General features: G+C 38.3%; 1 protein-coding gene across 1 annotated transcript; it reads left to right on the top strand.

Moving 5' to 3' along the window:
• Nucleotides 1-57,763: 57,763 nt before the first annotated feature.
• Nucleotides 57,764-127,976, top strand: KCNK2 (potassium two pore domain channel subfamily K member 2). The gene is made up of 7 exons (XM_081940809.1): nt 57,764-57,801; nt 61,071-61,381; nt 77,693-77,810; nt 99,127-99,287; nt 103,262-103,448; nt 111,518-111,657; nt 125,587-127,976. Coding segments are annotated over exons 1-7 (1,236 nt in total). The 5' UTR covers nt 57,764-57,800; the 3' UTR covers nt 125,905-127,976.
• Nucleotides 127,977-144,179: the final 16,203 nt, after the last annotated feature.

Below are 144,179 nucleotides of genomic sequence, written 5' to 3'. Positions count from 1 at the left end.
TGTATACACCTGAATTTGACTGTGTTGTTTTTCTGTGTCATGTAATATATGTGGGTATAAGCATATTTTTTGGCATGTTTGTGTAGTGTATATTGGAGGTCGTGAACCCTTTCAGAGTTGTATGCAATGACATTTCATTTTAAGGTAAGCTGATTAGTGTACATTTAAAGTGACAATAAAGTTATTCTAAATCTAAGTCTAAGTTCTAAACCTTATAAAAATAAAGCCCACCCATGTGTTTTCATCATAGTCATGTGGAGAATACTGAATGCCATACCAAATGCTGTTACCCATGTCTTGTGCATGACACAATGCACAAGAAAGAATTGAAGTAGCTTGTCCTGAAGAAACAGAGAAAAGCTAAATCCCCCCTTTTATGCCTCAAATAGAATTGCATTCAGTTTTCTGTTATGTGACCGTATGCTTACGATATCTATCTCTCTATCTTATCTTTAAATAAGTAATTATATAAATCATTGGCAAACAAATAATGGGTACGTATGGATTCCTTTCTCCTCCCTCCTTCCTTCCCTCCCTCAAACCACCAGTCTGATTTAAACTTATTATTTTAAGTTATTAATATACCAAGGATATTGAAGTTGATAGTCCCAGAGAGCAAATGCCAAATGGTTAAATAAGATGATATAATTTGATTCAATTATTATATCCTGAGATTCCAGAAAAAATAATTATCGGAAATAATTTCCTTCTCAGAAAACCCAGCCAGGCAAATAAAGAGACAAATGATCAAAGAATTAGAGGCACACAGACAAGCAGTATTGTGGTTTATAAGCTCAGCTGGGTATATATATCAAGCTTATCAACTCTAAGGTGGTGATTCATGCTATCCTTTCCTGTGAGGGTATTCAACATATGTGTTAAACCAGAGGTGGGTTCCTACCGTTTTGGACTGGTTCAGCCGAGTAGGTAGTAACTTGGCCTGCCACGCCCCCGAACTGGTTCTCTCAGCGGCACCATAGGCGCCACCATCTTGTTTTTTTAGTACTGCGCATAGTGCGTACCTGAGCATGGGCGCAGCGCATCTCTGAGCAAACCAACAGTAGCAGCAGCTGGAACCCACTCCTCCTGTGTTAAACTGCAAATTCCATAGCAATCAGGTAACATGATCAAATTTGAAGGATTGCAATCAAACATATGTGGAAATCATTAGGTTAGCAAAGATAATTTAGACATTTCCTATTTGCTAATTAGGTGCCATAAAAGGCCTATCCCTGAAATCTTAGGCACAAATGTCTCCATCTCCATCTGTAAAGGATATTCCAGGGTCCTCCCTCATTCTGTCAATCGTTTCTCAATCTTGAATCACTTTCCTCATCTCCCCCTCACCCCCAATCTCACGTAAAAGGGCTAATCTACACGGACAAAGGGCAATAGCCTGCAGATATGAATATTTTTAATTAAAATACCAGGCTGGGTAGCTGGACCACATTCTCCACTATCCTTTTACAGAAAAGATAGTATCCTTTCAACATTTAACTAGAATTCAAAGACAGAATAATTACAACAACTAGCAATATGGGTAACCCTTACTTTACAACCATATTTGGGACTCGAATTACTGATTACAGCATTCATTAAGTGAATCCATTGTAAAATGGAAAAAAAACCAGTGTTAAATGAAAGCTTATAAATTAAGGACTACCTGTATCTCCTTCGTAATCTGAATTTTTACATGACAGTTGTACTCTAGCTAAAATCGATGCATTCTAAAATGATATAGATGTGAATTGTGTTTGTATCAAATAGATCCACTTGTGGTTTTTAGACATTTTTCACTTCACTCATAATGGAAAGAAGGCGAAGGAGAAAAAAAAACACACTGCAAAATTTCAAGAGTGGAATGATAATTGTATTTAGTCCATGCCTGAAACCAAGTTCAGTTCTAAGCTTCAGAAAAGTTTATCTCTTAATGGAACTTTAAATAAAATCATTAAAAATTCCTCCTATAGTCTAAATGAAAATGGTCCAATCTAGGCACCAGGATATTTCTCCTGAAGAAGATATCTCTCCTGAAGAAGCCTTCACATTCAACAATGTCCTCAAATGGAAGGGAAGACATGCAGCAAAATAGTTCTGATAATCTACTATACCAATGGCAATTTGCAATAGTAAATGGGCTAATTACCCTTTCTTATTTAATGCCATAGCTCCTTAATCAAGTGCATAGCTGTGGATTAAATGCCAGGGATATTGAAAAGGTAGAATGTCAGCCATCTGACTTTTTAATACCAACCAATAAAGCAAATAACGATATTTTTCAAATTAATATCTGGAGTAATGTGAACAGGCCACACCGTTAAGGTCATGCCTTCACTTGTACGTGGAAATATTCATTGTTCATACACAGTTGCTGTCAGTGCAGTATACGATTCTTGAAAATGAACAAGAAACTTGGCCATCCAATTATTTTGTAGGCCAAGGAAGACTTTATGAAGTGGAACATGTAGATGTAGATGCTTTGCTGCTATTAGAATATCTGAATGCAAGGACAGTTAGAACAATTAGTGGAATGACTTGCTTCCAGAAAATCTCCAACACTGGAGATTTTAAAGAACAGGTTGGACATTCCTGCTTGAGCAGGGGGTTGACTAGAAGACCTCCAAGATCCCTTCCAACTCTGCCACTCTGTTATTCTGACTGTTATATTTCTTGGTTGCAAGCAGTTGCTTTTGGACACGAACAAACTTAGGGGAAATTTGCTCTAGCCAATGCTCCACTGTGGTGCTGAGTATCAATATGGTAGGTTTTCTGCTCCACTTTAACACACAGACATGCATGCACGTGCGTGCACACACACACACACACACACACACACACACACACATACACACAGAAGCCGGGGGGGGGGGGGGAGACTAAGCAAGTTCCTCTGTGTCTGGCAGCCATTTTCCAATACTCTCTATATTTCTATAACATGAACTTAAATTCAAATATCCACTGAACTAAATAGACAGGAGATCATAACTACCTAACACATAAAGTATATTTGAATGTTGTAAATAGTAGCTAAAGGGGATTCTGAACAGCCTCAGAATGCTGCGCAGTAAAGAAGAGCTCTCACCCCCACACTTTGTATAATTTTACTTCCAGGCACTACTTGTATCTAGCCATGAAATGCAACAAGACTTTTTGTCAGGATTAAAGCAAGAAGATAAAATAATGTATCCTCCTCAGCTTGGTGGATCTGTAGTCATGTATTCAAAATCCAGTTTGAAACCCATTCAGAGACAAGTATCCAATTAAGTGCAGTTACTTGAACTGAATTACTGAATCAGATTGAGTTCAGATTTCTGAATCGAATTGGGGGAAAATATATATATTCATGCACATGCGCATGAGTCATCACATGTGGTTCAACAAATTGAATTGAAATCCCAATTTGATTCTGAAATTTAATTAGGAGGTTCAATCAAATCACCAACAAAATGAATCTCTAAACTGAATGTTTACATAGCCCTAATTTTAATGACATCCCTCTTGATATTTTTATTATGAAAAAATGCAGCCAATTTTACTCACACAGTTAATGCCTCATCTGATTTTGCTCTAACAATATCAATATCATTCTCCGACAGTTTCTCTCCTTCCTTCCTTCCTTCCTTCCTTCCTTCCTTCCTTCCTTCCTTCCTTCCTCCCTCCCTCCCTCCCTCCCTCCCTCCCTCCCTCCCTCTAGAACACTGTGACGACTAATAGCTGAGGCACACATTAAAGGAATGCCAGAGAATGCTACCATTAGAGCACAGGTATCAAACTTTGTGTGTTACGTTGCCATCACATGATGTATCCCAATGTTTTTTCCCTTTGCAGAGTTGGGGTAGGTGTTGTCTGCATGTGATGTATCTGGTCTGCGGGCTGCCATTTTGACACCCCTGCATTAGAAGATAGGGAAGCTGACTGCAAAAAATGTTTAGATAGGAAGATGTAGCAGATTGCAATTGAAACTGCAAATTGTGATTACTGGGACTTCTGTAAATATTTTTTCCACCTCTACCATTGGCAACAACACAAAAGCTCTGTTTTTAACCTGCTGCTTTATATTTTTGGAAATACTGTGTATCCATACCTATGGAAGGTAAAATTGTCAGCACTGTATGAGCAAAGTATGCAATTATATAGAAATTAAGAGATTTGAGTGAAAAATGGGGCAATAATAAATGAAGCTTGATCCATAGCCTTGATTTAGATGCAGTTTTTGAATGTTTTACATTTTCAAAGCTGCTACATGACAATTGAAATGAAAGAGTCATTTTGTACTCAGCCTCTGTCAAATTAGACTCTTAGCAAATTCATCTTGAGAAGACACTTTAAGAATGACTTATCGGGGGAGGAGCCAATGTCGCGACGATACGGTCGTGCGGTCTCGATGCTCCAAGACCACAGCCAATACTTTTGCCACTGGGTGGTCTAATCGGACCTAAACCGTCCTGCAGAGATGGTGAACAGGAAGAATATGTCTTGCTGATCTCAGGACATCGCAAAGTCCCTGATAGATGCAAGAGAAGTTCTTCAAGCCGACGATAAAAAAATCCAGTCAAGGCTGATGAAGTCGGGGTGGCTCCAAAATGGAAAGATATGGAAAGAGAAAGTGTTTCCAGCTGGTGAGGAATTTTTATCATTTTAAAAGTGACTGCCTATAAAAAACTTAAAATTAATTTAAATTGGAGAACAGAAGAAAAAAGCGGCGTAATTAAGTTTGGAATGGTTTTGGACAGTGGGTTATCTTACTTTTTGAATGCTATGTTCATGGATGGAATTTATGCAAGCCTTTTAAAACAAATAGATTACATTTTCTTCTTCTATTTTTTTTCTTTTATTATACTTTGTAACCTATGGACTAAAATTCTCCTCTTTCATTACTGTGGGTGTTTTCTAGCTCATTCAAGAATCAAACTTTTTTTAACTTGAAATACAAAAAAGAAACAAAGAAAATTTCAACAATAACACTGCTACTCGGAGGCTGGAGGTTTGTGTATTGAAAACGAAACATGCTTACTTTTCTTACTGATTATCCTGGCTTGGAAGTCCAAGGTCTCACTGCTTGTTTATAGAGAGTGATAAGAAGAAAAGCATACAGATGTCCCTTTGAAATATATCTTCAACCAGAGAAAAGTGAAAATAAAACTTTATTGTGAATCTATGCTTAATCTTGTAAAAACCTTCCAAGCTGGAGCAGCAGTGCTTGTTAGCTAGAGATAATGGCACAATTTCAACAGCAGAAAGAAACTTTAAGTCTGCAAAGTATATTCTTAGAAATTCAGAAATTATCAAACACATTTGAGAGGACAGAGAAGAAGTTGGAAGACTTAGAGCATCTAACAGTAAAATATGATGAAGTTGGAGATGTTTATCAAGTGGAAAAAGTGGAGGTTAGAATACTAAAAACCGAAGAGGAAAATGTCCGTAAAGAAATTAAATTTGCTGATATTTATGGTGATTGGTTTGTCTCTGAAAATGGAAAGAGTGGAATACTGAAAGAGGAATTAAATGGAGGGGAACTCTATCCCAGATGGTAAGATACAGAAGAAGAAAAAACAAAAGCTGATTAAAGAAACAGAAGAAGGACGTTGAAATTACATGAGAGATTTTATAAGCAAGGAGTTGCTAAGAGGAGTCCATACAAATTTGATTAAGGAGATGATTAGAGAACTGACACCACAAATGGCAGAAGACATGAGACTGTTTTGCTACTGGAAAGATATAGGTGGATAGATGGAAGTGTATAATTTAAACCTAGTTAAACTTAGTGAAATTTAGTGACAATAGATATAGTTAAGTAAATAATTGATAATGATAATAATGTATACAATGTATAGTGTTATGATAAGTAATAATGGGATATGAATATTGAATGGTACCCCTGAAAGGAAGATTAGAAATCTTTTGGATTATATATAAAGGTTAATAAAAAAGAACTAAGTTAGATTCAGTTAAGCCTTGTTTATTAAGGGGGAAATGTTATGATACAGGATATAGTCAAATAAAGGAAGGATAATGATAACAACGTATATACAGGTATGGGTACAACATAAGGAAACTGGATGTAAATTGTAAACAGTGATTTGGAAAGGAGAACTAGAAAATTTTGTTACTAAATATTATGGATGTTTAGCTAAAATAGGACATAAGAATTCAGTATTATTGGACGATATTAGAAATATTAAATGAAATGCCAATATGTGGTTATGTATTAAATCTTGGTATATTTTATGATGAAGAATGTTTAAACAATTATAGTCAAATGAAAATGGAGGTATGATGATGGTAACATGTATAAATATCTGAGTTAAAATACTTGAGTTAATATGAATTATGCTTGATGACTGTGGAAGAGATACACAAAAGCCTTTTGTAACCAACTGATACACTTTATACAGTATGTAAAGAAGGAAGATTTTATGTCTTGTGTTTGTTTTGAAAATAAAAAATAAAAAAATTATTAAAAAAAAGAATGACATCAAAAGGTGAATTGAAGTTCAATATCAATCTTTATCAGTTTATTTGTTCTTCAAGTTGCAGAGAAAATCCAACAGGGAGAATAGTTATGACATGTAAATAAAATCCCACAGCTAGCAAATCCATAAATACATATGAAAGTAGGAAAAGATTGCCCAAATCCAAGATCTTTTTGTTTACACATAGATTTTATTGTGAAAACTGTGGCATCTTTGATTTTGTCCATTGACATCATATTCTAATGAAATACACACATAAGCGCGCACACACACAATGAGTAACTTCTTTTTGTTCAGGCTTTTGGTCCATCTAACTAAAAAGGTACATTTTGGGAAATGACCTCAGAGCTGAATGTTTGAAACTTCAGTGGGGTGAAAGAAGAGATAAATTACCTGTGCTTCCCCCAAAATAAGACCAGGTGTTATATTAAGTTTTGGTCCAAAAGACGCATTAGGGCTTATTTTCCAGTTAGGTCTTATGACAGAGAAAAATGCCTTTAGTGAAGACACTCTGGGGACCTAGAATGTATTAATCTTATGTGGTCTCTTGTGGTAGGCAGATTCAGTTAGAAGTAAGCAGCCCCACAAGTAACCTGGCCCAGAGGGGAAAATCCCCCATTTCGCTTCTAGATTTGAGGTTCATCGCTTACTCATACTCTTTATAATAGTCCGTTTTCTCTATATACTATGTTACATCAATAAAAAAATAAGAAGATGAAGGAATCAGTTCTGAAAGCGTGGCAAATGCCAGGTGCCCTCTGAATGGAGGGAACTTTTTCACCATCTAGAGATTGTTTTGTTACATAAGTTCTCTCATGCATATTTCAATAGTTTGTAAGAAAAAGTTCCTACAGGTAGGCTGTCTACATTCCTTTGGATTTGACTGGGATGGAAAATGCTGTGCATACAGGAAGCATCCATTTTAACCCAAGGCATGCTTTCCAGAGCTCATCCATCAACACTGAGAAAATTAAAGGTTAATTGGCTACCAACAACGTTCATTCTAAGTTTTAATTTCCAAGTATAAGAATTGACAACCTTGTTCACTCGAAATGTTTGGGTGACATTGTTTATAGCAGAAGTCCCCAACTCCTGGGACACGGCCCACTAGTGGGCCTTGAGCCAATTGGAACCCGGCTGCAGAAGTAGAAGGCAAGCATGCACACGCATCCCTTCTTGCATGAGCAGTAGCCAAGTGCATGTGCCCGCCACTTGCTCAAATGGAGCTATGGCACATGCTTGCTGCCACTTACGTGGAACTATTTCTCTCTCCCCCGCCAGTCTGCAAAAGTGGAAAGGTTGACGAACTCTGGTTTAAAGCCATCAGTCATTAAGGTCAATGTGGCAGGATTATGAGTTTGTAGTCCAAACTATCTGCAGGATATCATTTTCTTGAGTCCTAAAAAGATCATCAAAATTTCATAATTCTCATTTATATTGAAAATGTTTTGGGGAGACATAATTAAAAGACAAAAAATAAGGACAATTGCTTGAAATGAGATGGCTTCTTATGAAATGAAATTCATTAGTATACCTTAAATTTAGTAGGACAATTGGCACACATAATATTAGTCTAGTCTTTTTTTTAAAGCCTTTATTTTGTTTTCTGTAAAAACTATTTCTTAACAATTGATGGTTCTTTTAATGCCTATTAAACCATGAATCGACAGTGCATTCTCTTCACACAGATAGCTTCTTTCATATGATGTCTGTCCCAAGCTGCATTAATAGAAATGTTTTAAAGGATGGCGCTTGCCAAAAGTAATGCTAAAAGTAATTCGCATCGAAAATACATTACATTTACCTTGAATGTGATTTTGCTCCACTATGATTACCTCATGGGCTAAAATCTAGAAACTGCAATTAGGTAGAACTTGCATTTACCCAATGGAAATGTCCTTTGCATAAAGGACAAAGTGTGGGAATAATTTGGCTGAAATATAATTTTTAAGAAAAGCAACATATTCACTGCCTTAGGTGAGGGGGAATAATTCAATAATTACACAACAACAATGAGTTATTTTGATTCTCTCAGTTAGCTCAGCAGTGTTGCTTTATCTTGGACCCCTTCCACATGTTTGCCAGCTTGTCCCTACCCAATAATTGCTAGAAGTAATTTTTAGCACAATGTAGCGCTCAGCAAGACCTGAACAAATGTAAAGATTTGGACTTATTGTGTAGATCCATAGGGAAGGGACAGTGGTGAAGCAGTATTAGGGAATGGAGACAAGGTAGAATTTGTTAATGCCTGTTTTGTGTCTGTCCTCTTTCCAAAGGGAAATTAATCTCTAGTTGATCAGAGTTATACCACTGGGAAAAAAAGAGAAATGCCAGTTAGGATAGACATGGAGATATTAAGAGAAAATAAATATGAAGTAAAACGAATGAAAGCTCCCCAGAGTTAAATGGGTTATACCCCAAAGTTTGAATGAGCTAGTGGAGATGATTACATTTGGTAGTCTGCTAATTGTTCCAGACTGGCCAAATCTCAGGAGATTGAAAGAGAGCAAATGTCAACCCTATCTGCAACTTAACTTAACTTTATTGGATTTCTAGACCGCCCCTCTCTCAAAAGAGACTCTTCAAAAACAGGAAGGAGGAGGACCCATGAAATTACATGGCCATTAGCTTGATATGGACAAGGACTTTGAATAGATAATAGGCAACATGTTTGTGAGTGTGCCTGGACCTCAGAAAAGCCAATTAAATGGTATTCTCCTTCATAAAATGGTAAATATGTTAGTTGATGCCACTGTTGGATGGACTCCTCTTTGATTGAACAACTATGTACTAAGTGTGCTAATTAGTGCCCCTTCAGTTTGGAGGGAAGTATTGAGTGCTGTATCACAAAACTCTGTGTTGTCTCCTGTTCCACATTTTTATCAATTACTGATATGAAGTTATTCATAAAGTTTGCAGATGACACAAAATTAAGAAGAGTAGCCAGTATTTGAAAGGAAAGAGAACAGTTTGAAAAGTTCTAAGCAGAACTTGAATAGTGTGCTAAACGAATAGGATGGAATATAACAGACAGAAATGTAAATGTCTTTATCTGGCTATGAGAGATGTAAGGCACAAGTATTTCCCGGATGAGGAAGATTTGGCTTTGCAGTAATACATGTAATAACCACAGGGTTCTGGGTGACTCTGTTAAATTTGAACCAGCAGTATGATGCAGCTGGAAGAAATGCAAATGCTAATATTTGGTGCATTAATAGAAACACAGATCACTGCAAACAATTGTTCTATTCACGTCTGTACTGGTCAGATTCCATTTGGAATATCCTTGTTTATTTTATTTTATTTTTTTATCAACATATACAAGGTAACAGGTATTAGTAGAGACATGGACATTTTCGCATGAGATTGGTACAAATAGATGAATATAAATAAGTATAACATGGCCATGAACAGATAAAATGAGTACATATCAATGAGGACAGTAGAACAGGGACAGTAGGCACATTGGTGTCCTTATGCACGGCCCCTTAGGGACCTCTTAGGAAACGTGTGAGGTCCATGGTGGACAGTTTAAGGTTAAAGATATGGTGGTTTGAGGAACTAACAACAGAATCAGGTAGAGTGTTCCAGGCATTGACCACTCTATTGCTGAAGTCGTGTTTTCTGCAATTGAGTTTGGAGCGGTTTACTTTGAGTTTGTATCTATTGATTGCCTGTGTATTATTGCAGTTGAAGTTGAAGTAGGACGTTATAGCAGATAATTTTGTGTACTATGCTTAGGTTGGAACGTAGGTGTAGTTCAAGTTTGTCCAGGCCTTGTGTCCATTATCAGACACAATCCATCAAAAAGGACTATGACAAATTGGAGAAAACTTAAAAGAGGGATAGTAGGATGGTGAAGCAGGTCTTTTGAGAAACGGTTAAAGGATCTGAGGATATTTAGCCCACAGAAAGGAAGACTAAGGAGATATATGATAGCTGCCTTTAGGTATTTGAAGAATTGTCACATAGAAGAGAAAGTGGAATTTTTCTCTATTTAACTTGATGCTAAGACAGAACAAATGGTTAAAATCATAAAGAAATAAGGTTCAGGTTAGAAATCAGAATAAACTATTCAAGCTCTCAGCTAGTGGAGCACACTGCCACATGATATACTGAGTTCTCTTCTTTCAATGGTCTTCCGACAGAAGCTGAATGGTCATCTGTCATATATTCTTTAGTAGATCCTGTGCTGAGTAGACAGTTTTGCTAAATGATCTATAAGATTTATCACACTGTTATTAAATGATACAGGTATTCCTCCACTTATGATAGTTTGTTTAGTGACTGTTTGAAATTATGATAAAGCTGAACAAAGGAAATCATGCCACCTGCCTGAAGTTATGGCAGTTGCAGCATCCCCATTGCCATATGATGACAATTTGGGGATGTGATCAAAATCTGCCTGTTCTAACAACCAGCTGCAGTGATGCTGCAACTCTCCATACTTATCTATGTCTCCCCCCCCCCATCTATCTTAAATACTGGGGAAGGTCCAGTGGTGCATCACCAAACAGCCACTCCACCCACAATGTGTCGAATGCTTGGGCAGCCCCAACCCAGCCCAGCCCAGCCACCCTTGCTCTCTGCACTCTTATCACATCAGCTGACCGTCATTTTCTCCATCCCAAATGGCCAACCTGGCCCTTTGCAAAGAAGGAAAAAAATGCTAAATGAGGACCCAGATTGTTGGGGGCAATATGCTGACTCTGTAAATCACTTAGAGAGGGCTGTAAAAGCACTATGAAGCAGCATGCAGGTCTAAGTGCTTATAAAGGCAACCATTCAGCTGCAGTGTTTGCAAAGTATTATTTCTCTTTTAAGGTAGCATTTCTCCCTTTTCTTTCATTTACAATGTAGTTACATTATATATGGTGGAACAAGCCCATTCTAATCACTTGAAGCAGTAGCCTCATCAAATTGCCTTGCATTGTTGCTTAGTTATTGGTTTTACGTACATCCAGTCTGAAATTATACAGTTGGTGCAACTCAATTTCCTGAAAGAATTTGGCTTAGCTGCACCTCCCTTTGATTAGAATCAAATTTACAATGTATAATCCCAGTTTGTGCCCTTTAGCTATAATCTCCATATAATTTACTATCTGTAATTATGGATAGAGGTCAATGGGATTGGTAATCCAACATATGCTGGAAGGCATCAAGACCAATTCTTAATTTCAGAACTGGGGAATCTAAGGTTTTCCAGACCATGAACTACAATTCTCAATATAAATCACCACTATCAATGCTATCTGGACTTTCTTGGAAATAAGGCATTCCTGTTTTATTTGACATATATATATATAAAAAAACCACACACCCACGAATAATATTGCAGTAGGACTGAGGTTTATAGAATGGCAGGCATTGCTTTGTGGTTTAATCTGTTGAAATCTGTTAGTGATTTCATCTCTTAAAGTATCAAGTTAGGAGATAGTCCAATTTTAAAAGGAATAATGTTGTGACCTGTAATTCAGCCCCAGACATGCTCTTAGTTCTGGGAGTACTGTTCCAACAGTGGTTTTATTGTTCATAACCAGTGCATGATGATCTCTGGCAAGAGAGAAGTTATTTTGTTTGATTTTGCACTTGCAATAGTTTCAAGCAATAAATCAATCTTTTCATGCTTTCTCAGCACGAAGGCAATTGTACATCATTGAAAAAATAAAAAAAAAATAAAAAAGCTTAAAACCACACACACACACACAAATTTTTTGTAGAAGTTCTCTTTCTTAGTCCAACATGCTACTTTCATGTGTTCCAGTCAAATAGAACCTGTTTAACTGGTATTCAGAGATAAACTGCCTCTGATTTAAAGCTAACACATTAATGGCATTTATTAATAACTTCTTTAGGTAACCAATATCCACATGGATCCACAGTTTCCCCATTTTTCTGCTTTGGGTTCCATAAAATTTACTGAATGTATTTTCTTATGTAAATATTTCCTAATGTTTGAATGATTCTCTAATACCCACAGGAAAATGAAAGGAGAAAAAACTTTATGTCCATTTTATTAACACCATAAACTTCTATTTATAGTGAAAAGCCCTGTAGTGGATTGGTTTTACCATTTAAAGGTAAAATTAAATTAAAAATATTTTGAGTATTCTCCCCCCCCCCCAAATTATTTTCCATCATCTCTACAATTGTTCTTGAATCCAAACAGAAAGATGGGACAAGATTGTTTCTATGTTTGTTTTTAATTGCCTCACATATTAAAATTTCCTCTCATAACAAAAGTAACGTGTTGGGCAATTCAACAGTGCAACAATTTTATTCTCCTTCTTTGAAACGGTAAAAGCAGTCTGGATTTATTACCTGTCCATATCAATAAACAAGTGACTCTGGGTGGTTTATAACAAAGCTAAAAACAGTTAAATACCTAAAATAATGATTATTATTATTTATTATTAAAACAATTGCTAGAAGAAATGTCCTTGTGGGTTCAGTTCCAAGTGAGGAAAAAGACACTGGAAACATGGAAGGTGCTTGGAAAGATGGTTTAATAGTGGACAGGATAACTTGGCTTGAGTTCCTGAACAGAAAAGGGGGAACACATGTTTCAAGATGTTGGCTGAAGAAGAGGCCAAGATGCTGAAAGTCTTGGTTTTATGCCCTCTCTGGCATTTGATCTTGACCTTGTATTCTGATTGGTTGTTAGACTCCCATGAGGTCATGCAGGGGCACCTCCATAGGCTGTGCTTTGAATCCAAGTGGTTGCCTTTCTGGCTGATATAATTTTCCCAGTGAGTTTCTGTAGATGGTTAATTCTACCTTTGTTATGTAGAGTAGAATAACTCAGTCTTTAATGGCTCATTGACAAAAGTGTGGGAGGCCAAGAAGCTGCAGGCAGCTACTTTGTCTTTTAAAACATATTTCTCCCTTTTCACATCCAGGGAATATAATATAATGCCTTTTAAATATATCCTAGGATATTTCATTCTTCTAGGAGAGTGGTGGGTGCTAACATCCTACACATTAAAAGTATAAAAAGTCTTCAAAAAGAAGAATTGGATGAAGGAATGTTACAGTGGTGGGTTCTGGATCCCATTCCAACCAGTACGGTTGGAACGGGCCCGTGGGTGTCCACATGGATGCGTGCAGCATGCACATGCATCTTACCACCTCCGTGAGCCTCCGCGATGCTCCAGCTGCTCAGCGGAGTGTCGCTCCGGTGCTGTATGCACCATGCACATGTGCGGAAGCGTGGAAGCCTTTAAAGACAGGTAAGGAGCTTGGGCGGGCAGGTGGGCCCTCCGGAGCACTGTACTGGAACGGTATCCAGTGCTCTGGGTAGGCTCTGGTACACCCGTACTGGGGCGTATCGCCTGCAACCCACCACTGGAATATTAATACTAACAGAGTCACTTCATTTGTTTACAAGTCTTCTGGGATAACCAAGCCTGATAGCACAACTAGGCCTTGAGGGATATTCAGGGGAAAAAATGGACAGAGCTCTCTTCAAGGAGAGAGTATTCCATAATGTGGTGTCACAGCAGAAAAGACTTGCTGCCTTGAATCTGCCTAATGTGGCTTCCTAACAGTGGTGGGTTTCAAAAATTTTTGGAACCTCTTCTGTAGGTGTGGCCTGCTTTGTGGGAATGGCTTGCCTCCCATGTGACTGGGTGGGAGTGACTTTCCACCATGTGACTGAGTGGGAGTGGCTTGCCGCCCATGTGACCGGGTGGAGTGGCCAAGACGATGAATTCTTTGGCCCAATGGATAAACTACAATAAGATTAAAATAAGTACACAAAACAATAAAAGAGCTACTTACAGAAGGAAGATGACTGTCCTTGCCAGTCTTCAGTATCACTGACTCCAATGAATGGCCTGCACAAAGAAGAGACGCAGAAATGAACTCTTCCATTGCATGCACTGCATTAGGATGAAACAAGCACACAGAACAATAAAGACAGCTACTTACAGAGGGAAGATTACTGCCTTGCCGGGTCTTTTGCACACCACCACCTCACCACCTTGCTCCAATAACCTGCACAAAGAAGAGACACAGAAAGGAGGACTTTAATTGAATGCACTGCATTAGGATGAAACAAGCACACAAAATAATAGAAAAGGAAGATTACTGTCCTTTTGTGTGTTAAAGTCACCCACTGACCACCTTGCTCCAATGAATGGCCTGCACAAAGAGATACAGAAAGGAAGACTTTAATTGCTTGCACTACTATATTAAGGATGAAACAAGCACGCAAAGCAATAAAACAGCTGCTTACATAGGAAAGATGACTGTGCTAGCGGTCATATTCTGTTGCCTCTTCATCCTGTTAAATAATATTAATTGCGGAAGAAATAAAACAATATTGGACTCAATTGTGGTTGTAAGCTGAGGACTACACTAAAGGTAACTGAAGGCACCTCTGTTTTCACCCAACAATGTACAGTCTTTTCATTCCCCAACAAACAGGAAAGATATAGTCTTTCATCCAAGAAGTTAGATCAAGAATGAATGTCATAGGTAGATTCACAGAGCAATACAGATTTCTTTTTCTGAAATTTAGTTCTCAGTTAAAAAAAGGAATATATGAATTAGGTTCAGTACTTAGGTTGGTCCAAGTTGCTATTCATGATTTAGTGGTTAGAAGCAATGGTAAAGTAAGATATGGATTTAAAACCAGAAATATTTTGTTGGCTATTTGAATGGGAATACAATACATATTTAATTTTACACATTTTAGCAGCTGCTGGAATTGTGTTTGCACAACAGTGGAAAAACAGAGATATGAAAATGAATACATATTAGAATGTGCAGGAATAAATAAATTGACAATTAAAATCAAGAAGGCTTTCAATACTTTTTCACGTGGGATTTGTTTAAGCAATTGCTAACTAACAGAAATAGAAATTAGAAATCTAAAAGTATGAAAGAAAACACTAATTATGTAAGGAAAGGTCACTAAAATGTATATGGAAATATTATTAGTACTTGATTATTAATGCGTAGATAACTGCGGGACATTACACATCCACAAACTATGACAGTGCCAAGAAAATACCAAAACATAACATTTCCCCCCAAAAGACTGCAGATGAAACCAGTTGTTTTCCCTAACCGTAAGGACAGGAAAGACAAAGCCACTGGAATAAAAACCATCGAGGCATTGTGGGAAATTATAAAGGACAGTGCCAGGAAGCTCACAGAACCAGCAACCACCTCACAATTACCTAAACAACCAGGTATCACACAGAAACACACAAAATCTGGCAAAGCTGCCTTGCGCCAACCTGGCTTGCCCATAGAAAAACAGCCACTTTGAGACACATAAACCATGCACACACCTGCACACTTAAAAGCAACATATTGCATCACAAATAAACCATTTGCAAAAAGGAATAACATTTCTTGTAATAAACATATTCTATAACAATAAATAAATAAAAATTTCCTAAAATAATTAAAAATATATATTCTATAAATAATAAAAAAGTCCTTAAAAACCATTAAAAATATTCTATACACAATAAATTACAATAAAACCATTTTAAAATATTCCATCCACAATACTTTTAAATGTATTGCGTATAGAATATTTTTAAATGGTTTATTTTAATTTATTGTTGATAGAATATTTTTTTAAAATAGTCTAACACAATTTAAAAAAAGATTCCATACACAATAATTTAAAATGAAACCATTTCAAAGTATTCCACACACAATAATTTAAAATGAAACAATTAAAAATATTCCAGACACAATAAATTACAATAGAACCATTTTAAAATATTCTATACACAATAAATTTAAAAGTATTGAGTATAGAATTTTTAAAAATGGTTTATTTTAATTTATTTTTGATAGAATCTTTTATAAAATAGTCTAAGACAATTTAAAAAAAGAATCTACACACAATAAATTGAAATAAACCATTAAAAATTCTATACTCAATAATTTTAAATAAAACGATTAAAAAAATTCTATACACAATAAATAAAATATTCTTTAAAAAAACATTAAAAACATAAAAGAAAAAAAAACAAGGTCACTTACCAGCAGCGGTTGTGTGAATCAGTAGGAACCCACCTGTGCTCTCTAGGCAACAGAACACATAACAAGCTTTCCCTGCTGGATCTGGTGGCATGGGCAGATGTAATCAGGGACAATCAGTTCTTCAAAAACCCAGTCCCATGCCATGTAAGGCTTTAACAGTTGATACCAGCACCTTGAATTAGACCCAAAAATTGGTAACAAATGCAGTTCACAATCCAGAAATGTAATGTATAGTCTACTACCCTAGAAACACACCTAATTGCTGAAAAAATAATATAAGGTTTGGTTTTTTTCCCAAAAACTAAACCAAAATAATCCCTTATTGCTTTACCTTCGGAATATTGCAATGGAGATTCATTTAAAAATGGGCAAAAAGCTTCTCCATAATTGCACATCTACTTCTAAATGATTCTTGAAAAGTACAAAGTGCAACTCATTGGTTGGTTCACCTAAGTATAAAATGAGTTACATCTACTTTGATACAATTCAGACAACAACAAATAAATAATGATAAATATATCTTTTTCTGCTTGAACCTCTTGGATGTGGTTTTTCGGTGACATGGAGGTTTATAAGCTGTTAAATATGTCTTTCCAAAACAGTTCAGTGAGATGCAACATTGGACATTCTGCTTTCCTTCTCTTTCACTGGAGAAAAGCCTGGGGAAATCTCACTCATTCGTTATGAGACATGGAGAGACTCACAAAACATTTCACCATCTCTGCAGCTATTTGAGCTCAATGTTGCAAAATTAGGCCTTAGGAGGATAATTAAGTGTCAGGAAAAACAAGGACAGAGGAGAGCACAGATTGTATAATATTTACATATGCTAATTCATGTATATTTATAAACAATTATCATAATTTGCATAGAAAAACAATAGTGGGGAAGTTCTTACATGTATCTGCATGTATCAATTCTCACTGAGAATGAGCAATTTCAAGCACCTTGTTGTCTTTTGGATCTTTCTCTTTCTTCCTGAATTGAACTAGACTACTCTTCAAAGAGAAAACTATCATCTTGATAGCCCAGGATTCTATGAAATAATGATTTGCTTAACTTACCTATACATTTGATCTTCATCCTAGTAAAATAATCACAAAAAATTAAAACTAGTTTTTCTCAAGGCTTCTGGGAGAGAAGGGGTAAGCTAAAATGTCTACAAACAAACAGAGACAATGACTGTGGCTAAGACGGAAAGATCAGCAAATAGACTAGTCCCATGGAATGCCTTTGGATGAGGAAATGATGGGAGATCACCCATTGCGCTCTAGGTGGCTGCTCCTTGTGAGGAGACTGGAGGATAGAAGTTTGAGTGCCATGAAATGAAAGGAACCATCATGCTCTGGACTGTGGCACAGGCTTTAAAGGATGATGAATTTGCTTATTCACTTTCTAATCACTTTCAGAAATTACCCCTTCAGCTACTTTAAGCATATTAGAAATCTTTAAAATGGTAAGTTTGAAAAGCCACCTGGTAAGTTTACTTTTGTTTTTTGAATAAAATAAAAAATTAATATAAGCTTGGGGCAAAAGCTAAATAAGAATTTGAGTCAAGAACGTTATAAATTACAGAAACAGAAACTGGAATAATGGAATGTTAGGACTTTTGCTATAAGATTTTGGAAGTAATTATATAAATAAACACACTTGGTGGGAACCAATTTGTTTACTTTATCCTATATCAAAACTGAAACTTAAGACTTTATGATTTCAGAAATACATTAGAGGAAACTAGAGATTTCGGGTGGAAAGGGAAATGGGGAGAAAAAGTAAAAAGTCTATCTTTTGCCTTTGGGCAGCATTGGATATTTTTGAAGAATGAGGTTCAGTCACAGCATGCGTAAAATAATAGAGCTACCATATACTGTAGATGTATCTAAAAAAGGAATTACTGATTGGACGATAATATCTTGGAACATTTACATGATAAAGAGAACAGAGATTGTGCCTGATGCAGAAATATCAGAATATAAAGAATTTACAAAAATACTGGAAAATTTTAAAAAATGATGGATTGTAAAACAAAAAACACAACTAAAGTGGAAGTGCAAATGACAAGACAAATAAAAAGACCTGGACTTTTTTCTGGACTTACAAAATAAGTTGGTTAAAGCCATCGAGAAATCTTAAATATGGTAATATGAACATTGGAAGAGAGATCAAATGATAGCCTTTGAATGAATATTAAAATACTTAGAAGCAAAAGGAAGGAGTACAAAGTCAGATTGTTTGATCAAGCTTAAAATAAGAAATAGTTGTATAGATCTGGGAATTCCATTATGGACTTTTTGTGGAAACTAGGACTAAAAGATTAATGATTTATGGATCTGCTTATGGATAAAGGATGGATTATGTGAAGAAGAGATATTTGCATGTAACATTACACGGGGAATGAATTATTATGGTTGTTTGCATTTATGATGAAGATCAGTAGCCAATTGTTTGGATAAAATTTTCTTTCTCTTAATTTTTTTCTTTTCTTTTTTCTGAACTCCTTTAATTTTTTTCCCCTTACCTTCTTTTTGTGTTTAGTTTCTTTATTTCTTTTACTATTGTTATTAAAATTATCAATCAAACTTTTTTTTTAAAAAAACTACTTTTTCTTCCTTTACTAGATTTAGTCTTAACAGTTCACCTATGAAAGGGCTGTGCCTATAAAAGGAATCATCAGGTATTGAAAATAATGGTAAAACAAAATGGGTAGAGAGGGAAACATACAGACAAACAGACAACTTTCAAAACTCAAAATGCTACTAGGGTCAGGAATGCAAAGTACGACCCTTTTGGACTACAGGTAGGCCTTGACTTATGATCACAATTGACTAAGGGACACATTTGTCAAGTGAATTTTACTCCTTTTTATAACTTTTTTTTGCCACAGTTGTTAAGTGATTCACTGCAGTAGTCGTGTTAGTAACATGTTAAGTGAATGTGTCTTCCCCATTGACTTTGTTAGAAGTTCACAAAACATGATCATCTGACATCGGGACACTGCAATCATCATAAATATGAGTCAGTTGCCAAGCATCTGAATTTTGATCATGTCACCATAAGGATGCTGCAACAATCATAAGGGTGAAAAATGTTTTTCAGTGCTATAGTAAATTCAAACAGTCACCAAACAAACTGTTGTAAGACAAGGGCTGTCTGCACTAGAGTTGTTTTTGGGGGGGAGTATGGGGGAGATCCAAGCTAGCTTCGGACCTTTAGATTGATGGAATACAAAACAGATCCAAATCAGTCTTTTACTTCTCTGGGGAACTGATTTCACTGTTGAACTGTTCCTGTTGTAAGGAGTTCCCCCCTCCCCGATATGTAGATGAATTTTACTTTCTTGTAATTTTAAATCTTTTTTTTAATTTTCCACTCTGAAACAATCGAGAAAAAGCCCTTGATTTCATTTGAGCTAGCCCTTCAAATATTCATGTTTTTCAAGACTACATATTCCAATTCATCTCTCTCTCTCTCCCTCTCTCCCTCTCTCTCTCTCTCTCTCTCTCTCTCTCTCTCTCTCTCTCTTTAAAGGGCTTATTTCTTAGTCACCTCATCTTCATTACCTCTTTCTCAATCTATTCTAATTTCTGGGAATCAGCCTTCAAATGTGATGGTGTCAAATTTCATGCCAGGCTGTGCAATAAATCTCATTTCTTCAGACTCTTAACCCTGTATTCAGAGGTTTGATTGCAGCCGAAGGTCACAGGGATGACATATCTACCTTTTTTTGCAGATGTACTTTGTCATATATACATAGAAAATCTGTCTCCTACAGAACACAATAATCAAGACAAATATGGTATTTTAATTCCGAGGCATTTTTCTCCCACCTTTTCAAATCAATGGGCATATAGCTTTTCTTATTAGTCTTTAGATTGGGACCCACCTGCTCAGTGATTACATAACAATTTTATCTTGCCTAAGAATGACTGTTTCTTACCTTTTTAGCTTCAGCCCTGGACAGAGTACTTGAACAGCGCTATGACCCAAACAGAATCTAATGGAGTAATTATGATTTGGAAATAATGCTCTACATGCAGCCTAAAATTGCATTTGCTTTTTACAGTCATATTACATTGCAAACTCATATCCAGTTTGCAATCTTCTACTAATTTGAAGATCTTTTTCTTACATACTATTATCCAATGTTATCTCTAATTTGATTTTAGTATTCTAAATGGACTTTCACTTGACTCTATTCAATTTTATTTTTCAGCCCATTTCTCTGAATTACAGAGATGAGTTTGGAATTTGATTCCTGCCTTCCAGGAGGTACAACCACCCACACAATTTTGTGAACTTGATGAGCATTTCCTTTACCTCTTTATCCAAAACATTAAGAAAAACGTTGAGGAGTAGAATATCCAGCATAGTCTCTGTTTCTGAGCATGATTGTTTGAGAAATCTGTGTATCCATTCAATTATCATGTCATCCTGCACACCCTTAAACTAAGTTGCTAATCAGCATGTACTTTGTTAAATGGTTTGCTGAAATCAAGTACTTTGTTTACAGTATTCTCATAATCTATTAAGGAAATTACCTGATCAAAAATGTTACTAAGTAGCTTAGTAACATTTCCCCTTAACAAATCTAAGATAATTCTTGCAAATTATTTTATGAATTTCCATTTATATAGGAAGCATTTTCTATGACTCTTTCTTGATTCCTATGACCATCTATGCACTTATTTCTTCACTGAGGTTGTAACGCTAGAATTTCATGTACATTTTTCAACCTTTCTTAACTGGAATTTCCTTTAATATTTAAAGGTAAAGCTTTTTTTCCTCATTAAGGCCAAAGTATGTTTCTTAGTTCCTGTGGGTTTTTCCAGTCCTTTTAATGAAAACAAATGGATCCAGCTGCAAAAATAGATACCTAGTTTAGGAAGTTAAAAGCTGAAACTAATATATTTTCAGAGACTGACCATAAGAAAGGTCAAAGGTGGGTAGAAATCATTTATAAGGTAACATTTTGGGTAAAATAAAAAAGAATACATTTATTTTACAAGACATACAATAACCTGAGAGAGTCAACAAATATTTTCAAGGAAAGCTTTTTAATTTTTCTTTTTTATAAGGGGCAAAATGAGGAGAGGCATTTCAGAAGATTGGACTATAAAAATGTCAATCTCTTTTGTAAGGAACAATCCAAGTGTAATTATCTGGGGGTTTGGCTAATGGTGCTAGGAAAGCAATGGAGGGGAAAAAAATGAACAAATGGGGTGAACAAAGTAAAACTTAGTGTAATTAAGTATGAAGCCAGGATTTCTGGGAGAGATGTGTAACCTGTTTTGGGACAAATGTTAGTCTGCTTCCGAGAAGCAAATCTAAGGAAAGCATTTTCCAAATGATAATTTATTTGTTGAATATTCTCACAAAGTCTTAAGCCTCTTCTTTCAAATAGAATCTTAGTTAGATAGAATCTTCAGATATTTTGCATTTGGAGTTCTGCCCCCCCCCCGCCCCCCCGCTCCTCCTGATATAAGTCAGTATTTACATGACCACTGCACCTATTATATCTCTGTCTAGCAATAGTTAGTGGATTCACAGTATTCATAAATACTATATTTTTGAATACCGTATCTGGAGAAAACCAAGATGGGGTCATTGTCTTCCAAATACTTTGTAACCCAAATGACCTGTTGGCATTGCTTTATTCCTGCCAGCTTCCATAAGCAACCCTGTGCTTCCTAAACCTAGATCTAGAGGGCCTTAAAATGATGTATAATGAGGCAGTCCTGGTGAAGATGTTTACAAATAGCATCAGATATGGCACGAAAAGAAAAGGCCTTAAGAAAACATTTGGCTGGCTTTTGCTGGAATCCTCAAGATAGGTTAGTGGATGGATTTTAAATAGTTTTAAATAGCCATAATGCTACTTTTTAAAAAAAAGCATGGATAAAACTTTTTGCTTACTTTAAAAAACAACACTTTTATGGAGTTTTTGAACAGTGCCCCATATAACGAAATAATGACTTTATTATTTTTTTCCTTTAGATGCTTTATAGGTAGTTCCAGCATTAACTCAGAAATCATTTTCTATTCACTGAAATGAATAAGGCAAAGTAGATGAGAGTTTCTTACATTCATGCACACACAGAAACTTATCATTATATTTAGTGACCACAGGACCTTAAAAATAAACTTGGATGTGGAAACTCTTTGTTCTTTAAAGAATGGAACATATTGTGTACTTTAAGCCCTGCTGAGTCTCTAAAATTACTTGGATACTACTGCAATAGCAGTTGAATTGCATTCCACATGCCTTAGGCATAAAGAATGCTTGAACAAGAAGAGAAAATAAATAAGTATTTATTCTGAATGACATATTCAAGTTCTTGCCTTTTCATCTTCTCCAGATGATTTCAAATACAGGCTTATTTTTATTTTTTTATTTCATAAGGCAGACTTGTCAGAGAAACTTCAGCAAGAAATACTTTGCAATTAAATCAACCATTGTTTGTAAAAGGATGTAAATCATCATCGAGATGTGATGGATTTCTTGTCATTAATGACTTATTGACTTGTGGGTGACAGTTTGATTGTCAGGGACAGGAAATAGAACCACAAACATTTGCATGCAGTTAAGAATGAAACATGCAATGTGGAGGAAATGGCTTCAAGTAAATTGCTCTTTGGAGGAATGGGAAGAAAATGTTGTATCCAAGGGAAGAATAAAGCACACTGATTTCTAAATCCATCACAAATGATGAACCTGCAGGCCAGATATCACTTCCATTGTAAGTATTATTTTTTTTGCTACAGATCAAAGTAAATTTCACAACTGTTGTGTCATGTCAATGATTCAAAAGGTTTGAACTCAACGGCTGAGATGTAGAACCAGACCAAATGAGTAAAATCCATGTTGGGGTAATTAAATATTAATTGTTCCTATTTTTAATCTGAATACTTTATTCATCATCTTACTATTCAGATTTCCAGAGCATAAGAACAATGTGGAATATTCATACAGTTCAAGCCTATACAATTAGCTTCTTCTGAAACCAGTAAGACTTATGTTTATTTGAGAGGGAAACCATGATTTGTTTTTACATTAAAAAAGTACTTCTGTATACGTATTGCTCTATACATAGATTTTAGTAGCTGAACAACTTAAAACTTAATTTAAATATTAAACTGAAATTTATTATCTGTTCTACAATTTTATTTAGGAATAAAATACTTGAACTCAGTGGGACTAACTTCTAAGTCAACAAGCATATGATAGGTGCTGCATCCCCAACTGATATTGAATTTTAATCTTAATTTCCTTTTAGCTATATCAGCTATGGAATACACTGCAGTTTACAGCAATATATGACAGCCAATTCATACAAGCCTCTTCTTTGTCTTCCACACACAATAAGCTTTTTCTTTTGTACATTGTATATTATGTTCTTCGTCCATATATTTGCAAAATATATTTGAAGTCCATGCTTGATGTAAATTTCCAAAGAGATTAAAATTAAATTAGACTGATGGCTATATACACATATCTCCAACATTTGTGTCTTTTAAAAAATGAAGTAAAACTATGTTACAAAATAATAGGACGGCAAGCTATCTTTTTTAAGGGAGAAGTGGGACATTTTTCCATTGCCTGATTTATGTCTTCCTTGATTTTTTTTGGCAAATACAGGAGAAAGGATGCTTACTTGAACGTATTCTGTCCTGTTATTCAACAATTTTGTTTATAGTATGGTACATGATATTTTAACTGGAAATTACACTGAAAAATGTATTTATCATTCTGAGACAGTATACTAATTAACAGACTTTTACCAAATCCAATACAATTTGCAGTATCAATAACCATATCTTATTGTACATGAATATATCCATGTTGATTATATTAGAGTTTGATCAAGTAATGAGCAAAATGAAGGAATACATACATTGAAAATGATGACATGGAATGATAAGTAAACAAGTGAGAATTAGAAGGTTTGACTGCATCACAACAATCTGCTTTAAAAAAACAATGAAAGCAGTTTCCTCCCTCCCTTCCTTCCAGAAGAGTTCAGAGCAATGGAACCATCCCGAATGATTTGGAAGAGTTGGGTGGGAAAGTTTTAAGTCAACTCATAACAATAAAACTAGCAATATTAAATAAATACCGGTACAAAAATTGGAGATCAAGTTCCTTAAAGAAAAATCCAGAAAATCAAATTAAGTATTTGTAAATACCTCAGTGAACTTGCATATGCTTAGTTGTTTTCTGAAAAAATATAGCATGGGTATCAGCATGGCAGAAGAATGGAGATTCCCACAATCTCGCCTACAAAGCCCTGTGGTCTTCAAACCCTGGTCCCAGCTCTTTCTTTGAGATAGTGATTTGATAGTTCCTGCAATAAACCTCTATTGTCCAGGAATCTCCTCACAAGGGATCCAGCCCATAATTCTGGGTGATGATTCTCACACCATCTGCTGCTTCTCATATGATTAAAAGCAAAATGCAAAAGTGAAAATGATTTCTATAATGTCACCTCTTGACTATGACATGTAGAGTTAGAATTACTACTCTGCAAACTTTCACTGTGGAAGTTCACTATGGCAAAAGATAAATTGCAGAGCTGCTCAGGTCATGGTAGTACAACAGCTGGCAAAATTGAAGGCTAAAGCTAAACAGCCAATTCCATACCTTGGACAAAGAAATAAAGAAAAAAAACTTAATGGTAGGAGCACAACCCAGCCAGCCTTATTCAAAAATCTAATATAAAGCCCTGGCTTAATGTTTTATCTGTTGTAGTCTTGAAGCAGGTAAACCTGTTGTTCAGATTTTTGCATTTCTCCAGTTTCTGTGAGATCAATCAGATGCTCCCGGAAATAATGGAAGCCCATTTTTTATCCAGCCTGTTTTCTTGGATTTCTAAGATGATTTTTTCCCTCCAAGGGAGGTTTCTGTTTCACAGATATCAAAAACTAAGGTATGAAATAAAATGGACCTCTAAATTATAGCATTTTAGCCTATGTCATATATTCGGTAGTTTAAGTTGATTATTAAGACTTCTTATCCAGCTCTATTCCAGCCTTCTGTGAAAAATTGTGATGCTGAGTACAGGGCAATTTATAAAATATTCATTCCTGCAACCAAGATCTGAAAACAGTCAGGCACCAAATAGTGGCCTGGAAGGGGGCAGTTTGTGTTGTGACTTCTGTGTGTGGCTATGCCAATCTTTCATTTACCATTTCATTGTTTGCTTGTTTTAAAGAAAAAAATAAAACAACTCTGTATATCCATACGGTGCATGTACATTTTAAAAATAAAGTTGTGGAGGAAACAATCAGCTTTACCCACTCCATATGTTGGGATCTCACCCAGAAAAGTAAATAAAAATCTAAAGTGGAAGACTATCTTGCACAATTCTATATTCACTAGCTTAGTTTGAGTTCTAGACCCAGCAGTTCATACCAATGGGAGCTTTTAGCATAATGGATAATCTATTTCTGGTGCCCTGTTTATAGAGACACTGAATAATAAAAATGATTATTGGTTTGTTGGTCTGTTTATTAAATCTTAGGGAACTTCCAAATTATTGTCCATAAAACTGTGTTCCTAATTGTATATTAAGGTTAAAGAATGCACAGAGAAAAATGGGGAGATACAAAGTTAGGTACTTTGTAAGGTCAAGCCTCTTCCTATGATTTGTTCTGATTTGCAATTAGATTATTTTTCCCCAGAAGCCCCTGGAGTGGGAACAGAAAAGGAGACAGGAAAGAGGAAAAAGAGAGAGAAGAGAGAAAAGGGCTAACTCAATTCACTTTAGGCTATGATCAACATATGAAGCTTCTGTCTGAAGCCACCTGCATCCCAAATATTACATCTGAAGGAATACTGTCCTTTATAAAAATAAGATTACCCAACATGAATAAATGATGTATAGATATGTGGATCCATATTTACTGATGATGAAAACTCTCAATGCATGAGCAACACTATTGACCATAGGTATAAAGATTTGGGGCTGTAGATGAGGAAGAAGGAAAGACAAAATCTTTTTTCTCTTAAAAAGGCGTAGCATCCTCAACATATTCAATATGAGCCTTTTTCCCCCACAAATAGCACTTTTCTATTTTTATTCTAGGTAGCAGAGCCACAGTATCATTAATAAATTCTTCCTTCATTTATCCATTCATTGACAGGAAAGAAAAGGGAACAATGAAACTGGTAAAACAATTAACCCAGGTTATATTGTGCTCTGACCCCTGAATAGCAGAGGAATGATCAACTCACTAGTATTGTTCTTTCAACTTCAAAAACCCATGGTTTTTCATGCCTTAGAACCAGTTTCTCACATTTAGATCAACCATTCTACTTCTCTGCTATTGTTAGTTACCTCCATTAGGAGCACATGCATCATCTCAATTATTTGGATGATGTGCTGCTTTGAATCACAAATGAGGAATTTTCTGTGTCTAAAGGGTACATCAGAGATTATACTGAGAGATATAAGCCTTTTTACAATAGGATAAGCTTGAGTTGTTTGATAACTGGACAAATACCTTCAACCTTAAATATCATTAGCTGGCACGTAAACTCAGGTGTCTCAGTTCCCTTTTAATGTATTTATCTAATGGATTTCAAGGTCACCCAACTCCAAAAAGAGTCTGGGCAGCTCACTATTTTAAAAGCATACTTAAAAAAGAAAAAGGAAAACATGAATTCCCACATGAATAAAAACCAAAAAATCACCAGGGGCTTCATAAACACACTTGATCTTCAGAGACGTATAGAACATTCAAAGGACAGGAACCATGAGCTTCCCCAGAGGGATGCTGTCCCAGAGGGCAAGTGTAATGACAGATTGTCTACTGCAATAGGAAAAGCAAACACAAACACAGAGAAAGAGAGGGAGGAAAAGATAAGGGAGGAACATTTTATGTTTTTTTTTGAGATGAGATTAATCTGAACAGCCTACCTCAGATATCTAATGGATCCTACTGGGCTTCATAGGGAGGTTGGAATTGTTCCTGGAGCTCTGTTATATGGTTCAACCAAAGCCTTACTCTCTCACTGCTTTGAATATGAGAACAATGGCCTTAGACTGAATATGCAGACACCCTGTGTGTATGTCTGTATGTCCTAGATCAGGGGTCTCAAACTCACATCATCACATGATGTAGCGGGACTTCCCTCCCCCTTTGCTAAACCAGGGATGGACGTGGCCAGCGCGTGACACATCCGGCCCATGAGCCGTGAGTTTGACACCCCTGTCCTAGAGGGTCCCCTAGCTTTCAGAGGAATTCTGGATGCTGAAGCAGCATGACAGGTGCCTAGAGTAAAGGAAAGAGTGAATTCAGCTGAGTAGGAGTAACGGCCTTAAGGCTTGTCTCATAGCAATAAAGGTGGGGAAATGTTATTTTTTCATCTGCATTATGTCTGGGGACAGTTGGCTAGTGGCTTTAATTATAGCAATTTAGTCTTTCATAGGTAAGAGACACCAGGGAAGCACTTAGATGCCTATTTTGGATAAAGTTGTTTGAACTCACTGATTCAGATTGCCCGAGATATGACCTTGCCTGGGAATCTGGGGAGAAATTGGCCTTAGCCTTGGTCTAAGTCTTTGCTCTATGGGGATGCTCCTGGGCTCTACCTTCTTCCCTGATCCTATTCACCATTTGTTAAGCCACTGGGTGAGATAATCCATAGACATGGGGCATATCAATATGCTGATAATAATATCAGCTGCACATTTTTGCATTGGATTGACTAAGTGATGCTGTTGATGTTCTTTCCCAGTATCCAAAGCATGTAGGGCATGATGATGACAAATTGCATGTTTTATACATGTAACTCAAGAAGGTAAAGATACATAATACTCCTGCCTTCTATCTTCTCCACAACAACAGCCCTGTGAAGTGGGTTGGGTTGAAAAAAAAATGACTGGTCCAAAGTCGCCCAGCTAGTTTTCATGCTTAAGGATGCTCTAGGTATCACAGTCTTTGGGTTCCTAGGTCAGCACCTTATCATACTGGTTCTCAATCTGTAGTTGGGGGAGAAGAGGCCTTGGCACAATCTTGTGCAATCACATTTCGCACTATGATGTCACATGGATTGGTTTTCATTTATCCCATATGTGGTAGTCCTATACCTCAGATATCCAAGAAACTCTGTATGATAAACAGAATAAAACATAAACCATGACATTCTATTTAAACAACAACAACAACAACAACAATAATAATAATGCCATTTTCCACTTGCCCTATGTGCATATGCTTGTTTATTTTCCCCTTTTCTCTGGCAATATACATAATGAGCAATAGAACAGTAGATAAAATCGAATAGAATAACAGAGTTGGAAGGGACCTTGGGAGGTCTTCTAGTCCAAACCCCTGCTCAGGCAGGAAACCCTATACCATTTCAGACAAATGATTGTCTAATCTCCTCTTAAAAACATCTAGTGTTGGAGCATTCACAATTTCTGGAGGAAAGTTTTCACACTGATTAATTGTTCTAACTGTCAGGAAATGTCTTCTTAGTTCGAGGTTGTTCTCTCCTTGATTAGTTTCCATCCATTGCTTCTTGTCCTGACTTCAGATATTCCTCATCCTGTGATCCTGATAATATATCCCAAACTGTTGGAAACTCTCACCCAGCAGCTTCATGTAGATGTTAAACAGGAGCAGAGAAAGCACAGAGTCATGAGGCACCTCACAATTTAGGGGTTGTGGGATGGACTTCTTTCCTCTGAATACTGACTGAAATCACCCCCAGAAGGAAGAGGAAAATGGATACAATATAGTATTGCCCAACTCCAACTTGAACTGGTCTAGAAGAATAACATGATCAATTCTGAGTACAATTTGCACTATTTTGAGTGATCCCAGAGAAGTTAAAGCAACTTAAGAGTTCTCCTCTTATAGTTCCCTGCCTTATTTCATTTGGCAGGAGCATCTAGAAAACAGAAGGATCTGGGAACTCCATAAAGAAAGATGAATTCTTTGAGATACTCTTTTCTCATGTTTTTCAGGACTTCAGTTCAATAATATAATATACTAAAGCCACTGAGAGTTGAAAAAGAGCCAGGATAGATACATCACCCTAACCATAACCCAACCTTAGGATCCATCATTCATTTTTTAATTGAAATACTTTTGGGGAAAAGCTTGCATCCTTTCCCCTATTAAGATGATTTATCCAAATTTGACATACATGGCTCCAAGACAGAACTTCAACCTTTGTTAAGTATTAAAAACATTTTGTAGAATTGTTCTTTATTTTTATTTGGAGCATTAATAGAGGTCTTCTGCTTTGTCTTTATTGGTCAGTATTTATTGATGTAACTATTTGTGAAAGAGATAATTTAATATACTGTAAGATTTGTGGAAGCTGAAGCTTCTCTATACTGTATCTGTAATTTCTCATAATAGATTTCTTACCCTATAGTTAGATAACTTGCTATAAACTACATGACCAAAATAAATAGAAGTGTAGGTTAAATCACAAGTGTTAACAGAAAAAACCCATTACAATGTCATTTAAATAAATAGCAGTTGTAGTAATAAATGGTAGCCGAGAAGACAATTTACCAAGTGTCTCTTTTTAATATTGTTGTGTAATTTCTGCTTTGCTTTAATTTGCGGGCTCTAGCATTAAGCAACTTTAGGAATAAAAGGGATAATTTATTTTAAATATCACACTTGCTTGGCAACAGTTCTGTCAATGAAGACTTTTAAAGTGTATCAGGTCTAACCAATATATTATATAATTCTAATGTGTTGCATGGGTATGTAGCAGATATGGAAGGATAGGTGGCCAATTGTGTTGCACAACTGTTACTTATCCTAATTATGTCCACATCAGCTCATGATCCTTATATGTATGAAATACAGCTATTCTAGATACTGGTGGGGATGATTCTGACCGTCAGCCACTCTGATAGATATAGTTCAAGGAGAATTAAATGTAAATGATGTAGAAAGAGAGTTGCTTTTTGAAAAATTAAATAGCAATAACACTTGGACTTATATACTACTTCACAGTACTTTTCTGTCCTCTCTAAGCACTTTACAGAGTCAACATATTGCCCCAAACAATCTGGGTCCTCATTTTACTCACCTCGGAAGGATGGAAGGCTGAGTCAACCTTGAGCCTGGTGAGATTTGAACTGCCAAATTGCAGGCAGACAGCAGACGTAGCCTGCAGTACTGCATTCTAACCACTGTGTCATCGTGACTCATGCCATAGAACTATAACCATAAATGCCATAAAACTCAGTAACTCAGGCAGCAAAACTCTTTGCAATAAAAAGGCCAATGGAGCCAAAAAGTCTCCATTCTCACTGAGTAGAATTTGCACTATATTCAGAGATTCCAGAGAAGCTGGGGCTCCTCTTGTAGTTCCCTGCCTTACTTCATTTGGAAGGAGCATCCAGAAAACAGAAGGATCTGGGAACTCCATAAAGGAAGTGGAATTCTTTCAGATACTCTTTTCTCATGTTTTTCAGGGCTTCAGTTCAATAAAATAATTTTTTGCTTTCAAGTCAGTCTTGACTTCTGGCAACAGTCTGGAGAAGTCCCGCAGTTTTCTTGGAAGAATTTTTAAAATTGGTTTGCCATTGCCTTTTTCTGAGGGCTGAAGAGATGGTGAGTGGCTCAAGGTCTCCCTCCAGGTGGCTTTGGGTCTAAGGAGGGATTAGAACTGAAGGGGCACTTCACTCATGCCTTCATTTCAGTGAAATGAAACATCCTTTAGAAGATCTGATGGCATTCATTTCTGGTATCTTGATTCTTAGCTGTTTGCTTTGTTCTCTGACCACATTAAGGAAACACCGAAAAAGGAAACAGAAAATTTAATTATCAAGGAATATTAGTGCTGCTTTTGGAGCCATTCCCCCATTAGCTTTCCTTCAAAGAGATACTATTAATTCAAAAGTAGTAATGAGCTTTTTTCTGCTGCACAATTAATCCATTACAAAAATCAGTCATTAATTTACATTTCTCTGGAAAGGAGACAAGCAAGTTGAAAAGAAAATCACATCACTACATTTTTTTTCCTGAAACCTTCCAATGATTTAAAAAAAACACATTATAAATGCAAATAAATATATAATGTACATTTGGCATTATCTATATGCATTAATTGTTTTTAATTAAAGTGATAAATAGCTATCTCATAAAATGGATTCTATCCAACAGAAAGTTCCTGAAAGTAATGAAAGCAGCATGCAGTTTAGGCTTCTGAATGATAAAATCTCCTTTGAATGGAACCGAGTTCCTGCGTGATTTTGGGGACAGGTTTTACTGAGCTATAGATTCAGATGTAATATAGGAGATCTGTGTTTGGATTTCTCAGCGTTTTTTGCTTTCCTTCAAAGTAGAACAGGTGGCTATTGATATTCTATTATTATTGAGTGTGAAAATTTAGAGATGGAAAAAGAACCAAGCTCATATGTGTAGGTTTAGGAATTCAATGAAAGTCAGAGAATGCCAATAAGGAGGACAGCCAGTTAGGGAGGTCATAGTATTAGAATGTCCTTACTGGCCTCAACATCCTCTTTAGACTAACCAAAATTATCACAGAAGAAAGTAAAAAGCATTTGCAGAATATCAAAATGAAATCTGGAATGTTCGTCTCACAATACAACAGATATTTTGAAGCTTACTTGTGAGAAGAAATACATTTGGAGCTTAAATCAGGAAAACAGGGTGGGATAGCAATCTTGTCTAGCTCGGAGCTTAGCCATTGCTGAAGCCACAACTGGGAGAAGGAGCAATGGTGGGATTCAATTTTTTTTACTACCGGTTCTGTGAGTGTGGCATGGCTTTGTGGGCATGGCTTTGTGGGCGTGGCAGAGCAAGGATACTGTAAAATCCCCATTCCCTCCCCACCTGCTTTACAGCTCTGTCCTGTGCAGGGCAACAGAAGAAAATCCAGCCAATCAGCTGAGACTCGGGAGGAAGCAAATAGATGGTGGCGGAGCCAGCCAGAGGTAGCATTTGCTGGTTCTCCGAACTACTCAAAATTTCCACCACCAGTTCACCAGACCCGGTCAGAAGTGGCTGAATACCACCTCTGGGAAGGAGGTTATATGCCACTATGTGGCATAATGGAGAACTGCCGATTTACCAAAAGCTTTTCTTCATAAACCCAATGGTAAGGTGACCAACTTTTTTACAATGAAAAGGAGGACAAAACACGTTCTATTGTCCAAAATGCTAAGGTGACCAACTTTTTTACAATGAAAAGGAGGACAAATAAATTGGAAAAAATATATCGTAAATAAAAGAAATATTTTATTCATTGCAACAATAATACACTAAAATATGATATATGCATAATAAAAACATTTGCAACATTTTATATTGTAATTATGCTTACATGCCTGTTAATTATTATTTAAATGAGTACTTTTCCATTGAATTAATATTTTTTGTCAATGTATCATCTTCTAACAATATATTGGAAATATCTGAACAAGAAATATCCTTCATATTGAATTTAACGGCAAGTGCTGCAGCTAGAGTATCAACATTCAATCTCGATTTCTCACTTGTCGAAAAATCATTGGCAATTGAAAAAAACTCTTTCAACTGCTGCATTAGTTACAGGGCACCACAACGTAAATTGAACAAGTATAAATAAATGTTCACATGGAATATGTTCATTTTTGAAATGGCTGAAAATATCCACCCATCTTTTATCAATTTCAACATGTTGATTTTCCCATTGTATTAATTTTTCAGAATTTAAATATACATTCAGTCTTCTAATTTCTTCATAGAGACAATTGTCGTCTATTTTAATGTCTAGCATTTCTTTAGATAAAAATTCAACACAAGATTCAATATCTGTTCAATATACTTGTGATGAAGTAAAAAAAAACACCATTAAAAACTGTTTAATAAAATACGTCACATAACGCGCAACAGATTAGCCTTCAAATATCAAAAAGGAGGACATGTAGGAGGACACTTTTTGAGGGAGGACAGAACTTACAAAAGAAGGACTGTCCTCCCTAAAGGAGGACGGTTGGTCACCTTACCAATGGGTCAGTCAATTCTCCAACTGAACTGTTTCTAAGATGGAAAAAGAAAAAAAACCAGGAATTATACAGCATTCATTTTCTCCAATGGACTTGTGAAACCTTGAGTGCAATTTATATTTAGGAAATTTTACTTAATTAACAAAGCAAATCTAGAAAGGGACTCCCTCAGAGTCCAGCAAGACTGATATTATGCATGCAGAGGATTAAAATAATAAGTTAGGACATGGTATGGTTCCAAACTAGGCATAGCATATGAAATAATTACACCTCCATTAATCGTCCACGTACTTTATCCATACTTTATGGGTAAGGAAGAGACACAAAGACATCATACTCCATCTGAAAATCTGTCCATCCCACAATGGTTCCCCCCCCTTACTTTATTTGGAGAGAAATGGAAAAAAAATAGCACAATATATATATAATAATAATAATAATAATTTAATTTGTTAGCCGCTCCATCTCCACAAGGGACTCAGGGCGGCGTACAATAAAAACATACATAAATACATATAAGCATACACATACACACATACACATACATATACATACACGGACACGGACACGGAGGAGGTAACAATTACATATATCACAATAATAGTAATAAAATTAACCATTAAAAATACCCCATAATAAAATTACAAATTTAAAAGGACTGTCAGGAGGAAAGGATAAACAACGGTTGAGCCAGGCCAGATAATTGAAAAAAGGTGGGTCTTGAGCTTTACATGGAAGGAGCGGAGATCGGAAGTAATCCTGATGTCAAGGGGGAGGTCATTCCACAGGGCTGGGCCCATCACAGAGAAGGCCCGGCTCCTGGGTGTCGCCCCCCGACACTGTTTAGCGGACGGCACCTGGAGAAGACCCTCTCTGTGTGAGCGGATTGGTCGTAGGGATGTATGGGGCAGGATGCGATCCCGCAGGTAACTAGGTCCTGTGCCATGGAGCGCTTTGAAGATCGTAATCAAAACCTTGAAACGCACCCGGTAGACCACAGGAAGCCAGTGCAGCTCGCGCAGGAGAGGTGTTATATGGGAGTACCTAGTCCTCCCCATAATCACCCGCGCGGCTGCATTCTGGACCAACTGCAGTCTCCGAGTGCATCTCAAGGGAAGCCCCATGTAGAGAGCATTGCAGTAGTCCAGGCGAGACGTCACCAGCGCATGGGTGACTGTGCGTAAGGCATCCCGGTCCAATAAGGGGCGCAATTGGCACACCAGGCGAACCTGGTGGAACGCCCCCCTTGCCACGGCTGTTACATGGTCATCCATGGACAGCCGGGCATCCAGGAGGACGCCCAAATGCGCGCCCGGTCCATGGGGGCCAGTTGCTCGCCCCCGATGGCCAGAGATGGAAGCAACTGGTTGAACCGGGGAGCCGGAAGCCACAGCCACTCCGTCTTGGAGGGGTTGAGTTTGAGTCAGTTGTCACCCATCCAGACCCGTACGGCCTCCAAGCACCGGGAGATCATTTCAACGGCCTCGTTGGGGTGGTTCGGGGTGGAAATGTATAGCTGAGTGTCATCAGCATACAGATGGTATCCCACCCCAAAGCCACGGATGATCTCGCCCAGCGGTTTCATATATGTGTTGAACAGGAGTGGCGAGAGAACCGACCCCTGTGGCACCCCACAAGTGAGGGGGCTCAGGGTCGATCTCTGCTCTCCTGCCAACACACGTTGCGTCCGGCCGGAGAGGTAGGAGCCGAACCACCGTAAAACAGTGCCCCTAACTCCCAACCCCTCCAGCCGGTGCAACAGGATACCAGTGACGTGCGGTGAGGTTTATGACTGGTGAGGCACTGACACAGTGCTGGGTTTCAAATATTTTTAGACTTGTGGACTTCAACTCCCAGAATTCCACAGCCAGGCATGCTCAGTTCCAATTTAAAGCGACAGCATTTGTTTTTCTCCTTTGCTCCTTCTTTCTTTTTCTTTTTCTTCTCCTTCCCCTCCTTCCTCCCTCTCTCCCTTCCTCCCCCTCTCTCACACACACACACACACACACACACACACACACACACAGAAGTTGGATTGGACTATTTCTCCTACCCCTTCCCTCTCTCACTCACTCTCAAACAACCCCCCCCCCCACACACAAAAGTTGGATTGGATATCTTTTCCAGTGGCTTGAAAGCAGCTCCTCTGCCATCCCCCCCCCCCCATTCCCCTGCTGCCTTTCCCAAACACCTCCACCATTGCAAATGCGGCCTGTTGTCTTGGTGGGAAATGCCTGGAACACAATAAAGCCCACCCACCACCTCCTGCTGGCAGGCTGGGGTGAGAGGAGAGGCAGAGAAGCTGGAGGGGAGCCGAGCCTTCCAAAAGAAAGAGGCTGGGGGGGGAGTGTGTGTACTACAGCATGGCTCTTTGCCTGGCTTCCTGCCTCCTCCTGTGGTCTCCTCAGTGCTCCCTTGTGCTCTCCCTCCCCAAGTGTAGTTTGATTGCAGGTGGAGCCACGTTGCCTTTTCAAACTTGTAATCAGTGAAGCTGGGCTAGATTTTTATATAGTTTTATCCAGCTGTGTGTGTGTGAGAGAGAAATGAATGGGGGCCTGGGGAGGAAGTCACTACACTTGGGGAGGGAGAGCACCAGTGAGGTTAAGCAGAGTTGATTGCAGGTGGAGCCACGTTGCCTTTTCAAACTTGTAATCAGTGAAGCTGGGCTAGATTTTTATATAGTTTTATCCAGCTGTGTGTGTGTGAGAGAGAAATGAATGGGGGCCTGGGGAGGAAGTCACTACACTTGGGGAGGGAGAGCACCAGTGAGGTTAAGCAGAGTTGATTGCAGGTGGAGCCACGTTGCCTTTTCAAACTTGTAATCAGTGAAGCTGGGCTAGATTTTTATATAGTTTTATCCAGCTGTGTGTGTGTGAGAGAGAAATGAATGGGGGCCTGGGGAGGAAGTCACTACACTTGGGGAGGGAGAGCACCAGTGAGGTTAAGCAGAGTCATCCACGGTGAGGCAGCAACTAGCTCAGCTTTTTCCTTTTACTTTTTTTTTTCATGATGAGAGTGGTGAGGCTGTGCCTCACCTGCCTCACCTGACTGCACGTCACTGCAGGATACCATGGTCGATGGTATTGAAAGCCGCCGAGAGATCTAATAGGACCAGGATAGAGGAACAACCCCTATCTCTGGCCCTCCAGAGATCATCAACCAATGCGACCAAGGCCGTCTCCGTGCTGTGCCCGGGTTGGAAACCGGACTGGCGTGGGTCTAGATAATCATTCTCCTCCAGGTGACGTGGAAACTGTTGGGCCACCACACTCTCTACAACCTTCGCTAAAAAGGGAAGTTGGAGACCGGACGATAATTAGCTAGCTCCGTTGGGTCCAGGGAAGGCTTCTTGAGTAAGGGTCTCACAACCGCCTCTTTCAAGGCGGCCGGCAGAGACCCCTCGCCCAACAAAGCATTCACTAAGCCCAGGAGCCAGTCGCGTGTAACCTCCCAGGATGCCAGTACAAGCCAGGAGGGACACGGGTCCAATAAACATGTGGTAGGTTGCAGACGTCCACGTAACCTGTCCAAATCCTCGATGGCAACCGAGTCAAACTCCTCCCAGAATGGTCTCTCAAGACTCGCCTCTGGGGTCTCCACTGGACCACTGAAAGGGACCCATTCCCTCCGGATTTGAGCGACTTTATCCTGCAGATATTTCCCAAATTCCTCTGCCCTGCCCTGTAGGGGGGCTTCCCGCGGCCTCTGAAACAGAAGGGAGCGGGTCACCCAGAACAGGGCGGCAGGGCGGTTATCTGCGGACGCAATAAGAGCGGCACAATGTCGATGTTTGGCCGCTCTTAATGCCACAAGGTACGTCCTAAGGTAGGTTCGTACCTGTGTTCGGTCAAATTCGGAGCGGGAGGATCTCCAACGACTCTCTAGGCGTCTCTTGTGGCGTTTCATCACCCTTAGCTCCTCGGTAAACCAAGGGGCCAGGGTGGTTCGTTGCCGCAGGAGAGACCGGAAAGGCGCCACTCGGTCTAGGGCCCCGGCAGTCGCACTATACCATGCGGCTACCAGGTCCTCTACCCGGGGGCGGGTCAGGTCTACAGGAGGTGGCCCAAGCTCCATCTGGAACTTATCTGGTTCCATCAGGCGCTTGGGGTGGAACCATCTAATGCCTTCCGGTTCCACCTCCCCGCAGCGGGGGGTAGCACCAGAGAAGTCAAGTTGGAGAAGTGAGTGATCTGACCATGACAGAGGAGTGATAGTTAAATCCCCTATTCCCAGATCACTCATCCACTGGCCAGAGACAAAAACAAGGTCCAGCGTGTGGCCTCCTTCGTGAGTATATATGTGTATATGACCTTTGGTTTTTATTTTTAAATGATTCACATTTTATATCGACATTGACTTTAATTAAAAATGAGCTTCTTACATGCCAATAAATAACAATATTTGTAGTTCAGGGTTGAAATGAAGGCTCCTTGCTGCTCCCTGAACTTGGTTGTTTTTCTGAAGATGTTTCATTACCCAATTATTATCATTATTAACTTTGACTGCATACTATTTTATAAATCTATTTTTAACTGATCTTTTATGAGTGCAAAATCATTTTGACTAATATTAATATTAAAATTAATAGCATTTTCCTTTATTACACGAATTGCCTTCTTGTAATTAATTTGTAGTTACTTTTAGTAATTTGCTCCAGCCTATTTTACAGTAATTTGTTCTTTTATGTTGTTTTTTGCGAAGCAACAAAAGCTGGTTGCTATCAGTGGCATTAAAATGAAATGAATTATTTTTTTAAAAAATAATAAATTATAAATCAATTAATTGAAAAACAAGTGTAAAAGGTGTTTTCCTGTCTGTGTATACATTTCTAATCCAAAACAAATATTAAATGCGGCAATCAAACTATATGTTTGTATGTATGTATGTATGTATGTCTGTGTGTGTGTGTGTGTTACAACCCCTGGTATGCCCAAATATGGGAGGGAGCTCACAGATGAGAGCTAAATAGCTTGAAATAGATCTATACTAGTCTCCCTTTATTTATTTATCAGCACGTGTGTGTGTGTGTTGTATTTGTGCTGATAAATAAATAAAGGGAGACTAGTATAGATCTATTTCAAGCTATTTAGCTCTCATCAGCTAGCCATACCCTTACTGGGATTAGAACCTGGGCTGTATTACATATTAGGCAGATGTATTAGCCACTAAGCCACAGGCTCTCCTCCTTATCAGCTGAGCCAGGGAAATAAGTGTGTATTTGTGTTACAACCCCTGGTATGCCCAAATATGGGAGGGAGCTCACTACTCCCCCTTTCTGTCCTTCAGCTCATTACAGAAGACCATCCAGGCAGAAAACCATATTTTTATTTTAAATGTTGCCTTTGCTATGTTTGTGTTGTATTTGTGCTGATAAATAAATAAAGGGAGACTAGTATAGATCTGTTTCAAGCTATTTAGCTCTCATCAACTAGCCATACCCGTACTGGGATACACACACACACACACACACACACAGTATATATATAAGACCAGTTGGAATTATCTAGACATATTTGTCAAAGGTACTGAACTTTGTCTTTCCTGTTCTGAGCAGATATTATGTCCAGTAGCAGAGGAAACATTTAGAAAAACAAAGAACAAAGTGAGTCCATGTGTTGCAATTCTAGTTACAGCAAATCAACCATATTTTATTGGTGCTAGGAACAATTTGCTTGGAAACACATTTAGTTTTACTGAATTTTTTTACCTGTGATGAGCCCAATTTCTGTAGTTTTTTTTAAAGTCTAATAATTTGCTGCTTGAACCTGCTGAGGCCTGTTGATGTACTTTTTTTTAAAAAATGGATTTTTCATGGCATGAATGAATATAGTTTCTATATCTGGATTTTTTTGAAATAATAAATCAATTTGTTTAAACTTATATTATCATTCTGATGATAATTATCTTAACCTTTAATAAAAGATGCTTTATAGTTCATATTTAAATAATCTGTTGTACCAGATAATTCATGCCATTCTAATATTTGAGGAGAGAGGAGTGGGTCAACCTATTTTCCAAGGCACCTGAAGTCCAGACAAGGAATAATGGATAGAAACTGATCAAGGAGAGATTCAGCCTAGAAATAAGGAGACATTTTCTGACAGTGAGAACAATCAACCAATGGAACTGCTTTCCTTCAGAAATTGTGGGAGCTTAATCACTGGAAGCTTTCAATAAGAGATTGGACTGCCATTTGTCAGAAATGGTGTGGGGTGTCCTGCTTGAGCAGGGGGTTGGTCTAGATGACCTACAAGGTACCTTCCAACTATTCTATTCTGTTCCGTTCCGTTCCATTCCGATAACCATATGAGTCACATTTTTGGATCAGTCAGCCATCTGCATTACAAAGGAAGCTATGATTACATGTTCATGGGCACTATCTTGATGTATCTTGTTCCTCTCATCAGCACTTCTGATCCCTATCCAATAGAAATGAGACCACAAGAAGGGTTAACTACCAAGAAGATTCACCCTTGGGAACTATGACTATGACACTCCTTGGGATTTTACTGGATGGCTAGTTTTCATTTGGAAAAAGCTGTCTCAGATGTCAGATTCTGAGCCCTATAGGTTTTACAGGCAACAATTAACATCTTGATTTATACCTGGAAGTCTATTGGCAATCAGCCATGCTGAGTGGATCCGGTTGCTCTTTGGGCCTCTGTATTTGGGATCATTTACTGCTTCTAAAATGAAAGGAGTTATGGAATGCAGTCACAAAAGTAATGGCTTTGGTTATAGCGAAGCACATACAGTTTTAATAGAGCTGTGGTGGTGCAGTGCTTAGAATGCAGAATTATTGGAGGCCAGTTCTGCTGAGGGCCAGTAATCAGCAGTTCAGCAGTTTGAATCTCACCGGCTCAAGATTCCTTATCCTTCTGAGGCAGGTAAAAGGAGGACCCAGATTGTTGGGGGCAATATGCTGACTCTGTAAACCGTTGAGAGAGTGTTGTAAAGCACTGTGAAGTGGTATCTAAGTGAAAGTGCTACTGCTATTGTTAATAATGGAAATTATAATTTCCTTTTATTGTATATTTTATGAGGTCATATATGTAATCCTTGAATTTTACAAAAAATGAATTGTCATACAGAATGGAGAGAGAACCACTTCAGTATAATGCTTAAGGCACCAGGCTAGGAACTGGGAGATCAGAAGATAGTGTGCGGCCCTCAGCAGTGTTACGCTGGAACCAGCACATAAGGACTATCAAGTATACATGGATTATGTTTTTTGCATTTTTCTTTTAGTTTACAGACCTTTCCATGTACATTTTATTACATCAATCTTCCTATTTAGATAATCATCAGATCTATTTAGCTCTGGCATAATCTGATTATGATAATGATTTTGTATTTAATAATATAATATTCTCCTGAAACCAGTTTCTGTAATTAGTTTCCTTTTTGTTTTTTAATTAAATATAGCTCATTTCACAGTCTACCCAAATGAGTGTTTCCTATAAATCATTGATTTGTAATGTAGATTGCGCTCCTAGTTTATCTGGGATGGTATCCTCTAATCTAATCAGTAATTTCAGGTCTCCAAGTATGGACCAATGAGACCGCTCTTAGAAAGAATGACCCAGGGCCAGCTATTTCTTTCCAGGTGCTCTGAAAAAGAAAAACATTATTAAAGTTACGAAAAAGATTTTTTTTAACTCTAATGTCAGCATTCCTACATTGGAAGTGGGGGATGAAATGCATTAACTGTACTCACGTTAACTCAATTATTAAAAACTAGTTTTCAGGGTTCCTACAAAGCACTGAATTATGCATGAACCAAACAGATTGGTTAGCAAAAAACAAACAAAAAAAAAGATTAAAAAATTCTAACCAAAGTTAAAACAAAATATGCTTAACATGTTGTACCAATGAAGTCACTAGCTCGTTCTCTGACCTGGTTAATCATCATTGAAATATGAAGCCTACTAAAGTGATGCCTCAAGAAAACCTATGGATTTATACAACAATATACTTCCATTCAAACCACCCACAAATCGACATCACCCTAGAGTTGATAGGGATTCATTTTCTACCAGTGGGTGCAGTTAAAAAGGAAAGATCCAAACTGAGGAATAAATGAGTTAAAGAAAAACTGCTTCTTTAACCTACTTGTTAGGCCAAAATGGCTTGAGATAATATTTATTTACCGTAGATTTCCATTTTTACCCATCACTCTTCTTCTTCTTCAGTATCTGTTCTGGTAGAATATAACGTGAGCATGATTTCCAACAATTTAAATGCAAGCATACATACCAAGGGTGGGTTCCTACCGGTTCTAACCGGTTCGGTAGAAGAGGTTCCACAAATCTTCCGTGCCATTTAGGACTGGTTGGAATGCTTGGCTCACTCCCCCCTGCCCGATGTGATCTCCTTTCATTCTCCATCTGCCTCATTCACTTGTTCGGGCAGCAGAAAACAAAAAGAGATTGCATAGCCAAGGGCAAAGGAGCCTGCAGCCTCCTTCATTCAAATGTTCAGGCAGTGGGGGGACCTTTCTCACATGCCTTCTTTCTTTATCCAAAGGCGTGCAGAAAAGCCGCCCCCCCATTGCCCAAACGTGTCCTGGAACTGTGCCGCGAGGTAAGGGAAGCAGGTCTTGGGAGAGACCTTCTGTCCCTCTCCAGAGAGCCCATACCGAAAGAGAAGAGGTAGGCTGGTTTGAATGCGGGCAAGCTGGCAGTTTAGTGGCTCACCTTCTTTGCTAGTTTGGGCGGGTGGAGAAAGGAAGCATGCAATAGTCAAGGGCGAAGATGCTCCCCTTCATCCTTGGTGGCAGGGGTGCTTTATCACAAGCCTCCTTTCTTTCTCTGCCTACCCGAATTAGCGAAGGAGGTGCTGGCCCCAAACCACCCACTCGTCTGCATTCAAACCAGCCTGCCCCCTTTTGTCTCCCGGCATGGGCACTCTGGAGGGGGACGTTCTTTCCAAAGACTGGCTTCTTTCTGGCGTGGCGGTGATGGCAAGAAGCTGCTGCCAGCGAAGCTCTCAGCAAAGGCAAGAGTCCCGCTGCCATGCCAGATTCAGCAAACCAGGCGGCTGTCAGAGAGAAGAGGACAGTGCGTGCCCTTGGGCGTGTGCAGCAGCCAAATCCTCACCTCCTGTTCTTCGGCTGCTGCATAAGCCCACGTTGCATGTGCTGCCCTCTTCTCTCTTGACAGCCGCCTGGTTAAAAAGAAGGATGAGGCTCCGCTGGTCAGGAGCCCATCCGTGGGGGAGGGGTCCCCCTGGTGTTCTTCGTCTTCCGGGATGGGCTCCAGACCAGTAGAGCCTCGTCCTTCTTTTTAACCAGGCAGCTGTCAGAGAGAAGAGGATAGTGCATGCCCTTGGGCTTGTGCAGCAGCCAAATCCTTACCTCCTGTTCTTCAGCTGCTGCACAAGCTCACATGGCGTGTGCTACCCTCTTCTCTCTTGACAGCCACCTGATTAAAAAGAAGGATGAGGCTCTGCTGGTATGCTAGGGGAGGGATCCACCTCATGTCCCCCTCACCCATACGCCAAGGGAGGCCCCCCCCTTGCGTTCCTTGTCTTCCCGGATGGGCTCCGGAGTCATCGTCAGGGGTGCAGAGCCTCGCCGTGGCTCCACACCATAGAAAACATAGGCACATGTACACACCCCATAAATTACAGCCTCAGAGACTTCATAATGGCGGGAAACAGTTGGGAGAGGAGCTTTGGTCCTGCTCCGGCCTGTAATTGTGCTGGGCGTGTGCGGACCTATGTTTTCCATGGCATGGAGCCACAGCCGGAAGATGAGGAACGGGAGAGCGACCAGCGGGGCCTCATCCTTCTGAAGAGGAACTGTACCCAAAGTGAAAACGCTGCTGCCAGGTACTTTTAACCTGTGATTGGAACACAAGGTGACCACAGTATGTGTGTCTGTGTGTGTGAGAGTGTGAGAGAGAAACAGACAGAGAGAGGCACAGAGAGAGAGAGAGAGAGAGAGGGAGGGAGGGAGGGAATTAGAGACAGACAAACACACACAGATAGACAGAGAGACAGAGAGGGGAGGGAGGGAGAGACTGACAGACACAGAGAGAGAGACACACACAGAGTGAGTGATTAAGTGACTGAGAGACAGACAGCAAGGGTGGGTACTGCCGGTTCTAACCTCTTCTGTAGAAGAGGTTCCACAAATCTACCGAACTTGTTAGAAGAGGTTCCTCATGGAGCGCCTGCCCCGCCCCCCTCGCTCACTTCCCCCGCCCATTGTGTCACTGCTCGCGGGTGGTAGCTTGTGCGGTGTGGCCGGACTCCTAGGACCTCCCTGAAATTGCCTAGGAGGCGTGGTCACCAGCAAAGCACGGGGGCGTTCCAGGGTGTCCCCCCCCATTGGTTCCCCACTTCCCTTCCCAGTGAAGATTTCCAAGGTGTGGTTTTAAAAGCAGTATCCCTCCCTTGTGCCCGGCTCCCGCTGGGCTCTGGGAAGGAGAAGAGCCTTTGGGGAGTGAGGAGGAGGAGGAGGGAGCAGGAGGAGGTGCGCACGTGGGGCCATGGCAGCTGTGCAACCGGTGCTAAGAAAGCGCCTCACAGCTTTTGAAGGGAGGAGGGGTGAAGGAAAGGGAAAATGCGGAGTCGCCTTTTAGGGATGCCGAAGTGGTGGGAAATTCCTTCCTGCCTCCGCTGGACTTTGCACTCTTCTCTGAGCCTGAAGCTGCATTTATCAGAGGATCTAAGCCAGTGTTTCTCAACCTTGGCAACTTGAAGATGTCCAAACTTCAATTCCCAGAATTCCCCAGCCAGCACTGGTAGGGAAATTCTGGGAGTTGAAGTTCGGACATCTTCAAGTTGCCAAGGTTGAGAAACACTGGCTTAGATCCTTTGATAAATGCAGCTTCAGGTTGGCAAATGGAACAGCTCTCTTAGAGATCCAAGCAGTTACTAAAACTGATTCTGTGGAATATGTGTGCAAAACCTCAAATGCAGCTGGAAGTGATTCCTGTAAGTCAAAAGTGGCAATGAAAGGTACAGTTACATTGAATATTTAGACAGAGAACAACAATTCAAAGGCTGCCTGATCCTCCATCGCTCGCTGTTTCGCCCGCCCGGATCACCTTCGCACCACTCTGGCTACCTACGTTGTCCTCGCCCAGCAGCTGCAGCGACGTCATCAAGACGAAGTGGCTTGGAAGCGAAGGGGCCTCGGAGCCCTGCCTAAGCAATGGTGGGGGGCCCTCTCCTGGCCAGGCTCTTCCCTCTCGCTCTTCATCTTAATGATGTTGCTACAGCTTCCAGGTGCGGACAGACAGATGTAGCCAGAGTGGCGCCGAAGTGGTTGGGGCGGGCGAAAGAGTGAGCAAGCGATGGAGGATCAGGCAGCCTGATCTTTGCTTGTTCCCTCACTCGCCGGGCATCTTCAAGTTGCCAAGGTTGAGAAACACTGATCTAAGCCCTCTCCCAGCTTTGAACCACTGGATCTTAATGGGCTGTGATCCAACTACATGGCAAGCAAGTTGCAGGATCTTGCCTTCATCTATTGTCACTGGTTTAAGAGGTCGATCAAATACCGGAGGCTTTTTAGGTTCTGAAATGTGATAACATTAAGAAAGAAAGAGGAGGAAACTAGTTAGATTATCATTCATCTTAAATTTTTTAAAACATACATATCAAGGTAAGAACTATATGATGCAATGAATTAATTCCATTTTTTCAGTACATTTTTTTAATAGGAAAAAGAATTTTCTGTTTGATATCATATGAAATTCCAATATTTAGTGAGCATGTTTTAAGATGATATACAAAATGTTTGATATGCAATATCCACGACTTATCTTTTATGCTAAATGTAACATGAATATTGTCAAGATGAAGGTCATTTTAAATGTGGAAAAAAATCGTAGATGGATGAATACTTCTAGCTGGATCATAGATGTGAGACAGTGAAATAAATTTACATTTTATTGGCATACTTTTATCTATAGATGCAGATGCTGATGACTAATAAAAATTGCAGGATGTATGTATGTATGTATGTATGTATGTATGTATGTATGTATGTATGTATGTAGGAATTCTGGGAGTTGAAGTCCACAAGTCTTAAAGCTGTCAAGTTTGAATACCCCTGGTTGTTTTTTTTTCTAAAGTGTTAGGGGTGCAAGGGTCTTGTAACTTGACAGCTTTAAGACTTGTGTGCTTCAAATGCCAGAGTGTCTGAGCCAACATTTTGGTTGCTAAGCAAGAGCGTTGTTAAGTAAGTTTCACCACATTTTGCAAGTTGGCCACGCCCACCCAGTCACATTTTTTCAAGTTTTCCAATAATGTATTCAATGCCACTGTAATCAAGTCATCTACATTAATGCTAGTTATTTTTTTCCCCTTTTCTTCCACTTTTCAAGAGACCTATGTTTTTATAATATGCCCAAAATGTAATTGGTGTTACCAATTACATGAAAGGCCAATCATTACCTCAGATTTATCTGTGACTTAAGAAAATTGCCTGAGGAAGAAATTATCTCTCCATTTGGTGTAACATAGAGTACTCTTGTTTTTATTAAAAATATATTTATTTAAATATAATGAAAACAGAAAAAAATCTATATTTCTAACAAAATATTAACATTAGATTCTTTCTCTTCACATCCTCATATGCTTTCAAATGGTCTAGGTACGGTTTTAAGATGGATGTTGCTTGCACATTATATTCACCTAAGATCACACTGCCATGGCTGAAGTGATATAAAGTCTGTCTGCATTATTGCCATTTTGGCACCACAATTGTCGGATAACTTTAGAAGACACTATAAATTGCTAGTGTAGGAATGGCCTAATTTTAAGATAGTAATGTGCAGGGAATACAGCATTGGATTCAGAGTGCTTTGGAAAATATGCTGGTGCAATTTGAATAAATCATTTCAGTTTAGAGCAGGATTGATGGTCTTCATAGCTTATTGTGGAAAAAACATTTTTTTTTGCAGTTAAATGAGTTTAAGATTGAGGAATAGTAGAAATTTCTAGGACCAAATGTTATAGAATGAAAACTACCAGTTCCAGAGAAAATAATTTTTATTTTAGACAAAAATTCCTTCAGCTTTTCTTTCTCTTTCTTTCTTTGGGGCTAGAATTAAAGAATATTTGCTAAGAAGCATTACTTAGGCAAATAGTTAAGCAAAAAATAATAATTTAAAAATGACAAATGTTTCTTTATGGGAAGTACTTTAAGTGAAATCCCTAAACTCTTCCAATGATCTGCTTTGGGCATTTGACTGACCATTGGGAGAGTCTAAATATTATTTATATATTTGAGATCAAATCAGACACATCTGCATTATAAAATGTTAGAAGCAGATGTATGCTATTATGATGCTAGCTGTACCCCTTTCCTTTATGTGTATAATAACACAATTCTGCTTTCATAATTTGGGCCCTTCCCTTCTCCATAGATGTCTCTGAATCATTTTTTTTTCATTATTTCCCTGAAACATGAATTATATAGGACTAAAAACTAGGAAATGTCTCAGAAGATGACATGGATCAGATGAAGAATGGGACATTTGAAAGGCCCTAAGTCATCTTTGTTCCCAAAAAGTTAGAAGTTGAGACTTAAAATATCAAGTGGGTATCATATACTATTTTCATATTTTTTTGATATTTTCAAGGTTGAGCACTGTTGCTGTGTCATAAGTAGCAAAACATTTGTGTGAGAAACTAGATATCTGGAACTCGAGTCATGCCAACTAGCCTTCTTTTCTTTTGGGTTTGAAACATGTTGCTGCTTATATAAGAATCGTCTTCAGTCCGAGCAAGTTGGTTAGGGGACCCCACATATGTCCTCCAGGGTGGTTTCATTTCTTACCTAATCTGAATAGACTCTTTAGATGAGTAGGCAGAGAGTCATTAAGAGTCAGTATTCCTAAATCTTTTCTCCTAGATGGGTAGTTAAGTGTTCTCCTAGGTCAGTGGTGGGCAACCTTTTTTTTCAACTGAGCCAAATCTCGCCAAAACCACGATTGAAATTTATTTTGAGAGCCACATTTTTAAAACCGAAAATACATAGGATGGTACACTGTTTTTAGTTTCAATAAACTCTGGCATTTGAAGCACGCAAGTCTTAAAGCTGTCAAGTTACAAGATCCTTGCATCCCTAACCCTTTAGGAAAAAAAAACCCCAGGGGTGTTCAAACCTGACAGCTTTAAGACTGGTGGACTTCAACTCCCAGAATTCTGAGAATTGAAGTCCACCAGTCTTAAAACAGCCAACTTTGCAGACCCCTGTGTTAGCCCAAAGCCTGGTGCTGGGCCTTGCTCCCCCATTGGTGGAGCCCCAAGAAGCGAGGAGGGAGAAAAAGAGACGGAGGCCAAGGAGCTCCCTCCCCCCAGCAAAAATCTAACCGGGGAGCCGGGCAGTAGCAAATTAGCCAATCATGCGAGGAAAGCGAGGTCTGACCGGGTGGGCAGCGAAACTCCAGGGCTCTCTGTTCTAATTCCCCGTGAAAACTGTTGCCTCTGAAGCGTTTGCTCTACTGTTTGAACCTTTAAGCGCCCCTTTCCCTTTTTTCTTTTCGACCCACAATGATTAGGGAGGATCCTGAAGTCGGGCGGGGACGAGAAGCGAGGAGGCAGAAAAAGAAATGGAGGCTAAGGAGCTTTCCCCCCGCCCCCTCCCAGCAAAAATCTAACCGGGGAGCCGGGCGGGCAGTAGCAAATTAGCCGATCACGCCGCGTGGGCAGTAGCAAATTAACCGATCACATGGCGTGATCGGCTAATTTGCTACTGCCCGCCCGGCTCCCTGGTTAGATTTTTGCTGGGAGGGGGCAGGGGGGAAGCTCCTTAGCCTCCGTTTCTTTTTCTGCCTCCTCGCTTCTTGTCCCCGCCCGACTTCAGGATCCTCCCTAATCATTGTGGGTCGAAAAGAAAAAAGGGAAAGGGGCGCTTGTTTTGAAGTGCCCGAGAGGAGGGAGTGGAGCGGGCGCCCGGCACACAGAAGAGCCGCATTAAAATGTGTAAAGAGCCGCAACATGGCTCGCGAGCCGCGGCTTGCCGACCACTGTCCTAGGTGAAGCTGTGATTGATTTTCTTGGGAACTAATGCAAGAGCAGCATGAAAAAATGGGGAACAAATTGTGTCTGAAGGCTCCATCTCGATTGAGGAAAGGATTTTCCACTTTGGCATAAATGGATTCCTTCACTAGAAATATACTTTGCAGTTTCAGTCTTTGTTGACTTGTCTATCTTTTTATGTGGTATGCTTTCTCAAGGTTTCAAAATGCCTGCCCAATAAAGTTTTGAACTAATCCAGCACTCAGACTTCAGAAGTAAACTGTAAATTGGAATGCAATATAATTATACACTCTTGTGATACTGGTATCAAAAATATGAGATGGTCATATTAATCATAATAATTGTTTACATATATATTGGATTGATGATATGAGAATTTGTGTAAATTGTAAGCAGGGACTATTGTGAGGAAGCACAAAACTTTGTAACCAATCGACATACTGTATGTAAGTGGAGGATGATTTTTATGTATTGTGTTTGTCTATGTCTGTTTGTTTTATGTTTAAAAATAAAAAATATATAATAAAAATATGAGATGGTCTGAAAGAGATTATAAAACAATGAAATGTTCTCAAAGAAAATTTGGCATACCAATAAAATCAGTTGCTATTGTTAGATCTCAGCAACTTGTTGCTCTTTTAGAGATTAAAGATATCTGCTTCTTAACCATGTCACTGTGTAATGCAAGAAAAAGAAGCAAGAGTACCCAGTGTTGTGATAAGCAAAAGTCTTGGAAACACAACAGAAATAACTTTTTTTTTTACATGTATAACATTTTGTCATCAGAAAACTGTTTTGCTGGCATTAGAAATCAGTTGTGCTGAGGTGCTCCAAACATTTTATTATACATGACTTTGTACTTGCTAAACCAATTTCAGAGAATCAGAAGGAGACTTTTATCAAGTGCTAATTATTCTTCATTGCAAAAATCCAAATTAAAGTATCTGCAATTAAGGTCTATCCAGTCTGTTTAATACATATCCAGTCTACCACCTCTTTGCATAGTTGGTTCCACTTTTAAACTATCTTATCAAGATTTTTTTCTTGACATTTATCCAGAATCCAACTTCCCAAAGCTTAGTATATTATCTTCCACATTTTGTTAAATCAAAAACATGTAGCCAGACCTAATTATCTATCACTAAATTAATTTCTATCCTATTAGTTGCTATTTGAATATGAACGAAGATTTTTTTTTGTTCCACTGTTCTTATAAAGTATCTGTGTACAAATGCTATGGATAAGAAGTAAAAAAGACAATTTTGAGGTACTGGTTGAAACTCCTATTACATATTTCATAAGAATATAGAGTGCATATATTTAATATAATGTCTTACATGAAGTGTAATGGAAGCAAGAAAACAAAGACAACTTTGAGTTGAAAATCAATTTTGGTAACTCTGTGGCTACAGTTTACTTGGCAATAATAAAAATGGTGTTGTCTTTTTCTAGATTCCCCCCTTACTAATTTTACAGTCAAAGACTGTAGTCCTGGGATTTCCTGGTAGTTCTCAGCCAAATGCTACTATGAAGCTACTTCCAAACCCAGATAAGATAGCTTGCTGCCACCTTCTGATACCTTCAAAGGGAAAATAAATGCAAAGAAAGTAGTAAAATTAAAAGGATATGAAAACATAGTTTAACTACTTTTGCAACACTTTTGTTCTGCATCCCTAAAAACCTAGGAACAGATAAGTATGTGTAAGTAAGAGCTAAGAAGAGATACAGTAGGCAAACTTAGCTAAAGACAAAATTCCAACCCATCCTGATTAAAACCATGACTCCTGCATGTTTTCCTTGCTGGTTGTTGGCCTACTAACTCTGGGGAGCAACAACAAACCCAGAGCTTATCTAGCTAATCACAAATCAGGTCAGTGTCAGGGTTCCAGTCAGCACAACTTGGCAGTGACTTGGGACAAATGTTGCAGAGGAAGGATAAGGTTGGCAATGGGTTATGCACAGTTTTCTTTTGCACGAACACAACAAAGAGCGGATAGCATTTTAATTCAGTAGTGAGGAATACTCTTTGAGACAAATTCTTAAACCCATGTTTTATGTATGTTTTATTGAGTTCATGTGACAGCTCACATTATTCTTCTTTCTAAAAATTCTCCCTCCATGCCTATGTAAATTTATTGTGTAAACTTTCATGAATCTGAGATTGTTAGTTACTATGCCTTTCAGCTAACTTGATCAATCAATCAATCAATTAATCAGAAGAGGACCCCAGAGGTCCTCCAATCCACCCCTCTGCTCAAGCAGGAGACCCCATACCATCCCAGATAAGTGATTGCATTCCAGTCTCAAGCAATCTAGAATTAAGGAGAAAGTCCTAAATAAAGGAACTTTTTCCACATAAAAGTAGAAGGAATTGTAGATCAAGTAACTTTCTGTCCTTTGGGAGGAACAAATAGCGTTCCTGTTTATAGAGGACCATCGCTATCAAACAATTCAGGAAAAAAGGAGAACGGTATTTTATGCATGAAATTTTCCGGGCTCTCACAGAAAAGACTTAGGTCAAGTAAATATGTTGCTATGCCTTTTTTAATCTAGAAGCTTTGTTTCAAAGTTTGTTTCAAACTTTGCAGATGCTTTTAAGAATCAGGAGAATTTCAGCCAAAGTGTACAGACAAAGTATGGCTGCTCTCATAAAACAACTCTAGATTATTGGTACAAATGAAAATATTCTAAGGTCTAATGTCAAGAAAAGCATAGATATGTTTATTTCATTTATGCATACTTTTCCATGAAGTGGACTCATGATGCTAAATCCATTGATTTCAGTTGCTCTGAGGACTGAAATTCAGTAAAAACTTCACTAATGTGTGTTTCCTGGGGACAGAGTTGTTGCAACATAATTATTGTCACAATTATTAGAAGCTGGTTGAATGTGTTACATGCTGACACCAGGACTTGTGTTTCTGATAACCCTAGATCAGTGGTGGGCAACCTTTTTTTTCAACTGAGCCAAATCTCGCCAAAACCACGATTGAAATTTATTTTGAGAGCCACATTTTTAAAACCAAAAATACATAGGATGGTACACTGTTTTTAGTTTCAATAAACTCTGGCATTTGAAGCACGCAAGTCTTAAAGCTGTCAAGTTGCAAGACCCTCGCACCCCCAACCCTTTAGAAAAAAAACCCAGGGTCTTCAAACCTGACAGCTTGAAGACTTGTGGACTTCAACTCCCAGAATTCCTCCTCCAGTCATGTTGGCTCAGGAACTCTGGCATTGAAGCATGCAAGTCTTAAAGCTGTCAAGTTGCAAGACCCTTGCACCCCTAACCCTTTAGAAAAAAAACCCAGGGTCTTCAAACCTGACAGCTTGAAGACTTGTGGACTTCAACTCCCAGAATTCTGAGAATTGAAGTCCACCAAGGGCATCAATCATATTAGCCCAGGGATCTGCAAAATTGGCTCTTAAGACTGGTGGACTTCAACTCCCAGAATTCTGAGAGTTGAAGTCCACCAAGGGCATCAATCATATTAGCCCAGGCAGGGATCTGCAAAATTGGCTCTTAAGACTGGTGGACTTCAACTCCCAAAATTCTGAGAATTGAAGTCCACCAGTCTTAAAACAGCCAACTTTGCAGACCTCTGTGTTAGCCCAAAGCCTGGCGCTGGGCGGGACTTGCTCCCCCATTGGTGGAGCCCCAGGAAGCGAGGAGGGAGAAAAAGAGAGGGAGGCCAAGGAGCTTCTCCCCCCCCCGCAAAAATCTTATCAGGGAGCCGGCGGGCAGTAGCAAATTAGCCGATCACGCGGCGTGATCGGCTAATTTGCTACTGCCCGCCCGGCTCCCCGGTTAGATTTTTGCTGGGAGGAGATGGGGGGGGGGAAGCTCCTTAGCCTCCGTTTCTTTTTCTGCCTCCTCGCTTCTCGTCCCCGCCCGACTTCAGGATCCTCCTTAATCATTGTGGGTTGAAAAGAAAAAAGGGAAAGAGGCGCTTGTTTTGAAGTGCCCGAGAGGAGGGAGGGGAGCGGGCGCCCGGCACACAGAAGAGCCGGATTAAAGTGTGTAAAGAGCCGCATGTGGCTCGCGAGCCGCAGCTTGCCGACCACTGCCCTAGATTATAGGAATATCTTTTGGCACATGTTCATCTAGTCACTTCATTTCATAGTATTAGTTTAGGACTTCAACATATTACTTCAAAGAATGATGGCTGCCTTAACAATCTAATTACTCATTTAATCCATTAAGGTAATTAGTTAATAATGGCAAATACATAGTATAATATACTCATATAGCATTCTTAAGGTGGAAATAACTTGCCATTTCCTTTTTCTGGGATTTTTTACAATTTTCTGGTGGTTTCTTATCCACATACCAGTAATTAGTCTAACTTTGCTTGGGGATTTGGAAGAAATGGGGGAGAGTATCAGCCATGGCCAACTGGGTGCTGCCATTTGATACTAGATTTAGGCTGATTTTTTTAAAAATAGCATTATCTGAGTTTTGGGATGCTCTCACACAGAAGAATTTTAAATATGTGAATATTTAGTTGTAATGTACTTTTTGAGGCATTTTTATGTTGTTTGCTAAATTTCACTAGCATCATTAATAATAATAATAATAATAATAATAATAACAATAATAATAATAATAATAATAATAATAATAATAATAATTTTATTTGATTAGCCGCAACCCTCTCCCGAAGGACTCGGGGCGGCGTACAATCAAAACAAATAAAATACAGATAAAGACAAACATACATACATAAGAAACAAAGACATATACATGTGCATGGAGAAGGTAGACTAATAAGTGACAAACAATTAAAAAACACAATTTAAAATCCCATTGAATAAAATTGCCGAATTAAAAACCCGTCAGGAGCGTTATGAAGTTATGGTTTAGCCAGGCCAGCTAACTGGAAGAGGTGGGTCTTGAGCTTTACACGGAAGGAGCGGAGGTCAGTGGTGGTCCTAATATCCAGAGGGAGGTCATTCCACAGGGCTGGGCCCGCCACAGAGAAGGCTCTGCTCCTAGGCGCCGCCCCACGGCACTGTCTGGTGGACGGCACCTGGAGAAGTCCCTCTCTGTGCGAGCGGATGGGTCGTAGGGATGTATGGGGCAGAATACGATCCCGCAGGTAACTAGGTCCTGAGCCATGGAGCGCTTTAAAGATCGTAATCAAGACCTTGAAACGCACCCGATAGACCACAGGAAGCCAGTGCAGCTCGCGCAGGAGAGGTGTCACATGGGAGTACCTAGTACTCCCCATAATCACCCGCGCGGCCGCATTCTGGACCAACTGCAGTCTCCGAGTGCATTTCAAGGGAAGCCCCATGTAGAGAGCGTTACAGTAGTCCAGGCGAGACGTCACCAGCGCATGGGTGACTGTGCGTAGGGCGTCCCGGTCCAATAGGGGGCGCAATTGGCGCACCAGGCGAACCTGGTGGAACGCCCCCCTGGCCACGGCTGTCACATGGTCATTCATGGACAGCCTGGCATCCAGGAGGACGCCCAAATTGCGCGCCCGCTCCACGGGGGTGAGTTGAATGCCCCCAATGGCCAGAGATGGAATTAACTGGTTGAACCGGGGGGGCGGAACCCACAGCCACTCCGTCTTGGAAGGGTTGAGCTTGAGTCGGTTGTCATCCATCCAGACCCGTACGGCTTCCACACACCGAGACATCACTTCGACGGCCTCGTTGGGGTGGTTCGGGGTGGAAATGTACAGCTGAGTATCATCAGCGTACATATTAATATATGTCAATGTATGTTATCATATACAAATAAATCAGAAATAAATAGCATAAAGCATCATCCACTACTACAGTGATGGTTAACCTTTTTGGTGCCGAGTGCGCAAAGCACGCACATGAATGCAATGTGAGTGCCCCCTGTGTATGCACCCCGCCCCCACATGTCCGTTCCCTGCGCACGCGCCCTCTTCCGGGCCTGTGCTCCAGCCCCCCTTTGGGCTTCCAGGTTGGTGCAGGAGGCTTTTCAAGCCCAAAATGGGGTATTTTTTCGGGGGGGCTCACAATCTCCGCAGTTTCTCTCCAGCGCTCCCAGGCTTTCTCCTTCATTCCTGCCACAGAGAGGCACCTGCGTAGGGTGGAACCTACGGAGATCAGGAAAGACATGGGTGGCAGGAATGAAAGAGAAAGTTAGGCTGCACTGGTGGGGGGAGAAAGGTAGGGTACGCTGTGGGGAAACTGCAGAGATTGGGGAAGCCCCATCCTGCGCATCCACAGCAGAGACCCAAAGACCAGCTGACCAGCGGGGGTCATGCATGTATGTGCGGTGGAGCTGGGCTGGGGTGACAGCTGGTGTGCCCACAGAGAGGGGGGGGCATAGATTTGCCATCATGGCCCTACTATTATACTTTATAGATCTAACATTGTATAATAGCTTGAACCATTTAACACAACCTTTATTTGGCAGCATGACTTAAATTAGGAGAAATATTCTGTCTGCAATGCAAGATAATGGTGGGGGGGATGGGGAAAGCAAACTACTGTGTAAGGAAAGCAGGTCTAAACTTAGCATCTTTCCTGATGTGCTACTTTTATATGTATATGCAAGTGTGACATTTAGTTCAAATAAGAAACCATTTATATTTTAAGCAAAAGGTTATACATTCTAATGCAGTCTAAATCTACCACAGATGCATTGGATAATTTTATTCATTATATTGCTTAGTTCTTAACCATGTGGAAAAATAATGCAATAGTTGAAACTAGACAATATCATATGCCCCTAAAGTTTTCTTGGTACTGAAATGAAGAGATAACTAGGGTCAACCCCTATAGTTACAGAAGACCACACATTTTCATTCATCTGTTAAGATAAATTAGCCAAATATCTTCTGTTTTGTACTTGTTGCCTTGATATCAGCTCTCCTGGGTAAAGCAGACAGGAAACACAACTGGATGAGCTAATTCTACTGTATTGTAAACCTATATCTTGCAAGCCTGAAGGCAGAAACTTTCCACCACCACTTTCCATCACCCGAACAATCTTTATCTGATTGTTTCCTAGGCAGCATTTCCCCCCCTTCCCCCCATCCCTCAAACACTTTCTATTACCCTCCCAGGTTCAAAGGAACTAATCCAAATGTCCCTTGTGGAAATGTTCCAGGCTCTTTCTCCAATTTTCAACTCATCGGTCTTTATTCATATTGCTTTAATTTTGTCTCACGTTGACATGTATCTGATTCAAGCATTCAGCCTAGACAAGAGATTGTTTCAGGGTCAAGGTAATAAAGGTGAAAAATGGCAATGCTAGTGTGTATATTTTCTTCCCTTTTCTACTTCCCTCTGGCTTTATCCTCATGTCCATAGTCAGTCACGATGATATCATCATGCAAATGATATTTGCACTGTGTTGCAAATAGCTAGGTCACTTCATTTTTGTGATGAAGTCAACGTATCTGTGTTCCTTTTGCCCTCCTCCACTGATACTCATGTCCCTCATCTGTTGAATGAACATGCTCCAGTCATCATTTTGTATATAGTCCTTATTGTATATCCTTTGTCTTGTATCTGTATCTCTAAAGTCATATTGAGTTACTCCAGTTCCAGTTTTCTCTCTTCTTGTAGCACATTTGTCATGCATTTTTTGATGTTGCAGTAGATGAAGGTCCTATTGGCCAGTTTTAGGGCTTGGCGGGATGTCATCCCCCACCTTGGTGACTGGAAATGCTCCTCCGTAACTTCTTGGCTTGGCAGTGTCCTCATCATTTGGCACATGTCATGTCTGATCAGTGCTTCCCAAAGAGCCCGATGGGTCTCAAATAGATTCTTCTTTTGACAATGTGAAACCTATTTTTAAATGGTTTTATCTAGACAGAAGGTTGATTCAAACTAGGAATGAGTGCTGGTTTTGACAACTGCGTTACTGGTTCTGTCACCCTTGGGTGAATAATTGGTTTCTGTTGCTTCAGGCAACAGGGCCATTCTTGTGGCCACATTTTTTTAAAACTCCAGCATTATTGACCACCCTGCTTCCTTCCCATTGAACGCATGCTGTGGCCTGTCAGTCCGCTTTTTACGGAGCAGATATAATGTTCTTTCTGTCAGTCAGGCAACTGACAGGTGCCATTCCAAGATCCAACCCCCCCCCCCCCATTTATTAAGAAGAGCAGTCGCTTTTGGCGGAAAACAAAGGTGGGGAAAATCCATCCACGGCTCTCCATCAGTTGTCCCCACTTTAAAGCAGTAGCTGGCCGCATTCCTCATTCATTCTGTGGCAGAGGAGGGCTCGACCATCTGGGCAGCCATTGCTACGTAAGTACCCTTGTCTGCGAGTCAAGATCGGGCGGATCACTTCATCGCGGGGCCATTTGTCTGCGCCCTTTGCCTTTCCCCTCCCACAATTTGGAGCCTGCCGTCCTTTTCAGGCTCCAGGCGCTCCTCTGACTTCGCGGGTGAGTTCACCGGCTACTCAATCTGTAGCCACGTGGAAGCCGCCGCCGCCGCCGCCGTGGATAGTATTCGGGGATCTGGGAGAACGGCAGGCAGAGTTCAAGCGGGAATTGGATACAGGCGGCTCTCGAGCTCTTCGAAGAAGCCACCATGCGTGGAAGGAAGGTCTGCAGACGGAGGTTGGCCAAACCTACTCCGGCGCCCCCTATTATTCAGAAGGGGCAAGCCGTGTCACGCAGCGGCGGAGGGGAGGGGGGGGATGAAGAGGCACGACCAGCAGCCTCACGGTCACCTGCTCCAAGGAGCCGAGGGAGGCGGAGCCTGAGGGAGAAGCCCCCTTCCGTTTTACAAACCAAAAACGCCGTGCCCGCCGGAGAGATCCCGCGCGCCTCGGAGAGAGAGCGAGAGCGACAGCGTGCCGGCGGCCGAGCTCCGTCTCTCAGAGCGCTAGTCACCCACGGGGAGGAGAGAGGGAGGGGGGAAGAGAGAGAGAGAGAGGGGGAGACGCTTAAGAAAGCTCGGGGAGTGTCCGGGAGGGGCCGAGGTGGAAGAAGAGGAGCGGTGCTGAGGGAGTTCCACACATACACATCTTGAGTGGTGCCCAGACACCGCACGAGACGCACGCACGAGACCACACACACACGCACAAGCAGACACGCAGGCATACGCACGACTAGGCGAGCGCGGCTCACACACCCCAGCGAGAGGGCGCGCGTGGAATTCGAGCTCTCAGCATCCAAGCCTTCCCTGTTTTGCCTCTCCCTGTTTCTCTCTGTCTGTCTGTCTCTCTCTGTGGTTCCTCTCCAGTCCCACGCGCTTTCTGGTCCCCTTGTCTCCCCTCCCCTTCCCTCCCCAGCCCTCCCACCCCCACCTCTTTGCTCTCAAACTCTGCCTCCCCGAGCCCTGAAAAAATGCCTGCCCGTGAAGCGAGGAGAGGGCACCGGGTCTGTAAATAAGAAGTGAGTACTCGTACAATGGCGCGTCTCGCTGGCTCGGAAAAGGAAAAAAAAATCCGGCTGCCTGGAAAAAAATATATGCTGCATGCTCCTTTGCTTTTGCCGACGCATCTTCGCTCTAGGGCAAAGGAAGCCCCCCCACCCCGGTCCTACCTTCCTCATTGCAGGCGTTTTGCCCATGTCCCCTCCTGCCTTTCTCTCCCTCCCCCACACCCTCCCGCCTCGCCGTCCTTATGGCACGGGCTCTTCCTGCTGCATGCAACACCTTGGCTCCAAAGCTCTGGGTTACACTTCATCTTTGTTCGAGGGGTGCTTAGCTTTGAGTGACGTGGCGGAAAGGGGGGGCAAGGAAGGGAGGCTTCTATTTTGAAGGCTCAAGCAAAAAATGATATTGTTATTAAAATAATAATAATAATAAAAAGATGGGGCTTTTCCCAACTCGTTGCCTGCTATCCTTGTGGAGGTTGAAGGAAGATGTGAACTGGCGCTGTTGATTGATTTCACGAGCATCTCTTGGAGGTGGGGGGGACCGTTGCTTCTTGTTAAAAAAATAAATGAAGAAGGAAGAATGGGGATCTAATTTTCTTCCAGACATCCACAGGATTGGGAAGGCTTTTTCCTTGGTGTATGTGTGCTGCTTTTGCGTGAAATGGAACCTTGAATCTTGGGTGGGTGGGAAAGCTTCCTATGAGCTAAAGGAAACAGGGAAGAGTGTGTAGTAGCACCAATTAGAACAGTGCAAGAGGAAGACACTTTATGCTGCCATCCCATTCCCATTGTTAGCTTAGCTGCATGCAGCTTCCTTAAAGGGGAGTGGATGAAGGCAACTTGGGAAGTGCACTTACCCGGGATGCCAAGGTTTCCTTGGGACTCTGGCCGCACATTGCCTTTGAAACAAGAGGGGGGCGCTATTGTTATCGCTATGATAAATCACTGTTAAAAAAAGAACAGCAGGTGCAGGTGAATAGAGGAAGGTTTGTTGCACTAAACCTGGATTGACTCCATTTTGGGGTGGGAAGATGGATGGAACAGGGTGACAACACACTCAGGGACAGGAGATCAAAATGGTAGTTGCTGTGTCAAATGATCATAAAATAACAGGATAGTTTTGAGTTTCTGCCCTTTGCCTGCTTTTCCTCCCATCACACAATTCTCAAGCTAAGCCACCATCCACTTAACATCTTTTTTATCATTGCATTCCCAGGAAGTCCAAAAGGCTTCACTGCTAGTGCTGCAATTTAATTATCCGGTAGATTGCTTGGTTAAACTGCCAGACACTACCATTATTAGCCAAAAAAGGATCTTACATGGAAGCCTCTAGGGAGCGTCATTTAGTTGTTGCCCTCAAATCAATGACTCTGGGATACTCCTCTGAAATCAGGAGTTACTACTTTCCTATCTCTGGCCCTTGGAGATGGCTGTAAGATTGCATTTCTGGGCTCAGAAGAAAGGGATTGTATCAGTTCCAGAGCTATTATAATATAGGAATTAGGTATCCGATACAGACATGTGTCCTAGGTTTGTAGAACTTGGGAAGTATTAACTACTTGGTGTCATTGTGCAGTAAAGTCATAGAGTATTCATCTGCAACTTCTTCTACTTTCTGTCCTTTACTGTGGAAGAGAAAGCTCAAATTAACTATGCTTATTACATATTATCTTTGCCTTCCAAGCTCATCTTTCTATACCTCTTTCAACATTTGAAGATGCTGCAAAGTTATACAGAACATATCCTGAAGAACATAGTTTGCGTGTGGACCATAATGCATTATGGCCTTTAAAACGTACCTTCTATCAGAGTAGTGAGGATGGAAGAGGAGGGACAGAGATCTATATCTATTTTTAGGTGCATGATTTACTTCGACTATGAGGTTCATTCAGAGAAAAGTTAAATGATAAGGAAGGACTACATTGGATATTGCCAATATCTTAATGACTTGAAAGGTAATATATAACTTCACTGGACATATTGTTTTTGGCAATAATGGTAAGGAATGTTGGGACAATGCATCAGTGCATTATATCAATAACAGGGTCAACACATCAATAGGCAGCTGCAAATAAGAGGGGTGGGAAAGACTTTTATATACAATACAATATAATAGCAGAGTTGGAAGGGACCTTGGAGGTCTTCTAGTCCAACCCCCTGCCTAGGCAGGAAACCCTATACCGTTTCAAATGGCTATCCAACATCTTCTTAAAGACTTCCAGTGTTGGGGCATTCACAACTTCTGGAGGCAAGCTGTTCCACTGATTAATTGTTCTAACTGTCAGGAAATTTCTCCTCAGTTCTAAGTTGCTTCTCTCCTTGATTAGTTTCCACTCATTGCTTCTTGTTCTACCCTCAGGTGCCTTGGAAAATAGTTTGACTCCCTCTTCTTTGTGGCAACCCCTGAGATATTGGAACACTGATATCATGCCTCCCCTAGTCCTTCTTTTCATTAAACTAGACATACCCAGTTCTTGTGACTGTTCTTCATATGTTTTAGCCTTCAGTCCCCTAATCATCTTTGTTGCTCTTCTCTTTGTTGCTCTTTGTTGCTGTATAAGATAGCATCTTATGGACCAAATTAACTAAAAATGTAATTCTGGCATTGTTTGGTTTGTTGTTTATTCTCAGAAATTGGCAGAAATTGGCAGAAATTTTGCAGCCCAGTTTCTTTAAAGAGCTTTCACTTAATAATACGAGTTGGTGATACTCTAATAAATAATGGTTTAAGGATTGTAAGAGGATTTCCATGAGAAAAAAATATAGAGTTGGATTACTAACACATCATTTGTGAAGTTTCTGATATATGGTGCATGCATGCACAATGTGCATGCATATATATACACAGAAGTATCTGTTTTAATTAATATTCAGCATCATTGGCAATATTTAAAATAGAGCAGGATTTGTTAAGCCATGTGATAATCTGATAAAATATTAATTGGAAATTATATCTTCAAATAATCAATATTACATCATTAGTTTTACAGCCAGTAATTGGCATTATATTTGGGCAATAGATCTAGTAATAAGGTTACATGAGAGTGTGAAATAGCAAATGTAATAATTTTATCACAACAGATTGCTGCAACCCTTGATCCCTAATAGGTTCCGTCAACAGGTAGACAAGCTGAATTCCTTTCTAGGGCTACCATCTCTGAACTTAAATTAGAAAAAATTAGTAGCTTATCTTTCTGCTCATCTAGCAAGGAAAATGCCAAGATAAACACTGACAGGTGTTTAAAAAATTAATGTTTTGTTTCTTTTCTATCCCTTTTTATTAGTGGCGGCACCTGACCTGTTGGACCCCAAATCTGCCACTCAGAACTCCAAGCCACGGCTGTCATTTTCTACCAAGCCCACTGTACTTGCTTCCCGGGAGGAAAGTGATACAACTATTAATGTGATGAAATGGAAGACAGTATCAACCATTTTTCTAGTGGTGGTTTTGTATTTAATTATTGGAGCTACTGTATTCAAAGCCCTGGAGCAGCCACATGAAACCAGCCAGAGAACAACTATTGTGATCCAGAAGCAAATGTTTGTGTCACAGCATGCCTGTGTGAATGACACCGAACTTGAAGATCTAATTCAGGTAATTTCCTATACTGAATTGTGTTCTCGCAATAGATTTAAATAAAACAGTGTTGATGTTCCCATTCCAGCTACAATGTGGTAGAACTGGTATTTGGCACAATAATTTGACTTATGTTGTAGTGTATAAAAAGCATTGCTAATCCCAATTTGGCTACTAGGCTTGTATTCAACATAATCTTTCCATTAAATGCTACTCTTGTGTTTCCTAAATCGCTATTCATTGGCAGATGTAATCCAGTGTACTTCTGTTATATTGGGTCAGTTGCAAACTGATTTACTTGGAAAACAAGACAGAAAATATTATTTCTGGACAAAAGTAAGGGGATTTTGGTTTTAACATCTCACTTTCTACTTGGATATTTATATTCATTCTTTGCTTCTTCTCTGCTACTTAGACTACCACTATTACATGGAAAACAGTGCCAAATCATTATACTAAGAGTCCCATATATGTTATTTTAAAATACTCTTGCAAAGTTTACATTATGTTCTCATGTTGTGATTGGATTCATCATAGAAACATTATGTTTTTTTATTTTTTGGAAACTTTGTTTCTACTAACCTGTCATCTTTTATGATTATTCTGCTTGAAATTACTATGTTTAGGACAAAAGATCAGTTGTTCATTTATAGCAGTGCTTCTCAATTATTTTCTGTCATGCCCCCCCTAGGAAGAAGAAAACATTTCGCACCCCCCCCGCACGACTGTAAATAGTATAATTTGTCTATAGAATTGTTATAAGTACACCTCTGCATAACATAGCACACCGGTCTTTCTTCGTCTCCCACCGTAGTCACATGCTTTCTTTCCTCTTTCCCTCTTACTTGTCTATCCTTCCTTCCACCCTCCCTTCCTCCTTCCCTTCCTTCCTGCCTCCCTTCCAGTTCCCTCCTTCCTCTTTCCCCCTGCCTGCCTGCCTTCTTTCCTCTTTCCCTATCCTCCTATCCTTCCTTTCTCCCTCCCTCCTTCCCTGCCTCCCTTCCAGTTCCATTCTTCCCTCCTTCCTTCTGCCTCCTTCCTGCCTGCTTGCCTTCTTTCCTCTTTCCCTCTTGCTTGTCTATCCTTCCTTCCACCCTCCCTTCCTCCTTCCCTTCCTTCCTGCCTCCCTTCCAGTTCCCTCCTTCCTCTTTCCCCCTGCCTGCCTGCCTTCTTTCCTCTTTCCCTATCCTCCTATCCTTCCTTTCTCCCTCCCTCCTTCCCTGCCTCCCTTCCAGTTCCATTCTTCCCTCCTTCCTTCTGCCTCCTTCCTGCCTGCTTGCCTTCTTTCCTCTTTCCCTCTTGCTTGTCTATCCTTACTCCCTCCTCCCTTTCTTCCCTCCCTCCCTGCCAGCAGCTCCTCCAGCATCCCAGCTGGAAGCAGCAGCACAACAGTCGCCGTTACCAGGGGCGAAGGGGTGGCGGTGGCAAGATCGGGCGACCGCCGCCCCTTTGTCCCTTCCCCAACAGCGGCTGTTGCGCTTCCGCTTCCAGACGGAATGTTGGCGGTGGAGCTACTGGCGGGGAGGCGAGCTAGCTGCATAAAGACGCCGCCGAGGGCATGGCAGAATATATCCCGGCTTGAAGTGGCAGCGCTGGGGACTGCTCAGAGACTCATCAGAGCCGCGGGCTGGAGCTGTGCAAAAAGTCTGCTTGGGCTGGGGGGGGGAGGGAGGGAAGCCTGGGACAGCCATGCTTCCCTCCCTCCCACCCCCGCCCGAGCAGGCTTCTTGCACAGCTCCAGCCCGCGGCTCTGATGAGTCTCTGAGCAGTCCCCAGCGCTGCCACTTCAAGCCGGGATATATTATGCCTCGCCCACGCCGCCGCCGTTGCACCCAGATGGAAAGGGAGCCTTCGCGCCCCCCTTTACGGAGCCTCGCGCCCCCCCCAGGGGGGCGCGCCCCACTATTTGAGAACCGCTGATTTATAGCAACATCAGTTTTGGTTCAGTGATGGTGTTTCCTTGTATGATTGAACAAATAAACATTATTTCAGAACTTTTTTCAGAAAGATTTCTTGCTCCTAGTTCATTACTAATGCACTATTTAGAATAAAGGTGGAATACTTTATTGGCAAAGTGTGATTAGACACACAAGGAATTTCTCTCTGGTGCAAAAGCTTTTTGTACATGCAAAGCAACAGAGTGATAATAATCATAATAATGATACCAGTAAGTGGGGATAGTAAAGAAAATGAGAAGGAAAATAATAATAATAATAATACAGCCATACAATGTGGGGTCTGTAGATATTTTTTCAATCCTCCTTCTGACATAAATTATAAAATTTGTCTTTAAAATAAATTTAATAATAAATAAATTATATAAATAATATTTATATCACTATAATTTATGCATTATGCTTCAGCAGAATGGAAAATACTGATTCAAAATGGGGAATAATTGGCTGAAGCAATCATACAAGTTCAAAAAGTTGCTAAATTTTATTTATATATATTGTCAAGAGAAAAATAGATTGGTTGAAACATCCATCTGTGATGAATCCAGGCTTCCTTTACTTCCTACTAGAAAATTTCTGTAAGCAAAAGATATATCTATTTATTTTATTTATTTATTAATTTGACTTCTTAGTCACCCCCTCTCCCCCAAGGGACTCGGGGCGACGTACACTAGCAGCGGTCACAACAATACAATATGGAGGAGGTGGAAATAAATAAATAAATTACAATAATTTAAAACAATTAAAAACCCCAATGATAGTTAAAGTTTAAAAATTAAAATTAACAATTAAAATGCCCAAGAGGTGGAGAAGCTCTAAATTAAGCCAGGCCGGCTAGTCGGAACAGGTGGGTCTTAAGTTTCGTGCGGAAGGAGCGGAGGTCAGTTGTTGTCCTAATGTCTGGGGGGAGGTCATTCCAAAGGGTAGGGCCCATCACAGAGAAGGCCTTCTCAAGTTAAAACCCCATCAATCCACATTCCAGAATGATTTTTATAACTTTACCTTATATGGATAACTGGTCATCCATGATCCTGATTGATCACTTTGAATTTTGCTGACACCGGTAAAACTACTCGCAAGATTAATTAAAAAAAGATTAAGTCAGCTGCATTCCAAATCAGTAGGCTTTATCTAGCAGAGAAATCCAAAGCTGTTAGCTACATTTTGAAATAAAACGAAATAAATGTTACTATATAACACTGACTGATATAGCTATTTAAACTTATCATGAAGCTCAACCTTTGATGGCACTTAAAAGGTAACTTCCTGAGGCTCTGTTCCTTATCAACCACTCAAAAGACAAAACAAAATCTTTAAATCAGGGTTGTCCAAACTTGAAACTTTTAAGATCTGTGGACTTCAATTCACGGAATTCCCCAGCCAGCCCCAACCCATCAGTTGCTAATTCTCAGAGTTAAATAAGAGGATCAGATCTATCAGAGTATCCACCATTTCTATGCTGTGCTAACATAATTGTGCCCTCTGGGATGAGATTTCCCCCTGAGATGTGGTAGATCTAGTGACCCCACACTTCATTTGGTTTACTATCTTTGTCTTTTATTGATATTGGTTTCATTTATTTGATTGTTGTGAGCCACCCAGAGCTGTTCAAGGTTGAGCAGCACAGCCAGAAAGTTTAATAAATATTATGTACCCAACAATGTGATATGCTGCGGTCTTTAGCCATGTTGGCCTTTATAAGGATTGATTCTTCTCAAGAAGAAGAATGTAGTGGTCATGTATCAGCATACTGTATATCCAAACAGTGTGGCCTTTTTTAATTGACAGAAGAAAGTTTTGTCCATGTGCAGATCTTCTAAGTTTTTTTTATTGGCATGGCACCTATTGTGTCACCACAAGACACACCACAGGATCAACTGTCTAGTGTATTTGCCACAGTCTTTCAACTTTGATTTTCAAAGCTTGATACTTAGTAATCCTTTCCGATTCTTTTATACTATATCCTGGTATTACCACATCAATTATCTACACACACACACACACACCAAACACAATTACATTGGGTGTGAAGTGTGCCAAGACTATCAGTTTGTATTTGGAAAGCCTAAAATATTCTAACCACTGTTTCAACTATATGTTCCTACCATTTTTTTGTTACTGGCACATGATGCTTTTTATAGATGTTCCAGTAAATAATTTTGGCAACTGTGGCATTATCATTAATATTATTAAGGTTGATCACACAGTCAGCCAGATGTTTAGACTGGATTTGGCATTTGACCCACCTATCAAGTCCTCTCAAGATCATCAGATATTATTTGATGGTGTTAAAGATATCATTGCATAATATAATCTGTTCCAAGTAAAGCTGCATTTTGAAATTGAATGATAAGAGATTCTGCCAGTGCTGATGGTATTTATATAGTGCTCCAAATAATTTGGGATTGTACCCAAGACACCTATTACTATAAGTACTATTTTTGCTTTCTCTTACCATTGTCAGTCTACTTCTATTTTTTTCTCTTCTGTACCTGTCCCAGGTACTTCACATCGGTTATCTTGACTTTTTTGGTGTTGCTTTTATTACTTTATTAGGTTTGGGGTGTTATGAGGCAGCTGCTTGTCTGTTTGTATTCTAGGTTCCAGACTTAGCATCTTCATTTTCTATTAGTTTTGTTATTTTGTGGTCCCACCAGTTCTTGCTTGCAAATAACAGTGTTTCTTGCAGGTAAGAAAGAAATGCACCATTGTTGCTACTTTGTCAGGTCTTTGTGGTCAGTCTGTGCTATCTTCTTGCAATGGCTAACTATGTGGCCCATTGCCTCTTCAGCTTTTTTTTTTTAGAGGTGGCATTGCTGTCTGTTGCTGTCTTCTGATTTTGCATAGATGTGTTCTTAAGGCTTGGTCTTATGCAGCCAAGGTCTTAGCGCATCTTCAACTCTCCTGCTCTTAGCCATTGCCAGGTCTTGTTATCTGCTTTGTCCACTAATTTTTTTTAATGCAGTGGCCATATGAATACTGTGCCCTGCCATGTCTTTTTACTATTCTGCAGTTGGTCTTTCTTGTAGTTTGGTTTCTCCAATACTCACTAATCCTTCATGGTATATTAGCTTCAATGCATCTTCTTCACTGTCCTTCAGATATTCTCCCTATGCTCTTCTTTCCTGTTCAACTGCCTGGGTGTATTTGCAACATAACATTATTGTTATGTTATTATTATGGTTGATTGCATAGTCAGCCAGCCACATGTTTAGACTGGATTTGGCATTTTTAGTCACTTATCAAACCCTTCCCAAGGATCTGGGATTACAATATAGTAATAATAATGCATTATGGTTTGTCAATTATTAATATAAATCCTGACATTGTCATCTACAGGGGGTTGACATAATTACCCTATCCTCTGAAATAAAACCCACCCAGATAGTCTAAAGCAGGGGTGTCCAAACTTGAGAACTTTAAGACTTGTGGACTTCAACTCCCAGAATTCCCCAGCCAGCATAGCTGGCTGGGGAATTCTGGGAGTTGAAGTCCACAAGTCTTAACGTTCCCAAGTTTGGACACCCCTGGTCTAAAGGTACTTTTGTGAATGTCTGTAAAGTTTGATTTTTCCATTAAGTTTTGAAGGCAGAGTTGTTGTGACTATTTTTCTACATAGGTTATTCTATGGTTCTGTATGGTTAGACTTCTAGTGCATGCATAGTTATATTGTAATCTACATTTTTTTTAGTTTTGATACAAATCATGTAAATATGATTACATTATATTTATCTTGTCTATTTATTTTCCCAAGGTATGAAAGTTGGGGGAATTTACACTCCTCAGAGCTGATGTGGTTAGGATGCTTCAAAGTCCTGTAAAATAAATGGTCAAATGAATGGATGGGTGTATGTTATCTAGGAAGGCAGTGTCTAACTGTTTGATTCAAATAATGCTGTCCAGCTTAACTGCTCTGCTTCTTTTCATTGTAGGCAAATGACTCTATTCCATCTGATTATGGTACTCTCTGCAGGAATGCCTCTTCCCCCTCCAGTCACTTTCTTTCATGGAAGTCCAGGAGTTCAAGGTTATGGTGCAGAAAAGCTTTCTGATGAAAGTCTGCAAAGTGGCTGAACTACTATTAAGAAACACACAATTAGGAATAGAAGAGTTATAAATGTGATTAAATAGATGTGCTTAGTCAAAGTTCTTAGATATGAACTTTCCAAGGCACTATATCACCATAACCATTGGAAGGAAAGCTAATGATTAATTAGTGTGATGAGACTTCTCTCAGGCATTAGTATGTTGGAAAAATAAAATGCCAGTCATGTCACAGAGACCATAAGTATCCAATTGATCTGACTTGGAACTGGGGATGCTTCAAGCTTGGCTTATATATATTTGTATAAAGTATTTAAGACTCTGGGTGAAGGTTTAGACAGAGGTCGGTCTTCTGAGCTTGCTGCTTGGCTCCCAAGACGTTTCACTACCAGAAGTTATATAACAGGTTTAAAAAAGAATAATGGAATAGTTTGTATATGAATCTAGAATTAAAACTGAAATTACTGTTGACAGGTGAACATGGTAAATATGTTGAAGTTGATGTTGAAATGCAAAGGGTTCAATCTATAATTGTCAATCTCCGTGTTCTAAATGAATATAAAACAAAGTTTTTAAAAATAATCTCGTGAATTAATTATGTTTTTATATGAGAACTGATGTATTGTGAGGGACTGGAGGACTGGAATAGGGTCAGTCTTCCACAGCTTGAGAAAACTTCATATAAAGAAATTAAATTTAACCAAGGCAAATTACCAAAATCTGTCCTGATGGACTTTTGGAGATAGAGATAATGACAGATGAAACCATTATATATCAGATTAAATTTCCACAACAACAATTATCTATACTAACTGTGAGAGAAATAGAGATAAAATTGAAATATGTGAATGAGAAGAATTCTGAATTTGCAAATAAATCTGAGAAATGGTTGGCTGAGAAAGCAAAGAGAAAAGAAAATGTTATTGAAAATAAGATAAGGATAATGCAAGTATATAGAAAACTGACTTTGACCATTATTTTAATTTGTATAAAACACAAGCTGTTCCCTTAGGAAAAAAATTGAGGCATATCTTGCAAGAAATGGCCATCAGTTTAGATAATGAGACCAACAAATTGGCTCACATATAAATTTTGAGAAGACCAATCCATCATACTACCTAACTCATTTATAAACCTTTGGATCTTGGAGTTCTAGTGGACAACCATTTAAATATGAGCCAGCAGTGTGCAGCAGCTGCCAATAAAGCCAACATAGTTCTAGGCTACATAAACAGAGAGATAGAATCAAGATCACGTGAAGTGTTGATACCACTTTATAATGCCTTGGTAAGGCCACACTTGGAATACTGCATTCAGTTTTGGTCACCACGATGTAGAAAAGATGTGGAGATTCTAGAAAGAGTGCAGAGAAGAGCAACAAAGATGATTAGGGGACTGGAGACTAAAACATGTGAAGAACAGTTGCAGGAACTGGGTATATCTAGTTTAATGAAAAGAAGGACTAGGGGAGACATGATATCAGTGTTCCAATATCTCAGGGGTTGCCACAAAGAAGAGGGAGTCAAACTATTCTCCAAGGCACCTGAGGGTAGAACAAGAAGCAATGGGTGGAAACTAATCAAGGAGAGAAGCAACTTAGAACTGAGGAGAAATTTCCTGACAGTTAGAACATTTAATCAGTGGAACAGCTTGCCTCCAGAAGTTGTGAATGCCCCAACACTGGAAGTCTTTAAGAAGATGTTGGATAGCCATTTGTCTGAAACGGTATAGGGTTTCCTGCCTAGGCAGGGGGTTGGACTAGAAGACCTCCAAGGTCCCTTCCAACTCGCTATTGTATTGTATTATATTATTGTATTTATCTCTCTGGGCACAATGAGAATATATCTGCTGTGAACTCCGTATTGGCGACAGGGAGGGCATTCGGCCAGTAAACACTCAGCTCCATTCAGTTGCCCTGACTTCATCCCAATGGAAGGGGTTACGGCATCATTCAAAGACAAAAAATAAACTAAAATTGAGTGATCAAAATTGGAGAGTTATTTGTAAACATATCATGCCATTCTCTCTCTTCCTTTGGACTAAATATGTTCTGACTAAGCTAGTTATCAGTTTCTGGAAAGTTTACATTATTTAAAAAATTTGTTCAGGAAAGTTTTGCCTATGTTTTCCGGCTAGTTGTATCTTTGTTTGTTTTGTCTCAAGGGCATAGACTCCTTTGCACAGTAGGCTAATAAAATGCATGGTGACAACAATCCAATTCTGCTGGATCCACCAACCGAGTCGTGATTTAACACTAATGTAGTTTGTTAGGACTGGAATTAGTTAGGCTAGAATATTGTTCTGAAATCAGAAATATGAAGAACTTAAGGAGTTGACTATTTAAGGCTGCAAGAAATTTGACACCACAATAGTTTACCAAGAAGTTTTATATGAATAGGGCTCTCAGTCATATTGCCACATATATCAGAAATTAAATAGTTTAATGGGTTATTAAATGTTATATGTCCCACTGACAAAATACTTTTGTAAAATCTCACATCGAAAGATGTGGTTGGTGACCTGTAAGGCCTGGATAATACAGTACTAAAGGCCCATAATAAAACACAAATTATCTTATAAAGTGTTATTGGTATCTTATAAAAGTAGTATAACTTATAAAGTGGTATTGATCTAATGCATTATGATACTCATACTTCTAATCATTAGGAAGAATGTCATCATTTATCGTATTGGGATCAAAAATATTGCCACCAAAAAATGAAACATTTGATATGAAGTGTCAAGTTTGCTAAATGAAACACAAATCCATTTTCAATTGCTAAAGGACTGTGCACATTATTTTGTTACACAATTCAATTAATAAATCACTCTTTAGCTAATCCCTTGTTGTCTTTTACAGTGATGCTGAAATAGTATTAAATATTCTGGATATAACTTATAACTTTACCTGAAATGAAATATTTTATATTTCATACAAGTGATGTTTGGGAAGTTTGACTAGTCTATAACTGTTTATTTTCTGGATTAATTTGTGTACTAGATGACTGTTATTCTAAAATAATTTAAAGTCATTAAACTTAAGTCATTAAGTGACTTAAATGACTCTTAATATGGGGGTACAATTCTACAGTGAAATATAAGCAAAACAGCATTGTTTAAGTTAAGATATTTATGTCAGGATACACTTTTTAAAAATAAAGCAACTTTAAAAAATTTATTTATTTTCTCTACAATTTTTTCTCAAATGGTTTCACTGGTTTCAAAGGAAGTCTTCCTCTGGAAAAAAAGTTACTACATGTAGTAATGAATGCAATAGATCGATGGACCCATACAAAACAGAGGCAGATCTTGAATAAGGTGATCCATCTATCCTTACCAGATTCTATCTTTCCCCAGCACAGTCCTTATTCTTCCTGTGGAGCTTCCCTTGCTTCTTATAGATGCGTGGTTATATGCCACAAAGCTTCCCCATGCAAAAAATAACTACCCACACAAAGGAAACATCCTGACATATAAAAAAGACGTCAGAAATATTTTAAGAGCAGATATACTCTAATCACATGGTAATACAATCTAGCAAAAAAGCAAACCAATAAATCTGAGTGGCTGATGAGACCTTAATTATGTTTAGTTTAACAAAAAAGTAAGACTTCAAGCATAGAAATATGCGATTGAATATACATTTGAGTAGATTACGAATGCATTGGATTGACTATTAAATGATATAATATTAGAAAGGAATATACATAGTACATTCTCTTATATTTTATCATTTTTGTGTTGTTCTGTATACAATATCTATAACATTTCCCAAGTTGTGAAAACAATTTTGAAATTAATTGCAGCCATACAGTGCAAAAAATATTAACATTAAAAATTGCAGCCTAAACCATTAGCATAAAGGAATGCTAGCATATTCTTACATTTCTGCCTTTCTTGTTCTGGTGCCCCTGTTTAACATTATTCATTCCCTTCTGGGACGCTTAAGAGAATCATCTGTTACCTTATTTTGGTAATAAAGAAGTCACTCAAAGTTGCTAAAATCTTGAATCACTATAAATGTTCTCAATAGCTATGTTCTGCATCCATTTCTGGGATTCATTCCAACTTGTGAACTTTAGGATGTGATGCCACCTAAAAGAAGATAATATGGCAATGGTAGTTCATGTCCTTTTACACTATTGCCCTGTAATTTACCTGGGAATGTCTTAGGAGCAGCAACTGATACAGGCTTGCATGCTGATAAATTGGGCACATCACAGTCAATTATTACCTTTACAATGGCCACTGGATTGGTTATCAGTAGGCCTTTTAAAGCCTTAAATATATCGGCTCCTAGCTTTTATGGAGAGCTGTCCTTCTTTGTGTCTGGTATCCTTATCCTGAAAGAAAAAAAAAGACTCTTATTGCAGAAGAGGCGGGGTTGGTGTGTTATGGAAGGATATTTTTGAGTGGTGATCTTGGATTATAAAATAGTCCTCATCTCAGAAATAATCTTGGTTCTCTTTGAAAAAGCAGTTATTCCACTGATCCTTTGGAAGTTGATAGGCCCTGATTGCCTGATTATTAAAAGCAATTATGAGCTTTGAATTCGGGCAGTATATAAATATAGTAAATACATATAAACATCTTCAAGGCTGACTGAGAAAAGGATAGATGATACATTCTATGTTGATTTCTACTTTAAGATCATTAAGGCAAATTGTTGCCATTGTTTTTTTCATATATCAATTGTAATAAGTTTATGTAATCAGTGTCTACGTCTTAGTTGCACAATGCCTTAATTATTGCTTGCTGGAATACCGAGTCAAACACCTTTTTGTAGTCAATGAAAGCCATGCACAGAGGCATGGTGTATTCATTGTGCCTTTCAATGTCTGCTGGACAACCTGGATGTGATCCATTGACCAGTAGCCACTTCTGAACCTTGCCTGCTCCTTTGGCTGAGCATCATTTAATGTTCTCAATATTCTTGGCACAAAGAGCCATGGAAAGGTACATGCTTGGCATTACAAGATATGATAGAAAAACCTGCACATGGATTAGAGAATAACAAAAGCATATGATATCATCAGATAATAAAAAGAAATTGACTGGTCACATAACAAGAAGAACTGATGGCAGGTGGACCAAGGCAGTCATAGAATGGATTCAACTTAATAAAAAGTGTTCACGGAGGAATCCTAAAACAAGATGGATCAACAACATTATCAAGTATTGGGGGCACAATTGGCAAAATAAATCTCAGGACCATATTCGTTGGACGTATGTGGAAGAGTCATTCATTCTGCAGTGGATTGTCAATGGCTAAAATGATGGTATATAAATGTAAAGAAAGGCATATCTGGTTAATTATAATGTTGTTTTTCTAAAATGCCAGTTTCAAACAAAAGATTAGCGGCAAAATATTTTTGTTTATTAAGAAGTTCCAATATATAAAAATTTGCTACAAATGTCACTAGGAGAAAAGAAGAGTGCAATGCACTGGCAGTATTCTTGCATAATTTCTTATTGTATTACATTTTCTTAACATTATTTATTTACTGATTATTGATATTTTTCCCACCTCATTTCTTATAGTGTTACATATTTGGAAATATTTTTTTGTTGAAATGTATCCCATTTGTGATTTATGCAAAGTAATCCATTGTATCTTCTAGAAATTGAATCTAGCATTTAGCTTATTTCTGAGCAAGGCCCATCTTGTTGAGTCTCTTGTAATCTCTTGGGTCTGCCAAGGGATTCATGGTGCCTTTTCTTTTATGTGAGCTTTTCTTAACATTACATATCTATAGCATATGTTCCAATTTCAACCTTTTCCACTTCCAGAATCCCAATGTTGTTTGCATCCAATGTAATGTAAAGCTGATATATTTCAATTTGGAGAAAAGTTCAGGATGCAGTTTTACTTAAATAACAGTAAGAAAGATACATATTTCAATACACTGATATTTATGTAGGCTATTTTCCCAGGGAAGTTGGGACTCCAAAGATAAATGTTAGGTAAATGTAAATACATTAAATAAATCCGCTTGTATCATGCCAGAATGAATTGAATAGTTTTATAGCAATTGCCACCTGTAATGCTCCATATGAAATCACTGTGATATATTACTAATGCTGTAACATGTGTTTAGATGGAAATATCAGCCAGTCATAAATGTGCCATCATATAAATGTAACAATCGATAAATTGCTCTGGTCTAATTGTACAATGATTATAAAAGGTAGGCAAATATGTATCAGTCAAAGTGATGGTGTGGTTAATACCACTGTATATCAGAAATAGAACTAGGGAATGAAACAAGTAATTAATTTTTTTTCTAATATACAAAATATTAAAAAAGAATATAAAATTAGAAAAAAACTTGCATAAAACACCCCTTTCCCAATATATAGAATAACACAGAAAGGGAACTTGGATGTCTTCTAGTCAATTCCCTGCTCAGGCAGAAAACCCAATTGGTTGTCCAATGTCTTCTTAAAACCGTCCAGTGTTGGAGCATTCACAACTTCTGGAGATAAGTTGTTCCACTGATTAATTGTTCTAACTGTCAGGAAATTTCTTCTTAGTTCGAGGTTGCTTTCCTCCTTGATTATATAGTAACATATAATAACACAAAATGCTTATTGGGGAAGAAGCATTCCAGCACTGGTGATTCCTCCCTGATCCATCCTTAAGTCATTGCAGCTAGATTTTTTTTTCCATGTTTGCACTAGGAGAGCTACTCTTTATTGGGGACAAGTGGCTCAAAAAGATGATAGTCTTAAAAAACACTCCTTCCTGTCATATCAGTCCTTGATTGTATTTTGAAACAAGCTTTACAAGAACAGCAAGAATCTAACTTCATTTTAAGATGATAGGCACAAATCTGAAAATTACTACAATCATTGTTGTCATCTCAAAAGTGCTTTTTTCAAAAGGCAACTAGACTGTTTTTTTTTTTCCCTTGAGGAAGAAGAACAGTTGTGATAGCGGTGGGAATAAAGGATAGGTACTAACCAGGGGTGGGTTCCGGCTGCTGCTACTGCCGGTTTGCTCAGGGACACGCTTTGCGTGCGTGCACACTTGCTGCGCACTACACACACATGCTCAGTACTAAAAAATGCTTCTGCACATAGGCAGAAGCAAAAAACAAGATGCTGCTGCAAAGAGAACTGGTTCAGGGGCATGGCAGGCTGAGTTACTACCTACTTGGCCAAACTGGTCCAAACTGGTCGGAACCCACCTCTGGTACTAACAGTTGAGATGGGGGGATGGAAGGATTGTATTTATTTGCAGTCATCTGGTCCATTAGCATTCTCTGTAAGAGCTCTTGTGACCACTTGCAGGGTTTATCTTTGCCCTCAGGGTGCAATTGGGTATGGAATCTTATTGGCACTGTTGCAAGAGCTGTGTTGCAGACTGGAGATAGGTGTCTTATCCCTCTCCCTCTGTTGAGAGAGGGATACTCAATGTTAACACAAATGGCTTCTTTTACTCCTCTTTCAAACCAAAATGTGGACTTTGCTGACTTCAAAAGAGTGACCATTGTCTTGCAAATGCAGATGGACAGCTGAATCTTGTCCTGATGGCTTTGAACTCCTATGTTGTGCCCTGCTCTTGTGAAGTGGTGGTTTTGTTTCACCAATGTACAAACCTGCACATGTCTCACTGCACTGTATTGCACATATGACATTGCTCAGTTTTTGTATGTATGTTTTATCCTTGGGGTGGATAAGCTTACATCTTAGTGTATTCTTGGATTTAAAGTATACATTTATGTTGTGTTGATTGAAAATTCTCCCGAGCTTTTCAAATATTCCTGCAATGTTTGGAATGACAATGTTGTCACATTTGTTGTTCTCTTCTTTGTCTGTAATGGACAAATGCCTGCTGGATCTTTTTCTGGATTTGATGAAGGCCGAGTTAGGATAACCACAAGTCCTGAGGGATTCCTTGACATATTTTAATTACTCATCCCTACCTTACTTATTGGTAGGCAAACTTTCAGTCCAGTGGTGTAGGGTTCTGATCACTCCCATTTTGTGCTCCGGTGAGTGGTGAGAATCAAAATGCAAATACTGGTTTGTGTTTGAGAGTTTTCTGTAAACTTCAGTGTTAAGGTTTCTCTCTTCTTTAATGTGCACTGCACAGTCCAGAAAATCCAGACTGTTTTCTTTAACATCTTTCTGTGTGAACTTGCCAGTTGATTAAGGAAGATGTATGGTTATCCTATACACAGATGACTACAATGCCAAGATTTTCTGAAGGACACTACTACTCTGTTTCCCTGAAAATAAGACCTCCCCGGATAATAAGCCCAATCGGGCTTTTGAGCGCATGCACTAAAATAAACCCTCCCCTAAAAATAAGCCCTCCCTGAAAATATTGCAGAAGCAGCCATGAGGTGACTACGCTTGCTGCCTCATGCACCTCAAAAATAACAAGACCTCCCCAAAAATAAGACCAAGAGCTTATTTTTTTTGGGGGGGGGTCAAAAGAAAATAAGACCCTGTCTTATTTTCGGGGAAACATGGTATGTATGCTCCTGAAGCAATGTAATTTGGTCAAACCACAGAGCAGTGTTTCTCAACATCAGTAGCTTGAAAATGTATGGAGTTTAACTCCTAGAAATCCCAGCCTGCATGAATTGAAGTCCAAATTGAAGCTGCCAAGGTTGAGAAATACTACTAAGCCTATACAAAAACTTGGGTGCATATGGTGTGTTCTCAGAAGTTAAGGATTTCAACTGAAGTGAATAGATATTATAGCCAAACAGTGGCTTCTTTTCCAGTATATGATTCTTGTATTTTAGGATAAAAAATAGTTAAGACTCTCAGATTGAGCTTGACTCCAGGTGATGATATGAATATATTCATAGATTTTTATTTGCAACAGTATAAAAGTTGTTTGTCATTGCCATCTTATAGAAGAAACACAAATACATGACTGTATTTTAGTGTTCACTTACTTTGAAATATGCTAAAACCAGATCAGTGGGATTTAAAAAAAGAGCATTTACTAAGATGGAAATACCGATTTATTAAAATAACAGGTAAAACTTTTAGATTGCAAAATATCTGTTTACAAAGTAAAGATTTACATCAGCTGAAAACACCAGTATGTATATGATAATAAAATAGTAAAGGCATTGCTGTTTGTGTTCTCCCACCCTATCCTTTCACTGGAACAATATTATAAATGCTTAGCCCAGAATTAAAGCTTATTTTTTTTAAAGAACTTTTCAGTAAATATGCTAAGGATTGCAGTTTTAATTCTTTTAACACAGTGTTTTTCAACCTTAGCAAGTTAAAAAATATGTGGATTTTAGCCCCAGAATTCCCTAGCATGCTGACTGAAGAATTCTAGGAGTTCAAGTCCACACATCTTAAAGTCAACAAAGTTGAGAAACACTCTTTCGACAGTAGCAAAATACATCCTCAAATATATATTTTAATTATTAGGGGCCATACTACTTTATCTATTGTTCAGAATGTGTAGGTATTAACATGTATGTTACTAGGTCAGTCAAAGTTATTTTTAGAATATTTTTCAACTGCACTGAATGGAACGCTTATTAAAGCTTACTAAATGGAATAACGCATTTTATTGGGAATGAATGGAATGCTTATTAAATAAATAAAGTATTTTTATTGGGATAGAATCCTTCAGCTTCTATGCTGATTGTTACAATTATTAACCTTTCTCTGAACATTCATAATTTGAGTAGGAGAAGTGGTTTTCTGATACATAAAACAAGTTTCTGTTTCTTATTTACTTTTCCTATTTCTTATTTACTTTTCTACAAGTTATATCATAGCCAACGTGTTACCTTATTCATGATTATTCATGAATTCAGTGCATGAATAAAATTTGGCGTATAGTTGCTCATTGATTTTATTGCCTATTTCAGGATTGAAACTCTTGATGTCAGGATTTTAATTTTTAATCCATGATTTCATGATCAGGTTAAGAGTTACTAATCCTAAAATGATTGCTGATTCAAAATATTGATATGCCTATGATCTTTATGCTTTACTTATATTTTTTTCCAAAGCTTACACAATATTGAAAAGTCAGTGTACTAAATTGCTTAAAATAAAAGACCAATACTCAGGAAATTCAATTCCAAGGCTACCCTTAGCCTTGAACAGTTGTAATCTCTCAGTGAGTTCAATAATTTTAATTTAATTATATTTCAGACTCAGATCACAGACTCTTGGAACTGAAGCAATTTCAATGTGCTGTAAGATGTCCCACCCTTCTTTTTGGCTATTTTTTTAAAAATCAGACAGATAGATTACTTTCACAAGTGTATGGAATAGTGTGTTCTAATATCCTTGTTTATATTTCATAAATACTGAGAAAATGTCTTTAAATTTTCAGCAAGTTGTGGCAGCAATAACTGCAGGAGTCAATCCTAAAGGAAATATGCCAAGTCAAGTCAGTCACTGGGATTTGGGAAGTTCCTTCTTCTTTGCAGGGACTGTTATTACCACCATAGGTAGGACACAATTTATTATTCTGTTTGAACATTGATGACCCAAATTAAATTTAGCTAAAGTATATGTTTATATATTCTTATTTGGGAACTTTGTCTCTTTTAATTGTCCTATTTTTAAGGAAATGTTGGTTAGATGTGTTTCTTTCATATTTACAAACTAAGTATAAGTAATCAAAAACTTCAAGTGCAAGGGTTTAATTATTTTTAGTTTAGATTTTTCTTAATGGAACCCTTGGCTTTTACTTTGATTTGGTTTGTTTAGCAATGACTGCCTCAATTTTATACCCTTATTCTCATATGTTTTAATTGAGGACATTGTAAAGTTAATCTAGTTGGAAAATTTATTTAAATGTTAAACATATAAATGTAATGAGCCTCAATATAAATACAAATTAACTGGTATTTTATTAGGTATTGGGTGATTTGCATAGTTTATGAACAGCATTCTGTCTACTATATGGTACATATATTTTTAATACAAGTACTATATGGATAGTATATGGATAGCTGCACCATACCAAACTGAATTCTATAAATGCATTATATTGCTTAAATATGTTACTGTTTGACATCATCATTTACTTTTCTCTCAGTCATAAACTTACTTAATGAGAGACAGGCGATATGGGGTGGTGGTGATACATCCCCATCCCATGTTTGTTGTTATGAGAGTGTGTTCCACACATCATCTTCAGTCAGAGTAGAAGGGCTAAGAAGCTCCTCCTTCTCTTTCTCCAATCTAAGATTATCTGAAAAAGGAAATGTGAGATTGGACCAATCCTGCCTCCAATTCTCATTCCATTTTGCCTTTTAGAGGTCTTTGGATTGAGCAGCAAAATAAGAGCTGCAATGGATGTTATATATACATAAATTAGTGTCTGTGACAAACTATCATATTGTGGAAGTATATGGAATAGTGGATAAAAAGAGGTATTCTGTTAACTGTGTGAAAATGTGCATATATACTGTTGAAATTTTATCATATTATCTTCTTGCAAAGGGAGATTTCAGCATGTTTTAATTGTTTTGTAATGAGCCTGTAAGACAGCCTTTCACAGCCTGTGTACCTCAGATAGCTTGTGTTACAACTGCTACAATTGTGACAAAATTGAAGGACATTAGTTTGAGAAAAGTGCCATAGACAGTTTAAACTTGATTGAGAAATTCATAAAATTAAGAATGCCCTTCGTTATTTTCAATAACCCTAATCTTCCTTTCTCCAAGAAAGGAGTCTCAATTTCTTTAATAAATGAACATTTTTAACCAGCCCACCAAAAAAGAAAAGAAATGTATGTAAGCCAACTATTGTAAAGATGAACTGGGAGAATTTTCATTATAAATAACACTGATTTTCCCCCTCTATACTAATTCATTTCTGAACCGGAATAAATATTTCCTTAACCAAAGCGATGTATCAAAATGATTTTAAAAACAACCATCAAATAAAACAAACAATATTTCATTTTGTTTGAAATATGAAAACAAAGTGTTCAACTTAACTTGTCAGAGAATTTCAAAACTGTACATTGATGTTGTTTTAGAGTGCTACCATTTATGACTGGTGTTTACTACTGGCATTTGATTTTGACTGTGCAGTTCTATGAATTCAGTCATTCTACTGTTTTCTATAGAATTATTTTTGAAGGTTATATTTTCCTCAGTATTATTAAATTATGTGGCCCATCTCATCACAAGGCCACTCTTGGCAGCTTACAACATTAAAATTATAGCCCTAGGACTACAAAATTATGATTTAAAGACTACAAAATTATGATTAAAATGGGAGGGAAGAAAGCAAGGTGTGTAGGGGGTGAGGTGGGATCTATTAGTCCATCTCCAGGAACATCCCCTCCTTGGCACCCCAGGCCAACTGGCAGAGGTTCTTGCAGAAGGTCAGAAGGGTGGGAGCCAATCCTACCCCAGTGGGCAAGATGTTCCAAAGGGACTGGGTCAGGGCAGTATTGTATATATATATATATATACAATACTGCCCTGACCCAGTCCCTTTGGGTCTTTATATATATATAAGATTGCCCAGTCCCTTTGGGTCTTTATATATATATAAGATTGCCCCCTTACATGTTTTTTTAACTGAATTGCGATTGCTATCATCAGACATGACTGCTTAAGGTCTCTGTATTTTTAATACTCTACACCAGTGTTTCTCAGCTTTAACAATTTTAAGATCTGTGGGTTTGAACTCTCAGAATTTCCCAGCCAGGTGTCGAAGTTTACACACCTTAAAATTGCCAAGGTTAAGAATCACAGTTTTATATATGTCAAAAATGCAGATCAGTCTGACTAACATGGTAAAGATGGAAAATCTTTCTTTCAGAAACAAAACAGTACAATACTTTGCTGTTTTATTTCTACATGATTTGTCCTATTCATTCTCTAATAAGTATTTTCTGTGAACAAAAGTAACATGTAAGATGTATACGTGTCTGGTCATAGTATTTTTCAGATTGCTGTTCCATGTACCTGCAGCTGTAGAAATTGCTGTATAAAAAAGAAATGTATATGGCAGGGTAATGGGGGGAAGTCATATTGAATTCTAAGCTATAAGGCAGCAGAATGTCAGATAAAATGTCATGAGAAATGTTTTTATTTCACTTAAACAATATTGACAGTCATTTAAAAATAATTGTTGTATTATATTCCCCTTCATGGAATCCTCTATGTATAATTTACTCATCTCACAAGACCTTGTGGTTCTGCTGGGTGTGGATGATGGAGTCCCTGATTAAAATTTTCTGGAAGGTACAAGGTTATGGGAAAATGGTGTAACCTCCAATTTTATCCTTGAGTCATGTTTATATTCCACTGTCACTTATCGCGAACCTCAGTTGCTTTGAATATGGCATGAATAGCCTTTGGGATTTTATGAAATAATATTTGTTTAAGATAGCTCTTGCTTCTGTGCAAGGGGAGCAACTGACCTAAAGAAATATCAAAATCTCCTGCATTCTTTTGGTGTCATATTATAATGTCAAGCAAAACTGTTTTATTTAAATGAAAAGATTAGCAAGCAGCTACTGACATTCTGAAAATATGCCATATTTGATGCCAGGTTTGAGTTAGCACTTAGCAGACAAAAGTAAATCCTTGTAGATTCACATTTGTGATTAAGGTCTTGGTCTCTAAGCTCGAACAAAATTTTTATTGTAAATAATGTTTCTTTCTCCAGTGTATGTCCCCTGCAGGCATAAGCCTTTTCTTCTGAAGTCGAAACATTTTCTATCTTGTTACTGTATGTAGTTTATTGATTCAGCTGAACAATGGGGAATTGTACTATTAACTCTGTTATTACTGACATAATTTTATTATAATCAGAAAACTCTGTGTTGAAATCCTCTTTTCAGCTAGACATTAACTACATAATATACAACCTCTCTCTATTCCATGGAGGCCTGGGTAGGAATAAGGAAGTTTAACAATGCATCTTGCATGAAAAGAAAAAAAATATGTCAAACCTTTCTAACACCCAGTGTAATACGATTATACAAAAACACATTTACTAGATACGTATTATACAATTTTATTAGTTAAATTTTCTCTTTCAATGATATGCAATTGTTTTTTGTTATATTAATAATTTTCCCTTTTTTAGTCTTTTAACAAATCTTTTTTAAAAAATCTGTAGTTGTCATGACCAGGTTCAAACTATTTGTTCTGAAATGCTGTTTCTAATCGCTGAAAATATTTCCTCTTATCAACACAGTAATGACAAAAAAAAATTGAGCTGGAAATTGGGCAGCCTTGGTCCTGATCTTGAGCCAGGGTGTCAGTTTTAGGCAGCAATTGATAAGCAAAAGGCAAGAAGGGGAGGGGAGCAATGCACTTAATTCTCCTAATCTGGTCAGTTAAAAGAGTCCATGTTGCTGGCTAGTTAAAGGACTTCCAAACATTCTTCTGTTCTTCACAGACATCAGATCTGTTTTGTAAATCTGAGGTAATGCAGAATCAAATTACTGTATCCAAAGAGAAAAACACAAAATGGCCCTCACAACTCACTCCTCAACTTCTTGAAACCAGGCCAAGGATTTGCTTCCAGGAGTTCAGATATTGTCCTGTCGTGCTGCTAGCAATGGCCAGCACAACATGTGGCATTTGTTAGCTTGCTGGGTAAATCTACACTAGCAAAATTCTACTCCTTACAGCTTGGAATGGTTAAAAGCAGTTTAGGATTGCAGATAGCTAGAATTTACTGGGTTGCTGGGAATTAGCAACAGCAAAGACTAGCTATTGTGTCACTTCCCGCCAGTGATGAAGCAAAATTGTTTTCTATCTCTGCTTGCAAATAGTAGGCTTGCATGATCTTTGAGGTCTGACATGGTAAGAAGGAAACTTGCCATGCTGAGTAGAGTGAACAAATTTGTGTTAATTCATGAGAAATAAAGCCTAGTTAGGAACAATGCCACCAAATTTAAATGTTTTAATTTCACTACTTTCAGTGGGAGAGTAAATCACCTGCTTCATCCTCCCATGAAAATAAATAGGGCATAATATTGATTTTCTTTTGGCTGGAATGTCTGGTTTAATGAAACGAAGGACTAAGGGTAACACAATAGCATGTTTCTAATATCTAAGGGGCTGCCACAAAAAAGAGGGAGCGGGGGTCGTCAAGTTATTCTCTAAAACACCTGAAGGCAGGACAAGAATCAATGGATGGAAACTAATCAAGGAGAGAGGCAACTTAGAAATAAGGATACATTTCCTGACAGTTACAACAATTAATCAGTGAACAGCTTGCCTTCAGAAGATATGGGTGCTCCATCATTTAAGAAGAGATTGTACAGCCATTTGTCTGAAATTGCATAATGTGTCCTGCTTTAGTAAGGGGTTGGATTGGAACACCTCCAAGGTCCCTTCCAATTATGTTATTCTGTATTCTAACTTTACTTATAAGAAATGCCCATGGTGAAGTAATTCTGCATTTTCTCTCCTTCACATAAGGCTTATGAGTTGAATTTTATTTTTTTAGAAGCAAACTCCTCCCATTTGTCAAAAAGTGGATAATGTATTCTTGGCTCCTCACATTAGTCTTTTACAAGTAAGAGTATACAATTATTTATATCTAGTACATCCAGAAGTTTGAAAGCATAATAAATTTGCTATCAAAAAGTGTACTAATTTGAGGGCTCCAAAAGAAAATAAAACAGAAATTTGTTGAAATTATACCTGAAAGATTATAACAGGCTAAATTACAAAAAAGAGATACAATGTGTTTGAAAGCAGAAGTAGATTGGTACCTTGTTTTCCCAAAAATAAGATAGGGTCTTATTTTCTTTTGACCCCCGAAATAAGCGCTTGGCTTATTTTTGGAGAGTTTTAGTATTTTTGAGGTCCAGAAAGCGGTGAGCGTGGTCACCTCATGGCTGCTGCTATGTTGCAATATTTTCGGGGAAGGGTTATTTTCAGGGGAGGGCTTATTTTAAGCGTATGCCCTCAAAAGCCTGATTGGGCTTATTATCTGGGGAGGTCTTATTTTCAGGGAAATATTAAGGAGTGAATAACCAGGACTTGTCTTGATTTGCATTACTACAGAGTTGGGCAGGTCAAAATCTCATGTTTTGTGTTGCATTTCCCTGAAGATATTTATCAGTTCTCAGCATCATATTTTTTCTGATGTTTAAGGTGAAAATAATATTATAATTCAGATAATAGATTTTAGAGGAAAAAAATATCCTTCCTCAACCTGTGCATCTCAGATAGGTTGTAATACAGATGCCACAATTGTGACAAAACTGAAGGACATTAGGTTGAGAACAGTTGCTGTAGACAACTGAAACTTACCTTGATTTAGAAGTTCATAAACTTAAGAATGCCTGTCATTATTTTCAATAACTCTAATTTGGCTTTCCAAAAAAGTATCTCAGTTTCTTTAATAAACAAGCATTTGTTACCACCCCATCAAAAAAGAAATGTATATGTCACCGTGAAAGACTGAAATTGGTGAATGTTGACATTCACCGGTGAATGTCGACACATACCAATTTCGGTCTTTCACGGTGACATATATATAACGAGTCAGCGTAACGCTTTACTTTTGCTTTTCAATTCGCGGTCCTGGAAACTACTCGTTCTAACCGCGCAGGATCGCAGGTTTAAAAAAAAAAGAAGTCTGCGAATAGAAGACGCTTAAAAGGAAGCGAGGAGCCGAGGTGTCGAGAGGATAAGGGTATTAGGGTAAGGGTGTCGAGAGGATAAGGGTATTTAGCAAATATTTCGGACATACACCAAGCGACTATGTGAATGTCGACATTCACCGGTGAATGTCGACATTCACCAGATTTCGGACTTTCACAGTAACATATATATCTTATTAATAGTCTGCCTTTTTCGAATCCAAGCATTAATGGGAGTATCTATTCCAATATTTTGTAATAAAAGAATGAAACCGTGGCCTTTGAACATTCTTATCCTTAGCTGCTAAACTTTGGTGTCACAGTAACTATAAAAAGCAAGAATGTTCAGTTATAATTGGAAGGTTGTAGATAAAATGGAGATCTGATGCTAATGATACAGGTTTCCTTTGGGACTGATGTTTTACATTGTTGCACTGCTTTTTAAGTTCTACACAGACAAACTGGCAGATGATGGAAAAGAATAAACAAATTCAACATAGGCATTTTATATAAGAATCAAAGGAAAATATTTCATTCTCCAATTTTTTCACTTTAATTTTCAACTTTTAAAATAGCAGCATGAAAATGCTGACAGAAATTAAAAAAGAAGAAATTCTATACATTTGAACTAAGTCTAGATTAATATGCCCTGTCTTCTACTTTTATTGGTTAACATATGAATGTTAGATAAATATTATCGGTAGACTGGACAGTCACTTGTCTGAAATGGTATAGGATCGCCTGCTTGAGCAGGGCACTGGACTAGAAAACCTCAAAGGTCCTTTCAAACTCTATTCTGATTCAGTAGTCCTCACTTGTACTGCAATTTCCATTGCTAAGTGATGAAATTGTAAAGCGTGAACATCATGTGTCTTGCACACTTAGGAACAGAAATTCCAGCACTTCTCTTCCCATTGTTAAGCAAATCACTGCAAGTCTATAAGCATTAATGTCACATAGTCACTATTTGGAAACTTCTGCTAGCTTTCCCACTGATTTTCTTTGTGAGAAGCCAGCAAAGAAGGTTGCAAATGGGATGCTACAATAGTGTAAGTATGAGCTTTCAAGGAATTACTGAATGAGTAGCTGTTGAGCGAGGACAACTTTTAATAACAATGGCTATTGTGAACAGCTTTACACTTACATTAGTTTCTTGGTTTATATTTTATTTTCCCTCTACATAACAGAATAAGAAGACCCCTGCTGAATCAGGTTTAATAGCTCATTTAATCCAGCATTCTCTGTCACAGGATGTTTAACCGGTACACTAGAGAGCTTGCAAGCTTAGAAAAATAGTCCCTTTCCTCTGTCATTCCCCAGTATTCAATATTTATGATACACAGCTTCAGATTCCATTTTTTTAAACCAAATGAATTGGTATTCAATATTCATATGTGTGGTCCATAAACTCCATAGATGAACTATGAACTGTGTAAAGATGTATTTCCTTCAATCAGTAATCTCCGAGCATTTTGTTTCAACAGATGAGTTGCAAAACTGCGACAAAAGTCTAAAATTTTTCATCCCATTCATGCTTTTTTTCTGCCAGATTTTCTAGATTTTCTCTCTCTCTTATCTAGCTTTGTTCTAAGTGGAAAAAAATTGTTGCCTTTATTTTTGGAGAAGCTGCTCCACCCTTATATCTTCTTGGTTGCTCTTTTCTACATCATTTTGAGTGCTACAGGGATGCCCTTTGTGGTGTTGTAATGTAGAACTCTCCTTTTCCAAGTGTGATCTCTCTGTTGATTTATACAAGGCATGATCATTTTGGACAATTTATTTTTAATGTTTATGATTCCTAGTATGTAATTCTTATTCTATAACTTGGATACACAAAGAATTGTGGAAAGGCATTTCATAAATGAATTAGCATAATTTTTTGTGCCAAGAAGGACTAGTATCAACTTCTGTGCTGGCTAGGGAATTCATAGAACAATTAATCAGTGGAACAACTTGGAGCATTCACTTGCTGTGAATGCTCCAATGCTGGAAGTTTTTAAGAAGGGATTAGACAACTATTTGTCTGAAATGGTCTAGGCTTCCTGTTTAAGCAGGGGGTTGGACTAGAAAACCCCCAAGGTCGTTTTCAACTCTGTTATTCTATTTTTCTAATAGCATCACTGACAAATTTTGTGCAAAATTCCTCAAGCGCATTCAGGAAGCTATCTAGGTTTTTGAAATAACTAGACCACACTATCAAAAGATTATATTAGCTGTCAATGTAAGAATTACCAGAATGATTTGTTCCTGCTAAGGAAATAACAGAGTGCCTCTATTTTCAAATCCCTCTATCAAAGAGAACATAAAATCCAACATATGTGGGATCTAACACTAGCTGGGACATGAAAACCTTAGTGAGAGGAATAGCAGTATTGCAAAAAGTTTGGGTTTGTAGGATTCATTTAATATTCAGTAACCGTGATTTCTGGGAAATTATGAAATATTCAAAAAAATAATAAATAGCTTTAAAAATAATACAGTATTTTTTACTGTATTGTATCCTTGACAGTGGAAGATGTAGTTGTTGCAAGAAGATCACAAACATTGATTACAAACAATGGCATGACAAAGTAGCAACAATAGTGCATTGGAATATAGGGTGAGAAATACCATTTCCATGCAAGCAAGAACTGGTAGGACCATAAAATAGAAAAAGTAACAGAAAATGAAGAAAATTAAAGTGCTCTGGGACTTTCAGAATTCACACAGACAAATACCAGCCACATACCACTTCAGACAACTTATTGACAATTGTCAATGTGACAAAAAAGGCTAAATAGTGGATGTGGCAGTATCTGGACACAGCAGAATAAAAGAGAAAGAACTGGAGAAGATCAGAAAATACAAAAACTTGCAAATAGAAGTAGAATGACTGTGGCCAAAGAAAGTAAAGATAGTACCAGTAGTAATAGGTGCCTTGGGTGTAATTCCAAAACATCTGGAGCACCATTTGAATACCATTAGTCACCATTAGTCAATTGTGAAAGGTAGCTTTATTTAGTGTAGGTTACATCCTGCCAACACCAACATCTATCTATCCCAGGTCTGTTGGACAGATTCGATAAATGGATAAAAATGCCAGATCCAGTCTAAACATCTGGTAGACTTGTATGGCCTACCATAATTATATTTAATGCTTTTAAAAGATTGTAATCTTATAAGAGTCATGTGAGGTTCATATACTTCTAATAGCCATAGATCAAGTATAAAAGAAACAGGCTTAGACAAAGGTCTTCATGTACTATACAATGAAACAAAAGAGAATAATCTGAAAAAAAAACATATAACATTAAATCTGTTAAAACTTTGGAATTTTTTCAAATGATTTTAATCCAAGGACACTTATAATAAGAAAGATGTGATCACATATGGTACATCTAGACTAAAGAAATAGACTAAATACATAACAGGAGTTGCTTAATGACTCTGTTATAGTTAATGTAACTGGACATTTTGCTTTATGAAAAAAGATTCAAAAATATTAGGAAGCAATATGGCAAAGCATCCAGAAAACTCTAAAATAAAAATTAAGAACCGAAATATTTTATTGGGTATGATCCCAGACAATATAAATGAAGAAACACAATGATTTATTGGGATGTATGCTGATAGTAACAATAATAAATCTGGCATCACACTGCAAACAGAAACTTTGTGATATAAATTGGCGAATACTTGGGAAATGGAAAACTTGACTATACATATTTATAGCAGATTAATTGAGTGATTTGACTATGTGCCATCAAGTCCTTTTCTACCCATAGTGACCACATGACACTATTTCATACCTGAAATTAATATTTGTAGAACTCTCTAAATATATAATTCAATTGCCATCAAAGCAGTCTTACATTTGGAGAAAAAAATAATTGGGAGGCTCCAAAGTATGTCAGGGCTTTTTTTAAACACTTCAGAATTTCTAAGGCTTTTCTTCTGTTCTCTCCCCCCTCTCCCCATCCCTCCCTTTCATAAATCTCATCTATCTATCTATCTATCTATCTATCTATCTATCTATCTATCTATCTATCTATCATCATCTATCCATCCATCCATCCATCCATCCATCCATCCATCCATCATTTATCATTTATCTGTCTCCTATTTTTATTTTTTATAACTAACCCAAAGCAGGGAACATACATAAAGTGTCTTCCTTTATTTTCCCATAACAATAACACTGGGAAGTGGGTTGAGTTGATTGGAGTTAACCCAGACAGTTTTCATGCCTGAGGTAGGACTAGAATTCACAGTCTCCTGATTTCAAGGTCGGTACCTTAACTGCTTAATCAATCTAGCTTTGTCTTTTTTTCAGTTTGGTTTTTTTCCCCAGTCAATGTACAATGTTGCAACTTAACTTTTAACAATTTTATTTGGAAAATGCAAAGAAGTTTGTGGATTGTAGATGTAGACTTTATGACAATGACATGAAGAGCTGACTAGTGAAATTTATCATCTTTTTAAACTTTCTGCCTACCAACTCTTTTGAGGCAGTAAAGTTAATATTACATGAGACTTTTCTCAATTCTCAACATTTTTAACTTTGTTCTTTCTTGTGTTAATGGAGTATCATCCTTCCATGCTGGTTTTGTTAACACAACTGGGGCCTCAACTCAGTTCTCAGCTATTTTAATATGGGCCCAAAGTTTACATGCCTTGAAAATAAATGAATGATCATCAGGCTAACACCAGCACTTTCCCAAACCTTTCCTGCTCTAAATATAGCACCCAAGAATCAGCCATTTAGATCGACTTCCAGGCAATTATTTAATTCTAAATGATATGAACAAAAACAATAGCTGATCTGTGAGTAACAGTATATTTTATAGAATTCCCCCACAGTACAGTTAATCTTTGCTTACTAACCATTAGTTCAGTGACTTTTTGAAGTTATGACAAAACAAGGAAACTGCTTGAAGTTGTGGCCATCGCAGCATCCCATATGTACATGACTTGGTGTTTGGCAACCAGTGTGCATTTATGACGATTGCAGCATCTCACGGTAACATGATTACCACTTGAACCTTCACAGTTGGATTCTGACAAGCAAAATCAATGGGGGAGCCAGCAGTAAGTTTTAAGTTGCAACTACATGGTGTCATGTTTAACAACTGTTAGTGGTTCGCTTAACAACTGCAGCCAAAATTGACAAACTGATGTAAGTAGGGCACAGTGATATGACTTTTATAAGGTGCTGACAACACAGCTTATAATAAAAACATTTAATAAGTAATGACAGCTGAAGTGCTGGAATCTTATGCCAATATGCTGCTTTCTATGCTAGCTGCAGAACAGAGATCTCTCCTTGGCAGGCAGCATAAAAATGAGGTGCCTTTGGCTGCCTTTGTAGGCAGGAGCAGGTGTGAACAGACTGGAAAGAAAGCTGTTGGAAATGCTCTGGAGTGCCCACTCCAAATTCGTTCTATGTACAGAATCTCTCACCCATGCAAGTGGACTTCTCATAATAGTCCTGATTGAAATAGGAGTAATATTTTAGCTCTATTAAAAATAATATGTCTTTGAAGCCTTGTCTGAAGTTGTACTGGCATTTGATTGAAAGTTCAGGATCAATTTTTCAATTGAGTTTAGAACTTTTACTCAAACATTATTTTTGGACCGTCCCTTGGTGTATTTTAATTCCCTGAAAAAGAAAACTATTTAGCAAAACATAATCTGAAATATTATTCTCTTCCTCTGCCCCTCCTATTCATTTACCAACTTAATAACTCCAAAAATTGGAATTCAAGGCTTTTAAATTGAAGGTAAATGGAAAAAGAAGTGAAAAATAATTTTTCATTTTGCTGGGTCAAATAAGACTCATCAAGAATATTTACATTTAACATATGTCCTGTATCATTAATTTTTCACTACATTTTCAAGGTCTTGAACTGTCAACAAATTATTGAAAGGTGCAAATTTAAGTACATTCTAAGTGTTTCAATAGTTGCAAAACCATCGCCTTAATTGAAGGAGGCTTTAAAAATAGACTACTTTTTGTGCTTTACATGAATAAGTTATTTGGCTCTGGGAGTAGTGAGCTTGCTCAGCACTTTGGATTGCAATCCTCTTCCGAAGAGCTCAGTGGTGCTGGATTACGTAGGGAGAAAGGGTAGTGCTGATAAGAATGGAATTGAATCTTGTAGATTTGATTGTTATGAAAACTATATATTAATGCTGAAGAAGGTTGAATGGAAGAGATATTTCCCACTTCAAGCAACTCAAAATAGCGGCAATATTTAGGGAGCAGCCACATTATTATAACCACACAGAAATAAGGACATTGCACACCATGCATTTAGATACCATCCTATAAAACACTGACACTGTGTTGTGTCATTTCTTAGGAAAAGACTAAAGATGTGCTGTTTAGGTATTGTAGCAGTTAATGTGACTTCCAATGGATTTCATTATGAAGCAGCCAATAGTACAAGTGCTAATCATTAATTATTATTTACAAAAGGGACTTGTGACAATATTCTAGCTAGCTTTCCTTTCAGTGAGGATATATTTCCAACTCCTATATTATGTTTTTTTCTTCTTCTAAATAATACTCATTATTGGGGCATTGCTTTTTAAAAATGTCTTTGTACTTTTGCAAATGATAGAGATCTTTTGACTAGATGCATACTACCCTCTAATTTCTCAGCGGCCCTGTTATGGCAATCATTTTAGTTCTGACTGTCTGGATAGGAGTAAAGAATAATTATTAGTAAATAGCAGGAAACTGACAAATATTTATTGAGTACAGAGTATCAGAGGTGGTATTCAGCAGTTTCTGACTAGTTCTGGAGAACCGGTAGCAGAAATTTAGAGTAGTTCGGAAAACTGGTAAATACTACCTCTGACGGGTCCCACCTCCATCTATTATTTGCCTCCTAAGTCTCAGCTGGTCAGGAGGGAATGGGGATTTTTCAGTAACCTTTCCTTGGAGTGGGGAGGAAATGGAGATTTTACAGTATCCTTCCCTTGCCATGCCTACCAACCCATGCCCACCAACCCACGCCATACCCACCAAGCCACGCTCACAGAACTGGTAGTAAAAAAAAAATTGAATCCCACCACTGCAGAGTATGCTTTATGACACATAGCTATGGGGTTAAGGAATTGACAAAGTGTATAGCATACAAGTTGTATGCATAGAGTTCAGTATACAAATACTGCTTATTCAAACCAAATCAGTGATGTATATAAGCTCATTAATACAGAATCTGGTGAATTAATAACACATGGAATTTCCAAGTTAAAATTATTAAAATAAAACCAATAAATATACGACAGAAGTCATATATGTGTGTATGCATAATTTGGTTAAGGTCTTCTCCTGCAAGCATTGACTAAAGTGTCATCAAATCTTGTAATCCTCAGATAGTGGGATAAGTTTTTTTTTTCTGAACTGAACTGAAAGTCTACATAGACTTCACACACAAATGATAAACTCTCTTCATTCTTTTTTTGTAATGAAGAATGTATGTATTACTTTTCTGAGAAGCATAAATTTCCACCTTGTCTAACAAGGACCTTGTACCAGCAATCTCTTTTTAGCACTGGAAAATTATTATCCCACTGTCATTTTGTTTGAAGTAAATGCAGTACCATCAGGTCATTTAACCTCATATAATAGCTTAGGATGTGTAATGAAGGAAACATGCCCCCCTGAAGCTCATATTCTTGCCACTCTTATTTTATACAGCTATTTGTAGTTCAACCATATGCTGTTGTGCTAGTGGTATCTAAGAGATGAGATTGTTTTGGAGAACATCTCTCTGATTTGCATCACAGTTAAAATGTACTGTTGTTCTGTTTTCAACATGATAGCTTTTTTTTCTTTGAAGAAGTTCAGAATTATACAAATTATTCAATTTATGTTAATATAGGTTAATATTACTCTGGTATCTACTACCATTTTTTAATTCAGAAAACTATTTAAATGTGGATTAGAAAAATTCAGTGGATAAATTTCTGATGGATAAATCCCAGTGATACAAAACTACTTTGAACAGAACATTGTCCTAGAGTGTAGGTTTCCTCGTCCATAGAGATTATATTGGTATTTTGAGATCTGGTTAAGCATGACTGGAAACATGCTTTGGGAATTATGAATGGAACAGGCAGCTGTAGATCTCTCTTTTAAAAAAATTATGATAGTTTTTGCTGTTTGAGTGTTAATTAATTTATCATTCTGCTATTTTTCCAAAGAGCTTAAGGGTGGCTTATGTACACTTCTGTGGAATTTAACAATTATTTGGTTTCAGCAGCAGATTATTGATTCCAAAGACTCTTTTAAAAAGTAAATTCCATTGTACCTAGTGAACATGTATTTGAAATAAACTGGCATAGTCTTCAAAATAGTGCGAGACAGGAGAAAAATAAATAGTTCTGACTTCCTGTGGTACATCAAAAGTACTGTCAATCCACAGTGGGCAGTTTAATTGCACTTGAATAATCTTAGAAAATTTGCTATATGCCACCTGTTTAAATAAGAGAGCTCAAAAAGGGATGGGGCTCTGGGGAAGTCATGAGAAAACAGCATGGAAGGACCTTCACAGTTCTGTTCCTCACCCCTCGATCTCAAATACTTGATTCTTTGAACCATGGTTGTCCTGGCCATTGAGAATATCAATGATACATTGACATTTCTACTCCGGGATGTTAGCTACTTTGGGATGTGACATCCTTGGGTGGCTTATTAGTTTTATGATTGACCAAATATGGTTCATGTGAAGATGAATTCTTCTGCAAGTGTATTGTCAGATAACTACAAAAGCTTATGCTCATAATCACAATAACACCAGTAAATACTTAGGAATGTTTGATTTCCACATCAACCTGCAAAGAAACAAGGAAAAAGTAAAAACTTGAGCAAACAATTTTCAAGTAAGTGTCAGGCTTTACTTCATAGACAGGAACAAACCATTTCAACCAGTACATCTCAATTGCAGCAAGTTTTAAATGTAGGGGCTTCAGCTCTCAGAATTCCCCACCCAGCACGCTGGGAGTTGAAGTCCAAACATCTTAAACTTGCTCAGGTTGAGAAACACAGATCCACAAGAAATGCTGAAACTATAGATCAGCCATAGAAGAGCAAATGCAACAATTGCTATTATTCAAGAACAATCCCTATGTAGAGAAACAGTGTTCACATTTTCTTGCATTTCATTTTTCTTCCCACCAGCTTTAATGGGCGATTTGACCCACATCTTTTTCAGGGATTGAGTGGCAGGATGAAGCTGCTGTTAAGAAGTACAGAGAGCTTTTCTAGAATATCCTTACATTTCCCTACGCGCTCTTTTTGCCTTTACATTCAAAGCGCTTCCCAACCCTATTTTCTGCTGTGTTTCTCTTTTATTGTTTGTGGGTAAACGTATTCTTTTGGGTTTCATTAGATTGATGAATTGGGATGATATTGCAAAATTGATTTGATGTGAGAATGATTTCAGCTTTGGTGCTGTAGAACAGGGTTGTCAGTGCTGGCCAAGCTCACCCCAGGTTTAGTGAAAGGAGAAAAACTTGCGATACATCACGTGATGACGTATCATTGCAAGTTTGATACCCCTGCTGTAGAATGAAAAGCATGTTAAAGTGATAGATTTCAACTATTTTCTACTTGTTAAAGAGTAAAACAGAGTTAAGGAGTTAAACAGAGTAATAAAATGCCACGTTCATAACTAAACTTGCCTTTAAGGATTGATGGCATCATGCCATGTAACTTTTATTTTCTTGCCCTCTTCTTCTTTACACATTGATGCCATTTAAAAGTCATTAAAATTTACTATTACTGTCGTCCATTACTGTTGCTCTTTGTCTAATTTTCCTGTGCTTTAATGATTTACAGGAAGTAGTAAGTCCCTGTTTCCTTAATGAAAAAATTGTCCTTGACCTTTGGACAAAGCTATGTTCTTCTTATAACCAGAAAAAAATCAGTTGTATTTCAGTATATAAAAAGAATAAGATTTTGGTGGCAGAGCAGTTTGTTTCTGACAACCATATGTTTCTGATTATCATATGTTGTGATCCATATCCTTTAAATGTGATCATATGGCCAGCAGATTGCTATATTTAGGAAATGTAAATTCTATATATTTTTCCGTATCTGGATTGATTAAAGTAGATTATGATGGAAGTAAAGAAGAAGAAAATCTAGAGCTGGTCCTGACAAATCATAACATACTTAAAATATCTAGTTATTTTTAAAATTCTTATTGGAGCATAAATTAATATAAAGTTAGATATTAGAAACAATACATGTTTTTAAAAATGTGATTTATTTTGCATTATCTGAAGGACACCTGCGTTTTGAATGTATAACCATTTATTTCATCTTCTGGGATTTATAGAAATACAAAGGTTTTGCTGTTTCTAAAGTTGAGTTAGGAGAACTTTTCACAAATAACCAGTTACCCACTTCCCCCACCCTCCGAAATGTCATTCTACTCCAGCCACTAATAAATAATGACTAAATTAGTAGACCAGCAAAATACTGTGGACATAATATACTTATAACATGCTGTAAATTATTACCAATAGTAAGTCCTCCTCTAGGGCTTTGTCAGAGATAGTAACAAAGATTGATAGACTGTTGGGTAGACAGGTTTTAGAGACATCTGGAGAAATTGTCCGTTCATTTATGCTCTGCTCTTATAACAAAAGAGTCAAGAACCATAGCAACTGGGATGTCTTTTAATTTCTACATTATGGAATTGAGACTATTTGTGCCAGAAAGTAAATCTTCCTTTGTCTGGAATAGCTGTTTTGGATGCAAAGGGGGAAAAATGCCTTTGTCACATGCCCACCATGGCCACGGCTACCCCTGCCATGCTCCATCCCCTCCTGGCCCTCTGAGCTCAAACACAACCCTGATGCGGCCCTCAATGAAATCATGTTTGACACCCCTGCTCTAATGTTTGAGCTAGATAAATGAAGAGACAGAATTTAAAAGTTTGAAATACTTAAAACATTCCATTTTGTTTAAAATAAAAAAATGAGGTTAGATTTGATTGTATTCCTGTTCATTTAAACACATTTTACATGTTATGCAACCAAAAAGCAGTCCTTTGCTTGAAAAGACTGACAAAGGATCACTGCTGCTAACTTCAGGCTGCAATTCTAGGAAATAATGTTAATCCTGATTTCTAGGAAAAACTACTGTTGCTATATGAGCTGTTGACACCAGTTTCTGCCCCTCCCCTTGAAATCAGACTAGGTCCAGTTGCGGAAAATTAAATAATATGTACATTGAAAATGAGCCAATTATATGAAATAAGGAAAATGAACAATTTCCGCAGATCAATTCCTGGATGTTCTTCCAAAACCAAGTAACACATAAATGCACATTTATTAGAAATGTTCCAATGCCAAAAAAAAAAAAAAGGTTTCCTGTGAGCTGATACATAGATTATTCTGAAACGGTACAAATCATAATGAAAGAAAACCTGTTGAATAACAAGTTGAATTAAAAGTAGATCATTATATGATAATATTCTCTGCCAAATAAAAGTTGCCACGGAATATGCTATTTATTGATTTATTGAATTAATATGTAAGTGTGGCCGTGAGTTTTAAGCTCTTCCATATTCATCAATGCTGGTTTCATGTTCATTAGTTATACTAGTTTTCCTAAATGTTACCTTTTCAGTTTTTAACCTACTTCTTTATTTCATGGTTTCATAAAATAATAATAACCATGGAGTTGAAAGTGGCCATTTAGGCAATTGAGTTAAATGTCCTTTTTAGTTCAAGGTCTAAAGAAAAGTATCTCTCCCTTAGGACCTTCTGGACTCATGATTCCTGCTCAAAGAGCAAGGGGCAGTTTTGGCTAGGAAGGATTTGGTGCAACTTCGTGATGTGCAGCAGTTGTGCCCTTATCTGGATCTTGAGACCCAATGGATATTCACTCATGACCTAGTCATTTCTTAGCTGGATTCCTGCAACACATTCTACATGAAGCTACCCTTGAAGAGTATTTGTAAGCTGCAGCTGGTGCAGAATGCAGCAGCATGCTCAGTCCTAGGAGCTCCTAGGATTACACATATAACACTGTTACTGTGCAAGCTGCATTGTTTACCAGTTTGCTTCTGGATTCAATTCAAAGTCTTGATTGTTACCTTTAAAGCCCTACACTGCATGGATCCAGGGTGTTTGAGGTGCCGTCTCTCCACAATGGCACATTGGCATAAGCTTGCCCCACTTGTGCCAGCAGAAGAGACTTCCTATGGATGTCCTCTGCTAAGGAATTGAAGAAGGTGGGGTCAAGGAGAAGTGATGTAGCCCCATGGAACATTCTATTATCAGAGGTGAGAGCTGCCTTCTCTCCTTTGGTCTTCCAGATGGGTATTAACATCTGGATTTGCTGGTTGACCTGGGGTCCTGTGGAGGCCATTCATTGCTGGAGGTGACTGATGGGGTAAGAAGACCTCATCCCTCTCCCATCCATCTCTTAGCTCTCTTAGTTTCAGTATTAGTAATACTATTTTCATCTGTGTAGTTTTTAATTTTTTAATTATTTCACCTGTTTTATAACTTGTAAATTGCTCAGAGTAACCTTGTAGGGGAGATGAGAAGAATAAAAAATTAACAAACAAGCAAATAAAATCTCAGACAGGTGGCTGTCAAGCCTGAAGGAAAATCCATCACTTCTCAAGATAACTGGTCCCACTTCCAGCTTATAGTTTATTTTAATGTTGCCTCATATTGTTATTCTAATCATTTTCCTATTGCTGTTTTTAGCTTACTTATTAATGAAACCAGAGGGCAATGATCCCAATATCCCATTTAAAGCCCTGTATCATAGATAGACAATGGCTATATTCAGATGCAAATAGGCACTCCTTCATAGATTGTTACTTTGTGGTAGTCAAGGAGCTTGGGCATCCCAGTTATGCCATCAGCTATTTTGTTAGGAAGATGCATTTCCAGCAGAGCCACCCATCCTAGCAGATAATAGAGAAGGAGCCAGAATAAATAGGATCCACTAAATAAAAAAATAAAAGTCCACTTGAGTATTCTGCCAAGAAAACTGAACCAGGGCAATGTCAGCATGATATTAGAAGATGTGCTCCCAAGATCAGAAGGTGTTGAGTGAACTACTTTGGCCAGAGGAAAAGGAAGTTTCAGTGTTGTCAAAATATACATACTGTTGGCATAAGGAACATCAGAATCGTGAACCAAGATAAACCTGATGCTGTCAGAACAGAAGCAGTCAGAATAGAATGAAATGGTTGCTTCACATTGAAGAAGCATGAGATATGTTGTGGACAAGACCATTATAAAAGAAATGGAATAATCATCATTGTTAATTAAAAAAATAAACTCGGTGCTTGGATTCAACTAAAAATGATAGAAAAATTCAAGCTCATGAGATGCCAGTCTACAAATTGGTTTATGCTTCAATCTCAGATAAAGGGGAGGTGGAAGATGAACAGTTTCATGGAAAGTTGTAGCACTGTATCATCATAAAAACGAAGAAAGACATCATATCAATTATAGGACATTGGAAGGCCAAGTATGGTAATAAAATAGCATTTACAATAATAGAAAAAATTGGACTTGGTTTATGAGTTGAACCAGGAAACAAACTAATACACTTCTACAAAAAAAATCCATTTTTTTACAATAGATTCTATTTTCTAACCATTTAAAAGAATTTCAAACTTTATGAGATAGACCGCACCAAATTAAGCAGACTACTGTATATACTGTGTAGCAAAAAAATGGGATTGAACTTCATTTAGCAGCTATCCAGCATTTGCTGACTGAGTAGAGCTAACTGCTCAGTCAGAAAATGCTGGATAGGTACTCACAGAAGTTCAAATCACAAAACCATGTTTGCAAAATTAAAGAAAGCATTTACAAAACTTAGAGAAAGCAAAGTTATCTGTGCCAGATAACAACCTCAGTAACATTCTATATGATGATATACTGAAGGCAATTTAATTGATTTGATGGATGTAGCAGCCGAAGCTAAACTAAAAGAAATGGATTATAGATTATTGCTATTCCTGATTTTAAAAGATAATGATGATATAAAAGTAAGCATAAACTAAGATCATATATGATAATTTTGATCCAAAAGCTCTGTGATTGCCTAAATTTTAGAGGACCAGGGGATGTTTGGAGTTTGAAGATATATTGTGAGCACTCTCACGAAATAGTTGCCAGATAAAAGATTTAGACCCAGAAGGCATACAAATCATTGGATGTAAGTTCCAATAATTTATTTTCTAAATATGCCTCTGAAATCTATCTGGAGGTGAGAAGTATTGTTGGAAATACAGGCTGTGTCTGAGACAGGCCTTTACAACATGCTAGCTTAATGTTATTTTTAAAATTAAAATGCTTTATGAGTTAGGTAGAGTAGGAACTTTGTAGGATACCAAGAATATATGAAAAGTTACATTATTGACCTTGACATCTTGCTTGCGTCTTAAGTCATATCATTTATAGAAAAGATATATGCAATCATTTATACAACAATTTTGGGAAGGAAAATAGAATATAAGATTGAATCATCCAGTCTACATGAAGAGCCATGGTGGCACAGTGGTTAGCTAATTCTTTTGATTGTCAGAGGTTCGATCCTCACTGCCTCAAGGTTAACTCAGCCTTCCATCCTTCTGAGGTCAGTAAAATGAGGAGGCAGATTGTTGGGAGCATTATGCTGTCTCTGTAAATCTCTTAGAGAGTGCTGTAAGGCCCCATGAACCAGTATATAAGTCTAAGTGCTATTGCTATTTGCAATTAAAGTTGTAAGTTTTATAGTCAGTGACTATAAGTGGACAGTGGAAAAAGAGGATTTGAAATAGTGTGCTAGTGGTACCAGAACCTTTCATACAGTAGCTACACATTATTTAATAACTCTCTCTGAGAACTTAGTATAATACTGAAAATTACTTATAAGAAGATGTTATCTTTGAAATGAATTAAATATATTTCTGAATAAATCTCTATAGACATTTCATTTTGAAGAGAGTCTTTCCACTATTTGATTGATTTTTTTTGAAGAATTCCCAATGCAGTTCAATTTGAGATTAATTTAGCAATCCAATTAGTATAGAATCTCTGTATTAATCTTTTAATTAATGGGATCTGTATTCCTATGGAACATTTAAAAAGTGTCCTTATCTGCAGTGCTAATTAGATGTGTAATTTAATGCCTTTAACTGATTTATCAACAGCTCAAGTTGTTTGTAATTTAGGATTTGGGAACATCTCACCACGTACAGAAGGTGGAAAAATATTCTGTATCATCTATGCCTTACTGGGAATCCCACTCTTTGGTTTTCTGTTGGCCGGAGTTGGAGATCAACTAGGGACCATATTTGGGAAAGGGATCGCCAGAGTAGAAGACACATTTGTTGTGAGTATGCTACATACATTGCAGATATGATATGATTGTTCTGCAGATATATTGTTCTGAAAGATGATTAAGTTCTGTTAACGTTGAAAATATTTTATTACAGATATTTGATTTTGATCATGATTTGGGATTAAAAGTCTAGCATAAAGTAAACTGTATATAATGGTGGATTGATAAAAAATTATTTCTTCCTATGAATACGCCATAGAATATTGTATTATCTTTAATTTTAAAATAAATTCAGTGTTGCATGCAAACACATGCTCTCTTTCTTATCCATCTTTGTCCTTGCCCACTTTAATACTAAAAACATTGATGAAAAAGAGAAGAAGCATTTGATTGTTCACTTAACAGCCTTTCACCTCTAAATACCTTCTTATTTAGGATTAGGAGTTGTGTGTTCATGAGTCCAAACAGACATTTAAGCCAACAAGGCCAACAGTATGAATGCATGTCTGTACAAGTGATAATAGTAGGAATAGAAAGATATGATTTAGATTAAAAGAAAAAAGAGAGGGCTAGTATTCTCACCAGTCTTGAATTTAATGGAGCTTTTCAACTACTTTTCAAACAAATTGAGGGTCCCAAATTATATTCATTTGTCTAAACTCTAAGTCATTCCAGTTTGGAAGCTAACTAGGGATGAATCTGGTTAGCTCTTGTATGGGAGACCCTTTCCATCATCCCTTCCTCACAGATCCCACTCCCACCCCATCAGCCCTCATGTTAGCAAGGCTGGCATCGGTCACGGCCAGGTTGGGCTAGTGTCTTGGGGCAGAGAGCAGGTTCCACATCTCCCCAAGTGACTGAGGCACGCCCAGCACCAACAAAGGATCAAAAGAAGCTCCAGCAAGAGTGAGGCACTGGAGAATCAGCCTCAGTCGCTTCTCCATGCCTGCCATTGCACTTACCTTCTCAGGCCAGGCAAGGAGTGACTGGGAGGGAAGGGTGAGTGGGGGGCAGCAACTGATGGGAACACCTGACAGAGAGACACAACAGAGGTCCCAAAGAGCTGCATGCAGCTCTGGATCTGCGGGTTACCGATACCTGATCTAAGCTGTAGGCTAGATGGAAAAATCTGAAAACTTCTTCAAAAAGCAATGGGAAAATATTTCTATACTGCACCAAGAACATAGTAAATATATGGCTGAAGTCCGGGAGTCCTACATTCCAGAAGGCAAGCCACATTTGAAAGTGAGCTTGGAAACTGAGATGTATTTATGATGGGGTTATGTGATCCCTTTTTGTTACTGCCTGACAAGCAAAGTCATTGGGGAACCCAGACTCATTTCATAACCATGTTATTAATAGTTGCAATGATTCACTTTGCAACTATCACAAGAAAGATGGTAAATGGGGCAAAACTCGTTTAACAATTGTCTTGCTTAGCAATGGCTCACTTGTAGTCATAAATCAAGGACTACCTGTACAGTTTTGTACAGGTAGTATTGACTCCCAAGTTCTCTTCAGGCAAAATACAAACCAATGGATAGTTATTGAGCTTCCACATGACTTAGGTCCATTTGAGAGACACAGAGATTTTCATAGAGCAAACATATGATGATAGAGATCATGTACACCACTTGGTTTTATGAGCCGTGAGGGCACAGTGGTTAGAATGCTGTATCGAAGGCTAACTCTGCCCACAGCCAGGAGTTCGATCCTGATCGACTCAGCCTTCCATTCTTTGGAGGTTGGTAAAATGAGGACCCAGATTATTGGGGGCAATATGCAATAATGCTTATATTGTAAACTGCTCAGAGAGTGCAGTAAAGCACTATAGAATGGTATATACCATATTTTCCAGAGTATAAGATGCACCTTTTTCCCCTCATAAAAGAGGCTGAAAATCTGGGTGCATCTTATACACTGAATACAGCATTTTTTGCCTCCTGAAACCTCGCCCCCTTCACCAAAATGGCCGTGCATAGCCTTTAGGAGCCTTGCAGAGTGCTCCTAGGGGCTGAGGAAGGCAGAAATGAGTGAAAAATGGACCGCTTTTTGCTCAGTTTTGCCCCCCCAGCCCCCAGGAACACTCTATAAGCCTCCTAAAGGCTATTTGTGTCCTTTTTTTTTTTGACAAAAACAGGCCCATTTTCACAAAAAAGGGCTGCTCTTTGCTCATGTTTTGGAGGGGGGGGTCCATCCCCAGGAGCACTCTACAAGCCTCCTAAAGGCTATTTGTGCCCTTTAAAAAAAAACGGGCCCATTTTCATGAAAAATGGGCTGTTTTGGGGAGGTCTGCAGAGTGCAAACACTTTTTTAAAAAAATTGCCTCTTCAAAATCTTGGTAAGTCTTACCCTCCGAAAAATACGGTAAGTCTAAGTGCTATTATTATTGGTCCTACACCAATTATAATAATATTAAGAGATCCTAAGTATGTTATGAAGGTAGCTTAAATCTATGAGACAGAATTTTGTACTGTGGGCACAATGTGATTCTCTTAATCAGGTAGAGAGTTGATGGGATTTCCCTCAAAATATCTTTTGGTAAATGTTTGCTGTATTTGAAAGAGTGTCCTGTTCCTACATTTTACAGGAACAGAACCCTTTCCCAGGTCTTCCAATAGAGGCAGAAACCCATTTCAGCTTTTTTACTTGTATTTAATATCCTATTTCAAATTTATGACATTTTCCTAAATAAACATCAACAGTTCAGTAAAACAAGTAATTGGTGGACGCTTGTTAGAGATGCAGCCTAGAAGTAAGGAAAAAAAAATTCTGACAGGGAGAACAGTTAATTAATGGAATAACTTGCCTCCCGGAGTTGTGGATGTTCCATCATGGGAGATTTTCAAAAACAGACTGGACAGTGATTTAACCAGATAGTATAAGGCCATCTGCTTTGAGTAGGCAGTTGGACTAGTACACCTCCAAGGTCTCTTCCGGCCCTAAGATACCATGTTCTATGTTATAATGACTTTGAAGGAATTTCTGTTACTGATATTCAGTACAGCAATTATCAGTGGAAATAAATTACTTGAATACAAAATATATTGAAATCAAATTACAGTACTTTATGTAACCAATACAACACCTGACATCATGAAAAAAGTATGAACACTTTGTATGACATATAATTAGGTATTTTTGTTATGATATCATTTTCTTCTTAAGAGAATTTCCTACTTTTTATTGGGAGAATCCTTCCTTTCTTGAATAACTGTATATAAAATTTGGTAATTATAACTGTGGTAGGTTAGCTTCATCCTGTGAATAGCTATTGCAGGTGGAACTATTGAAGAAAGGTAGATTATTCTTACTATAAACAATTTGTAGTGAAATGCATCCAAATAAATATTCATTTAAATGTTATTTACATCACCTATCCACCTTACACTGTTTTTTTCCTTTCCCTTTCCTGCCTACTGCATTTGCAGAAGTTTGTTGACATGATGGATCCTGAAGTTTCTATACATGAAGAAGAATGAGAGTAAATTTGAAATTTAGCTTCCCTCTGCTCCCATTTATTCACTACACATGGTTGTAATTTCATGGACAGTTACTTGCTATTGAATCCCATTGATAGCGATTACATTCTCCTAGATAAATATCCATGGGAGAAGATAAAGTTCATGATAAATGCTTGTATGAAGACTTACCCATCTATTTTGTTTCCATCATAAACAATTCCATATATACTTGGTGGCTTTGATAGTGATTAAATATTCCTATAATCTGTATATCTGCTACAAATACTTTACAAAGAAATGTTGAAAAACCTTTTTTTAACCTTGTGATTTTGCAATGGCTTTAATCTATTCTGCCATCCTTTGATTATATTGTTAGAACTGTTTAGCCATCTATTTTGATTTAAAACTTTGCAGATGGTGTCACATGGGTTTTAGTAGAAAGATTTATACATTTTATAAATGCATACGTACATATACATAGGTGAAACAATATTACTTTACTAATAATGGATTCTTTTTTTCCCCTTTTTCTTCTGTGTTTATTCTTTCCTCCCATAATAGAAATGGAATGTGAGTCAGACAAAGATCCGCATAATATCAACAATAATATTCATACTGTTTGGCTGTGTTCTGTTTGTTGCTCTTCCGGCAGTCATTTTCAAGAACATAGAAGGCTGGAATACATTAGATGCAATTTATTTTGTAGTTATCACCTTAACAACAATTGGATTTGGTGATTATGTTGCAGGTAATATTTTACCAAGTTCTATATGGAAAAATAAATCATACACCTTTATTATGTACATAAATGCCTTCTCAATGTATATTGTTGCAAAAGACACTTTCTCTAAGCCCAGCCATCAATAATGATCTAGCAGTATTTTTTACAACATGCCAGACTGGTGTTTTCTCTAGGTCTCCCTGTTGGAACTGAAGTAGAGACCTTTTGAATGCAACATATTTGTTCCATTCAAAGATTTATTTGTGTCCCAAACCATAAAAGTTGCTCCAAGTTTACTTCATGTTTTATCAAACATTTCCCATGAAAAATTAGATTTCCCATTTAATTAACTAACTAACTAACTAACTTTAAAACGGTAAAATAAGGTACCATCATGTTTTTAGGTGCTATTGTATGAGATTGCCTAAATGATGATACAGGTCAATATCCAAACATTAAAAATGAGCAATGTCCTGAAAAGTCCCTAAATCCTATGAGTTTTCATTGCTCTCATCCCCAAGTTCTCCTAGGAGACATTGACATCCTGAAATTTCACAAAATATCATGAAAAAATATTGAAATTTCATAGTAGTTTTTACATTCAATATGCAGATGTTATCTAGGAATTTCATGGGTGTTTGTGGGCCCTCTCTTGCAGCTGGAAACTAAGCTAAATTGCTTTACTTTATTCTGTTAAATATTCAAGTGAGAAGAAATTAGGATCTCTATAAAATTTGTGTTTTATAAGAGTGTATCACATCTGCATGGTAGTGTAACACTTGTAAATACCACTCTGCTTAGATAGATCCATACTATGCATAGTATGGATCTATGTACATTGCTTCTTCAGTTTTCCTACTTGCTGTATTCAATTGATGATTCTTACCTCCAGAAATTATCTTACTTATGCAGATTTATTTTCATGCTGCTACTACATATTATATAAGATGGCACATAATCAATCAATTTGCAAAAGAGAATGTTGTTGCACTATAAGCTAGTTACAGCAAGCAAAGAAAGGATATAAGCTTGAGAATCAGGCTGATATTCATGCCTTATCATTAATATATATATTAATTACACTGGCCTAATATGCAATACAGCCCTGGTTCTAATCCCAGTAAGGGTAAGGCTAGCTGATGAGAGCTAAATAGCTTGAAATGGATCCATACTAGTCTCCCTTTATTTATTTATCAGCATAAATACAACACACACACACACACACACACACACACACACACACACACATGTATGTATGTATGTATGTATTTGTGTTACAACTCCTGGTATGCCTAAATATGGGAGGAAGGTCATTACTCCCTCTTTCTGTCCTTCGGCTTATCACAGAAGACCATGCAGGCAGAAAACCATTTTTTTTTATTTTTAATGTTGCCTTTTTATATTTGTGTTGTATTTGTACTGATAAATAAATAAAGGGAGACTAGTATAGATCTATTTCGAGCTAATTAGCTCTCATCAGCTAGCCATACCCTTACTGGGATTTGAACCCAGTATATATATATGGGATATATCATATAAGCCAATATTTGTATGTATGGATATAGTGTGCTGTTATATTTTATATTCATATTTGCATATAATACATGCTTAGTTTGTAAGATGAAAATGGCATCACTAATATATTTTTTTCTAGCCTGAATGTTTACTTTTTCCTATGTATAAAGGTATCAGATATACACTGGGTTCCATATCTATTTTTAAAAGTTAAGTGACTTTCATGCATTAATATGTATTATAGGGAAATGGACTTGCTTTAAAACTGGTGTCTTTTTCAGAGCTAGAATGTTTTTGTCTTATTTTTATGCACTAAAATGTATATCCTGGTTATGTTTATAGTAAGAACAGTACGTACCAAAGGCTACTTAACTAAAACTGGAACACCAAGTACATTAGTAGTCTCTATCATTATACATTAATATAATGATTTTTCTCTGCAGCTCTCACTGTTTTTATAGTTTTCGTTACTATAAAGAAAATCACAGTTATTAGTAGAGGTTCTGTGCATCTGTGCTATTAAATGTTTTCTGTGCCTTGTCATCTTTTGAAATAGAAGGATGGATGGATGGGAGGGAGGGAAGAAGGAAAGAAGGAAGGAAATAGAATTCAAGAAGAATGTGTTCCTAAGTACAGAAGGTAGGATAGGCTAAATGGAAGAAGATGGGACTTGGAGCCCAACATACAATAATACAATACAATACAATAGTAGAGTTGGAAGGGACCTTGGAGGTCTTCTAGTCCAACCCCCTGCCTAGGCAGGAAACCCTATACCGTTTCAGACAGATGGCTATCCAACATCTTCTTAAAGACTTCCAGTGTTGGGGCATTCACAACTTCTGGAGGCAAGCTGTTCCACTGATTAATTGTTCTAACTGTCAGGAAATTTCTCCTCAGTTCTAAGTTGCTTCTCTCCTTGATTAGTTTCCACCCATTACTTCTTGTTCTACCCTCAGGTGCCTTGGAGAATACTTTGACTCCCTCTTCTTTGTGGCAACCCCTGAGATATTGGAACACTGCTATCATGTCTCCCCTAGTCCTTCTTTCTCTTAAGCTAGACATACCCAGTTCCTGCAACCGTTCTTCATGCTTAGAGATGATTTCTCACAGCAAGGGAGGTTGCTCCTCTTCTTGCTCTTGTCTCCAGGCAGGGCAAACACCCTACCATGTTCTTAATTTCTAGCCTAGGGTATTGACAGGGATCTTTGCTGCTGTCCCTTCACCCTTCTAAACCAACTAACAGGTTGCTTCCTGTTGCTCACCTTATCCAGAGAAGAAATGCTCTATCTTAGAAAAGATTAGTTATCACGAACCTGACAGAATTACCTAGACAATACCACTGAGGTCAATATAACAACTCACAATTCTGTATTTCAAATTCCCAAGTGCTTTAAAAAGAGAAAGGGAGAAAATAGACAATGTTTAGCCTTCAATCTTCTGTGTAATTAAAAACAACAGCAAAAGTTTAAGTACATTAGAGTGACAAAAGTCTCAGCAATTTTTAATGTGTGTGTGAGAGAAAAATAAATTATATGTTGGATTACTGGTGTATATGTCCTGTCTTTTCATGGAAGAAAGAAACATTCGGTGCATAGATAAAGGGACAAAGTGTCAGGCTGGCTCCAGGTAGGTCCCTAGGAAAGAAAGTCCCTCGATTCCATTTGAAGTGATAAGCTCTTTTAGAAGGATTAGTGGTTGCAGCCAGGGCCGGATTTAGATGAAAAGAGGCCCTTGGCTATTCCACTTATGGAGCCCTTTCATCTCCCATTTTTAAGTTTGTAAATTACATGAGAGATAATAAAATACATCATTACTGTGATATATATCAATATATTAAATGAAACATGTTGTAATTGGTACTAACCTTTATAAAAAATGTGGCACGGATAATAAATAAAAATAAAAGGCCCCTCTTGATCTTGAGGCCCTAGGCTGAAGCCTAGTTAGCCTATAGGAAAATCCGGCCCTGGTTGCAGCAGAAGCAGGCTAGAATTAATGTTCCCTCACAAAGAGTTACAGATTTTACCCTTCTCCCAAGCCCTCCTCCCTTGACTGGTTTGTCTTCATCCAAAGGTGTGCCATATAGGTGTTTTGGGAACCGCTCAGATGTTTAGTCCCGCTTGGTGCAGCTCACATTCCTTTTCCAGCTTCTGCGGCCTTGAAGACTAAAACAAGCTGGCTCTACACATCTGGTTTCTGTCAACCCTGTCACCCCTTCCCTGTAATTCATTTCTACCCTCTAAATGCCTCTTCCCCCCAGCCACCTAGCAAGTTATGGCAGATGATAGAAAGTACAAGAAACTAGGAATCTGAATTAACTCAAATAAAAAGTTTTATCTACCATATCTCTATGATATGTTTCTGAATTTCAGCCTCTGTTTGTTCCCTAGATGAACAGAAGTGTGAAGTGGAAATCAATGTTTAATTTAACTGATCTTTGAATCTGGTGCCTGGCTGGAAAATAGTACAATCACCTCTAAATATAGGATCAGGTTGCCAAGCAGGCTTTGGCTACTGTTGGTAGCAGACTAAATGTTTTGTTTGCATTTCCAAGATTTTATTTAAAAGTCTGATGCATTCTGTTTATAATGCTTCTGCCTTATTTATTTATTTATTGCAGCATTTATGCCCTGCCAGATTTAAATACACCCATAATTAGAGTCAGTAGACTGCTTCTTAGGTTTAATATGTTGGTGCTGATAATCGGATTGCCCACTGGCTGAGGACTAGAGCAGTGGCCTGGAATATTAAGAGGAAGTTTCACTAATTCACTGGAATGAATGAAATTGCTTAACTTGTAATTGAAAGTACTATTAAACATGCATGAAAGCTTTTATCTCATGTTGCCATGAAATGCCAAAAATACAGGTAGTCCTCATCTTATGTCCTTAGTGGAACCTGCCCTTTATGCTTGTCAGTCATGGTGATTGCAAAGTGGATCATCATGGGACAGACTCAGTCTTAAGACCTTTTTCTGCGGTGGTCATTAAGCAAACTTATAAGGAAAAATGCTATCAGACATTTTTGTTGAAACCTGGAAGTTAACTGGGTTTTGGCAAAAACAATCATTGTCATGTAATTGTACAACGCTGCAAATGACGGCAAATGAGAGCTGGTTGCTGAGCACCTGAAATGCAATCTTATGACTGTGGGGGTGGGGGGAGCATCCATAAGAACTTTGGAACTGGCTTAGAACTGTGAGTACCTTTTAGTGGCCCATCTTAACTCTGAACAGTCACTAAGCAACCAATCATAATTTGAGGAGTACCTGTTTTTTGTGCTTCAATCATTAGACTCAGTGGCTTAATATAGATGACATAGTAGGGAGATGCAGAAACAGGCATCAATCATAAATGCAATGCAGAAAATAATCAATTTTATATTTTAGTAATAGTTTGCTAATGTTACTTAGATAGCAAAAGTTTCAGGATGCAAAGAAAGAAAAAATATAAACAAATTACAATAAAATTAAAACATACAGTAGTAGACTTGCATAAATTGTGAATTAAACACTAAATTTCTAAAATGCTTAGTGGGAAACTATCTAGAATGCTAAAGAGTGAGAGTAAATGATTACTAAAGAGGGAGTCAACTTATTCTCCAAGTCATCTGAAGGCAGGACAAGAAACGGATGGAAACTAATCAAGGAGAGAAGCAACTTAGAATTAAGGAGAAACTTCCTGACAGTTAGAACAATTAATCAGTGGAACGACTTGCTTCCAGAAGTTGTGAATGCTCCAACACTGGAAGTTTTTAAGAAGACGTTGGATAATCATTTGTCTGAAGTAGTATATGGTTTCCTGCCTGAGCAGGGGGTTGGACTAGAAGACCTCCAAGCTCCCTTCCAACTCTATTATTCTGTTATTAAAAAAGAAACAGAAACCTTAATAATTTCAGAGAAAAAGACACTGAGCTGGAAGAATAAATGATTTATGTTCAATGCAGGAGCTGAGCTCTCTTGGCCCCTTCTTAGATGAGGCCTCTCAATGATAAGAGGGCTCAGATGTTAAGCTCCACCTCTATGCTTGAGTAATTGGGGAAAACCAGGAAAAAGGAATGGCCACACAGCCCCTTCTTCCAGTAACAAGCCTGAGTTACCAAGGGTATCAACCTCACCTCCTCAGTCAACTCACAGTACTCCCTTCTACACCACATCATATTCCATTGCCTACCCCCCAAAAAACTATCTTGTGCAGATCACAAGATTCGAGCTGTGTCACACCATGCATTTCAGCAGCTAGCTATTGTAGTCCTACAATACAATGCATGGTCAGAATTGTTGAATACTCTAAGCAACAGGAAGCCTTGTGTGCTTGCAGGCCCCAAAATATTTATCTCCTGCCTTCACTTTATTTATGCCATGGTCTGTAGTGCAGATGGGATTCTTATCTACTATATTTAAGGAAATTCTACCATAATTTATCACAGTAAGCAACCATCTCAGTAGACAGCAGGGTTATACCTATTATAGGTTCCAAATATTGTGCCAAATATGATGATAGAAAGTTTAATCACAGTTGGAATATAACTGGTTCCCCTGCTGTGGGAGGACAAGTACTTTCTGAATTCTTTTCTGTGTCCTGAGCAGCATACAAAATAGCTTTCTGTTTATCCAAGGCAATGTTTCTCAACCTGAGCAATTTTAAAATGTGTGGCCTTTGACTTCAAATGCACACATCTTAAAGTAAAGGTAGAGAAACACTGATCCAAGGAATGAAGATGATGGTCACAGAGAGTTGGAAGAAACTTAGAAGTCTTTTTGTCAACCCCCTATACCATTTCAGAAAAATAGTTATCTATTCTCTTCTTTAAATCCTCCAGTGATGGAGCATCCACAACTTCTGGAGGCAAGTTGTTCCACTGATTAACTGTTCTCACTGTTAGGAAATTTCTCCTTAGTTAGTTCTTTTCTTGATTAGTTTCCATCCATTGTTGTGTTGCCTTCTTGGGAAATAAGTAGACCCCATTTTCTTTGTGGCAACCTCTCAAATATTGGACCACTGCTTTCATGTCGCCATTAGTCCTTCTTTTCACTGGACTAGCCATACCTAATTCCTGCAACCATTCATCATACGTTTTAGCCTCCAGGTCCCTAATCATCTTTGTTGCTCTCCTCTGCACTTTTTCCAGAGTCTCAATTATTCATCTTCAATAATTTTATACTACTACTTCAGTATTTTATTAGTTTTCAATACAGTAAAATATGAAATATAAAAGGAAAATTAGAAACAAAGATTAAAAATGAGAAAAAGGAAAGTAAAAAAAGAAAGCAAACCCAGAAATATGTCTTCCATCCTTCTTTCCAGTGAGTAATTTCCATCTTAACACTTTTCCCTTCCTCTTTAACTCTTTTAATCATCAAATCCATAAGTCATAAAATTATGATGATGACACCATCCTTTTTCTTGCTTTTATCTCTTAATTGTATCTCTGTCCATTGATCATTTGATGATTCGTGGAGTTTTATTCACTCTTACTTTTAGTAGGATGTATTTAATATTTAGATAGGAAAACTATCCATTGCATCCTTCCCTAACTACAGTATTCACATGCTCTTAGAGCTAAGAAAAAGCAATCAACATTTAATTGATACAGCTTTTAGTTTTCTCCCAAGAAATGTAGGCATTAAAATCAGTAAAAGCAACATAAAGTACAAGCCGTGGCTTGTATATCTCTAAAACTAATGGCTGAGTACAATCCTTTGCCATATTTTGTGTTTTTCCTCTCTAAAGCCCTTCTCTCATCAATGGGAATCGTTTCCATAAGAAATGACTCTATCAACTTTTAGTTTGAAGGCCTATTGTAATTCTTACTATGTTAACCGGTTTGTTTTGCTAATAACTTGCTGGCAGCTCTTCCTTCCTTCCTTAAAATTTGGCAGAATTACTGTTAATTCCCAGTCTTTGAGGACTTTGTCAATACAAGTACATAAGTAAAATAAAAATGGAAGGTTTAGAAAGAGGAAGGTTGCTGTGTTCCTATATTGCTACTAGAACTGGTGGTTGGAGTTGGCTGATTGGAGGGAGCTGTTAGAAAATTCACAGATCTCCTTTTATCAGTGTCATTAGTTTTTGGCATTGCTGGTTTGTTAGCTGGTTGTGTGAATGAAGTTGATGGGGGAAACTGGGTAAGAACATGGATTGTTAATATGACTTAGGAGGTTGACTTTCCATGAACATTAAAAATAGGAGGTATGATCATAGGTTGACCCTTGCTGTTATAGAAGGAGAAGTAATTTGGGCTGATCTTTCTGACTAAGACTTTACCAGTTTAATGGAGAAACTGTTCCGTTTCAAAGCAGAAGCAGATACTTCTGAAAAGGAGACCACACATTCATGGTATACCAAATCACAGTTTAGTATTATGTTCAAAAACCTATTTGGTTTAAGAACAAGTTATCTTTACCACTGAAATTGTATTAAAGTTCTAAACTGCTTGGAATATAATTCTATGTTAATTTAATATTGGGTTGACTTTGGTCTTACCTGTGAAGTTAATAACTTTTAATAAATAGTAAAGAAGTATAAATGACAGGTAACAGGTATCCAATACAAATCTATATTTATTTGATTTCTTTTTAGGGGGATCAGATATTGAATATTTTGACTTTTACAAACCAGTTGTGTGGTTCTGGATTCTTGTGGGCCTTGCATATTTTGCTGCTGTCTTGAGCATGATTGGCGATTGGCTAAGAGTTATATCCAAAAAGACCAAGGAAGAGGTAAGGATCTCCCAAGGAATTTGCAAAGATGTTATTAATACTGTAACATTTTAATGACTTTTGCCCTTGCTATTCTCATAAATAGCCTAGATTGAATATTTATATTTCATCAGTGTTATTTGTATCAGTATTTATTATTATTATTATTATTGATTTGGTTTTTTACCTCACTGCAATCCAACAAACAATGAGTAGCTTACCAGTAGAATAAACAAAAATACCAAAGTTAAAAAAAATGAAAATCCATAAAACCAAAGCAAAGAGAATCATGACCCAAATGGCATTTGGAAAGGTTTGATGTTCAACTTCTTCTGAAAGGTGTCCAAGGTAAGTGTGGACCTAACCTCAACCAGAGATCATTCTGGCACTGCCACTGAAAAGCAATACTTCCAATTGTCTGACCTCTCTCCAATCCCGCAAAACTGAGGAACAATCATCTATTTCTTTTGCCACAATTATAATTGACTTCTGTTCCATAGATATGGTCCTGAAGGTAACTGAGTCTCAAGCCATAAAAAGCTTTATGGATTAACACCAGCACTTTAAATGTCACTTTGGCAGCATCCTCAGAGCAGTCTGGGTTCGTGATGTATATCTGGGTATCACCTCAAATACCTAAATGGCATCTCATATTGGCTTTATATAGAAAGAGGGAGAAAATTGATTCTTGAAGTACAGTATAAAGGAAGAACCACTAAGTGTACTTCTCCCCTATCACTACTGACTGGAACCATGGTGGTGCAGTGGTTAGAGTGCAGTACTGCAGGCTACTTCTGCTGCCTGCTGGCTGCCTGCAATGTGGCAGTTCAAATCCCACCAGGCTCAAGGTTGACAGCCATCCATCCTTCCAAGTTAGGTAAAATGAGAACCCAAATTGTTGGGGGCAATAAGCTGACTCTGTAAAACTGCTTAGAGCTGTAAAACTGCTTAAGGCTGTAAAGCACTGTAAAGAGGTATTTAAGTCTAAGTGCTGTTGCTATTGCTATCTACCAAGATAGGAGTAGAACTACTTCTCCCATTGTCTAACTCCACAGACAGTATGATACCAAGATTTATTAGAAGTTGTACAAGACTAGGATAGACATACCACCTCTGTCCATATCATGTCAAAAGTCATCAATCAGAGCAACCAATGATGTCTACTATGGGTCCAGATAATTCTTATGTCTAGAGTACTTTGTAGTTGATTCTGAACCATCTTCATTTTTTTAAAAAAGACCAGATACTAAAGAAGGCTGTGACCTCTTTAAAGGATGCCAGTATCATCCACTGGTCAAGGAACAATTAATAATCTCTTGGATCTAGGAAACAACTTCCCTCCAGCTATCCAAAGTTCCTGCCAGCAAGTAACCAAGGGTATCCTAGAGAGCACCATTAATCAGAGGAACCAGCCAAAAATAACCCTAGGTTATATCCCAATCATCACACCAGACCCTGCCCATGTGGAATCCAGATAGAAGTGAATCTGAGTGGCTGTACAGAAAAGAACATAAACTTTTTTTGATCATTTTATACTCTGTAAAATAAACAAAACAAAATTATCCTCTAACATCAATAACCGTTGGCAACCATTTGTGCGTGAAGTATATACACAATATTACAAAATGTTGCTATTTTTAGAGAAATAAATTTATTTTGGTTGCTTAACAGCAAATGTAAATAAAAGTTATCAGTGTGCCCCAGAAATTTAAATAAAAGAGAATAATCAATGTCCCAGTAGAGTTGACAATACAAAAGAATATGGGCTGTGGTTTCTACAGCATCAGGTTACAGACAATTTGTTTATTTGTTTATTAAACTGATTTATACAGCCACCGATCTCACAAAGAAGTGACTCTAAACGGCACACAACAAATTTAACAAATTGGTTAGCAAATACATTAAAAAGTATAAAAATTAAACAAAAAAAGAATAATAGATGAAGGAATGTTAAAAATAGCAAAGCCATCTCACTAATCAACTTGTCCCTGGTGGGGTTTCATGTGGGGTTTTCCTATATTTCCCTTCCAAAGCAGCTGTCGGGAGAGAATTAAACTGTGATAGTTCTGTTCTGTACAGAACATGTTACTTCAATGCAGATGCATTATTTTAGTAATTCATCAGACAAGTTGTGCATTATTGGTGAAGGATGTAGTCTCACAATGATTTCCGTTCATTTGTTCTTTTTTTTATCTTCCTTCCTGGTATGGTCCCATAGTCTGGGAATTAAATTGTGCACTGTTTTTTAAAACCTATTTTCTATACTTTCTAATATGAAACTTTGGGCCCTACTAGGAACAGGGGTTTATTTTATTTATTTGTACCCCATCTTTAGTATTTTTATGAATAAGTCAAGGTGGCGAACATGTCCAACACCTGTTCCTCCTATTTTTTTGCACAACAACATTGTGAGGTTGTCTGGGTTGAGACAGAATCACTGGCTCAAAGTCAATCACCTTGCTTTCATCTGCTGCTTTCATCATGCTGAGAGATGCTTCTGGGGTTTAGCATCTTTTTCTGCATAAGTATTTTTTTTAAAAAAATCTGTATAAATACCTTGATCACATTTGGAACTCTCTTAACTGATCAGTGAGCTCTGCACCCTGCAATAATATTACATATTCAGAAATAATTGTAAAGGTGAAGTCCTTGACCTGTGAAAATCAAAAACTTTAAAATTTGATCAAGAGAATGGCTTGGCAAAATGTGTTATGAGTGGCAAAATCATCTTCTCTGTACCATGAGCTCATACCTCCGGATCAGGGAGTTTCACATAGCAAATGAATTCCTCAAAATCTTTGGTTACCACTTACTTGGCATATATTGAATAGGAAAATTATGAAAGCTTATGATTTAGGGTGAGTTTAAATATTAGAAGCACTTGAATTGAAACTAGTTTTGTTTGCAATCCATATACTTCATTCTGTAGTTCATTTTGTAATATTGTGAAGTAATTAGCCTCAGGAATGGACCTATGGGTTCAACTGAAAGCCAGCCACTAGATCTAGTTTTAATTCATGTAAGTTATATATATTTTAAATACTAGCCTGGGTAATATTTGAGTGAATCTTCTACAGTTTTAGATATAGAGAGCATGTGATAGACATCAGTATTGCATTATAGCTAAATAGTATTAAATGTTTTTTGAATAAATAGCTAAAATATGTAATTGTACAGGTGGAAATAAGTCATTCCAACAAGCATGCTATTTCTGTAAAGTTCACAGCTTGTTTTTGCTTTATTTATAGAGGAACATGTACATATATCAATTGTAAAATCACAGTTGATATTAATCTAACTCACAAATCAGTATTTTGATTAATTATGAAAGAGATTTCCATTCCAGATGATAATTATAGAGTTAGTGGTTGGCAGTAGTTTCTCCTCCCCCTTCCTCTCTTTCATTCTCTCTCCCTCCCTCCTTCCTTCCTCCCACTCTCTCTCTCCCCTCCCTCTCTCTTTCTGCAGGTAATTCTTAGACAATAATTGTACTATGCTTGAATTGTATAAGAGAAATGGTCTCCCGAGGTACTATTTTGCCAACTGATATGTTTCGCAGGCTATTTTAAGAAAAACTGAAATACATTTTCAATCTTATAATAAAAATACTGACACCTACTCCATTTGGATTGCAGTATTGATTTATATGGATCTTTCAAAATTGTTCAGAAATTTCAATGGGTCCAGAATGTCCTAGCCAAATTATTGACTGGTTCAGCAATTAAATGACTCCATTCATTGCCTATCTTCCTTTTGCAAAAATAAAAATGCTATTATAATTTGTAAAGCATCTATATGGCTTAAAATTAGGCTATCTAAACATGTTATTCTTCCTTATCAGCCTGCTCAGACTTTAAGATGTTGAAAAGGTCTTTTTATTTGATTATCACCACCATCAAAGATATATCCAGAGGCAATGCAAGACATTCTCAATTACTTTTTCTAGGCTTTGGAACTTTCTGTCAAGAGAGCTCAAGCTTTTCTTTTGTTATCCTATTAGGAGGAAGAAGTGGATTTTTTTAAATCTAGGGTAGTCTTTGGCGTAGAGGTTTTGGATTGGTGGTGAGAGGTTACCACTTGTTTTATTGATGGATATTTTTATTTTCTTTAATGGTGTTTCATTATTTTGATATCTTTCATTTTTATTGTCACAAACAGTGCAGATATAAGTCACTACAATCAGTGAGAATTTTTCAGTTGATTTCATAGAAAGATAAATTTCACAAAAGGGTTGACTAATTCTATAGGAGAGGAAAGGGAAGCCAAGAAATATCAAGTGCATCTTAATATTAATATAACTTCTGGGCACCTATTTTACTACTAAATCCACCTTCACAGAGATTTGAAAAATAGTGTTACAAAAATATTTAAGGGGTATCAGACTAATCTCCAGTGGCATCCCTGATATCCAATTTTGACAATGACTATTTTAGTCTGATTCAGGTAAAGGTTTCCTGGTTCAGTCATTTCTGACTCAAGGGTGTGGTGCTCATCTCCGTTTCTTATCCAAGGGAGCCATGTGGCCAGCATGGCTATACACCAAAGGCGCACAGAATGTTGTTACCTTACCACCATAGTGGTACCAATTTATCTATTCAAATTTTCAAGCTTATGAACTGCTAAGTGGACAAGCAAGAAGCTGGGGCAAGTAATGTCAGTGTTGCCTGACACTTGAGTCTCAAACCCAGGCTGTCAGCTTTCCAATTGACAAGCTCAGCATCAGAAAAATCAGCTAGGGTCAAATTCATGACTAAGGGGGAGATAGGTTGGATTTGAACACAATTTTTCCAAAGCTAGTAACTACTGCAACTATACTACTAAAACTTGTTGTCATGATCTTTCACTGGGCAAAATGGTGCATCCTAAAACAAAAATTTGGAACCAAGGTACCTCAAATAATCTAGTTTAATGAATCGCCCAGTATTTGGGACCCATGTCTCCGTAGGGCAGGAGTGTCAAACTCAATTTCATTGAGGGCTACATCAGGGGTTGTGTTTGACCTTGGGGGGCCAGGGCATGGTCATCTCGGCATCACTCATGTTGGGGGACGCGCATGGTGGCCTGAATGCTCTGCCAGTGAAAACATACCCCCAAGCTCCATTTTTGATTGGGGCAGCCTCCTGCAACCCTTTGCCAGTGAAAATGGAGCTTGGGAGTGCTGCCCACGGTTCTCGTGAGCTCCATTTTTCGCTACGACAGCCTCCTGAAACCCTCTGCCAGTGAAAGTGGAGCTCAGGAGGGCTACACGCAGTCCTCCCGAGCTCTGTTTTTGCTGGCAGAGGCACTGCGGGTTGATCATTTGCTGTTTCCAGGGTGGTCCCATGGGTCAGATCTAAGAACCCTGTGGGCCAGATCTGACCCGCGGGCCTTGAGTTTGACATCCCTGCCCTAGGGAATGAAATTTTACAAAGTTGTAACTGATTGAGTGTTACTAGCTCTTGCTGGACTGGTGATCTGCTTTTTTGCCCACCTGTGGTTATAACACAACAAAGTACATATTATCTAGTTATCTGTAAAATCCTTGTGCTTGCTTGGAATGGGCTTGAAAGGAGAAAGTCATAAGATTTTTGCTGTGATACAAAAAAAATGTGAAAGGCGAAATAACTTTTTCATTGCATTTAAGTAATCTATGAAACACAGCTTATTTAAAAGTTAAAAAACAAGCAAACAAACCTCATCCTGACTATTTAAGAAGAATAGTTTTTTTTATAAAGTATAGCTATGGTCTATAGATACACATTTTTCAGTATTTTCAGACAAATACTGTTGTTTACGAGGATAGGGATAGAATATAGGTACATATTCTACCTGGAGTCACCCATGTGACTTTGGCTTCAAAAGAATAATGAGCTTCAATAATTATAAAACTTCATGCTCTTAGGTGGATTATAAACCATAGAGCTTCCTAAATTTGGTTCCTGTGGGCTTCGTCTCCAATTAAATGCATCGGGGACAGGGAATTGGAGAAAATAAGGGGCAGAAATTTATTAAAGACCTCTAAGAATATTGTATTTTCAACTTGAAGAAATTCCTCTAAAGGCAATCTACAACACAAGAGTGGAACAACTTTGCTAGCCAAGTATGAAATTTGCACAAGAACACTGCTTTCTAGTTACTCTGTCTGAGTCATCTGCTTTTGAAATAGAAGCACACTCAGCACTCCTCAAAAAAAGTTATTCTGGAAAGTAAAGACAGCACACGCTCAAGTTTAGTCTTCTGCCTGACTAATGTGACACAACTATTCTTTCTAATTAGCTTGATGTAGTTTCAGGAGGATAATGGGGAGTTTTACTTTAAAACAACTGACAAAAAACATCAAGAAAAAAATTACAGAACATCAGATAAAGGATTGCTGATAACATTAAGACATTACAGAAATGAAAGTAAAATATATTGAAGCCTTCTCAAGCCTTTGATAATTCATCCTGGTATTGGAATACTGGAATGGCTTGAACCTACCTGTTTGTTATGGAAGTATGGTATAAAAATATATAATTCTGTATAATGAACAGCTAAATGAAAAATAATATGCATCAATCCTGTGGACTCACATATACAATAAAATAACTTTACTTCAAGGGAACATTGGCTTTATACTAAATCTATTATGCATTCCTTTCTGTCTATAGAGCTATTAGACTATGATGTGTCTGTTAATGCTTATTATTCAGATCACATATTCATGAGGTTTAGTTTGTTATTTATTTATCTGTTTGTCAGATTTGTTATAGCCACCCTGGATTGGATTGGATTAGATTTATTAGATTTATATGCCACCCTTCTCCCAAGGACTCAGGGCGGCGTACAGCATTAAAAAACACATAGTACAAAAGTTAAAAGGAAATTAGAAACAGTCCAAAAAACAAATCCAATTTCTATAACACTCACATTTTAAAAATTAAATAAAATTAACAGGCCAGGGTGGCTTGCTGGAAAAGCCAACTTTTTAGGGCGCGTCGGAAGGACCGGAGGTCAGGGATTATGCGAAGCTCCGGGGGCAGCTCATTCCAGAGGGAAGGCGCTCCCACAGAGAAGGCTCTCCCCCTGGGGGTCACCAGCCGACACTGTCTGGCCGACGGCACCTTGAGGAGGCCAACTCTGTGGGATCGTACTGGACAGTGGGAGGCTATTGGTGGCAGTAGGTGGTCTCACAGGTACCCTGGGCCTAAACCATGGAGTGCTTTAAAGGTCATCATTAGTACCTTGAATCGCACCCGGAAGACAACCGGCAACCAGTGCAGGCCGCCTAAAAGGGGTGTAACATGGGAGCACCTAGGTACCCCCATGATAACCCGCGCGGCCGCCTTCTGGACCAGCTGAAGCCTCCGGGTGCTCTTCAAGGGCAGCCCCAGGTAGAGAGCATTGTAGTAGTCCAGGTGAGAAAAGACCCTACTTCAATGGATAGTGTACAGTACCCCCCAAATTAAAAAAATCATAAAAAGAGATAAAACAGAAAAAACTCAGAGACAACCGCAAAAATGATCTTAAAATCAATGCAAATTAAACAAAACAGGACTTATTTTTTATTAATTGTACAGGTAGGCCTGACCCCAATTGAACCCAAAATTTCAGTTGCTAAGTGAAACATTTGTTAAGTGAATTTTGCCCCTTTGTACAACCTTTCCTGCCACAGTTGTCAAGTGATTCACTGCATTTGTTAAGTTAGTGACACGGTTGGTCAGTGATCCTGGATTCCCCATTGACTTGGCTTAGCAGAAGGTTACAAAAAGGGATGACGGGAGCCTGAGACATTGCAACCATTGTAAATATGAACCAGATGTCAAGCATTGAATTTTTGATCACATGACCAGGGGGATGCTGGAATAGTCGTAATTGTGAAAAAATGGTCATAAGTCACTTTTTTCAGTGCTGTTGCAACTTTGAATGGTCTCTAAATGAACTGTTGTAAGTCTAGGACTACCTGTATTGTGAGAGCAAGAGAATCATTTAAAAGGTGGTAGAGCACATGTTATAGAGCAGGGGTGTCCAAACTTGGCAACTTTAAGACTTGTGGACTTCAACTCGCAGAATTCCCCAGCCAGCAGAGCTGTCCATCCTCTTACACTATACTACTACCTGACATCATCATTGCTTTCAGTGGTGGAATTCAATTTTTTTTACTACCAGTTCTGTGGGTGTGGCTTGGTGGGTGTGGCAGGCTTGGTGGGCATGGTGTGGCTTGGTGGGTGTGGCATGGTTTGGTGTGTGTGGCAGGAGAAGGATACTGTAAAATTTCCATTCCCATCCTACTGCAGGGGAAGGTTACTGCAAAATCCCCATTTCCTCCAGATCAGCTGGGACTCGGGAGGCAGAGAATAGATGGGGAAGAGGCCAGTCAGAGGTGACATTTACCAGTTATCCGAACTACTCAAAATTTCTGCTACCGGTTCTCCAGAACTGGTCAGAACCTGCTGAACACCACCTCTGATTGCTTTCCAATGATTGTGGCAATTCTTTTCCTTAGTGACAGTGACAAAAACCCCTTGTTGTGAAGGACTATCTTTTTCTAGATCAGGGGTGTCCAAACTTGAGAACTTTAAGACTTGTGGACTTCAACTCCCAGAATTCCCCAGCTAGCCATGCTGGCTGGGGAATTCTGGGAATTGAAGTCCACAAGTCTTAAAGTTCTCAAGTTTGGACATCCCTGTTATAGAGGTACACACGAGAAGACTATTTTATTAAGGTGTTGTAACAATAGGAAATTCCCACTCTCCAATAATACTGAATCTCCAATAGTCAAAGTACTTGAAACAGTCATTATATTAAAGCATATCTCTTACACTGAAACCAGCTCTCCGGACAATTAGCAGTTTGCAGATCAGTTCCTAGATGCTTTGGAATGGTTGTTTATTAAAATATATTTGAGCCGTTTTTTTTTTTTCTGCACTTAGACAGTAGCAAAAATGTGACTGACAGAATATGTTCACAAATGGGGAGATCCAGTTTATAATAATCAAAACCATTTTATGCTGATGAATTTAATTGAGAGGAGGGAGTTGGCCCTCCCTCTGCAGCCCTCCACATGCACTTTAAAAATTTGCTCCAGATGGTTCTCTAAGACACCAGATCAGTTTAAGAGTATAAAAGCTACAGGAGGGAGAAGAGGAGCAGAAAGTTCCCTCTCATGCAATTCTAGAATGCACTCATTATGCAGAAATAATAAGGTGTATGTTAAGTGCAGGCACAAACAATATTATTCCTTTTCAAAACACAACCAAAAAAGAGGGCTTCTGAAGCACACTATTAGAGTTGCAATTTCAGTTACATAAAGGACGGGTATTTCAATCATGCAGCATCAGTTACTGAGTTACTGCCAGGCTACAAATTAAGATTAAAATTGAGTGTAGCTTGAGAAAATGACATACCTCAAGGACAAAAGAAGGCTGAACAGGCACTAAAGATTTTATAATAGGAAGAAGAATTAAATTACAATAGTTTGTTGCTTATATGCTCTGGCAGTCTGAAAATTGCATACTTCTCCATTTGTAACCTTTTGAGCTTCTGTCTTTAGCAATCCATGGGAAAGCCAGCTCCATTATGAAAATGTAACATTTCCTTTTAGTGCATTTTAGGACACAGAATTATTGGGAGTCCAGAGAATCTATCTTGAGTAGATAGAATGAATGATAGAATCTGTCTATATTATTATTATAAACTATGTTCTGATATAGCAGAAAAGAATGATATTACTATATATAGGTCTATTCTCAATCTGATACGTAATAAACCCTTCCAAAAACAATCTTATTGTTTCTTGCATTAATTCTACATTACTTATATAGGGTTTATGAATTGTTTCTATTTAAATGCATCTAGGGTAATGTTAAAAGAGTTATGGAGAATCTCATTTCTAAATTAATATTACAGAGACTACGGAGACCCATTGTGATAAAACAATTTGTCATGATTAATTTGCCATAATTTGGATGCTACTTTTGGAATAGTTTAATCGTTTATGCATATCCAGAGAGCTAATTGGTCAGATGTAGGTGCCATCCCTGGAGGTTTTAAAGAAAATATTGGATATCGGTCATTTGTTTGGAATGGTGGAAAGATTTCCTGCTCATGTAGGAGGTAGGAAGTTAGACTAGAAGTCTTCCAAGTTCCCTTCTAACTCTTATTCTGTAAATAGAAAAGCATTACAAGTAGCTGAGGTGCCTAACATTGGAAAATCATACCAGTGGCAGGAAATGGCTGGGTTAAAAGACAGCCCTGAGACACAGATCATAGCAACACAAAAATAGGCACTGTATACCAGATCCATTCTACTGGGATCAATTGCACTAGATGGGATCCAAAGTGCAAACTATGCAGAGAGGCCTCAGAGACAGTCCAACATGTAGTGGCAGGATGTAACATGCAGGTAGGAGCAACATACATTGAAAGGCACAACCAGGTAGTTGGCATTGTGTACAGGAACATCTGCACAGTTTATAAACTACACTTTCCAAGGTTCAGAGTCCACAGAAGGTTGTGGCAAATAAAAGGGCTAAGATCTTATGGGATTTCCAGACAGGAAAGGCAGATACTGGCCAATGAGGCAGACACCAGGTTGATGTCAAGGAGACAAGGATCAGAAGACAGCAGTAGTGGTAGATGTAGAGCTGCCAAATAGCAGCACCATCAGGAAGGAGTATAAAAGGAGGAACTAAACAGGGTCTGGAAAGTAAGGCCAAAATGATTCCAGTAGTGGTAGGAGAATTTGGGATGATGACTCCTAATTTGGGTGAGACCTTTCAGCATATTCCAGGAACAAGTTCAGAGCTCTCTGTCCAGAAGAGTTTAGTGCTAGGAACAGCTGAGATACTGCACAGATCCCTCAAACTGGCAGGCTCCAGTAGAGGACCCACGAAATATGAATTTGAAACTCTGGTAATTTAATAAAAACATCTCACTGAAGAAAATAGGCCTCCAGAATCTTGGATAATTTGTTTGTTTAATTTATATGGCTGTCCATTCATGACTCCAGTAACAGTTAACAGAATAACAGAGTTGGAAGGGACCTTGGAGATCTCCTAGTCCAGTGGTGACAAACTCGCATCGTCACAGCAGCGTCACATGACGTAGCAGGACTTTTTTCCCCTTTGCTAAACTGGGTGGGAGTGGAACCGGTTGGATGTGTCATGTGCTGGCTCCACTCCTGCCCGATTTAGCAAAGGGGAAAAAAGTCCTGATACGTCATGTGACGCTGTTGTAACGATGCGAGTTTGACACTCCTGTTCTAGTCTAATTCCCTGCTCACCAGGAAACCCTATAGTATTTTAGATAAATGGTTGTCCAGTTGCTTCTTTAAAACTTCCAACGTTGGGGCATTCACAACTTCTGGAGGCAAGCTGTTCCACTGATTAATTGTTCCAACTGTCAGGAAATTTCTTAGTTCTATGTTGATTCTCTCCTTGATTACTTTCCATCCATTTCTTGTCCTGCCTTCAGGTGTTTTGGAGAACAGGTTGACCCCCCCCCCCCCCGCCTTTTTTGTGGCAGCCCTTTAGATATTGGAAAACTCCTATCATATCATTCCTAACCCTTCTTTTCATTAAACTGATTAATGATAACTCTGCAATGATCAGTGTTTCTCAAACTTGGCGACTTTAAGTCCTGTGGACTTCAACTCCCAGAATCCCCCAGCCAGCATAGCTGGCTGGGGAATTCTGGGAGTTGAAGTCCACAGGACTTAAAGTCGCCAAGTTTGAGAAACACTGGCAATGATAGATGAGCTTTGCTTTGGGGACAAAAAAGATGAACATATTGGAATGCATTGAGCTCTTGCTTGCTCTTTTTCCAACCAGGATGTTTGGGGAATTTGGGCTGTATGTATGTAGGTGTTAGGGGGACTCTGGCTCAGCGATTAAAGACACTGAATTTGCCAGCCAGAAAGCTGAAAGGCTGAGTTCGAGAGCCAGGCACTGTGCAATAGTGTGAGGTCTCATTACATGCCCCAGATCCTGCCAACTGGACAGTACGAAAGCATGCAAATATAAATAGATAAATAGGTACCACTTCAGTGAACAAGGGAACAGTTCAGAGGTGGGTTCCTTCCGGTTCAGACCAGTTCGGCTGAGTAGGTAGTAACTCAGCCTGCCACACCCCCAAACCAGTTCTCTCAGCGGTGCCATAGGCACCGCCATCTTGTTTTTTGTTTCTGCGCATGCACAGAAGCATTTTTAGTACTGCGCATAGTGTGGATCAAGTGTGTGTGTGTGTGTGTGTATGTGTATGAAGCTCACGCAGTGCATCCCATCTTGTTTTTTGTTTCTGCGCATGCACAGAAGCATTTTTAGTACTGCGCATAGTGTGGATCAAGTGTGTGTGTGTGTGTGTGTGTGTGTGTGTGTGTGTGTATGTGTATGAAGCTCACGCAGTGCATCCCTCAGCAAGCCAGCAGTAGCAGCAGTCGGAATCCAACCCTGGAACAGTTCATGTACATAAAGAGGGATCTGTTTTATAAAAGGGACTACCTTATTTTATAGGAAATTATTTTCAATGAATAGTTATTATTTTTGTGCTGATTTTGGCATGCTTTAGCATGTAACTTTTGGATGCAGTGTGTGTGTAGATGTACATTTGCATACTTGAATACAAGTAATCCTCATTTAATTACCACAGTTGGGATTGTCAACTTGGTAGCTAATCACATGGCTGCAAAAGGCTTCTGGTGTCATTTTCCTTTGACCATTAAAGGAATCACTGCAATCATTAAATGAGACATTTGTGACTTACAATTTTATTTCTGGGTATTCCATTAATTCTGTTTGTTGGAAGACAGTGGTAAAGTATGTGAGTGACCATCATGTGATTGCGAGATGCTGTGACAATTCTAAATATGAGAGTTGGTCGCCAAGTTGGTATTTTCATACCTTTGTAATGTTGCATGGTCGCTAAATGAAGTAGTCAGTAAGCAAGGGCTACCTGTATGAACAAAAATACCCACCTGTGTTACACAAAATATTTATGGGGAGAGGGTTATCCAGGACTGGCTTGAGCTGATTAGACAATTGTATCTTGGCAAAATGGGGGAAACTGGGTGTTACCTAGGAGTTTGGGGTTTAGAAAGTTTCACAGTCAATTCTTCTTTAAGGGTGGAGGGTAATTTCGATTCTGCTGATTCTTCCTTTCAAGTTAATGTCATAATGAAAATCATCCCATAATGTCACTGAACTTAATTAGTTAAAGAAATATTTATCTCATATCATCATCTCCATCCTCTGAGCCCTTTATGCATCAGATTGGAAAATGTTAATGTCAAGAAGCATCTCATTCTAATGTACTGTAAGTCTCACATTATAATACCGTATTATACTGCAGTGGAAGGAGAAGCTGGCAATTGTTCTGCTGACTTGACTAAAACTGTCACTTGCCTTAATCCTCAGTTGGAACTGGCCCTAAAAATAGAACTGCGACAGCTGACATTTTTCTTTTAAAAGCCTTCTCCATCTAAATATAGAAAGGCCTATGTTGCCTCTCACAGGAATTATTACATGCACAAGTCAGGGTATCCATAAATAACCATGGCATCTCCCCTGGTAACAACACATAACATGCACTCTGGATTGCTGGGAATTCAGCTCTTCTGCCCAGTTGGGATTGTCTCAGCTGTCAAGCCTTAATTTTTAAAAGCAATTTCACCTCAATGGCCTATGTAACATTATAAAAAGAGATGTGAAATGCTTTAGAGGTAAAGATCTTAGATATTGCAATGTGCATCCTTTTTATTAGATGAGCAAGGAGGCAGTTAAATCCTTGGACTGGAATAAAATAGAGATTAATTAAATAGCCAAGTAAATAGCTAAGGAACAGAAGATCTCTTAGAAAGGATAGCTGCCTACTGTCAGGTTTTGAACACAATTTTTTCCCCCTTTGCAACTGTATCCAAATACACCATTTTTTAAAATAAAAAATGCAATGCAACATTAACTGTCTCTCTTTCCTTCTTCCCACCTGATTCCTTAGGTGGGAGAGTTCAGAGCTCATGCAGCCGAGTGGACAGCCAATGTTACCGCAGAGTTCAAAGAAACCCGGAGGCGCCTGAGTGTTGAGATCTATGACAAATTCCAGCGGGCTACCTCCATCAAAAGAAAGCTCTCTGCAGAAATGGCAGTGAATCACAGCCAAGACCTGACTCCTTGCAAAAGAACCTTGTCTGTCAACCACCTCACCAGCGAGAAAGATATCTTGCCTGCCATCACAAAGACAGATAGCATTTATATGAATGGCTTGACTCCTCACTGTGCAGCGGAAGAAATTGCTGTGATTGAGAACCTTAAGTAGCAGTGACTTTGAAGCCTGATCTTTTAATAAGAAGCCACCTATGGTTTAGACTTACCTTGTAGGTCCGATTATTTTCCCTCTGTCCATAACCGATGCCAATAGCATTTTTTAAAATTCATATGCATGAGTTCCAACAGAAATCTACCCACAATATGGAGTCATCATTATATTTCTTGAAAGACCCAAGATGAATGGCACTTTGGTCATTGACAAATGCTGGACTAAGCAATGTTAAATGCCTTTTTTTTAAAAAAAAATAATATATTGGTGCCCAGACTGGTTTTTGTTTTTGTTTTTCTTCATCTCTCCTGTTGCGCCATAAGGCATTAAGAATGAATAATGCTGGTTTAGGTTAACAATGTAGCTTTGAGAGATCAGTCCTTAAACTTTTCAGGGTCTACCATGCCAAGCCTAAGAAAGGACCATACATGGACTACAATCTACTATATGTAAATGGCAAGAAAATCTTATGCAGCCTTTTACCTAAGAAATTTTTGTCAGTGCCTTATCTTTTAAAGAAACAGAACCTCTATATCTTTCATATGGGTTTTTGTTAGTTTGTTGATTCTTGCATGAGTACAATATCTCATGTTTCTATTTCCTCTTGCCCTCCCCCCAACCATGTTTTAAGGATGTCTGAAGCCAAGGATACCAGCGTTAAGAAATATGCCAAATCAAGGACATCAAAACGCTACTTCTAATCTAGCTTTAAAGGCACTGCAATTATAAGGGTTGCAAAAGGTGTCCCCTTTAATTTTTTTTAAAACTCAGGGGCAGATAATACATGTACACTCAATTGATATGTAGAATTTATGGATCCATGTCAGGTCTCATTATTTAAACTCTACTCAACCTTTCGTACCCATGCACCATGTACCAAAAATCTTCAGTTGTGTGTTATTAAATTATCTGACGAGATACATCTTGGTGCAATAGATTCTTTTGCATATAAAGAATGCAGACCAATCCTGAATCAGCAGCAGGTCAGCTACTAGTAAATGCAGTGCTGCTGGCAGAAAAGCATTCATTCCCCACCCCCACCTCCTCTCTGTTTGTTTTATCTGTGTCATGTTAGAAGCTCACTTAGCACAGGGATCGTGCCTGCTGGATTGCTTTCCTTGAATGTTACATCCTACATTTTTGCCCACGGCAGCTGGGAATAAAAGTAGGAATGCAATTGAAACTGGCATCACTGTGACTTTCAACACCAAGAATATACAGTAGATGGTATCTGAAGACAAATGCAGACATGGAAATAGTTGATCAATAGCACAGAGTACAATTAGATGGTTCTTGGTTGGTTATAATAGGCTGATTACGCAGATCTGAAACCAATCCTTAGACTTTCTTTGATTGTTTTAAAAGAAAACCACTTAATTTTATAGCTTCTTGTGTCTTCTGTTAAGTGTGTATGAAATTCAGAAGGAATGCAGAATTTAAAATAATGGAATGGAATGCAATGGCTTGTCTTTTAAATTGTTTTCAACATTTTATTCTGTTGCAACCTGGCTGTATATAAATACCCCTTAAAAGATTAATAGGCAGCCTGATCCTCAAAGCATAACTAAGGTGCAAAGCTCCGCTGAAATCACAGGAGCTTACACTGACAGAGCTATTTGAGGCCTTCACTCTTGGCTCTGAGTATTTAATACAAAATGGGACTTCAATTGGAATAAATAACATATCCGTATCATTTGATTATTATTAATAGCAGTATAAACTATGAATGTTAAATTTATGAATGCTTCATTTTTTTTTCTAACAAATCTAAGTTATAGGTGTAAATAGCAATCGGTGAAGAGTTAACAAGAGTGTACATCTCAGATCAGTAAAGTTCCATTAAATATATATCAGGCCAAGCTCTTCAAAGAAAAAGGCCCCATCACCACCATTGCCCCCCCCCCAGCACAGTGTTCTGAATGTCAACATGGTAAGAAAAGTTGTCTTACCATGTATAAACTGTGAATTGTAATGAAAATATAAAATAATAAAGTTTTTAATTAAAAAAAAATGTTTTGCTGAATCTCCTACTTGTGGCTACTTTAATACTGGGAAAACCTCTGTAAAATCAGGGTAGTGGAGTTCTCAAAATTTGATAATTTCTATACCCAACTACAGCCTTCTTAATTTTAATAAAATTATTTTGGCTGATATGAACAATACGTCCCTCCAGAAACATTTTGTTTCTTCTCCAATTAATTGTTCATGGTTTCCCCCCTCTGTGGTTACTGCTTTATACTTGCATTTTGTCTTAAACATGTTGACCTTAATGCAAAGTGATACATACAATGGGGCATTCTTGTTTTTGTTCATAAAAGCTATCTTGTCTCTGAAATGCTACTGCAAGGCGCCCTTTTTATTTCTAAAACAGACACTTTCACACACATATTTAGACATAGCTTAAATGATAATATTTCTGTTGGGTCAAAAAAAAAGCTGTTTTATGCAAAGTCCTTTTATAAATCCAGTTGCGTATACAAATAATCTACTTACTTATCTCATGACTATAATATTAAAGGCTCTTCTTGCATAAACAAACCTGGCTGAGCTGAATTGTCTTATACAGGTAGTCCTTGATTTACATTCATTTAGTGATTGTTCAAAATTACAACAGCACCGAAAAAAGTGACTTATGGTCACTTTTCACAGTTACAATCCTTGCAGCATCCCATGGTCACATGATAAAAATGTGAATGCTTGGCAACTGACATGTACTTATGACAGTTGCAGTGTCTTGGGGTTACATGATCAACTTTTGTGACTCTTTGAGACAAGCAAATCAATGAGGAAGCCCGATTCACTGAACAAACGTGTTACTAATTTAACTGCAATGATTTACTGAGGCAAGAAAAGTTCCAAATGGGGCCAAACTCACTTAACAACTCTTTCCCTTAGCAACAAAAAATTTGGGTTCAATTGTGATCGTAAGTCGAGGACCACCTGAACATTAAAAAAACTCTTAATAGAAAAGCATCTTTACCAGGGTAGTATTGGATCCTTTATTCTTTGACCATGGATTATGACTTATTGTTTATTTTGTTATGAAACATCAGTGTGATGTATAGCCTGAAACTAAACATCTGGAAATTCTTATAGACTTATTAGGCTATCATATCTGGATAACTGAGCATTAGAAGATCAGCAGTGACATAGTAGGGAAGAGGATATTCAGGACTTAGGATAGCATTTACATAAAGCAGATGTTGATCTAATAGGTGTCTATATATACAGAAGGATAGCTCTATGCTTTACATGGTTGTTGTTCTTTTAGTGCCATCTCTTAACGGGAGGATGGTGACCATCAAACCTATGCATTCTTTTGATGTTACTCTATTTGTTCACAGCCACGGATGATTTTCTGGGAAATGTAAGAGCTGCAGTGATTTTCCATTGACTTCTGCAACATTACATGGTTATTAAAAGAGTTAAATCCAACTTTGTATGTGATTATATTCTGAAAGATTATATAACTGCTACATATTATTATTAGGAATTCTTTTGAGGCCCAGTCAGTCCAGCACAGCCTAACTGAACTCAGCCCACAGGATTAAGGCTGGAAAACTAATGAGAACTGGAAAAACAGGTCATTGGGTGAATCTAACTGGCTGCATTCAGGATGGAAGGCCAAAAGTGTTACCTTACATGAATCAGAGAATAAATGTATTATTGCATTTAAAGAAGTATTTCAGAGTCAGTACTGTGGCTGCATACTGTGCGCTTTGTGCTTGATGATTCGCAGATTATGCTTATTGTTAAAATTGGTATTCCATTTTTTTCCACTTTTTAAATATCCAAAAGGGTATCTAAACAATATTTTGGTTCTCTCGGGTTGAGTTTACTAGCAAAAGTAGCTGTTTCCTTGAAGAGGAAGAGTTCTCATAGGAAAGCATGTTTACAAGTTCTGAAATCAGGTTTGACCTTCCTACAGCGAAACACACGTGTGCGCATGCGTGTGCATGCATGTGTGCATGCACATGCGTGCACACACACACACATTTGAAGATATGGTTTCTTTTGATTTTTCTGCTTCTGGTTCTATATCATCAGTTTTCTTCTTCATCAGAATAAAATCTGATTCATGATAGTTCCTTTACTAAACAAATTGGTATATATCCAAAATATGTGGATAATTGAGTTATCTGACTACTACTTTAATAACCAGAAGTCATACATCTGTACTAGATCGAACTTATTTCTGCCCCATTCTTCTCATCAGCTTTATAATTCCTTCCTCTCTTATTTTGGTATTTGTGTATAACTTTATTTCCGTCCATAGACTCAGAGATTATTTAGAAATCACCTGATATCTAAAAATGACACTAATTTCATTTTTTTCCATTAGTAGAATAGTTGTTCAGATGTGAAAAAAGTATTTAATATATAACCTTGATAGACTGTATAATGTCAATGATGAAAGTATCCAGTAAGAAGTCTTATTATAGTGTGAACTCTATTTATTAATCTTATAGATATACTAACATTTAAAAAGTAGTCAAGATACTGATATAACCAGGATTAATGACCAAGAATCCCGATATGAAGAGTGCATTTTCTCAAAAAAAAAAAAAAAAAAAGACTAATTGTTGAAATCCATATAAACATGCTATAATAGCACTTAGAAACTATTAGCTACAGTACAGTGCTTCATGATGCAACTAGGCAAGATCAGGGGTTCTTGAAATGAAATGGTGTGCTTTATTACACCACAGCAGTAGCAACATTAATCTTTCAGCTTCTCCTAATTCATTAGAAATAAGCCATAACTCTAATTCCTTACTGGTGGAATATACTCTTCTGGTGTACAGCAACCACTTCACTAGTATTCTTTGCTAACCAGGAATTAGCGAGTAGGTCAATAAGCATGTTAAAAGTTTCTTGTAAAATAACAGCTATGTTCCTGTACTGGTAGCCCTCGACTTACAAAACTTCATTTAGTGACCATTCAAAGTTACAATGGCACTGAAAAAAAGTGACATGACCATTTTCCCCACCTACAACCTATCTAGCATCCCCATGACCATGTGATCAAAATTCAGATGCTCGGCTATTGGTTGATACTTACAACTGTTGTTGTTTGCCAAGGTCATGTGATCACCTTTTACAACCTTTTGACAAACAAAATCAATGGGGAAATCAGATTCACTCAACAACACCCGTGTTACCAACTTATCAACTACAGTCATTCACTTAACAAAGTTCATAAAATGGGGCAAAATTCACTTGACAAAAGTCTCACTTAACAACAGAAATGTTGGACCCAATTATGGTTGTAAGTCGAGAACCACCTGCATAAAGGAGTTCCTGTGGATTTTATTCCACTATTCATTGCCAAATATAGGGAGCAGTGCTCATCCCTGTTTCAAGGCCATTGAGCCAGCACTATCTGAAGAAATTTCAGTGGTCATGTGGCCAGCACGATGTCATGGAGCGCTGTTACCTTCCCATCAAAGTGGTACCTATTTATCTACTCACAATTGCATGCTTTCAAACTGCTGGGTTGGCAGGAGCTGGCGCAAGGACGGGAGCTCACCCCATCATGTAGTGCTGAGGTCTCAAACCTGAGCTGCAAGCTTTCCAGCCAACAAGCCCAGCATCTTAACCACTGAGTCACTGTCCTGTTCCATATTCATGTATATGCAAGCAGACTTCTCTTTTTTAAAGATGTTTAAAATCTCCTTTCTTTCCACCTTCCCAGCATAATAGACTTTTCAAATGAGTTAGCTCTTCACCTAATGTGTCCAAAATATGATAATTTGAGCCTGATTATTTGTGCCTCAAGTGAGAATTCTGAAGAGGGCTATACAGACAAGGATGGTGTCTGCTCTGTTCCTGATGCAATTATTTCCTTTAACCAATTCCCCTTATTAAGTACCTTATTAAACAGTGTACTAAGTAAAGCAAGATGTTCATGAAAGAAACTCTGCAAAGAAAAGCAGATTAAATCTTATTTGGAAGATCCAAAGGAGGTTGAAGAGGCTTCCCCTAATGAAGAAAAAGCAATAGAGGTAAACACTGCCCACAGCCAAGGACTGACATCTGATAAGGAGGTGATTGGACAATTAATAAAACAACTTTAAAAAGAACTAAAGGACAGAATGGGAGTAACATGCTGTGGGAGTATCTAAAATCTGGCAGTTATGCCAGTGAAAATGAATAAACAATTTAAGAAAATGTCACAGCAAATAGCAGATATTGCTCAGATAGATAATGGCTACAAATAACACCCTTGAGATAGACAAGGCTCAAAAGACTATTTCTGAAATAAAGGCTGAGGTGGAAGATTTACAGGATCATAGCAGATATGGCATAGCAGGTATGATCATAGTAGCCCGTAATTTAAGGACTAAAGGAATGGCAGGGAAAAGTGAGAATTCTGAGTTGTTCTATGATCTATTTTTCTTTTCTTTTCTTGGCGCTCCATGGAATCTTCTCCAACATCAAAGTTCAATAGCATCAACATTCTCTCTGTTTTGCTCCTTCAAACTCCAGCTTTTATTTTCGTCATTGGGAAAATCATCACCTACATGATTCTGATGTTTTAGGCATAGATACGTCAAGGCATCTGAATATCTTTTTCATGCCCTTCATGGCTACCCCACCAAGTGTTAGCGTATGGCATATGTCTTAACTGTTTATTCCTTTACTGTTAATGGTTGGTCCTAGGGAAGCTGTCTGTAATGGAATGAGCGGATGGCCTTGGAGAACAAGAGGAATAGATGCTACCTACAAAATAGTCAGACAAGAGAGGCAGGAACCCCCAGTGGCTTAACAGCCAAAAAGGAAAGAAACTTAGGAAAGTCCTGCCCTAATTGTTTAGATGGTTTAAACATAACAGTCAACCACAAGACTTGCAAGAGTCTGTCAATACATTTGTACAATAAAGTAGAATGAGCTCATCTAATCACATTTCCCTGGGAGGATTGACACTGTCCACTGCTTCAATATCTTCATTGTCAGTTCTAAGGCTGGTTGCTGTTCCTGTTATTATTAGTTTAATATGTTTACATTTAATCTTAGTTCCATTGTTTCACTGTTCTTTTTCAATTAAGAACCAGTGCTATTGACTAGTTCGATTTTTAAGGAAAAGGATGGGAAAAGATTTAATTTGTTGACTATACTCCCTCCATAATAACACGGTGGCTTCTTTGACTTGAAAGCAGAAAAGGCCATTTTCATAATCCTTGCAATTTATATTTAGCTAATTCTCAGCCGAACATGCTTTCCATTGCAGTGAGGGAAAATCACCCTTTCAGTCATTCTGGGATCCATGTGTCCTTGAAATGGTTAGCAGTCTAGCTTCTTCACTTTATATCAATTGCAAATTCCAGACACTGAATCACCATGTAGACTGTGCTATAATTTTACCAGGATATTGATTATCAAAATGTGAATTACTGTTCAGAAACCAATACGGACAGATTTCAGGATTTCAAGACTTGTATCTATGTGTAATGCCTCCCCCCAAAAAATATCAGTAAGGGAAGGGAAGCAAACTTTTAAATATCCAGTTTCACATGGGGAAAAACTTTTCTTGTTACTAGGTTGGTACCCCTTAATTTCTTGTTCCAGTGATCAACCGATTGAACTTTTGGAACTGCTTCCAATATTACATTTTCTCTTTGGTAATGACCGCCCAGCTTCTGCTTGAAATAAATGTTCATAAATAAAAACACCAAATGAATTTCTATTTTTTTTCCTGTTACCATGGCCTCTTAACAAATTCTTATAAATTAAATAAGCAAGTTAGATATGTCCTGAAGTAAATTGTTGAGCAGGACATCGTCAGTCCTGCAACTGTTCATTAAGATCAGGTTTGACAGTTATTTATTAATTTTATAAATTATAGCAGTAAACTAAATATAGAATTTTATTAAATCTATACACTCAGGTGAATGCATCTTTATAAGGAAAGATATTTTGCTCCATCACAGTGTCACAACAGGATGCACTGAGTATTCAGGCGGGAGAATTACGTGTTCTAACTGGTTGCCAGTTTGACAGCTGCCATATAAAAAGCTGTCAAACCGGAGTGGTTCTGTTCGGTTACGTTTAGTTGTTTGAATAAACACTTCTGGTTGACTTGCCTCTTGCCTCAGTCCGTGATTCCTTGTTCAGAATACACAAAACTGGTGACAAAGGTGGGATACTAATTTTCCCTCAGCCACCTTATCTAACGATATAATTCCAGCCTCAGAATGTCTACTATGTCTCCTTTCGCGCTGTTAGCGCAGAGAGAGAATCTTGGGAAGCCTTCGTAGAACATTTTGAATGCTTCCTAATGGCTAATGACCTGGCTGAAGTACCTAGTGACAGAAAGAAAGGGTTTTTCCTAAGTGCCTGCAGGCCAGAAATGTTTGGCACAGCTCGGGCGCTGTCGGCGCCAATGTCAGTAAATACAGTGCTGTGGGAGCTGCTCGTAACTAAATTAAAAAATCACTATGCTCCGGCCCCATCAAAGATTACTAGAAGACATGCTTTCAGACAGTGTCTCCAAAGAGAGGGAGAATTGATAAGCCAATATATGGCCATACTTCATAGGGAAGCGATCAATTGTGAGTTCCCTGTGTTAGATGATGCCCTTCTGGAACAATTTGTGTGTGGTGTTAGGGACTTGCAACTATAATGGAGGTTGCTGGCACGTTCTGAAATCACCCTCCAGATAGCGGTCAATGAGGCTAGAGCTGCCAAAATGACCGAGAGATCTATAACCCAAATTCAGCGCTACTTGGCGGATGCCTCCTCGGGGCTGAAATCGGCTGTTGTCAACCAACAGGAAAGCTCTGAGGGAGAGAGGGACGAGGACTGTGAGGGAATCCACCACCTCAAGACCCGACTCGCCAAATAGCCTCAGGAGGGTTGCCTCAGTTGCAGAGGCAACCACTACAGATTGAATTGCCATTTTAAATCAGCCATCTTTGGGAGGAAGGGCCATTTGGCAAGCATATGCCGTTCTACCATGCCAGCGGCCAGCCAGGCAGGGGACACCTATGAGAGAAAGAAGACAGCTAGGCAAACTGGGAGGCTTAAAGTGTCTTGCACTGCTGTAGATGACGACCCACCACAAGAAGCATGGGATGTGCAATCTGCAGGAAAGTGTACCTCTAAAGGGAAAAAATGATTGAGGAATCTCCATGCAAAATGGAGATCGATACCGGGTCTGCCAAATCGATCGTCTCCTGGCACACCCTGAAACTCATAATGCCTAACCTTTCTAACGACTCTCTTTCTCATTGCAGTTGCTGTATTCGCGATTACCAGGGGAACTCTATTCCTGTACTGGGCAAGATTTCGGTATTGGTCAAATGCCTGGGGTTTAAAGAACACTTGCCACTCATTGTAGTTGCCAATCCACTGGCTAGCCTTGATTGGTTTGAGACCCTGGGCCTCACTGTTGCCAGCATTCATGCATCTACCGTTTCTGATGACTTTGATGAGCTAGCTAAAGAATTCGTGGATGTCTTTGATGGAACACTTGGTAATTATAAGGGCATCCCTATTACACTAAATTTAGACCCCCAGGTTTCCCCAATTAGGTTGAAAGCACGGAGAGTGCCATTCTCACTCAGGGCAAAAGTTGAGGCTGAATTGAATAAGTTGATCAGCCAAGGAATCCTAGAACCCGTCGATCATTCACAGTGGGAGACACCCATAGTCACCCCTGTGAAGGCCGACAGGTCCATTAGGATCTGCACTGATTACAAAAATACTTTAAATAAAGCATTGCAATCCAATCCATATCCTGTTCCGGTGGTGCATCAATTATTGCACTCTCTGGGGCAGGGACAGATCTTTGCTAAATTGGACAAGACACAGGCTTATCAACAGTTGCCTGTTGATGAGACTACTGCCACTGCCCAAATGATTGTGACACCCAAAGGAGCCCTCTGATGCCGCAGATTCCAATTTGGAGTCTGCATGGCTCCTGGTATTTTCCAATGTTTAATGGAATGACTTCTCCAGGGACTTGATGGAGCGATCCCATATTTTGATTATTTTGTGCTGGCTGCAAAGTACAGAACAGATCTCGTCCTCAAATTATGGGCCGTACTACAGCATTTTAGAGATACCGGGTTATGTTTAAAAAAAAGTAAATGCCAATTGGATGTGCCTTCTGTAGAGTTCCTAGGATTCATAATGACGCTGAGGGGATCCACCTTATCCAGTCCAAAGTGGAGGCCATCCACTATGCTCCTACCCCTAAATCAAAGAGTGAACTCCAAGCATTTTTGGGCCTGCTTAATTTTTATGTGGTTTTCTTCCTGCATAAGGCTTCGTAGTGGAGCCTCTCCACGAACTACTTGATGGGTCAGCAGTGTGGCATTGGGGCACAGGAGAAGCCAAGGCTTTTGCTGCTGTAAAGTCCCTTCTAACATCATCATCAGTCATCGTACAGTATAACAAGTGACTGCCCTTGACTCTCACTTGTGACGCTTCACCTTATGGCGTTGGTGCTGTCCTGGCCCACAGGCTACCTAAAGGACATGAGGCTCCTATTGCCTACTTCTATCACACCTTATTAACAACTGAAAGGAATTACGGTCAAGTCGATAAGGAGACGTTGGCGGCTGTGGCAGGAGTCAAAAGATTCCACGACTACTTGTACGGCCGCCATTTCCTATTGGTCACAGACCATAAGCCCCTACTGGGCATTCTGGCCAGTGACTGACAGACCCCACAGATACTCTCATCTTGCATGTTGTGTTGGTCAGAGTTTCTAGCTTCTTATTCATACCGCCTGGAGCATCAGCCTGGGAAAAGCCTGGGGCACGTTGACGCTTTAAGTCGTTGCCCGCTGCCAGTCCCGGTACAAGACCTTGCTCCCACATCTACTGTTCTAGCCATGGAAGACTATAATCTCCCACTTATAGCTTCTGACACTGAGGCATTATATCAAGTTCTCTATGTAGAAATATGCCTTAGGATTTGCTGTTTGCATGGAAGGCTCCCTGTTAATTCTTCCAAATAGAAATGGCTCCCTTTTACTGCACATCTTCCTGAGGCAGGACTTCAGAATGAACTACTCTGCCACATGACGCTCTTTTCTTCACTGGGATACTATTACTAATTCAGCCAAGTCATAAAGAATGTCAATGAGAATAAATCTCATCCAAATAAGACTGTTCTAGAAGGATGGATATGGAAAGATAATAACCAGGACTGGTACAGAGTTTCTAATTGTATTGCATGTTTCCTTTGAATTCTATCAAGCAGATGGATCTCAACCTCCTCCTTCATATGTGCTTGTTCATCTATGAATGTAAACTCATGTGCTTACATAGATATCCAATAAACACAGAAATGTGGCAACTTTAACAGAGCAGGGGTCTCAGAATAAATATGGAATGCTGTTCATTAATTTGAACTGGACAGGTTCTGGACACCTTGACACCTAGGTTAACCAAAATCCAAAGGACTTAGGAGACAAAGGCAAGGATAGGAGGTCATCCAAGTTGTGGAATCATCTGGTCCAATATTTTGTGAAAAAACAGAAATAAACATTTTGATTAAATTTAGCCTCTGGAAGCAATCAGAGTGTCTTCTTTCTTTGCAAGGTGTGGGTCCCTGAGGAACGATGAAAGGTCATTCACCCTGATAGTATGGTGCAATATCCAACATAGAAAGCCCTCAGATATTCTAGAAATATTGTTTAGATTTGTCATGTAATTAGATGGTTGTCTAGAAATACCACAAAAGCAACAGAGTAAGTTATAACAATGCACCAAACCTATGTGGCAATAGAATAGAATAACAAAGTTGGAAGTGGCCTTGGAGATCTTCTAGTCCAACCCCCTGCTTAGGCAGGAAACCCTATAACCCTACAGACAAATGGTTATCCAACATCTTCTTAAAAACTTCCAGTGTTGGAGCATTTACAACTTCTGGAGGCAAGCTGCTCCACTGATTAATTGTTCTAACTGTCAGGAAATTTCTCCTCAATTCTAAGTTGCTTCTCTCCTTGATTAGTTTCCACCCACTGCTTCTTGTTCTACCCTCAGGTGCCTTGGAGAATAGTTTGACTCCCTCTTCTTTGTGGCAACCCCTGAGATATTGAAACACTGCTATCATGTCTCCCCTAGTCCTTCTTTTCATTAAACTAGACATACCTAGTTCCTACAATTGTTCTTCATATGTTTTAGTCTCCAGTGCCCTAATCATCTTTGTTGCTCTTCTCTGCACTCTTTCTAGAGTCTCCACATCTTTTCTACATCGTGGCGACCAAAACTGAATGCAGTATTCCAAGTGTGGCCTTATCAAGGCATTATAAAGTGGTATTAACACTTCACGTGATTTTGATTCTATCCCTCTGTTTATGTAGCCTAGAACTGTGTTGGCTTTTTTGGCAGCTGGTGCACACTACTGGCTCATATTTAAATGGTTGTCCACTCGGACTCCAAGATCCCTTTCACAGTTACTACTGTTGAGCTAGGTATCACAGGGTCAATTGCAACCTTACTTGTGATGAGGGAAGTAAAACAGGGAAACAGGAGAACCAGGATGTCCAATCCAAATTCCACCTAGTATAGGTAGTTGGACAGATGAAAACATGGTATGATCTGGTGTTTTTTTAATGTATATGTATAGAGAAGATGATTTAATGAATTAGAATTTTAGCCATAATTTAAGCCTTCAGAGAGAGAGAGAGAGAGAGAAGGCTTTGATAGTGCTGGAATAATGAAAACAGCATTGTTACCCCATTTTTGATTATTTTACGTTTTTAAAAACATTTGACAACATTAAAGTGGAACAAAACTGTTCTCCAACATCATCTTTCTTTTTTTCCAGTAAAATCTCTCTTTTTAAGAGATGCCACTTTGTCTATTTCTTCACCAGCAGCAAGAGACCGCAAGATGGAACCTCTATCAAACCAAGCCATTTCAATTTGTATGACATTGTCGCTCTTATGTAACTCAACCAGCTTCATGTTAATTATAAAGAAGAAACCAGAGATATGACACATAACACCATCTCTCTCTGAAACATGTTTCTATTCAGCAGAAAGATGTTTTCTTTTAAATGTCATGGGAGAGTTTTACATTAATTCTACACAGTTTATTCATAATCAGTCAATATATTATGTAAATATGGGTACTAAGCCAAACGTGTCTCTTTCAAACATTCTGGTTCTAATTTCCAGCCCACTGTGTAAAACATAATGAATGTATGTGTCCTTGTAACCTTGGAAGTGTTCAAGAAGTCCCGATCAGTCTTCAAACAATTTTAAATAACTATTTTATCAAAAGGGAAAGGCAGAGGAAGAAACAATGCTTGCAGGCTAACCAGATGGCTTGGAAATAATTAGGATTTAGAAAGAAGGAGTTTACAAGCATATCTTCTGGTGAGTAATATGCATTTGAACAATGAAGGCAACCAAATAAATGAAAGGTAGAAATTGAAGAAACAGAAAAATAGTAAGAATAGGACAGATTTTCAAGCTATAATTTCTGACTCAGAATAGAATAGAATAGAATTCTTTATTGGCCAAGTGTGATTGGACACACAAGGAATTTGTCTTTGGTTCATATGCTCTCATTGTCCATAAAAAGACAAGATACATTTGTCAAGAATCATAAGGTACAACATTTAATGATAGTCATAGGGTAATTAGTGTTATATATTTTTTCTATTTCTTTTATTTTATAAAGAAGAGCACTTTTTAAAATTTAAGCTATTCCTGTTTTTAGCAATGTCACCACAGTAGAAACCAGTGATTTTAGTAATGGGGGAAATGTTTTATCAAAATGTTATGCTGAAAATCCACAGTGATTTTTCCAGAGAAAATCTATTATGTATACTATCATGAAGATTTTAAACAAAAACAGAGAAGGTGCTTTAGCCTTCAAATCCACAGTGAATTACAGTGTAAAGTAAACACCAATTTGGAACATGGTAAGTGAGAATCTGTCTACGCTAGACGAGTTCAAATCACTAGGACTGGATGGATTACACCCCTGGTTCTGAAGGAACTGGCAGATGAGATCTCAGAACCACTGAACTATATATTTCAGAGATCATGGAGCACCGGGGAACTGCCAGAGGACTGGAAAAGAGCTGATGTGGTTCCCATCTTCAAAAAAGGGAGAAAAATAGATCCAGGAAACTATAGACCTAACGGCCTGACCTCAATACCTGGAAAGATTCTGGAAAAGATAATCAAGCAGCGAATTAGCGAACACCTAGAAGCAAACAAAGTAATAGCCAAAAGCCAACATGGGTTTGTCAAAAACAAATTATGCCAGACTAATCTTATTGCATTCTTTGACAAAGAAAATTAGTGGACCAGAGGAATGGTGTTGATACAATTACTTGGACTTCAGTAAGGCATTTGATAAAGTAGACCATAACCTACTACTAGATAAAGTAGAAGAATGTGGGTTAGACAGCATCACCACCAGATGGATTCATAACTGGCTGACCAACCACATTCAATGGGTAGTCCACAATGGAACTGCATCTACATGGAGGGAAGTATGCAGTGGAGTACACAAAGGGTCTTTTTTAGGCCTAGTACTCTTCAACATCTTCATAAATGGTTTGGATGAGGGAATAAATGGGGAACTCATTACATTTGTAGATGACACCAAGCTGTCAGGAATAGCCAATATCCCGAAGATAGACTTAAGATACAGAAGGATCTTGACAAACCTGAACATTGGGAACTATCTAATAAAATGAAATTCAATGGTGAAAAGAGTAAGGTTCTACATTTAGGCAACAAAAACGGAATGCACATGTACAGTTTAGGTGATACCTTGCTCAGTAGTAGTAACTGTGAGAGGGATCTTGGAATCCTAGTGGACAACCATTTAAATATGAGCCAGCAGTATGCAGCAACTGCCAAAAAAGCTAACACAGTTCTAGGCTGCATAAATAGAGGGATAGAATCAAGATCACGTGAAGTGCTAATATCACTTTATAATGCCTTGGTAAGACCACACTTGGAATACTGCATTCAGTTTTGGTTGCCATGATGTAAAAAAGAGCTAATACAGGGGATGACTAGAATGTTGATCAGAATTTACATCAAGGTTAAACCAAAGTTTTGTAAAATATATGAGGAAGAGGAGAAAACTCTGTGGGAGACATGATACATTTATTTCAGATGATTCTGAGCTGGGTAAAGAAGACCTACTTTGTTAGTTACCATTTAACTTTGAGAGGGCAATGAAATATTTTGCAGAAATAGGATTATTTTAGCGACACCAGATTGGCAGTAGAAAGTTGAGTGTCCTCAGAGGTGATCCTGAAAATCATGAGCTGCAGAGAGAAAATAGCAAAGGGAACAGAGCAAAAATCAGTCAAGCAGAAACGTTATCCCTGCCAATAATTGAATTATATTTTAAAGTGTATGTATACTATGACTTCTGGTGACATACATCCTCTTGCTCACAGTTTATTGCAGAAAGATAACCATTGTGATAACTAATGGTTGGATGGTCTAAAAAGAAATCCCTGTCTAATCTGAGTAAGCCTTTCCTCAATTCATTTTGTTTGTGTTTTCACACTTCCACTCAGCAGTGAGACATCTTAGGAACCTAATGCCAACAGCAGATGCTTGGCTTTGCAGTAGAGAATCCCACATAGTCACCAAGCCCTTCTGCCTTGCCAAGTCAATGGAAATGGTACAGAACACATATGTCTCCATGTGGCTGGAAGTTCAGAATCTAAAAGCAGTTGAGCAATTAGCATTTAAAAATTGGCTTAGAATGGAGAAGAGTTTTATTCTTGGATGTTATCTTTTAAAAATTGAAAGAACATAAGGCTAGGAAGGGGGTAAAGAACCATCACAGATATAACTATGTATACATGCATTTCTACTCCATCCTTCTACTGGATTAAAAAGGAACAGTTCTCACGGTGGTTCACAGTTAGCTAATATAAAAACCCAAAGATTTTTTGAATGTTCTGACTTACATTCAGCATTTGACCAAAATCATATCCAGACAACATGCCAGAAGAACTTCATGTCAATTATGTAGGTAGAAAATATAGAAGGAGAGCAGCTGAGAATGCTGTGGGCCATCCCAAAAGAGATGATTACAAAGCAGGATTTCTTAATCTATTTTTTCACTGTTTGGATGGATGGATGGATGGATGGATGGATGGATGGATGGATAGATAGATAGATAGATAGATAGATAGATAGATAGATAGATAGATAGATAGATAGATTTCTTTAATGACCAAGTGTGATTGGACACACAAGGAATTTGTCTTTGGTGCATATGCTCTCAGTGTACATAAAAAGACAAGATACATTCACTGAGAATCATAAGGTACAGCACTTAATGATAGTCATAGGGTACAAATAAGCAATGAGGAAGCAATGAATATCAATATAAGGATACGAGCATCAAATTTACAATCATGAAGTCATAAGTGGGAGGAAATGGGTGGTAAGAACGATGGGAAAACTAATACTATTAAGTAATGCAGCCTTAGTGAATGGTTTGACAGTGGTGAGGGAATTATTTGTTCAGCAGAGTGATGGCATTCGGGAAAAAAACTGTTCTTGTGTCTAGTTGTCTTGGTGTGCAGTGCTGTATAGCGTCTTTTTGAGGGTAGGAGTTGAAACAATTTATGTCCAGGATGTGAGGGGTCTGTATATATTTTCACGGCACTTTTTTTGAGTTGTGCAATGTACAAGTCCTCGATGGAAGCCAGGTTGGTTGTAATTGTTTTTTCTGCAGCTCTAATTATCCTCTGAAGTCTGTGTCTGTCTTGTTGGGTTGTATTAAATACAATTTTAATACAAATCTTATAAACTGTCTTGATTGCTAAGGGCCCCGCAAATGATATTCTTATGCAATAGCCATTTCAAAGTATTAGCAGTTCTACTTACAAATGAAAATGTATTGCAAAACTCAGACTGAAAAAGATTTAATTGCAGGAGCAAATACTATTTTTACTTACTCAAGGAAAGATCTCCAATCTCTATTAATTTCTCAAATTTATTTCGGGTCTTGTAACATTTTGGAATCTAGTCCTAAAGAATATTAGAAGTAGAAGGTTGAAAATGGAAGTAGAAAATCCCAGTTGTGTAAAAACAAAAATTTAAAATCCAAACATTATGGAAAATAGATCAACATAGGTCCTTAATAATGAATAATAAAATAGCATTATAGGTATCTTCAAGAGGAAGTGTTCTGGTCAATGTGAGTGCAAATAAAGTTTTATTATTTGTTTATATTCTTCTTGGATGAATAAAAATATGTAGTATCTTTCCTCTTTCTCTCTGAAATTCAACTCTTAATACACAGGTGTCAAACTCAATCGTGTCACATGACATATCATGATGTATCACGATGTTTTTTGCCTTTGCTGAGCTGTGGTGGATGTGGCCTTTACATGACACATCTGGCCCGTGGGCTGCCAGCTTGATAGGCCTGTATGAGAGGGTATTGCAATTGCTTTGCTAGCATCTTATTGTTGTGGCCCACCAACAGCCAGCGGAACTGGCAGCATTGTCGGACAGTGATGAGGTTGTGGAAGAGCATGGGCCAGTCCTGGAGGCTGGGGAAGGCTTGGACGAGGGCTCTGCATCGGAGACAGAGATGGGGCCGAGGCCATCTGGCAGTAATCAGTGCCTACAGAGCTAGACAGCAGTGAGGCAGAGGAACAGCTAGAGCCTGTTCCCAGTGTCCGCATGCGCAGAGTTGCCAGAAGAAAAGAACAACTCAGAAATCATGGTAGACTTGGGAGTAAAGCCACAGGTGGAAGTTGATTGGCCCTTCCTCATAGAGGAGTGAAAGGGGAGTGGGCTTTTGCAGGAAATAATTCATTTGTTCGGTCGTTAGATTCATTCCAGGAGTGTGAAGATCTGTCTGTGAATCTCAGAGACTCTGTGCCCAGTCTTTCCTAGCACAGCATCTCCTTTGGAAAATATTTACATGGCAGCTTTCCAAGATAGATAAGATCTGTAGTCATAAATATTCCTTTTAAAGACTGTTTGCTAGGCCTTGCTGAATGTGAATGAGAAGAATTCACATTCGTTTAATAAAATGGGTTTTGTCAGGACCAGGACTCTGCCTCGTACTTTTGGGGCAAGCCTAGGTCAAAACACTTACCCTCCCCACACCATGACTGACATACATTGATTGCTTTGTGAAGAACTTAGCAGAAACAAGCTTAATACTTTAGTCTTTGATTTGGTCACCTTCTGATTACTTTTCAATGGGTCAAAACTTTTCACAGGAGGATTCATACACTGTTGCTTAAAAGTGTAAGCTTCATATTACATAGTTAAAAGTGGGGTATTATACGTAGTTGTTAAGTGC

This window comes from Natrix helvetica, assembly GCF_964273705.1.
Source record: "Natrix helvetica genome assembly, chromosome: 2".
In the NCBI taxonomy this organism is placed as follows: domain Eukaryota; kingdom Metazoa; phylum Chordata; class Lepidosauria; order Squamata; family Natricidae; genus Natrix; species Natrix helvetica.
The sequence above is the reverse complement of the archived record's forward strand: the minus strand, read 5'-3'. Positions and strand labels throughout refer to the sequence as shown.

Excerpts from the sequence above, each read along its gene's own strand:
- KCNK2 (XM_081940809.1), top strand. Across the intron at positions 61,382-77,692 it reads AACTTGAAGATCTAATTCAG|CAAGTTGTGGCAGCAATAAC; the intron begins GTAATTTCCTAT and ends TTAAATTTTCAG. Across the intron at positions 111,658-125,586 it reads CCAAAAAGACCAAGGAAGAG|GTGGGAGAGTTCAGAGCTCA; the intron begins GTAAGGATCTCC and ends CTGATTCCTTAG.